At 38.4% G+C, this 106,503-nt stretch overlaps 8 protein-coding genes, 1 long non-coding RNA gene and 6 pseudogenes across 14 annotated transcripts; 10 read left to right on the top strand and 5 right to left on the bottom strand.

The window, feature by feature from the left end:
- Nucleotides 1-7,841: 7,841 nt before the first annotated feature.
- NF-YC13 (nuclear factor Y, subunit C13) lies at nucleotides 7,842-12,038 on the bottom strand. Of its 3 annotated transcripts, XR_016174764.1 has the most exons (3): nucleotides 8,636-12,038; nucleotides 8,098-8,177; nucleotides 7,842-7,971 (listed from the first exon to the last, which is right to left on the bottom strand). XR_016174764.1 is itself a non-coding variant. In XM_089164306.1 (2 exons), the coding sequence occupies exon 2, from the start codon at nucleotides 11,857-11,859 to the stop codon at nucleotides 11,431-11,433; it is 429 nt and encodes a 142-aa protein (XP_089020432.1). In that variant the 5' UTR covers nucleotides 11,860-11,861; nucleotides 11,935-12,038; the 3' UTR covers nucleotides 7,842-11,430. The 3 variants fall into 3 exon arrangements, 1 of the variants encoding a protein (XP_089020432.1); XR_016174763.1 differs by having other exon boundaries at nucleotides 8,098-12,038; XM_089164306.1 differs by having other exon boundaries at nucleotides 7,842-11,861; nucleotides 11,935-12,038.
- A 1,725-nt stretch (nucleotides 12,039-13,763) lies between these two features.
- On the bottom strand, nucleotides 13,764-16,618 carry LOC149009273 (violaxanthin de-epoxidase-like protein). The gene is made up of 2 exons (XM_089161705.1): nucleotides 16,229-16,618; nucleotides 13,764-15,188 (listed from the first exon to the last, which is right to left on the bottom strand). Exons 1-2 carry the CDS (start codon nucleotides 16,541-16,543, stop codon nucleotides 13,878-13,880), a joined length of 1,626 nt encoding a protein of 541 aa, XP_089017831.1. The 5' UTR covers nucleotides 16,544-16,618; the 3' UTR covers nucleotides 13,764-13,877.
- A 168-nt stretch (nucleotides 16,619-16,786) lies between these two features.
- LOC149009272 (protein PIGMENT DEFECTIVE 338, chloroplastic-like) lies at nucleotides 16,787-21,966 on the top strand (annotated as a pseudogene). The gene is made up of 8 exons (XR_016174467.1): nucleotides 16,787-17,707; nucleotides 17,981-18,055; nucleotides 18,141-18,212; nucleotides 18,680-18,760; nucleotides 18,835-18,932; nucleotides 19,193-19,318; nucleotides 20,902-20,950; nucleotides 21,215-21,966. The product of XR_016174467.1 is annotated as a protein PIGMENT DEFECTIVE 338, chloroplastic-like (transcript).
- Nucleotides 21,967-23,577: 1,611 nt separating this feature from the next.
- Nucleotides 23,578-28,079, top strand: LOC149009271 (uncharacterized). Its single transcript, XM_089161747.1, has 2 exons — nucleotides 23,578-26,920; nucleotides 27,110-28,079. Exons 1-2 carry the CDS (start codon nucleotides 24,064-24,066, stop codon nucleotides 27,490-27,492), a joined length of 3,240 nt encoding a protein of 1,079 aa, XP_089017873.1. The 5' UTR covers nucleotides 23,578-24,063; the 3' UTR covers nucleotides 27,493-28,079.
- Nucleotides 28,080-32,236: 4,157 nt separating this feature from the next.
- Nucleotides 32,237-33,139, bottom strand: LOC149009270 (embryogenesis-like protein). The gene has a single exon (XM_089161748.1). It carries the CDS (start codon nucleotides 32,994-32,996, stop codon nucleotides 32,463-32,465), a length of 534 nt encoding a protein of 177 aa, XP_089017874.1. The 5' UTR covers nucleotides 32,997-33,139; the 3' UTR covers nucleotides 32,237-32,462.
- A 1,359-nt stretch (nucleotides 33,140-34,498) lies between these two features.
- On the bottom strand, nucleotides 34,499-39,664 carry LOC149009269 (protein SLOW GREEN 1, chloroplastic-like). 2 transcript variants are annotated; one of them, XM_089162099.1, is made up of 5 exons: nucleotides 38,810-39,664; nucleotides 36,877-37,023; nucleotides 36,656-36,736; nucleotides 36,185-36,408; nucleotides 34,499-35,556 (listed from the first exon to the last, which is right to left on the bottom strand). In XM_089162099.1, the coding sequence occupies exons 1-4, from the start codon at nucleotides 39,530-39,532 to the stop codon at nucleotides 36,223-36,225; spliced, it is 1,137 nt and encodes a 378-aa protein (XP_089018225.1). In that variant the 5' UTR covers nucleotides 39,533-39,664; the 3' UTR covers nucleotides 34,499-35,556; nucleotides 36,185-36,222. The 2 variants fall into 2 exon arrangements, with proteins under 2 accessions (XP_089018225.1, XP_089018226.1); XM_089162100.1 differs by having other exon boundaries at nucleotides 36,189-36,408.
- Nucleotides 39,665-40,633: 969 nt separating this feature from the next.
- On the top strand, nucleotides 40,634-40,963 carry LOC149009268 (putative carotenoid cleavage dioxygenase 4, chloroplastic pseudogene; annotated as a pseudogene).
- A 6,614-nt stretch (nucleotides 40,964-47,577) lies between these two features.
- Nucleotides 47,578-49,326, top strand: LOC149009267 (putative carotenoid cleavage dioxygenase 4, chloroplastic pseudogene; annotated as a pseudogene).
- Nucleotides 49,327-55,559: 6,233 nt separating this feature from the next.
- LOC149009266 (putative carotenoid cleavage dioxygenase 4, chloroplastic) lies at nucleotides 55,560-61,202 on the top strand (annotated as a pseudogene).
- Nucleotides 61,203-65,866: 4,664 nt separating this feature from the next.
- Nucleotides 65,867-67,817, top strand: LOC149009265 (putative carotenoid cleavage dioxygenase 4, chloroplastic). The gene has a single exon (XM_089164021.1). It carries the CDS (start codon nucleotides 65,914-65,916, stop codon nucleotides 67,744-67,746), a length of 1,833 nt encoding a protein of 610 aa, XP_089020147.1. The 5' UTR covers nucleotides 65,867-65,913; the 3' UTR covers nucleotides 67,747-67,817.
- Nucleotides 67,818-73,550: 5,733 nt separating this feature from the next.
- Nucleotides 73,551-75,312, top strand: LOC149009264 (putative carotenoid cleavage dioxygenase 4, chloroplastic pseudogene; annotated as a pseudogene).
- Nucleotides 75,313-88,088: 12,776 nt separating this feature from the next.
- Nucleotides 88,089-93,385, top strand: LOC149009263 (polyadenylate-binding protein 3-like). The gene is made up of 7 exons (XM_089163859.1): nucleotides 88,089-88,607; nucleotides 89,937-90,716; nucleotides 90,811-90,888; nucleotides 91,048-91,137; nucleotides 91,692-91,985; nucleotides 92,230-92,454; nucleotides 92,556-93,385. The coding sequence occupies exons 2-7, from the start codon at nucleotides 90,237-90,239 to the stop codon at nucleotides 92,778-92,780; spliced, it is 1,392 nt and encodes a 463-aa protein (XP_089019985.1). The 5' UTR covers nucleotides 88,089-88,607; nucleotides 89,937-90,236; the 3' UTR covers nucleotides 92,781-93,385.
- A 1,825-nt stretch (nucleotides 93,386-95,210) lies between these two features.
- On the top strand, nucleotides 95,211-102,810 carry LOC149009262 (uncharacterized). 2 transcript variants are annotated; one of them, XM_089163389.1, is made up of 10 exons: nucleotides 95,211-95,530; nucleotides 96,102-96,189; nucleotides 96,968-97,081; nucleotides 97,343-97,425; nucleotides 99,755-99,869; nucleotides 100,396-100,487; nucleotides 101,375-101,440; nucleotides 101,616-101,709; nucleotides 102,254-102,357; nucleotides 102,629-102,810. In XM_089163389.1, exons 1-10 carry the CDS (start codon nucleotides 95,265-95,267, stop codon nucleotides 102,669-102,671), a joined length of 1,065 nt encoding a protein of 354 aa, XP_089019515.1. In that variant the 5' UTR covers nucleotides 95,211-95,264; the 3' UTR covers nucleotides 102,672-102,810. The 2 variants fall into 2 exon arrangements, with proteins under 2 accessions (XP_089019515.1, XP_089019516.1); XM_089163390.1 differs by having other exon boundaries at nucleotides 102,591-102,680.
- Nucleotides 102,484-103,193, bottom strand: LOC149009261 (uncharacterized). The gene is made up of 3 exons (XR_016174627.1): nucleotides 103,103-103,193; nucleotides 102,742-102,996; nucleotides 102,484-102,622 (listed from the first exon to the last, which is right to left on the bottom strand). It is a non-coding gene; the product is annotated as an uncharacterized LOC149009261 (long non-coding RNA).
- A 2,204-nt stretch (nucleotides 103,194-105,397) lies between these two features.
- On the top strand, nucleotides 105,398-106,458 carry LOC149009260 (ABC transporter F family member 5 pseudogene; annotated as a pseudogene).
- The last annotated feature ends 45 nt before the right edge of the window (nucleotides 106,459-106,503 follow it).

Genomic DNA, 106,503 nt, shown 5'->3' with positions numbered 1-106,503 from the left:
TTACTGTAGTTTAATGCTTCCCAACCAAAGCAGCCTGGCTTTGATTTCAGCCAAAAAAGTGCACCAACTACATGAAATCTCTAAGATATCGGTCCAACAAGTTTTTTGACCACCAAGTCAGCCACCGAAAACCGAGTTCTCAAACTATGCCGCCTGATGATTGTTTTAAAGCCATAGGGACCAAAAAAATGTAACACATACAATAGCTATACCAGTTTAAGGACCGATTGGTCCAATCAGCTCCCCAAATGATTTGGAATAATTCCCCCATTATACACCACAAGGTTCCCTCCAAGGATGCTCACTTAGCGAAAAACTTTGCAATTTTTCAAAAACTGGAGTAAAAAGATTTGAAAAATGTATCACCAAATTTACTAAAGTTACCATAGCATGAGTACTATATATTTTAAAAGAGAATCACAATTTCTGTTTCACCAATATTTACAACTGTAAAAGATTGATATAATTCTCTGATTCTTAAGAACTTCTGAAGAACTCACCTTCATATTGAGTAATGGCCCTTAAACAGTCCATAGCTGCACTGGCCCTTTTGGGACATCTGACCCACTAATAACGTACCATTGTGACACCAAGTGGTCTCCAACCAACAAACTGCTTACTCTTATAACAGCACCTATAACAGCATCATTCATTAAAACAAAAAGAAAAGTGAAACAACGGAAATTGCAGCAGAAAGTGAAGAACCTCGGATGATATACAGACTGAAAAAGAAAGATGTTCACAGTGAAGTATCATTCATCATGAGATATGTTTGACAGTGATGAAAAAACAATTATCAATGTTGCCAACGTAAGTGAGACAGAAAAAAAAATATCACGATCTTAATTTGTAATTCTTACATATCAGAATAAAAAATCCATAAGTCCTGGTTGTCAACAATAGAAATCCACCAATATTCACACTAATTGACTATGGACCAGGGTTAGGAAACTGTCATCTCAAGATCTCATTGAGATTTGAAGAGATGGTGCTTTATAATATTCTTTTTTCCTTTTTGTTCCCCCCCCCCCCCCTTCTTTTTTTTTGGTTCCAACTTGATGATTTGGTGGTCAAATGGGCATGGTTGGTTCTGAAACTTTAAGGGAAGCTAGTTCTAATATTAGTAGACATATTTAAGCCTTCAAAAAGTATTTTAAAACACACACACAAGTTAGTGATTTGAATTTGCACCTTTAGTCGGCAATAAAACATAGTTTGAAACTCCGAATGATATGAGACATTACAGACAAATAAACTACTGACGCAACCACAGTTAGGGTTGGATATCCAGGATCTTCTATTAAGGTTGCAGCAGCTATTTAAGGCTCTTAAGAGTTTTTGGATAGGTTATTAAAGGGCCTAAAAGGTTGCTGGAATGCTGAAAACAGGTCTGAAATTTAAGAACTTTAAATTAGAAGAACTTCAAATCCAGAACTCTAAATTAGAATTCTAGGTCAAGACTAAGGTTCAGTTGGGTTGGGGATGAAATGGGGTGGTTGCTATTAAGTTCAAGAGCAGTTTCCTATTGATACTTCAACAACCTGAACCAATGTAGAGGGCTAAGAACTTAGAAACTCCAGATTGAACAACTTCGAAAATTCTGCAACTTCCCAACATAGAAGATGAAGGGCAGAATTTTTAGAAGTCAATAACCAAGGCAGGTTTGCGTAAGATTAGATCTTTGTTTAGCAGGCTTAGGTGATCCTAAAGACGGTATAATGGGATGTTTTGAGGCTGGAATGAGGGAATCTTAGCTGGGGAAGGATCTGAAAACGTGGGAAGAAGAAGGAGATGGAGGATGGCTTCTAGGGTTTAGGATAGGGGCTGTAACTTACTTGGGCTATTGGAAACTTGAAGGATGCTGCTGGACTTGATGGTGAAGGATTCAAAAGTTGATTGCTGGTTTGCATGAATGCTGAAATAAATGCTTGAGTGCTTAAAGAAGACGAAGGAACTTTAAGTTGCAAACAGCAGCTCAAACCCAGCTGTAGGTCACCCTCCCAAGGATTCCACGAGGGATTTTTATTTGCTGCAGCAGCCTGCAGCCTGCAGCCAACGATCTAGATTCAGCCACATATTCAGAAAGAAATCAAACAGTGTAAAATCAACTAAAGGGGGTTTAGTTGTAAATACATTTTTTTTCATTTTACATTCAAGGATTTTATATTTTAAACATTTACAAAACGAAACCCCCTGACTCTACCTGACCCTAATTCCTCATCTCGCAAGCACTAGATGAAGAGCTGCAATATCAAACATCAAAGTTTGCAGCTCTTCATCATTATCCATGATCCAAAAACAGAAGAACGAGAATTGAGAACCTGATCATCGACGAGAACCTCCAAGACAACCACTAACCTGGCAAGCATAACGAAAAACTGCTTTCACCCATTTCTTGGTCTCTGTTTTCAGTTTCTCAGGGTCTAATTCCTTCAGTGATTTCCCTGTTTCGATGTTAATCTCCAAGAAAGAGAAACATTTATCGATGCATTGTCACTTTGCAAGAAACTTATTCTCTTCATTTCCAGTTGTGAGAGTCACGGCTTCTTCTTCGCCTGCCATTGCCACAGAGAAATTTAAATTCCTCTAATTTGATTTTTTGACATTCTATCGAGATTGGCAAGTTTATAAAGAGAAGCAAAAATATTTGGCAACTGTCATTAATGCTTGTCCTTTTCAAACACGAGTTTTCAGCTCTTAACCCTTCCTACCCCTTCCCAAGCAAGGAAGACAAGAGAGGAGTTTCTTCAGATATATATTCCTAATTTATTTGATAGCACAGAAGTGAACGGAAATGCTTTATTGCAAAACCTGCATTTGCTCTTTCCATCTTACTAGGCTAAGTAGCGAGCAATGCAATGATTTTAAGCTTTTAATCAATTTAATTTTAACTCAATTGGAAACATTGTCTGATTTAATAATTGGTAAGTTTGATGATTATTCATATGAATAGCTTGAATATTGTGAGGGAAGTTCTATGTTTCTCCTTTTGATGATGGGAAATAACTCCTCACAAACAGAATAACCAATGATTTAGAGGAACTCACCGAATTCATCGATTCTTGAAGAAAATGTGTTGTCCTCCTACTAGGGTATGGGAAACAACCTAGTCGCCAACTAGGGCTTGGGAAATCGGGGTAGATTAAGGGGTTTTATTTCGTAAATTTGTAAAATAATAAACCTTTGATTGTAAAAAAAAGAAATTCATATTTACACATGTACTCCCTAATTTTCTACCACAGCCGTTTGATTCGTTCTTCGTACACGTGGCAAAATCTAAATCGTTGGCTGCAGGCTGCAGCAAATAAAACTCCTACCAAGTCTTTCTTCAAACTAACTTTATTCAATCATCATATCTGAAAATTTACATTTAGACTAGGCTATTTATAGCCTTCTATAATTGACTCCTAATACTTGCCAAATAAGACTTTCTATAACTGACTCCTAACTCAAACAAACTCCTTTCAAGATAAGACTCCTAAAATTTAGGAACCATATCCTCTCCTACTAATTAATCTAATTAATACCCAAATACCAACATAACTCAACACCTAAGACTCCAAATTAAAATATAAAAATTGAATTATAATTCAGAAATTATTCTGAACTCAACCTTACTAACATAGACTCGATCCAAGGGGTGAACATGACCATTTTGCCCCTCAGTCAGATTCCCCCCCCCCGGAGGGGGTTTGGGTCCTATTCTGGATGGACTTGGCCCCTTCTAGGCTCTTTCGGGCTGGCTGGGGGCGGGATACATCAAGTACACACTGATTGACAATTAAAACATAATTTAGAGCTTGGAAGTTTCTACTACAAGGAACAAACTCACCTTGAGCAAATAAGGATTACAACTTCCAAGTAGTACCTAACTATCAAGTAACTTGAACATAATAATACATAAGAATAAGTCATAAAAGTTAGAGACCCTAATTGCTATGGTTGAATGCACAAAAATATTAAGGAATAGGAAGAATAAACACTTTAGTCATGAAAAGGCAAGGATTCAAGTAGCCGACCCCTTTTAGTTGGAAAAGGCTCATTGTTGATGTTGCATTGTTGCTATTGTTGTTGCGTTGTTGTAGGAAGAATATACACTTTCTGATGTGAACCAAATTCTCGGGTTTGACTGACTAAGTCAATGCCCTAGATTTAGGCTAACTCCAAGATCCTCTTCAATAGAATCGGCAGTCAATTATGGTTCAGAATAACCTACGGTTGAAGGAAATGGGTTGGTTATGGGGTTTTAGGGTTAGGTTCGGCTAGGGTTAGGCGTCTATGGTTTGAAGAATAGAGTCTGAAACCTTGCTATACCTGAGACTTCAGAACTGGAATTAAAAGGTTTAATGGATCCTAGGGTTCGGCTAGGCTGGAATTAATGCTACTATTACTCTTGTATAATTCCAGATTTGGTTCTCTAGGTTTAGGGTTTTGAAATTAGGTTTCCAACTTGGAGTACGACTGGAGGTGGTGGCCAGGCTAGGGTTTGAATGGGGAAATAAAGGGGGTGCAGGAGAAGCTAACCCTAAAAGGGTTTGAAGTTTGATGAGGGGTCAGGGAGTTACCGGAGTTTTAATAAAACTAGGGTTTAGGGTTTCTAGAAATTGAAGATGAAGTGCAGGAAATTTTCAAGCCTAATGGATAAAGGTCTTTCATGATACTAAAAGTAGGAATGAGAATAGGAGTAGGTGCAATCCCATAGGGATTCAGTGAGGTTAAATGGGGTAGGGATCTAGGGTTTTTAGAAGGAGAGGGGCTGCTGCTACCATAAGGAAGAAGAGGGGGAATGGGGGAAGGTTGCATGGGCTCAGGGAGGATGGAAGGGGGTAGGGAGAGGCCCTAGGGTTAACTTAGTTGAGAGCGGACTTGATGTTGCTGGCTTACTCAAAGCTTGGTGCTGCTGCAACCTTGAAGGAGGGAGGAATTAATGAAGAAACTGCAAAAAACTTTCACACTCAGCCATGGGATCTTCCTTGGGAACCCACGACTCCATTCCAAATCTTATTCAGATAATCAAGTCTAATTGTTACACTTATCGTTGCTTACTCATAGCCTACACCAAGGAAAACATAAAAGTACTCAAATTTCTATAAGAAAGCATACTAGGACTCAATTTAAATCAAATTTAAAAATCCTTCTTGACTCAATACTCCAAGTCAAACAATGATTCCATCATATCTAACACTAGAAAGATCCAATTTCGATTCTAAGAGTAGATATGGAATCCAAAAAAGAAACAGAATGAAACTAGGGGATTTGTTCACAACTTAAAATTCATACCTAGACATAGACTCTTCAATAACTTGAAAAACATTGACTCAAGCCAAAAAACAAAAGTAGATCCTAGGATCCTAAAAACATGCTGAACCCAATGACACCCTAACCTTGGACTCCACTAAAATTGTCAAAATGTCCAAAATACCCCTGGTATGACTAGGGGCCGTAGGGTTTGGTGAAAGTAAGCCTAGGCCCTATGCTGCTCCTGGAAAGAGTTTACATCAATTTCATGGTGTAATCTTGAAACATGAGTAAAAAACAAGGTCAATGAGTGAAGAGAAAAAAAGTTTCCTCCTCAAACCAAAATAGCAAGTTTGGAGCCTTTTCGACAAAATTTCAAACAACACGATTCAAGATTTAGTTTTTCATAAAGGCACTTGACCCTTTCAAACCAAAATAGCAAGTTTGGAGCCTTTTCTGACAAAATTTCAAACAACACGTTTCAGGATTTAGCTTTTCATAAAGGCTTTTCACCCAAAATATCGACTATCCCGACAATCGTATCAAAATCTCGATCAAGATTAGACATTCTCATATATCATGTGCTATCTTGTCTTGATCAGGTCGAGATTCTTGAGATTTTCAACAACGTTTTGAGCTATTCTATGGACTAACCAAAGTACATGTTGGCTTTATAATGTGCTATAGTTTTTTACGGGTAATAAATATACAGCAGCCCCCCCCCCCGGCTCCCAAGAAAGAAAAAAAAACAAAACACTGAACTGACTGACTATCTTTCAAATATTACTACTAATTTCTCTACCTAATGGTTGGAACATGTATTTTACACCATCCTTATCATGTCTTTAATGACTTGCTTTGTCAATCCAACCCAACCCCTTGGTCTCCACCCAAAAAAGATATGTCACATTTTATTTTAACATCTTCAGTGAATCACTCAATGAGTTACATGGTAAATTTATCTTCAGATCTTACCTATGAGGGTTCTACAATTATTTAATTACCAAGACTGTGCTTTCTTGTCTTGTCTTTCCCCTTGCCCCAATCCTCAGCCCCCAACCCTCAAGCCCTACCTTTGTGTCTAGTTTTGCAAACCATCTACCCTCTACATGTATTGATCTATTGACCCACAAGAGGTTTTGTTCTTAATAGTGTAAATCACTACCACAAGTGCAACAACTCATTCATGAAAAAGAAAAGCATAATGATTAATCATTGCATCTAGGTCAATAGAGTACACCAAGCATGAAATTTATTATATTCCACTCCCACTCTTTCACCCCAAGTCATGGATTAATCTAATTGGTAGGACAAAGATGCAACTCGAAGATTTTCTAAGACAAAAGAAAGAGTGCCCAAGTATCACAATAGAGACTGAAGCCGGTATTACTTGAACCTTAATGGAACATGGCCTTAAAGTAAATACTCAAAGCAATATCCCACTGACAAGTATGGTAACACTTGCCCTGGCAATCGGTAACTAGGATCGTTTAGGCTAGAATGTGGGATTAAATGGTGCAGTCTGCATTCACTCCTCATCTTCTAATCGATTGATCACCCACACTTTCCCAAAAAGATGACCCATTTAAGAAGTTTCTGCATTGAATATATTCTATTAGGGCATTCCAGCATTTGATTGAATAATGTACAAAAGAGCCAGCAACATTGATATTTTAGTGATCTTTGTGCAAAGCACCCATTTCACCTTACATTATGAGTCTTCTGGGGTTAAATTCTTTAGACACGGCATGTGTGATAATGGCGGAAAAATAAATCTCTATGCCACCATCTGATCGTTCTATACTTTGTTTGAACATACAGGATTATGAAATAGCGAGGCATTGTGTAGCATTTTTAACTTAACACGAAAAATGATATGCACCCAAAACCACGAGATCAGCCGCTGCGGGGGGAAAATCAACGTGTGTTACCAAAAACACAAGGAAAGCAGAAAAATAAATATCAATAAATAAAGACAAAATAAATGTACAAATAGACTTACCAGCCAATATGTAAAATAAGATACTAAGATCAACTAAGAAGAAGGAGAAGATCGATCAAATAAAAGAATAAAATTTCTCAACTATTTTCTCTTGTGAAAAAGAACTTTACTATTAGCTACTGAAAACCGAAAAGAAGCATCAAGCAAAGCTCTAGTCATGCTTCTCCCCCAATAAAGCTGGAAATAATACTCAATGAAGTCCCACCGAACCAAAAAAACCTGATTTTTGCAAGTATATCATAGCTTCGCAATGAGATCCGTAAGCCAAATGTAGAAAAGGTACCAGCTAAAATGGATCGACCTGTCAGAGAACTGATACCGAATCTCTTCTACAGCTACTGAAAACCCTTTCTCTGCAACTTTTCTACTGGCGCCTCTCTCTCTCTCTCTTCTGTCTCCTCTCTCTTCCTTTTCTGAATATCTTCCACACCTCACTAATACGGTAATAGCTTTCTCTGCAACTTTCCCTCACCACTCTCTCTCTCACGCGCTTTTTACGGTGCATTTTTGATCCTTCAGCCTGTATGACCAAAAATTATATGGGCAGATAGGATAACAGCTGCTCAACAACCATCTTTGAATTGGTGGTTGAAACTCCCATTTGAAATTATGATGCAAGCGTACCTTGTGAAAATGCAAGCGTTCAACCTAGTGTGAATGACACTGCTTGGCTTTCTGCATTCATGGTGATCCAAGTAGGGCTGGATATTTGGTGTGATTTTAATTTGAATCTGTTGAGATTTATTTGTGAGGTGAGCAAGTTATAAATGTATGCCGCCGTGTCACCTATGATAACTTATTTTGTACTGTTCAGTTGAACTGTGATCACATTACCACAAAAGTTTTATGGGGCTTACAAGGACTAAGTCCATAATAAGTCATTCATTTGAAGAAGCAGTCCCATTGCTGGTAAGTTGTAAACATCTTAACAAGCTGGCTGCAAAACAGACTGAAAATGGTTAGATGGATAAGAATCAATGGTCTAGCTTATAAGAACATGGTCGATGTTTTGATTGAACTCAAGCACAATTCAAGAACTGTGTTTGCAAGGCTAATCCAAAACTGTTTCACTGATTTTCAAAGTTGAAAGGGTAACCATGGTCAATGGATCAGGGACCTAATATTTCTTGGTTAAGTAAACCTATTCTCAATTTGAAAGGCAGAAACTGTCTTGACAGGTCTAGTTTCTTGATTTGATTCATTCTTGTCACAGAAGCACGTCCCATTTGAAGAATCAAATCGTGATGACTGGATAATCTTCTTTCATATTTGTAATACTATAGAGTAGATAGAGATGCTAAGCAGCTGAAGATAACTTAGTCTACATTACTTTCTTAAGACCCAAATAGAGTTAAGTATCAGCCACATATTGGCTGTAGGAAGAAATGGGTTAACCTTGATTAGCAGTTCAAATTGTGCTGTTGCAGGTTCAAAATTTGGAAATACTCTCCTGTGAAGCAGGGGGGTTAAATGGCGCAAATTTGCCCCTCCCAGATCCTGCAGAAGCGAGAGCCTAATGCACTAGCAGCACTACCACACTCCAATCAACTGAAGCAAGAGACTAGATGCATGATAAATGCAAAACCCCAAAAACAGGCCATGCATAGTGCCAACAACAAGCTTAATTGTAAATGTAACATTATGATCTCTAGTAGGTTGATCAAAGCAGTCTTTCATCAGAGTGGCTAAACTGATAAGCAATCCTCAGCCCAGGAGCCAGATAGTTGCTAGATTAGTGCAACCACCTTCACCTCTTATTCATATTTTGTCCCACATACAACCACATCAGTCCCATCCTGTCCTCGAATGTTGGCTGTGCAAGTTCTTTTGCAACCAAATAACTTGCTCAGGGATCATTCGACCAGATGATCCACCAGAGGTGATGGTATCACCATCCACATGATCACTGCCCACCAGCTTACAACATATTCCCACTAAATTTGGTGACTTTGTTTCTGTGGGTACACTCTCATGCTTGCAGATCTCCTTGTCAGTTTCATGATCGGGTGCAGTTGAATTATTCTCGCGGAACTCAATTGCATCTATACCACTGTCCATGGAACCTACCATTACAGGCACATGCTGTTCATGTTGACAGTCCATCATTAGTAAGAGTATCTCAAGCCCCATAATACATTGGAACATTTCAAATGTACCTGTTCACCCAAATTGTTACTGATCTTGAAGCAGCTTACTAGTCATCAGCTGAAGCTTGCTGATGAATCTGAACATTAGAACTTGCTACATCAAAGATAAATTTCAACCCCACAGTTATCAATAAATGCATCAATTATCATATAGTTTTGAGTTCATGGCAAGCAGAATCAGTCGCATAGAATATAGTTGATTGACAATTTCCTAATAAACACACCCATTACTAATTCTATAACCACCAAGTACCAGATGGTCTGCCTATCTATCAACATAGCCTTAAACATGTATTCACTTGTTTGTGTGTAATCAACTCCATTTGAAGGATGACTATGCACAACTAATGCACTTGTCTACATACAGCCAAGGTTCCACCCAAGTTCACCTTCAACAATGTCCAGACCATTTAGCCTTAAACATGTATTCAGTTGTTTGTGTGTAATCAACTCCATTTGAAGGATGACTATGCACAACTAATGCACTTGTCTACGTACAGCCAAGGTTCCACCCAAGTTCACCTTCAACAATGTCCAGACCATTTAGACAATCCCTTTCAGAACATCCTATTATAAATTTACAATCAACAAGACGACACACTACAATATTATTCAGCCTACATTTAACAGCATATAAATTTCACTGCTCTAACAAATTTGCCTCAGACAACAGTAGCATATTGCCCACATCTGACCGCACCTCACAAAGGATCCAACAAGTGCAACTAAGGGATCTGGTTGAATATGGGCGTGAGGTTGAGATTGTAAGTTCCACCATTCAGGTAAGTAAAGACAATAATATTTCAGATATTGTAGCAAGCATACATTAGCGGAGTTGGAGGAATCATTGTAATCGTACAGGTATAGACAGCAGCAATTATGAACTAACAGTCAGGCATGCCATGGATTTTCATCTAATAGCACTAGGGTATTCTTTGCAATGTCCAGCAAAATTTGGTCTACAGACAAGTAACTTCTCATATGCCCGTGCCTCAAACACAACAAAAATTTCTGTTTACACATGTTAAAGACCCTTATCCACAGAAACGATAACAATTAACTGATTGTGCATCACCAATATGTATATCACCTAATGACAAAAGAACTATCTCACTGTACAGGTGTTAATTGGATATAAGGGATCATTAGAACTGGAATTACCAAATTAAGAAATATCTGTATCACCAACCTCAGGCAAAGCCGTGATATTTGAAGTTCCAAAAATTTAGCAAGCAGCCTCCTATAATTTTCAACCAAGAATCACCCATGACACAGCAGTTGTCAAAGAATATCTACCGCAAGTTCAGTTCACTTCTTAATTGCAGAACATTATGATTTCAGCAAGCCCCTTGGACTCAACTGAAGCCGACCTGTTGGCAAACCACTGACTTCACAAAACAACAACAGTACAGATAAATGTCGTCCGTCAGTGTGATTAATGTAACCATTTTCTTCTCCTTACTGAGCTTGCAACCTCTAAGCTGTGGAATATAAACTGAACCTATTCAACGTAAAAGGAAAACAACGACAAATAAATGAGAAAGAAGATCAGACAACCATATAACGCAACCAATCGTAACATATACTGCAAAAACTATTTGAAGAAATATGGCAGTGATGGTACTGATAAGCCCATATCAGATTTGAAACGGCTAGTTCCGGGGGGAGGAGAATTAAACGGGAAACGGGTGGTTTGAACCCTAGGTTAGCCTTTTAGGTGTCTTTATAAAGAATAGCATAGCACCAAGTAATGCGTTTGCACTTTTCGAATTGGACCTACCACCCCAAACCGAACAGTTTTGAAGCTCTGAAGTCCCAAAATTATTTGATTCTCCAGATGCTCTCTAAATTCTTAACTGCATTTGGATCATTCTTCATATTTCTTTTCTAAAATCAAAGACAGCGCGTAATTACGCTCATGAATGCTGCATCCACTTGCTTTTTCCCCCTTCTTTTAAAGATAAACATCAGCATTATAATTCATGGAAAACATAAAAACAGAGGATCCCAAATTGAACCTCGGAAGGTCATGGCAATCATTAATTACTCCGCCTGGACTGTAGGTTCATCAGAAGACTTGCGGAAGAAATCGTCGATCCTACGAGTACCAACAGGAAGTGGCTTGTCTTTCTCGACAGCGGTAGCGCCAGATCTAGCATGAGCCACCGTCGGAGGATCATTAGATGTCTTGGAAGGCATAGGGAGAGAATCAATTAGAAAATCATTGGTAGGTCGATGCCTCCTGGTAGCCATCCTGATATGCTCCAACTTCACCGTCTTCCGCTTCTTTTCCACAGCGATATCTGCCGATTTCTCAGCCAGAAACCCTAGGAATAAATCGGTGGAGAGCGAGATGAGATGAAGGGCTTCTGAACTAACCTTCTTGATGTCCTTGTCGACCATCATTATTTTCTTCACTCTTCCAAGTGGGAACTGTGGTCCAAGCGTCTCTGTGTTCTCCTCTTCTGCCATCGCTGGTGTCAAGAAATTGTAACCTAAAGCAGCGGAATATAAACAAGAAACAAGAGAAAGCAAGACACCCCTTACATATACAACAGCAAGCACTTGAAATGCCTCAATATGCAAGGAATTCCGATCGATATCTCTCTGCGATTCTTTTCTTGCTTCTAATGGTTTCTCTCGAGTTTGGATTGGGGAGGCATTTTCGTCTCCGAAAAGAGTTTCCCGCCAATTTAGAGTTTCCCGCCGAAAGAAACCCAAACTTTAGAACCAGTGCTGGTAAATTGTCGGTTCGGTTCAGTTTTGGTCAAACCGTATTAGGATCCTACATGTTTGTACCAATTTGATCGGTCCATTCATTTGAAAATGACATAATATACAAAACACTTTGTTGTTAGTTGCTATCTCCACCTACACTCCCACCCTGTTCTGCTCCTCACCTCCCTCTCTCCCGTGACCGACCAGTTTAGAGAGTAAAAAAAAATAATCCCTCAGTCTCTCTTTCTCTGTCTATCTGTGTTCTCTTTTTCCCATTAGATGGAATCCTATTTCCCGTCTCCGTTTCCTCCTCTTTTCCGTCCTTTCCCTCTTTCCCATCTCCGTTTCCATCTTTTCCGTCTCCACTCAAATAATCAAATTTAGGGTTTCCCCTTAGTTCTGTTTGTTTGTTTTGTTGTTTTGGTTGCAGTACTTTTTTTTCTTTTCTTTCACATAACAACTCCTTTGATTACAACGTTTCTTTGGTGCACATGTGGAACAACTCCAACTTTGAGTACAAGTTCTTTTGCGTCGAGCTTGACAAGTACGCCTATACGGCAGAACCGGATGGCAGGTCCGAACCTTCTCCGCACTTTCGTTGCTACCATCGCCACAACTGTAAGAGTTTTCTGTCCGCCCTTGAGGAGTTTTTTATGTCCCCTTATGTGGGTGTTGTATGTCTGTCCCCCTATGTGGGTGTATGTATGTCTCCTTACGTGTTGGTGGTTTTCTGGTGTCTTTGTTCTAAGGGTTTTGTAGACGCGATCCATTTTAGGCTTGACCCAACCCTTACCCTGGCTAACCCTGTCTATTGCATGTACGACAGTTTGGTCATTTGCCGCTCCTTGGAACCTTGTATACTCATGCAGTCATGTTTGTACTTTTTTTAGTTATCTAAATGAAGTGATGTTTACAAAAAAAAAAATAAATAAATAAAATAAAAATTGTTACTTGTTACACCTACTTACTAAGTTCAGATTCTCTACCCCTGCAAGTAAAGTACTATGCTCCCCCACACCCCTCCATCATATATTAAAAAGGAGTCCACTATTGAGGAGTTTGTATCACTCTTCCTATTGGGGTTTGGGGCTACATTTGAGCACTGATAAAATAATTCAAAAGTGGAATTCCCAGTGAATCTCACATAGACCTTACTCTTATTGTGTGATGGAGAAATATGTGTTCCTGTGATCAGAAAGTGATCTGGACTCACATCTGACTAATAATATGGACCAGAGATGGACAAAGTGTGAGGAAGCACAATTGTCTACCATGACAGGTAAAGGATACAACTCTTATTTTCTTATTAATTCGCTCAATCAAAGCTACAAAATTCATCAATGATTCCTGGTTGGTGCCTGCAGCAATTATTTTTCCAACTTCAAACAAACCTAAATGCATCAGTAAATCATTGAGATCCTACCAGCATACAAGACAATAAAAGGGAGGAACTACTTCAATGATCAAAGAGAAAACACATCTGAGCTCAGGAACTGAATCTTCACATTAAAGGTATTACAAACTTAGCGTCTCAAATTGAATTGTCACTTTCTTCTTCCATTTTCAGTCACTCTACATATAACCATATTTTTCAACAGTAGCTACAATTTCTTCTGCTTGGGCAGAGCATCACACTGCAGCATTTTCCAGTTACCCACTTTATCAAACTGTCTTTTATTGCAATCCTTACAGAAGAGTGTGGTGACTATTTATACATACATTGTTATTGTTGTGCCTGAAATTTTGAGCAATTGAATGTAACTCTGTAATCTTTACACAGACAACCACTTGGGATCTTTGACTTCAATCTTAGAATGCAAACTTGAACCTTCAGGAAGTCCTAAAGGTGGGTCCTGACATGAACAATTATCAACTGTATAAAGTTCCCAATTTTTTATTCTACATTTCTCCAATGCAGAAACCAATAGCTGGTTTTCCTTCTCACTTGGGTAATTGCCATCAGGGCTAACAAGCACTGCCCCAGTATAAGACTGTCCGGCATCTCGAGCTGCCCCACTATAATGAAACAAACCCCAACTAAGATCATCAGAGACATCAACAATTGTCCAGTACTCATTTGATACCACACCGTTATCTAGTACACTAAAGTGAAACGTACCAGGAACCTTGCCTCTCTTAACCCGATATCTGCGCCTTCTCCAAACTGTCCTCCCCTCTAGGGTTTGAACTTGAAAAACTGGCTCATACCAGAATGATCCCTTTGCCTTGCCTCTGTAGAATAGCTGATACTGGCATGGAAACTGATCGTAGGCTGGGTTCTGGCCTGCTACAACTCGCCAACTCCAATCCAAGTTACCCAACCAACCAACAAAGAGATCTTCAGCTGCATCATGACACAAGGAATCTCCTCGAAACTGAACCATTGGGGGCACATAAGGTTTATCCGGAATCTTAGCATCCAGTTCAAGACAGTTGTTCTTCTGTAGAACACACAGTGAAAATGCTTCTAGTTGCGGACTCTCATAAGATGCAATACAACGGTAGTTACAGACTTGATCTACTGGACTACATCGGTTTAAGCATTGCAGGGCATTCCTACAGTTTGGATCCATGAGGCAGTTTAGTATCTGAGGTCCACAGTTTTGAACCATGCAGTTGAGTGTCGAAAGGCCCTTTGCTCTGAGGTTCTGCAGGATGGGAACTGGTCTTATGTAAGTATTGATTATTACTAATATGCAGAACCTTATATCATCAGCACTATGGCGATCCCACGCCTCAGATACTGTTTGGACTACTTCAACTGATTTGTCTGAGTGCTTTCCTTGGAAAAATCCAGCTAGTTTGCTAAATATGTTTCCTTTGGTTTCACTGGGAGTGAATGAACCTCCCAATTTGCTCATTAGACTTGAGGAGGAGTCGAAGCAGATTACATTTGGTATGCTTTTGCTGTTTGATTGAATCCATTTTGTTGATTCTTCACTCCTAACTGCAACAATCACCAAAATATCTGCATGGGATAATTCCTTTTGGAGAAATTCCACCCTTGGATCACTACATTGCTGTATGTTGTCATTAAATACAAGCATATCAAATCCTTCATCTATCCATTTCAGTCTATCTGCCTGCGAATGCAAAGAAAGGGGATTCTGAGAACTAAATTCACTTGATTAGACAGTCCCACAAAAGAAAAAAAGAAAAAAGAAATAATATATAAAATATATATCAGCTAAACTCACCTCCTTCCCCTCTCCTTGGAAAAAGGTTCTGCTAAAAGTTAAAGGTGACTGAAGAATTGAGATATATGGCTGGGGAAGATCATAATCTGATATTTATTGGGAGACAGCACAACTTGAATGAAGGCTTAGAAAGAGAAGTTATTTTCTCTAAATGATCAGGAACCTTTTTTACATAAGTACATCTCAGAGGAGCAACCGGCGGTTGACTTGGTACAACATGCCTTAGTTGATCAGAATTCACTCAAAGTATAGAGGCCTTGAGGGAAATTCCAATGCAAAATGCCCATATAATTTCACTCACCAATTGGAAAAACACCAAGTCATACAACAGCAATAGATTGTTCCATATGAAAGAGCAAGCATTGAAAGAGATAGTCAGAAAAGGAGTTGGCAGGCAAACAGAAATATACGACTGATCTTCTATACCTCATTAGACAAAAGACAAGAACTTCATAACACCAAGGACCCATACGTTTTTCTCCTAGAGTGCTAACAGTACTAGGCATATAACATAACATCTACAACAGTTTTTCTTTTCTCTCTTAAAGCCATGCCTGCAAAATTGGACAGAAAATGGAAGTACCCAACGCATACTACACCCATTTCTAAGTATCAGGGCAGAAAGAAGGATGCTTGTGTTCTCTGTTACTTCCCAATCTACATGATATCGGATAACTCAAACCATCTACCCCATGGAATTGCACAAAAGCATCAGCTTGACACAGTAGTGAATTATGAATGGCAGTTTAGTCACCATTGAAAAGGTCTGGTTGATGGTCCAGCCGACCGGTTATACCGGTCTGAGAGTTGGGTGGGCTGGTTCAATCTATTTTCTGCTCTCAAGGAACCTATAAGGCTATAACAGTACATAGTGAAAGAAAAGAAGGGCAGTATAGTAACTAAAAAAAATCAACCAGGTGACTTACCGTGTGAAGCATAACCTCTTCCCATGGCGCGGATTTTATAGGGCTGATGCTTCCTTCTCCGACGACGGCGATAATTCTGACCGGAGTAGTAACAGTTGGTTCGGCAACCGTACTCCTCTCCTTGGTTCCCGCAACGGCCGAAATGGTGGTGGACTTCGATCGTAATTCAGATTTCCGACACAGAGATAAGAGAGAGAAGAAAGGAGTTGCTCTCTTCTGGAGAGAAAATAATGGGAAGAAATTGGTTTTGGAGAAGTGAAATTGGCGGAGAGTTTGCGAACAAGTGGTTTTGAAAAAAACTGGTTCGGTCGCCATGGCTGAGCACTCACACTCGAAGAGATTGAAATTCAGGAAAGCTGGGTGGATGCCGTGGAGTGTTAGGAGATAAAATTAGCAACCGGCCAACCGCGTCCGTGTATGAAAAGTCGAAAAGACCCACGACGGGAGGGAATACAATATTCTATAGTCTTCTAGCGGAAATGCTGGAGTATTCGACCATTCTCAAAAAATATAAATGGGCTTTAGAACAATTTATTTTGGGCTTGTTATTTGGGCCCATGGGCTACCTATCAGAACCCAAGTCCAACTGACACTGTTTGGGAAGTGAGAATCCTCAATGATAATTACCAAACCAGAGGAGGTGTTCGTGAGATGCGCCGGATAAGATGCGAACCCTTCGTCATCTCTGTAGCTGCAACTCCAACAGCTTCTTGAAATTTTCGCGCCCATTTAATCTCTATAGATGTACGAACCCAATCATCTATAGATACTGCACTGCAGTGAAAACAAATTACTTTCCTGAGAGTTCAGTTTTCTCCTCCGATTCTTTGATTAGGAAAAGAACCCAGATCCTCGTCTGCTCCTCCACCGACGATTACACGAAATTTGGAGGTACCCATGTTTTCGAACAAACCAGAAAACGAGAGTTTCAAGGAAATAGATGAACTTGAATTGCTGGGTAAGCCTACACTGGTTTCGGAGTCTCAGAAACCTGAGAAAGGTGATGCCCTTAATCCTTTATTGAAAGTATTCAAGGATAGAGATTCTAGTGAAGAGAGTGACTCACAAGTCACTAAAGGGGAGGACTTGCAGAATGTTGCTACCGAGTATTACGAGCCAAAACCTGGTGAAGTTGTAATGGGTGTTGTTGTTTCAGGTGATGAGAATAAGCTCGATGTGAACGTTGGTGCTTATCTTCTAGGGGCAATGCTGACCAAGGAAGTGCTCCCTCTCTATGATCAAGAGTTTAACTATCTGCTATGTGATATGGAAAGGGATGGTGAGGACTTTATGGTTCCTGGGAAGATGGGAATTATCAGGGATGAGGATGCAGTGAGTGGGGAACTCGAACCAGGGAGTCCGGTTGTTGAAGTAGGGACAGTTCTTTTCGCTGAGGTCCTCGGTCGAACATTTGGTGGACGGCCCTTGCTCTCCACAAGGCAGCTCTTTAGGCAGATTGCTTGGCATCGACTGAGGCAGGTTCTCTTCTCTCTTTGGTAAAACTTAAGATATGATGTTATCTTCTTTCTGAATTGAAGGAGAAGTCTGTATAGAAGAAATGTTAAATAAATAGAGATATGCATAAGGTCATGCCTTTACTAGTATAGGATTCAAGTTTATGTTGAATTCTGAAAGCCACAGAATCAGTTGATTTTAGCAGTTGAAAGATTTGGCACAGATATAAACCTCAGTAAACAAATCTTATGATAATGAGATTGCCATTTCCAACTGAGATCTTTCCTTTTTCTTCAGATAAAACAGCTCAATGAACCTATTGAAGTTAGGATTACAGAATGGAATACAGGCGGCCTTCTATCAAGAATTGATGTGTCTCTCTTTATGATGCTCTCAACTAGCAAACCGTTATGGTGTTTTTCCTTCTATATGAGCTGTTGGAAATTTGGCTTTCCAGGGTCTGCGAGCATTCCTTCCTAAAGGAGAATTGGTGGGTAGATTTAACACTGGAACAGATTTGAAAGACAATGTAAGTTATAAGTGTCTTGGTTGATTTGAAAGAAAATGTAAGTTAATTATTGGCCTTAGGTAATTACCGAGCAATAGCTCTTATCATCCCCTCATGGCATAAATTCTGACTTGCTTTTAATCTGTGTGTGGTGCTGGACCAATTCTCTGTAAAATGTAATTGTGCTACTCCTCCTAGATGCACTATATTGCCAAACCTGTAATGATGGGTGACTGTAGTCATTTAGTCCAAGGTTGACCCTACTTGGAAAACAGTCCATACATTGGAGCAGTTTTCATTCAAAGAGTCTTAAGTCCACATGGCCAACCGATGCATTTTAGTCTCAACAGATAGCTCACTTCTGGTGTTTAGCACTTCTATGCTTCTGGCTTCAGTCTCTGGCTTATGGTGAAGGACCTCTTGTGATGCCACAGGAAACAGCTTCTTTGTCTATATGATTGTTGAACATTTCTTTTTCTGCTCTGTAGGTGGGACGGTGGATGTATGTGCTGATCTGTAGAATAGATGAAGCTACTAATGATATAATAATCAGTGAAAAAGAAGCTTGGGTTAGTTCATTTTTTTCAGCCTTCTTTCTATATCCTCTTTCTTATGGTAGTTGTTTTGACGTCAAACATTTCAGGAAATGATGCACCTTCAAGATGGAACACTTTTAGAGGGTACTGTTAAGAAAATTTTTCCATATGGGGCACAAATAAGGATAGTTGAAACCAATAGAAGGTAAGAGTTTGCATCTGGTTAAACTTTTATATCTGCTTTCTCACATGGTTGGTGGTGTCCTCCCTTACCTCTCAACAGTTGTAACGTGAAGCTTTTATGGTGTTCCTCCTTCAAAAAGAGTCATCAAAGTTGGCTCCAATTGTGCTCTCTTTGCTTGGAGATTTCCATTAAATAACAAAGTTTGCATTTGTTTTTCTCTTCATTTACAACATTTTCCAACAAATTTTAATCATGTTCAAAATCCTTTCTATTACTTGCAGTGGGTTGCTGCATATCTCAAGAATATCACATATCCGAGTTGGTTCTGTTAGTGATTTGCTCAAAATTGATGAAAAGGTGAAAGTTATGGTAGTGAAGTCAACCTTTCCTAATAAAATCTCACTAAGGTGAGTAGTGCGTGGATTCAATTCTCTTTTTCAACCTCTGTATTATTTAATCAGAAATTATCGGTGAGCAACAAAATGGATCGCTCCATGGTCTAGTGCCTGCCTTCTGAAAGAAATTTGAAATGTGGAATGAATACCTTTTCAGCACTCATGGAGATCCATCAACTTTTTTCCCTAAAAAAAATTGCTTACAGCTGTTTGGACTACTGCTTTACACTAATGACTTTCATAGAGTAACTTAATTAGGTTCACCCGGAAACCTAGTTTGGAAGAACCAGGAGAATATAGAACAGTAGTTTGGTTTCTAATAATTGGAAGGAAAGAGGAACCCAGGAGCTTGGGCAGAGTAGGTAAAGCGAACGAAGCATTAAGAAAATTATATATTTTTCATAATTTAAACAGTATCAAGCCTTCAATAACTCTCAGAATTGTGCTTCATAGGAACAGAACACACCAGATTATCTTCAAACCCTGCAATTATCTCTCTAGGATCTGGTTCTCCCTTGAATACCTTTTCCAGCATTTTGAAGGCACCCACAGTCAAGTTTATATTCTGCGATATCTTTTGGCCTTGTGGTGTTTATGACAAGAGGACAGTTAGAGCTTCGATTAAGATCTACTAAACCACCCTAAGTTACCCAAATTTGATTGGCCAGGTGATTAAATGATTCTTTGTTCTATTTTTTTATATTCAACAAGAATGAATAAAACAGAAGTCTTTTTGAAGATTTTATATCTAATACATAGAGACTCAAGAAGCACTTTCTGAGGAAAGTTGGAAACTGTTCATAAGATATCTGCTCTAGGGGTCTTAGAATCCATTAAGGGAATGCCAATGGCTAACCTTTCAGCGGGTTACTCAATTGTGTCAAACAAAAGATGCTTCTATAGCTAATGTGGTAATTCTACATCATCTTCCTTGTGTATTACTGAGCTTTGCAAATTGGCCCCTGAGATCCAGTGGTTAGGGGAAGTTTCATGTTCAGACAGCTAGTCCCAAAAAAATGCATCACGATTCATGAGTAAATTATTTTGGTCCTTGTAAAAAGTCAAATTGTCACCCTTGTGTCTATATGATAATCATGCTTGTGGGTCTGCTATTAATTTGGATTTTAAGTGTATGTAAGAAATTGACTCTTCCTGTTGTTCCTACATCAAAATTTTCTTAGGGTTCTGTGATGAGTGTCCAATTCATTACTTGCTAAGTTCCTATTCCTAGCTGCATTTTCCCCTAACCTTTTGTAGTGACGAGTATCGGTGCAATGGTTAAGTTGCAAGTGTTTCAATCATGGAATGGCTTCTTCTCGAAACCGGCATAAGGCTTCAAACACTTGCCCCTCCCAGACCTGCAGTCAAGGGATCCTTGTGCACTATAAGGCTACAAACACTTGCCCCTCCCAGACCCTGCAGTCAAGGGATCCTTGTGCACTGAGACACACGTTTATTTCATGGCCAAAGACTGTCATGTCTAGGATTTTACAATAATATTTGATTTAGTTTTGAAATTTATTTTTTTGGGAGATTTCTGTTATGCCAATTACAGGAGCCAGCCTCTGAGTTTAAGCCTCTCTTATCACCTGCAGTATATCAGATCTTGAAAGTGAACCTGGCCTGTTTTTATCAAACAAAGAGGTGATTTATTACATTTCTTATTTGTCTTTGTTTGACTGATGGAACCTCTTGAAGAAGTTTCAACAACTGCATAACTGTAGTTGGTTAACTGTGATGCACTTCGTGCCCATGATCTCTAGGAGGTCTCAAGATTGAGTCTCCTGGATGTTATCCCCCACATATTGGGAGGGCAGAAAGTAAAATTCTTTAAGTGACTATTATCAGAATTTTCATTTTCAGTTTTAGTTACAACTGAGCTACTTCTCATTCTCCTGTAATGGGCAGATAGTATATCATGAGGCTGAAGAGATGGCTAAGAAGTACAGGCAAGAGCAAACGCTTCCAGTTGTTTCTGCAACTCGTAAGCTGGATGATCTTCAAACCGATTCTTTTCCATTTAATGATGAAAAATTATGTTCCAACTGGAAATGGTTTAAGTTTGAACGAGACAAACTCTCAAACAAAATGGCTATGAAGTGAGCTGGAAGTGTAAGGTGCTCAGAACTGATGCCCAGTTCCTAAAGATGACTGAAGTATCCTTGGAACTGATTCAAGCACAAGGGTTGTCAAGTGTTTTTCAAGCTAAAATGTCATCTGAAAAGCAAGAGAAGCTAGAGAACTGCTCTGTCTTCACAACTAATTCCAGTTGCTTAGAGTTATGTAATGTCATGTCATTTTTTTTTTTTGGGTATGATGTGTAATTGTTATATCAAGGATTCTCATAGCTTATCCCTCTTTACATACCACCCTCACAAACAAAAGAAGAAAAACTATTGTTTGATTCGGAGTCCTTTGCCCAGATATCAAGTTTCAGGCTAATCCAACTTGATTAGATGGTAAATAGAATGATCTCCCTTCATAAGCTTTAGTGACATCGCGTAAAGATGTTAACTTAAAGCTGGGTCAGAGACTTGCAAGATTGATAAAAGTAAAACAAAAGTTATTTAGGGCTGCGCTAGAGGCTAATCTCATCTTCTTGTCTTGATTTGCTCTCTTTCAATACATTAGATATACTCCACAGACACTGCACTAAAGCTATTATAAATTAGGGTTATGGGCTCCATGAATTCAACAAGAGGAATGGATAAAACAATCATCTAAAAATGTGCATTTGCATATTATATTATACATAATTAAGTTTCCTTTGAATGTACTTAAACCTCGATTATCAGCTTAATACGCAATGCCGATGTCGTATCTTCACTTCACTAAGTAAAGAAATTATTATTTTTCAGAACATTAATGCTTGATTAATTAGACGTAAACCTTGAGAAATCTTATTTATAAATGTCTTCAGCTTCAATAAATGATCTTGATCTCATCACATCTAAATTTGATCTTAATTGACCACTCATAATCAAAAAATACTGATCATTCAGTAGGATCTCCTTCTGGTTTTTTTTCTTTCTGGGCAGCAAGGTGGCCTTTCCAAGCAGGGTTAAAAATATAACAGGACCAGGATGATTATTGGGTACCCAGTAAAAACATTGCCAAATTAGGAGAAACAAACTCAAATGAGTAAACATAAACCTACACTTAATGCTTACCAAGAGTCTTTCTTGCTAACTTGATTCTGACCTAAATTTTTGCCGATTGCACCAAATTGAACATTGGGTAGCCCTGAAACCCAATCTCATAACAAATATAGATAGATTGTTCATAAGCAAAACCCTAGGAGGTTAGGACAAACCTTGAATGATTAAGGGTTTGGTTCGGTGCTTTCATCTAATCTATCTAATTCAAACTCCAAGGAATTAGCTGAGCAGAGTTGTGGTGAAATGTGCCCTTTATATATTTCAACCACACACTCTCTGTCTGTCACTCATGTGTGTGTTTTTTGCCTTCACTTACCCCAAAACACACCCACCATTTCTTCCTCGGTAACACAATCAATTAAGTCTCTTAATTTACCATCACAGAGTTAAAAAAAAATTGATTTTTTACTCACTTTAACCCCCTGAAACTGTCCTCTGAGTTCACGCCTCCCCCTAAACCCTAATCCATTCTTAATTCACAGACCATGTTACTGTGTATATAGTTTATATGCTATGTGTATTATACAAAAACAAAGACATTGAAGTGGTTGCTTGGTCTAACCCTTTTAACTTTCACAATCTCCTAAGCTGCCTCACTCCTATTATCATCAAATCTCCTGTTCCCTAGGCACCGTGCCAGCTCTCCCCAGAATCTTATAATTTGGATATTACCTGACCCATTTCCCATGAAAACAGGATCCATACAATATGGGTTTTGGGTTTGATCTGAACCAAAGGTTTGACCCATTTGATTCATTTATCACATTACCCTTATTACTTCAACACTGCAAGGGCCTTTGTTGAAGGATCTTCTGGTGATTTTACAGGACTAGTGATGTTTCTTACTTTCAAACAGGCACCATTATATTGGCAAAAGGGAGGGGCGGAAAGCTCCATTTTTAAGGAAGAAAGTGAAGATGGCAAGAAGGGTTATTAACTTAAAGATAGGCCAAACCCATCTGGTCCATACACGTGTTCAACTGGTATACATGATCAATTTGTTGGGTCTCTGCAAGTTGAGATAAAACCATTGATATCAAGGGCCTGTACAATATCTTCCTGTCTTGCTAATTGCTAATTTGTCATCCCTGACCCACACAAAGAGATGATAAATTTCAGTGAATTTTAAGAGAGGACAAATCATATGGTATATAAAGAGGCCAGAGCTTCAAACTGGGCAGCAGCTCTACCATCTCCTACCACTTTTCCATGGAATCCCCAAGAAAGTTTCAGCTTTGATGGTGACCAAGAACACTGCACCACCAGCAACAGCAGCGGCGTCGCCACCAGCCACCAGCCACCTGAAACACCACCTCTCTGAGTAGGAAAGGTTGTTAAGGTAAGTAAAGTGAACCATTCGCTTACCTCAACTCGCATTCATTGCAGTTTCTTCACAGCTACACTTCCATTTTATCCTTTCGTTTTCTTTCACATGTATGTTGTAAGCTTTAAGCATCCTAAGTTCCATTCTCATCCTTTCATGCATGTTATTCCTTAGAGTGGACATTAACCTCCATTAGCAGTACCATCACTATTACTGTGTAACCCTCATCAAACCCATTTGTCAAACCTTCACTTCTTTAACTTTTCAACTCTGTAATGGAGAAAATAACCAATATCATTAGCTGCTGTTGCTGCTTGTTCTGTTTCTTCGTAACCTTAACTCCTACTCTAGTCACTTCTCTGTCTCCTGATGGAAAAGCTCTTCTTTCTCTCCTTACATCTGCAGATGATTCTTCAACATCATCTTCAGCCATTCTCTCTTCTTGGAACCCATCACACTCCACACCCTGTTCATGGCAGGGTGTCACATGCTCTCCACAAGATAGAGTCATCTCTCTTTCTCTCCCAAACACATTCCTCAACCTCTCTTCAGTCCCACCTCAACTGTCTACACTCTCCTCTCTGCAACTCCTCAATCTTTCCACCACCAATATATCTGGTCCCATCCCTCCTTCATTCGGTCTGCTTACCAATCTTCATCTTCTTGACCTCTCTTCCAATTCTCTAACTGGCCCAATCCCACCTGAGCTTGGGACGCTCACGTCGCTTCAGTTCCTTTTTTTGAATTCGAATCGTCTATCCGGACTCATTCCTCCGGAGCTTGCGAAGCTCTCGTCCCTGCAAGTCCTTTGTCTCCAGGACAATCTCTTGAATGGTTCCATACCCTCGCAACTGGGTTCATTGGTCTCTCTTCAGGAGTTTCGAGTTGGAGGAAACCCATATCTCACCGGCGAAATACCTCCTCAGTTAGGATCTCTAACCAATCTCACCACATTCGGCGCTGCGGCGACTGGGCTCTCTGGTGTGATACCCCCAACGTTCGGGAACTTGATCAATCTTCAAACATTGGCGCTTTATGATACCGAGGTATCTGGTTCGATACCTCCTGAACTGGGTTTGTGTTCTGAGCTCCGAAATTTGTATCTGCACATGAACAAGCTCACGGGTTCAATTCCAGCTCAACTGGGCAAGTTACAGAAGCTTACAAGCTTGCTTCTTTGGGGCAATTCTATTACTGGACCAATCCCATCTGAGCTCTCCAACTGTTCATCCCTCGTAGTTCTTGACGCCTCTGCAAACGATATTTCTGGTGAGATCCCCGCAGATTTTGGGAAGCTAGTGGTTCTTGAACAGCTTCATCTGTCAGATAATTCATTGACTGGTCCAATTCCATGGCAGTTGAGTAACTGCACCAGTCTTACTATTCTTCAGCTTGATAAGAACCAATTATCCGGGCCTATTCCCTGGCAGGTTGGTAATTTGAAATTTCTGCAGTGTTTATTTTTGTGGGGCAATTCAGTTTCTGGAACCATTCCTTCTTCTTTTGGAAACTGCACTGAACTCTATGCTCTGGATCTTTCGAGGAACAAAATTACTGGGTCTATTCCAGAAGAAATTTTTGGTTTACAGAAGTTGAGCAAGCTTCTGCTTCTGGGGAATTCATTGTCAGGTGTGTTGCCTCGAAGCATCTCAAAATGCCAGTCACTTGTGAGGTTGAGGCTTGGTGAGAATCAATTCTCAGGTCAGATTCCAAAGGAGATAGGTCAACTGCAGAATCTTGTCTTCCTTGACTTGTACAGCAATCACTTCTCTGGTGCCCTTCCTTCTGAGCTTGGCAATGTCACGGTTCTTGAGTTACTGGATGCGCACAACAACCACATAACAGGGGAAATCCCTTCACAGTTGGGAGAGCTTGTGAATTTGGAGCAGCTTGATCTTAGCCGGAACAGTTTCACAGGTGAAATTCCTTGGAGCATTGGAAATTTCAGTTACTTGAACAAGCTAATTCTCAACAATAACTTGCTCACTGGTTTGATCCCCAAGTCTATTCACAACTTGCAAAAGTTAACTCTGCTCGATCTGAGCTTCAACAACCTCTCTGGTCCGATTCCCTCTGAAATTGGTTATCTGACAAGCTTGACTATTAGTTTGGACTTGAGCTCAAACAGGTTTACGGGAGAACTCCCTAGAGAGATGTCAGGTTTAACTCTGTTGCAGTCACTTGATCTGTCTAATAACATGCTCTATGGAGGAATTGAAGTTCTGGGTCACTTAACCAGTCTCACTTCTTTGAATATTTCCTTCAACAGTTTCTCTGGTCCTATCCCTGTAACTCCATTCTTCAAGACCTTATCTTCAAATTCGTATCTTCAGAATCTGAAGCTCTGTGAATCTGTTGATGGCTCTACTTGTTCCTCAAGGATGCTTCAACGAATTGGCCTTAAGTCTTCTAAAACTATAGCGGCAATATCTGTGACTCTAGCGTCAGTGGCATTAGTTATTCTTGCATCTTGGCTTCTTGTAACCCGAAATCAGAGGTACATGGCTTCGAAGTCCACAGGTTCATCAGCCTTTTCATCAGGTGCTGAAGATTTCTCATATCCTTGGACATTTATCCCATTTCAGAAGTGTAATTTCACTATTGAAAACATTCTTGAGTGCCTGAAAGATGAGAATGTTATTGGGAAAGGTTGTTCTGGGATTGTTTACAGAGCTGAGATGCCCAGTGGAGAAAAAATAGCTGTGAAGAAGCTTTGGAAGACAAAGGAAGAAGATCCTGTGGATTCTTTTGCTGCAGAAATTCAAATTCTTGGACACATCCGCCACCGGAACATTGTGAAGCTTCTCGGTTACTGCTCAAATAAGTGTGTTAAACTCTTGCTTTATAACTACATTCCAAATGGGAATCTCCAGCAGCTTTTGCAGGAGAACAGGAACTTGGATTGGGAAACCAGGTATAAGATTGCTGTAGGTTCTGCTCAGGGTCTTGCCTATCTTCATCATGATTGTGTGCCAGCAATTCTTCACAGGGATGTCAAATGCAATAATATACTTTTGGATTCCAAGTATGAAGCTTATCTGGCAGACTTTGGACTTGCCAAGCTGATGAGCTCTCCCAATTATCACCATGCCATGTCGAGGGTTGCAGGTTCTTATGGGTATATTGCACCAGGCAAGTATTATTCTTTTCTGGGGTTCTTGGTACTCAGATGCTGTTATGTCTAATGCTATATAAGTAATTAGTCTTCAACTCACTCAAGAGAGCTGGTTTTTTTTATATTTTGCTTTTAACCTTTACATAATCGTGATGAATGAAGCTTAGCTGACATTTTAATCTTTAATTTCTCTATGCTTTTGGCAGAGTATGGCTACACTATGAACATAACAGAGAAGAGTGATGTCTACAGCTATGGGGTTGTCTTGCTGGAGATCCTTAGTGGCCGTAGTGCAATAGAGTCCCACATTGGTGATGGGCTCCATATAGTAGAGTGGGTGAAGAAGAAGATGGCGAGCTTTGAGCCTGCTATAACCGTTTTGGATTCAAAGCTTCAGGGATTAACTGATCAAATGGTGCAGGAGATGCTTCAAACACTAGGCATTGCAATGTTCTGTGTGAATTCATCACCATCAGAACGGCCCACAATGAAGGAAGTGGTGGCATTGTTAACGGAGGTGAAGAGTCCACCTGAAGAATGGGGGAAAACATCACAACCTCTCATAAAGCAGCCATCAAACCCAAGCTGAAAGTTACTCGTTTTATTGTGAGAAATCTCTCAAATTGTGATTTATTCTCCTTGACATGAGAAAAGAGCTGGAAGAAGTTCTAGGTCAAAGCAATTCAATTTTTACTTTGCCTTTAGTTCTCATTTGTATAGAAATGGTAGATTCAAAACAGCATAGTTGGCTTGTTCTTCTCATCTCCTCACTCTTCTATTTACTTTTCAGCTTATATATTCTTAGTAAAACTCACCATGGCTGATCTGGTATTTATGTTTAGATGGGAAATAAAACACACAAGGCATTGGTTGAACCATTTAATTTTGCAGAGATGGAAATCCTAGAAGATTTTTTTATGAGTCAAAAGAAGCATAAATGTTGTGGATGCTGTACCAAATAAAAACTTACATATCTAGTCATGAACAAAGCCCCACTACATTTTGCATGGACCACAATTTCAATCTTATTTTCACCTGAGAGACACATGCAGAGTTGGAGCCCAAGGGAAGGAAAGAACAAACATGAGAGACATATCGGTTTGTAGGCCCAATGATGCAGGCTGTGAAGGAGACAAAGAAGTAAACCCCATCTTAGCTGCCCTATGCATGTGCATGTGCATGTGCATGGTCAACTAATCGCTTTTGGCTTCTCATACCAAGTGTCTAACATCCACCCTTGCAGATTTCCAGAAGTGATCAATGAGACTTCAGAAATAAAGTTATATTTCTTTGTTCTTTTCCCTTGTGTTTTCACTCATATGCAGCTGAAAAGTAATGATAACCACAAAATAGATGATGGGTATGGAGAGAATAGATGGCTCAGGAGCCCCAGGAAGGGATGATAGAGAGAGAGAGAGAGAGAGAGAGAGAGAGAGAGAGAGAGAGGGCCATTCATGACTAGGCAGTGAAAAACAGTGGACATGGCAACCCAGAAAGCTTATCAGAGTCCCATGCCTTCAATGGTCCCAAGCTAAAACAGGTGAATCCGTGAAAGTGATCTCCAAATTCCGAAATTGCTGCACCTGGGGATTAGCAAAACGTAAGGGTGAACCCTCAGACTCGGGCTCTGCCTAATAGATTGGTTAAGACTTAAGAGGTCTAGATAAAAAGAATGGTGATCATACCATTCAGGTGGTCAAAAATCCCTGTGGAATCAAAGAATTCCTCCAGGAGATGTTTGGGAGTACAAACAGCATATTACAGGAAATTCAAGAGAAGGATCATGAAGCCCCACAATAACAGAAAGGAATAATAAATTGGTGGGATTTGTTAACCTCAGAGATTATTTAATTCCAATATATCAGAGTGTGAATTTTATCATTTTCAACAAATTAAAAAGGAAAAAAAAAAGGTCAGGTTTAAGCCATTCACAAAACAAAGAATAATGAGTTAACCATAAATCAAGATCTGAAGCTACACAGAGTAATCACCGGAAATGATCCTGTTATGGGGGGGGGCCAATAATTTGCATCGATAAGAATGTTTTTCATATCAACTTCTCAATCAACTGAGTACAATAAACCAACATTTTTGTTCTTATCTTTTTAGACATCTAACGAACACTTGAATCCAAACACAGCATCCAGTCTGAGGATGCTACAAAAGGAGTGGTCAAGTACAGAGTATCTACCGAACCTTTATAAACAGCAAAGACATGTAGGCTCCATGGCTATACAAAAACTTCCAAAATGGCAGATAAGATACCAGGCCATATCCATGGCAGGAAACTTGTCATCTGCTTTCTACTTACCAAGTGGTGTCAAATCCATAAGCGAAGTTCTCAGTCTCCAACCTGCTTCTGTCAACCAGAATACAACATCAAATGTAAATTGTAAAGCTTTATCATGGATCATTCATAAGCATCCAAAACCAAGGAGCCTATCTAAAGCTAGGCTGAATTTCAAACTTGGCAATTTCTCCTCCGTCCTGGCCCGGCAAGAATATTTACCACAAGCTCCATGCGCTAGAAAGTAAGAGAGAAATGCAACCATTACTCTGGCCTAGCTATCCACAAGATTTCAGTGTATCATTTTACACTGAACAATGAGAACTAATAACCATAAAATACAACTGCATGTTCAAGGAACCCAGTACTCCATTTTTCAATTTTCCAAAATAAAAAATCACAATAACATCTTTAAAGCATGCTTCTGGAGATTTAACTGTCTCTCGTCTTCCTTGTCACAATTATTGGAAATGATGGATGTCTTTCCATGATAGGTCTGGCTACAGGTCCAGGTAATAAGAATGACTTCGAAAGCTTTACCAGCAGCTGGCTCAATAGAGATTCTGAACCAAGCTCTGAGAACCACTAACCTCCAAATTTGACAGAAGGATCTGGAAAATAATCAAAAGAAACAGAAAAATGATGCTTAAACTAGTTCAAATTTGAATTTGGCAAGCTCCCACAGTCCACCAGATTTCGAAACAAAGTCTCCATATACATTTCACATAGAACTGAAGCATTCTTTCCAAGCCTCGTAAACAGCAATAAAGGTCAACTATGTTGACACCAGGTCCCAGCAACAGACTGTAACAAGAAGGAAGCCACAGCCCCTAATGGGTCTTAGTCACCTAACAAGTCAGGGTTAGGAAACCACAGAATTTTCCAGAACCGCAGGAACAGGAACGATAATTAGCAAAAATAAACTCAAAAACTCAGTTAAAGACAGATCGGAATAGGCCAAACTCTTTGTCAATTGGTGCATTGTCAAGGAAAACAGGCCAAAGGTGGGAAGTAATCAAAGATCAGATTTAGAGATAGGGAAGTATCCCACTTTTAGCAGCTTACCAAAACTCATAGAGAATAGTCAAAATTGATAGAAGGAAACTTTTTAAGGGCTCAAACCAGATTAAATTATGTAACAAGCAATGAGTCAGTCAAAGACAAAAATTATGAGCCACATTATAACTCGGTTTCGGAAAACTGAAATTTAAGAAACATATATGACAATAACAATAAAAGAGTTCTGGTTGAAAACAGAACCAGAAACTAAAAGGAACCAGAAAAAAAGGAACATATAACAGAAACTAGCCAACGGAATAGTAGTTAAACAAAGAAGACTAGAGTTAGAAACTAGAATGCGCAGGGTTGTGGAGGTGTGTGGATCCACCAGGAACAACTAATGAATACCAGCAGTTCACTTGTAAACCCACAGAAGAAACACTCTTAAATCCCATGGAAGTAAACCCGAAAACCATTAACCATCAGAAACAAAAAGCACCGATTTACTGTCAAAATCGTCAGGTAGGTGTGCCCTTACAAGCATAGACATAATTTAAAAACTAACCAGAATGCAAAAACCTCAACCAGACAGCTGCTTTGGAGGCTTCTATTCAAAAAATTGTTGTAGATTCATATTATACTAATCCAGTTCAACTATTACATTTTAATTATGGGTAAAGTAAAGAAACAAGACTCCCAAAACAGACCCTATGATTCTGATTCCTGAACCAAATCTGGAACCAAGGGTTAGATGGAACCAGAAAACTGGTTCAGACCTTAAACTGCAGAACCTAGAGGGGCCTAGTCTTCATGATGCAGCAAGTTCTGCTTCTCTTGTAGCCAGTATACTGCATGAGCCTCTGGCCCCATTGTCCAGGGATCTCAGATGTTATTACTACTGAGACTCAGTCCTCATATTAGCAGCAAGAAACATCCGGGAATCTGGTCAATTGATTTTGTAGAATAGGTAGTTCGAAGTACAATGGAAACCAGAAGATGAATTGAGGTACCCTTCAAAAAGGTTAAGCAAGAAACAGAGATATAGGAAGGTCATACGGATTTAACAGGAAAAGAGGCGACGGGAAACAATGTAAGCTAGGAACAAGTTCCAAGAGTATTGAGAGATCTCAAGAGGTGGTAATGAAATCTCCCAAATAAAATCGAATCAAAACTTGGTCCCAAAAGATTGAACAAAAGAAGTATTTCTAGTAAAGTTGAAACTTTGAAAGACATTTTCTAGTGAAATCAGAGAAAATTCTAGGATCTGAGCCTCTGAGATGTTTTTTGAAGGCTCAGATGAGACTGATAATCAAAACTAAGCTTCCTAACGTCTTATTCATCCAATACAGCTTGTCTGTTATATTCAGAAACAGAGACGATGGCCTCATGTGGATTAGAAAGTGTTCATAAAGTGTTATCTGAAATACAACAATGTTGGATGCATTGATCTACAGGAGATAGTAAAGCAAGGACCTAGAGGGCATCTCAAGTCGCCTTTTTAACCCAAAAACAAAAATCTTTGAGCATTTAGTAGAGATCAATTTATACATACAATCTGTGAGCTTCATTTCTTGAACATACTCTGGTTTGTAGACCTTTTTCTCTCTCTTCTTTTAATTCACACTTTGTATGCTCGTTGCCTACTATTATTCGTGGCTACATATTGTCTTCCACTTTCACTTCTAATAAAAAACCTTTTCTAGATATAATGTGATCTTAAATAACACAACTTGTTGACCAATATAGAAAGCCTTTTCCAGCAAATGCATTTGTGTAAATTTAAAAAGAAAATGCAGTGGGAAATGCATTTATTGCGGGGTAATTGTGTCCGATGTTTCATAATGTTCAAACTACAGAACGAAGAATGTAACCCAATAAATGAAGGTTTTAACTCTCCAAATAGCGTGAGAGAATTGACGCATGTAAAGAACACCTGAATACAGTTACTTCTAGCAGTATCCATGGTGATGACAACGCTTATTGACAGATAAAGCATTGGTGATGACAAGCCATGTTAACAAATAAATAAGATCCCGAAATGTATAAGTTCTCATTTAAAGTACTTAAGTACCACTCAAATTATTATTGAGAACAGCTAGAAAAAGCTAAACTGCCGAAGCTGTAAATTAACAATGTTTGATAGATCCCACACAAGTCGCCAGTCGAAGGCAGCAATAGTTCATAGTCACCTCATCGTAGAGAATGAAAAATGAAAAAAAAAAAAAAAAAAAAAAAAATCGTTTGTAGACTTAAGAACCGATGAACCAACCTATTCAATCATTTAACTGTTCAAGCTCAGCTTTCAACTGCTCGATCTTAAGCCCCATGAACCTCTGCAACGAAGCCCTCTCATTCTCAGGTAACTTGGCCAACAGACTCTGGAACATATCCAACACAACCTTCACAGCTTGCCTAGCACTTTCCGCCTCTTCGTCGAAGTAAACCGTTTCCCTGGATTCCAAAGCCATTTCGATCTCTTCACGGGCTTCTGCGAACTTGAGATTAATCTCATCAATCTCTTTACTTGAATCAAAGCTCGGGGCATCACTGAATTTCCTCAAATTTTTATGATTCTTGAAATGGGTCGAAGTATCTGAATTGATTACGTGCGTCAAAGAGTGGAACTTCGAGATGAGAAGATTGAAAATCTCCGGTTTAGGGGTTGATACGGGGCCGCAAACATATCGAGTCAAAATTGTTGAGGAGGGTTTGAGAACTGACAAAGAAATTGGAGTTGAAAATGAACAAGAACGGTTCAAGGTCAATTTGATAGGAGAAACCTGGGAAACTCGACGCATTATTCCCATTTTCCTTTTCTCCTTGGAAAAATGAAAAAAAGATAGAGAACAAAGTCGCTGAGATTTAGAAACAGCAGCTTTCTCTCGCGCGGACGCAAACACGCTTCTACTTCATTAACCTAAACGCGGTGGAAGAACCCTCTACGGAATAAGCTGATATTTGGACGTTTGAGATAAAACAAGTTTACCAAATTTATATGGTTATTTCCTTTTATGGGAACCGGATAAAATATGGGAACCGGTCATCTCGGTCATCTCCACGCACGACCCATGTGTCGGACATTATAGGTCTCATACTCATGTGAACTTAAATAAATAAAACTAATTCTTTGCTTTTATTTATTTATTTTGATAATCAAGCTTTCATTAAGAGCAGGGACAAGAAGGGAAACTGAATATAGACTCAGTAACCAATCAGAGGAACATGGCAAAAAACTCGAGCCCTGGACCAAGTAGGCCATCCTTGCTAGCTGATCCACAACATAGTTGAATCTTCTAGAAATATAAATAGGCTTAAAGCCCATAAATCTACTACCTATAAATCTTTGCTTTTTAAGCATATATATATATATGGAGGAAGTCTTCAATGTCCCTGACTCTGGGTTATGTCAGTCAAACCTGCTATTATTAATATAATTGGTTTTCATTTATTCATTTCCAATATGTTAAAAGAACACCAAGAAATAGTGAATTGAAATAAAATAGAATGAACCACATAAAGATTTAATGGGATTCACACACCAATATGTTTGTACTAAATCTACCGACGAACAGGAAGATCTTTTCACTATATAGAAGTACATAAAATAAATCTCACAACAAATCTTCAAGAACAATGTTGTAAGAATTCATACCCAAAACCCAATATCCAAGAGCGGTGTTACAAAAACTCTTACTCCAAAAACTCCGAAACGAAAATCTCAAATCTTTCAACGACATTCTAGGCAAATAACATATAGTACAAATGTATAGACTCCAATCTGGTAAGTGGGTTGATCAATTGGTACAGCCATCCACTTCCATCACATATCTCCAAAAGCCCGTTACTTAAATCACCCCCAAAATATATCAGCATGGGTCCATCTTTAAAATCGGATACAAAAATTTAAGTTACTGACATGACTCAATATTACCCTCACATTTTATAAGAGGATAATGGCTGTAGGAGAATTAAAAAATTCATTAATGGATAGAAATCATGAAAATGTATGAATGAAAAAAGAATAGTGGCAAAATAAAAAGACCTACTTAACCAAATTTTCCTGTTTGAAAGAAATCTCTCAATAGGAACGCATCAACAAAACTACTCTTTCATATAGATCATGGTGGCACGTACAAATTTCTACCTTTTCCCACCCCTGCCTAAAATCCAGCTTTGGAAGGCCTCTCCCAAGGTGACACTGAAGGTCTACCTCCTTTTGTCTAAGTCGAAGACAAATCAAGCGTAAAATTTTTCATTCACTGAGTATTATTATCTTTCTGAAAAGTTTAACTTGCTTACATGAATAGTTAACTATGATTTTCTAACAAATATATTTTTTCCTCTTAAAGTATTTATTTGATAAATTAAACAACTCAAGAGATGACATTCGTTTTAGGGATAACTCAGGGATGGCGTTAAAATGAATTTTTAGAACAAATACTGATCCCATTAGCATACCGGTTCTAACCAATTTTGATCGGTTCAAAGTTGATTCGAGTCGTTCAATAAATGGGTTTTAGTTTTTAGAACCAATACTGATCCCATTAGTAAATGGTTTATCAATTCCGGTCTAACCAGCTCAATTCAATTAAACGGTTTGGGTCAACCAATCCAAGGTCAAAAGGATGTTTGGGTTACCAAACCCACCATTCCTTCAAAATATCCAAAGCAACCTAAATTCCACTTAAAAATACCCTTAAATGCCAAACAACTCCACTTGACAAAGTTGCAGACCTTCACTATATAAACTCCCTTCACTGTAACCCAATCCAACCTCATCAGACCTTCAATGGCTCGTCAACTTCCCACTGTAACCGATGTGGCAAGCACAACCCAGGCCAGCCTAGGCATTGCAGCATTCTTCCTGTGTGCCTTTGCACTCTTCATGTGTGCTTCTCATTCACGGAAAAGGCGTAACTGGTTCAGCTGTTATGGCCTCTCTTCTGATGAACCTGTGATACACCTCAACTCAGAAGGAGCAGTTATGATGACTACAAGGGCTCAGCAGGTCCAACCAGGATGTGATCTAGACAGCATGGGTGCACAACAAGATGCCTGTGTTTGGCAGAAGAACATACTCATGGGTGAGAAGTGCCAGCTCCCAGACTTCTCTGGCATTATTGTTTATGACTCTGCTGGGAATGTAGTTGTCCCTCCAGCCAGAACTTTGTGCCGCAATCTCCCTTAATTAGTTATAATGCAAGTCTCTGTATTACATGTTAATCTGAAGTGGAAAAATTGAAGTAATAATTCTACAAACTACAGCAGCTAAACCATTCTGAATTTCTGCTCCAACAGTGACAACAGATAATAGTGACTTTTTATTCTTTCCCAGGTGTCGATAATTATGCTGACGTTGATGTTATCCTACACCCAAAATTCAAACAAGGGATTAGATCCGTCGAAAGTCAACCGAAAAAGAAATTCGTAGAAGTAATAAATGGAAAGCATTATGCATCCTAGCAACTGGTTGGAAATCCAACACTAATTGTGTCTATGTTCCCATAGCATCTCTTACCTTGCAAGGGATAACTAGGAACAAATAGATTTTTCTTCTGAAAGAGGAAAAGAATAGAGTCATCTGAGTAGGATAACCCACTTGTGGAGCTGTCTGTATGGAGGTAGACATGCATGGATCAATGGACTGTTCTAAAATAATCTAGCCCTTATTAATTTCTCCCATGTGCATTTGTGGTATAATAACAGTGGAACGATAAGATCTAAAAAGGATCTCAATCCATAGTTTTCAGGGCAACCAGGTTCTAGCTTTAGATCAACTAGGTTCTGGGATATGCTGCTCAAACCCCACCCCAACCCCTCCAAAATTGGAACCCACACACCGCCAAAAGAGACTAATGTTTGCTGTGGGCAGTGATACTAATGGTTAAACCCCTAACTAGGTGCAAAACAAACGCTAAAAAGAGATTATAGTTATTTTGTTGAGAACTGCAATTCATAAACAGTATATTCATACTCCTATTTATCCATTAAATACCAACCAACAGATTCACTCTGAATATTGATGATTGATTTTCACTTCCGGTAGGAGAATTCAACTTCAAAATCCTTCTCCAACTGTTCCTGAGATTCTGTCTTGGCTGCCAGTACCACGTCATCAAGGAATCCCCTTTGGGGGAACTCTTCAGGGACAAGACAACGATATGTCTCGAACTGCTCCTGTGCTTCCTCCTTTTTACCCTGCAAGCTGTAGATTATCCCCTAAAACAGATATCGCAATCAATAAACCAGTGATGAAACACAAAGATGTTCTACTTGAGAACAGAGAAATAAAAAGTATATAATAAAAGGTAGTTTACAAGCTAGATCCTACAAGCCTTACAAAAATTCCCTTATGCCCCTTTTCCTTGAAATATTTGAGCAGGCAGCCAAATTGCATTGCACAGTAAAACTACACTCATGCAAAAGATGGATTACCAAGGACTAGCAATATCAAGTTGACTTCTACCTGGCAAAGATAAGGCCGAAAATCCCTTGGGTTCTCATTAACCAGATCTTGGAATTCTTTCAAGCCTTCCTCCAAGTTACCCTGAATAGGAGACAAGAACATTGCTTTAGTGGACAAAGTTATCATCATAAAGGATAAACAAGGTTTCTGACATCATTGATCCAATAAATGCAACAGTTCAATAACTCAGACCAGTTTATTTGGAGGATCCAAGTTACCACCTTCACAACATGCATCTGTGCAATTAAAATTCTTATATTCCGCTCCTCAGTGACCCTTTTCTCATGTTGAGCAAGTTTCAGAGCCTTTTCCAGCATATCAAAGACAGCTGGGCCTTCACGGTTCTTGTGCATCACCATTGCCAAACCCTGTGAAAAAATGAGAGTTGTGAGATCCATTGAGCAAAATAGCTGCCCACTGCCTACCCCCTTTCCACAACACCTGGGAAAAAATTTGTAAGAAGAATTGTGAAACTGTAATAAATTTAAATAGGCTCCCTTCTGATCTATATAAATACAATGGAACAGGAAAAAAATGGGAAAATGCGAGGATCCAAATGTTTTATTCATTGAATCCAAAGTAGCTCAATGCTTAAGCAGACCACAAAGTCACCATGGCACTGCAAAAGTATCCAAACCAACAAAAAGACTCTAGACGTTAGATTTCTGATGACACACTAAAAGGATAGAACATGGTAATGGAAGTTGGTTCGCCAGGCATGTTATAAGGCATTTTCCCTGTGACTCCAACGTCATTTTATGTGTCTCATCATAGGTGCTCTCCAATATAAACAGAGCAACTGGTTTTGATGAGCGATACACATAATTTGCAGAAGGAAAAGTCTTTTAAATTTAAGCAAAGGAATCAGAAAAGTTAGATATTATTATTTAAAGAGGATATCAGAATATGACATTTAAATGTGTCCATCTCCAATTGAAACTGCATTACCTTTTTCACTTTGCTTCCTTTTTTTTTTTAATTATTTTTTTATTTTGTAACTACTCTGTGACGAGAAATATAAAATTAAATGAAATCAGAACTGAAAAAAATACTCAATAATTCAGCTAAGCCTCGACCCTAGCATTTAACATTAGCTATGAATCCTGTGTAACAATAAGCTTTCTACTCTGTCTAGGGCCTTATCTTCCATTTAATCGGAAGCATGAATGCATTTTCTCCTATTTCAACTCAAATTATTTTTTGGCTATCCCCAGATTCTTTTTATACCCTCAATTAGTCTGTAATGCCACTCCTTGTTATTGCAGTAAAGTGTCTATGTTTGCATCACTGTATTGTCACAACAGATGCCGTCCCTAAATTCCCACTGTTGAAGAAGTAAGTCCACTTACTATTTTAAACACCTAGTTCTTATCTCAGATAGCATTAGGATATTTGAATCAATCAAAGGGAAGGCCACCAACCCAACAAAAACTGCTAGTGTGGATCAGCCTGCACCCAAGTAGAACAATCATATACTTTATTGATCAAGAAAGCCTTACAAGATTTATAAGGGGTTCAGCCGTTCAGCATCTGGAAAATCAAGTGCAATAAACAATTTGGTAGTACAAACAGTTTTACTTTTATTTCTTCAGAGGGAATTGCTTAGCGTTCCACTGATAACATAAGCAGTAATTCAATTGTGATAGGTATCAGGAGACGATCCAAAATCAGCCTAAAACGTGCAGTTTATGAATACAAACTAGTTAGGCTACCCAAAAAGGATCAGCAAAAGAAGTACTTGGAAAAGGAAATAACTGTGCATTGTTCCGAACTAGCATATTTTTCAAACATAGCCTTCAACTTTCCTTATCATTAAAGCATCCCATGAAGTTAACAATCAATAAATTACACATTTTTGTTTGGTTCAACATAATTAACCCAAGACTTAAAACATAATATCATGTAAAATAGCATGCAGCACCATGGCCAATTCTAACTGACACAGCATTCTAATATCTTTCGATTATTCAAGTATAATTTCATGGTTTGATATGCCCATAGATGTCCTATAGCATATAAATTATAGTCTAATAATCCTTGGAGGATAAGATCTACCAGGTAAAACAAAGAGACAATACATATAAAATCCATACATCTTGAGCGCCAGCAATAACTAAAGATATAAAAGACTAAAGTGGAGAACAAGAATCATACGTGCAACGCTCTAAGTAAAAGGGGTCTCTCCTTGAGGATTTGCTTAAACAGTGTCTTGGCTCTGTTGAGGTTGCCCATCATCTCATAGGTAAGAGCTTGAAGAAGCCTCCATTCTATCTCATTTGGTTGGATATCAATCAACTTTTCCACATACCTAATTGCCTCCTTCGTCTTCCGTTTCCTCATCTTGGCATACAAAATCGCTTTCAAGGCTTCAACATCCCTCGGGTTCTTCTCTAATATCTTCAAGTACATGTCCTCATTGTCATTTTGGTCATTCTGGGTATCTCTTCTTTCTTCCATAGTTGCAGAAGAAGTGCTCTTTTGTGTTGTGGGTAGCGCCACAACCGGCCTAGGGTTGAGACTCCCCAAGAAAATAAGAGACCAAATAATCATAACAGCTAATTTACTTGCAGGGAGCTTCAAAATACTGCTCAGCGGATTGAATTCACTGAACAATGAACACACCCTAGAAATATTTAAAAGGGGCGCTTGATGAAGTGGTGAAATGGGGTAGTTTGTGACTGAATTAAGCCTACCCAGTTGTGGATTACTGGATTTCTGTGAGGAAGAAGAGGATAGTGTCTTCTGCAGCTGACTTAGATGGAAGGAACTTGAACTTGTTACTTTGCGTTCAAAGGAAAACCCAAGTTTTTGGCATTTGGGATTGAAGATAGGTGTTCGAGAGCAGAGCAAGGAAGTACAAATCGATTGGCAAACCATTGAAGGAAATGGGGAGAGGGTTTTTGACCATTCCGTAATTCTCACCAGATGATTATGTTTCGCTACTTCTCCTTGCCCATTTGGGTAAGAGCAAGAGGATTGAGGAAGCTTTTTGATCTTTTTTTTTCTTTCTCCAGGGCGTGGAGAAGATTTCGAATGGAAACTCGGAAGTACTGGTTTCAAAAATCCTGCAAACTGGATCGGAATCGCGATTTGAACCTAAATCGGCTTCACAAATTTAGAACCGGAATCGCGACTCAATTGGGATCATAAGTGATAAACCGAGACGGAGATGTACAGGCCCAATATATAATTGATAGAAGTCCAACCCGAGAAGACTGAAACACATCGCAAAAGATTCTAACCTTTTGAGCCTCCTGATTGGGCCCATTCGAAACCAAAGCCCGATTCAGCCCAATCAGACAAACGGCAATTTGATGGACTAGTATCCAGTCCATTTCTGACAAGGATTCCTTGCAGATGTGTGACATCTGTCCCAACATTATATCAAAAGGTTGAGGTTCATTTACAAGTCACATCATTAGATTTTAAATTTAATTACAATTTTTTGATGTAACTTATAAATAGATTTCAACCATTTAATGTGATGTTGGGACGTGTCATACATCTACAAGGAAATCGAAGGTTCATTTCCTCGTTTGGATAAATTTCCTCAATTTTATACTGATAACAGACGGGCCTTAGATCATGTGTTCAACGCATGCATGCCACTCTGTCACCTTCCACATACTTTGTACCTTCTCTAACGCAAACTATCAAACAAGAGCATTTGTGTTTTATATTTTATAAGTTCAATGTTTTTTTTTTTTTTTGTTGGTTGCCAACCTCAGTTTCCAAGACTTTGCCTTGACTAATCCAGTATTCGACCCGGGTCGCACACCTGGCTGTGGTGGGTGAATTTTCAAATAGGGATTTTTTGCATCCACAAGGTTTCTATATCAGAACCTTGCTTAAGCGGCCCAAGCTGCAAGGTTCCGTGTATCGGATCAGTTTTTGGATTTTGGAGTTATAAATCCGAGTTCGTAGGGAGGGAAGACCCGGTATGCGTATTTGGCAGTTGGAGACAGGGACGGGTCGGCGATGTTGAAGGTATCGGGTGTGGTGAAACTGGATTTATCGGTTATGGGGAATGAAGAGGCAATTGTAGCGTGTCGGATGTTTGGGAAGGGGTGTTACGGATGGGAACCCTTTTTCGTGGCAAGGGAGCATGGGAATAGCCACGTGGCAGCAGAAGATGATGGGTATTTGATGATGTACGTGCATGATGAGAACATTGGAGAGTCAAGATTTTTGATCTTGGATGTCACGTCACCATCGTTGGAGATCGTTGCCACCTTGAAATTGCCACATAGGGTACCCTACGGATTCCACGGGTTCTTCCTTAGGGAAAGTGACCTACAAAAACTGTAATTAAAAGTTTAAAACACAGTAATTGTAGGATAAAAAACAAGATTAAATAAAGTCGTTTATAAACTCCTAATTATGTTTAATGGGCTGGCTGCTTTAATTAATCCAGTTTGTGGGCATTAGCGCACTATTAATAAATTTTGGTAGGATGAAAGGAGTGATGGAATATATATATATATATATATATATATATTTTTTTTAATTTTACAAAATATCATTTTTTTTTTCAAATTTACGAAAGGAGTCCCTGATCACTTGATTCGTTGCTCTCTACCGGCAACCCCACGCCGGTAACCACCACCTTCCCCTCTATCTGCTGGCAACCACCAACCACCAACCACCACACCCCATCCATCATATGGTTTGATCCTACTGTTTCTCATTCTAATCCCGTTAATTGTTTTTCATTTTTTGAATCTTAATTAGTTACTTAATTGCTTAATCAATCTAATATTGCTGCGCTTGGAACATCCATTGAAACTAAACCACCAAGGTCAGATTTCTTTCCTTTGTGACTTTGATTTCACAACCCAAACCGCAAACCCACCTTATAGTCTTTGCTTGTGGGTTCAAACCCTAATCCGACCGAAGTGCAAGTTTTAAAACGCATTGCATGATCTTCTGAAAAATATCGGAGTTTCTTTAGTTCTCAAGTGGCTGGATAGCCTGGATTCATGAGGTATATGGAGGCATGGAGATTAACACGGTTATTAGATGGTGACAGTGATAGACATATCCAATCCTCGCCATAGTCCATCAGAATTAAAGTAGAGACCGAAGCTTACAGATTCATTTTTTCTTCTTTTTTTTTTTTGCTCCGATGGTGTTTTTCTGGGTTTAAAGAATAGGGAGTTTTTTTTTTTTTATTTCAAAAATTAAAAGAAGTTCTGTAAAAAAATTGAAAAAGTTTTAGTGGACAAAATGATAAAAACTCTACATTTTATGAACAAAATTTTCTTATAAATCTAAAATAAGCCCCTATACTGAACCATGGGATGGACAAGGTACAAAATTTTTTCTTTTTTTTTGGTAAACAAGACCCTACTAGAATCAGTAAGAGTAAATAATAATAGTAATAGCAAACAAAACTTGTGATATTATTTAGGTATGAGGTTCGCTTTCTTTGAAAAAAAATTATTTTATTTATTGGTTGATTTACAAGATTATTTCGTATTGAAAAAACATTCAATTTTTATTTTTTATTTTTTGTAGAAATTACGGGATCATGTAGTACTCAGAAGAAAATAATAATAATAATAATTTGGTCCAGCCAACATATCAATTTAAAGAAGTTCTTCTAATTTCATAGATGAATTTTGTAAGATTATTATGATTTCCCTTTCATCACATAACATACTTGAACACCAATTGACTATTTGGTTTCCTTTTCGTCTAATGTGGGTGAACCGGACATGTCCATTTAATAAAAATCTTTGACGGATATCATTATTAATGTTCCCAAACTTTGCTTGAATCTTCGAATAAGGATGAAAAAACAAGATAGCCTGGTCGGAGTCGGATTCCATTTCAATAGGTTATGCCCTCATATTGAGAGCAACGTTCAATCTTTCATCAATGCCAAAAATTCAACTTCTAAATCTTCATTATATTGCACTTTTTTTTTTTATGAATCTGCCTCCAAAATATCCATTATGGCCTCTAATAACTCTTCCCACTTGAGAAATTTGACATTGATAAGAGAGGTGTCGGTATTGCATTTAAACTAACCCTTTTGTGGTTTAGACCAATTATACTTTTTTTTTATAATATTTGGTGGTTTTTGTATTTTCGCATTGCAGAATTCCCATGTTTCCTTTACTGTGGTAAAGTAATTATTAACTTCTCATTTGTAGGTCGGATATAATCGATATCATACACATCTTTATTCTTTCAGTTCCACAGAAAATAAATCACATAGACGAATTTCTCTGGCCATTCTGAATACCATTTAGAAAATTTTCCACAAAATGTTAAGTTCATACTAAGAAGTTCGATCACAAGTTTAAAATGAATTTCAATGAATCGGGTGGACTAGTTGATTCTATATACCCATAGCAAAACCACTTCTCAGAAGAAATGCGAATTGTCTTCCACCCCAGCATCACAAAAATTGCATACATCTTCATCATGGAGTTTCAAATATTTTGGGTGATTTTTGCTTTTAGACAAGGCGTCGTCGGGTGGCAATAGTCTTTAGTAATTGAAGCCCATACAATTCGCAAAGGCATTTTATTAGCCATATTTTTAACATCTCGCACATCCATGTTGAGAGTGATAACCAAGCTCTAGTGCCTTTCGTCACTATTCCATCGTCACAATCCAGCTGGAAAGTTTTTCATTTAGTCACTGACATTGTCTGTATGGCCGCCTCCTTCAGTTGAGATCGGAAATGAAATAACCAAAATTTGCAATTCTTTATTGTTGATAGAAACAACATGATATTACAGGGAACATTTACACAAGGATGTGGGAGATACTACCTCCCAATTAGACATGAGATTGGTAGATAATACATATCCAAGCTTGTGGATATGTAAAATTTGCATACATTCAAAATTTACGATTCTTTTTATAATTCAATCATAAGAATTGAGTCCAATACGGATGAAATGGAGAAGGGGAGAGGGGGAAGATGAGTAGGACAACAAATATTAACGGACGGGAATTCATTTGAACTTAGGTTCTTTCATCATTCTTTCTCTGTATAAGAAGTTTTCATTACCACGCAATTAAGATAAAAAGATGAGTATGGTTTGTAACCATTTGCTTTTAAAATAAATGTTGCTTGATTAAAAAAAATTATTGATCTTACAAAATGTAGCAAGTTTATATTGGTCATATGAAGAAGAAATGGAGAAAAATTACTTTTATCACCTTACAGGTGCACAGAATATCTAGCTTTAACAACCCCACAACATCACACCACTTATGGTGTTAATGGTGCGGTTTGGGGCGGTTTTCGGTTGAAAAACACCTAGCCCAAACACGGCCTATTAGTAAAATAATGGTTTCGGTTTAGTGCGGTTTGGGTTCGGGCTAAATAACGATTTGGGTAAATAGTTTAGACTCGGGTATGAAAAACCCACCGAATAGAGCAATCAGTAAATAAGAGAAAAGAATAACACAATAATTTATGTGGAAAATAGGGAAAACCACGGACAAGAGAGAAAACTTCATTATAGATAAATAAGTATTCAAGAGGAAAGATTTTGGAATGAATTATATATAGAGGGGGAGGCATCATTTTATAGCCTCTCCCAGTCCCACCTTTTCTCACCTCTACACGAACTAGGAATAAAACTTTCAACAAACTCCCACTTGAACTGGGACTAAAACTCTCAACAAACTCTTACTTTCACTAGATGTTAGACTAAGACTTTCAACAAGCTCAAATTTTCTCCATACCATTTTCTATCTTGCCACCACTATGCTGTCTACGTCTCTGTCAAGCCATACAAGGATCTGCACCAAATGAACTTGTCAGTGTTGATTGCCTTTGTCAGTGCATCTGCTAGGTTCTCTTTCGTGTGGATTTTCTGAATATCCACCCTTCCGTCTTCCGCCACTTCACGAACAAAATGATATTGTACTTCTATGTGTTTTGTTATGGAATGAAAAGCTGGATTCCTTGCAATGTGCAAGGCACTCTGACTGTCACAATACAAGAGAATATTCTCATGTTTGTGCCCAAGTTCTTCCATGAATCTTCTTATCCAGATTGCTTCTTTACGATCTTGTTTAGCTGTCATATACTCAGCTTCAGTTGTAGACAGTGCTATAACTGTCTATAGTTTAGATACCCAACTCACAGCTCCACCTGCAATTGTAAACACATACCCAGTAGTGGATCTCCTTTTAATAAGATCACCTGTAAAATCAGAATCAACATATCCTCTGACAGTAAATTCGGATCCTCCATAACATAGAGCAGCATCCAAGGTTCCTTTAACATATCTTACGATCCTCTTCACAGTAATCCAATGCTCTCGTCCTGGATTCGCCATGTGACGACTAATCACTCCCACCACATGGGCAATGTCTGGTCTTGTACATATCATAGCAAATATCAGACTCCCCACTGCTGATGCATACGGTACTCACTGAATAGAGCAAGGAGTAACAGATGCACAACTATTAGCTCAAATCACGGATGATACCACTTGTTAGAAATAATGGATGCACAACCACGAATAGAAAAGAACACAAGCAAATCACACAAGGAGAATTTAACGTAGTTCGACAAAATTCTGCCTACGTCCACCAGAGATAAAAGGAGTTTCACTATTTCCAGGAAACTACACACAACTCTCACACCCACAAAGTGCTACCTTTTACTTGCCCCCAATCCTTATCCTCAGGATAGGTTCCTCAATTCCCTACAGAGATTGATACATATAGGTTATCCCACAATGACTATTTATATGGAAACCTAAAACTCTAATCCCAATGTAATTACAATTTTATCTTAGTATTAATAATTGACCCAAACCCTGTTTCAATTACAAATACATTCAAATCATAATTACATGGACCCACAGAATACAAGACATCTAAACCTAACGGTTTATTAGGGGTGTCAATTTTCAACCCAAACCGTTAAAACCAGACCGAACCAGCCTATTATAGCCCGAACCGGCCCGAACCGATCCTTAATGGGCCGTAATTGGGCTGAGGGTCCTCAGCCCGAACGGTTTCGGGCTGGCCCGGCCCAGCCCGTGTGCGGCCCGTTAGTCTTTACATAAATAAAATTAAAATATTAAATGTAATTAAATTTTGTTTGGAATTGTTTAAATGTAATTAATGATCTATGAATTTCAGTGTTTGAGACGTCGAGACTTGAGTTCGAGTAGTTGAGAGTTGCTTAAGTTTTAAGTTTTAACTTTTTAATTTTCAAATTTCATTTAGTTTTATTATTTTAAAATTTAAAAGTCTTAATTGATAACTCTTAACTCTTAAGTCTTAATCTTAATCGTTAACTTTTTAATTTTCAAATTTCATTTAGTTTTATTATTTTAAAATTTAAAAGTCTTAATTGATAACTCTTAAGTCTTAATATTAATCGATAACTTTTTAATTTTCAAATTTCATTTAGTTTTATTATTTTAAAATTTAAAAGTCTTAATTGATAACTCTTAACTCTTAAGTCTTAATCTTAATCGTTAACGTTGTTTCAGTTTCAGACTTTCAGTCTTTAACATTTTCGCTTTTGTGAATCAGGTATCAGGGTTTCAAATTTCATTTTCACCATTTCATTTCCAAACCGTTAGTCAACCCGAACCCAAACCGCACCAAACCGAAACCGCACCGAAACCGTTATCTTTTAAATGGGCTGGTTTGGGTTGGGGGTTTTATACCACCGCACCGTTAGGGCCCGGCCCGACACCGCTCCAAACCGCACCGTTGACACCCCTACGGTTTATGGTGTACAAAAAAAATAAAAAAAAATAAATAACTGAACATCTTACAACAAAAATCAAAATTCTATAAAAAGCAAAGTTGCTATTTGATAAATTTTCATTAAAAAAATTCACACATCCTATAGAAATCAAGAACCTATATATTAAGTAGTAAAATGACTATTTATTCGTTGAATTCATGCATAATTTTTTTAATTTATCTATACCGATTACCTAGTGGTAATATAATGATTCAAATACTATTTAATGTAAAATTATAAAAATGACTTATAAAACGAACTATAACGGGTTGAGTTCAATTTCGGGTTGGTGCTGTTTCCACCACCCCTATTAATGTTCGCTTTGAGACAGTTTGACGTAGAATGATCGTTGCGGTTCAATTTTAACGGTTTAGATTACAAAGTCACACCCTACCACCACCCCTAAGAAACAAATGTGTTAATAGTTATGTCGTTGAAATTTTAGAATTCCAACAAATTACAATGGATCACGTGGGACACGTGTGATAAAGCCCTAATTATTGCATCTATTGCCCTAATCTGTCTGCCACATCTCCTCATTTAATGATTCTTAATTCATAAACATCGCATCAGTGTGACATCGGGTATCCGATGTAATATGTATTGGGGTTTATATAATAAATTAAAATAAGTTTTGATATAATTTATTATATAAGAATATAATTATATGCCCTTAAAATGTTGAACATCTATTTTTTTTAATTGTAAAAATATTTTTATTAAAAAATAAAGAAAAAATAAAGAAATTTAATAATTTTTAATAACAAATTAGACTAATGTATTCATTGAAAATTCAATTTTAAGTATCTGTTTTTCAAATATAAAGTAAGATATCAGTATTTAAGGCCTCCACTTTAAAGTGTCAATATAATTAACCTTAATTATATTTATAAGAGAAATAAAATTTAGATTATCGTATAAACAGCCTATATAGAAAATATAGATTAATATATATATATACTTTGCAACGTGTATGTTTCTTTTTGTCTTTTCTTCCACCGAGTCAATTTTTGGGTCCACGTGCACAATTCAAAGTTCTTAGTTTTTTATTTTTTCCCCAACACTCCAGGTCTACTACACAGTCATACAATGCCCCAGCTCATCTATTATATAATTCCTTATCGATCATTGCCTCTCTCTCTCTCTCTCAATATGGGTTTGACAGATCGAGAGAGTAATAATGGATACGTTCTCATCGTCGTTTCTCTCTGCACTTCCGATCCCAAAGCTCCTCTCCTCTTTCGGCAATAAACCCTTAACTATCACTTCATCTCCTACCACCTTCTATTTCTCCTCATCAATGATCGGAGAGCAGAAAACCCTGAAGACCAAACCACTATTTAATTCCACCAAAACCATAACAAGACGACCGGTGCAATCTCTTCTCACAAACCTCTTCAACACATTAGATGAGTTCATCACCAACTTCATCGACCGTCCTCACCGTCCTCCTTCCTTAGACCCACAACATGCTCTCGCCGGCAATTTCTTTCCCGTCGACGAGCTTCCTCCGACTAACTGCCCTATCATCGATGGCCACCTTCCTACTTGCCTTAATGGCGCCTACATACGTAACGGTCCAAACCCTCAGTACCTCCCTCGTGGTGCTTACCACCCTTTTGACGGCGACGGAATGCTCCACTCACTACGAATCTCCGACGGCCGCGCCACCCTCTGCAGCCGCTACGTCAAGACTCATAAATATAACGTCGAACACGAAGCTGGCTACCCAATCCTTCCTAACGCGTTCTCAAGCTTCCATGGCATCACTGCCACTCTCGCTAGGGTTTTTCTCTTTGCTGCAAGAGTAGTCGCTGGAGAGTTCAATCTTGACAACGGTATCGGGGTTGCTAACACCAGTCTTGCCTTATTTGGAAATCAGCTATTCGCCCTCTGCGAATCGGATCTACCATATTCCGTCAAGTTAACCACCGACGGCGATATCGAGACAATCCGACGACAAGATTTCGACGGAAAACTCTGCATGAGGATGACGGCCCACCCGAAAACAGACCCCGACACGGGTGAGACCTTCGCGTTCCGGTACGGATTGGGACCTCCGTGTCTTACCTTCTTCCGGTTCAACCTAGATGGATCAAAGCAACCCGACGTGCCAATTTTCTCCGTGAGCCGACCGTCGTTCCCTCACGACTTCGCCATCACGAAGAAGTACGCAGTCTTCCCCGATATACAGATAGGTTTAAACCTATTCGGAGGCGGGTCATTAATTGGACCTGTTATGGGTAAGGTGCCCCGTATTGGAGTGATCCCCCGATACGCAGAGAACGACACCGAGATGAGGTGGTTTGAGGTACCGGGATTCAACGTTTTCCACGTGATCAACGCTTGGGATGAAGAGGAGGAGGAGGATGTGATCGTGATGATCGCGCCCGATATAACACCAGTGGAACACATGTTGGATCTGAGACTACTACACGCATCGGTGGAGAAAGTAAGGATTGATCTAAAAACCGGGACCGTTACGAGGTTCCGTGTATCGGATCAGTTTTTGGATTTTGGAGTTATAAATCCGAGGTACGTAGGGAGGAAGACCCGGTATGCGTATTTGGCAGTTGGAGAGAGGAACGGGTCGGAGATGTTGAAGTTATCGGGTGTGGTGAAACTAGATTTATCGGTTATGGGGGATGAAGAGGCTATTGTAGCGTGTCGGATGTTTGGGAAGGGGTGTTACGGAGGGGAACCCTTTTTCGTGGCAAGGGATGAGCATGGGAATAGCCACGTGGCAGCAGAAGATGATGGGTATTTGATGACGTACGTGCATGATGAGAACGTTGGAGAGTCAAGATTTTTGGTCATGGATGCCACGTCACCATCGTTGGAGATCGTTGCCACCGTGAAATTGCCACATAGGGTACCCTACGGATTCCACGGGCTCTTCCTTAGGGAAAGTGACCTACAGAAACTGTAATTAATCAAAACACGGTAATTGCTGGATCGACTCAGTTGGATAAAATCGAAGATTAATAAATAAAGTCGTTTTCTATTCTAGGATCTACTGAGGTGAAGAGAGGAAAGGCAGCGGTTAGGGTTTTCGATTGTCATCGCTAGATTTAGGTTAGAAATGGATCCTTAGTCTCCTGTATCTTCGTTTTATATCCTCTTTGGAGTAATCTCCTTGTTAATTTATCCTTGAGATTCAAAAGCAATAATTTCATTTGCCAGGTGATTGAAAATCAAAAAAATATAGAATTACTCTCTTGATTAGTTGTATCCGATGATATTGTTTCTGAATCTTTCTGCAACAACTCCGCTGGTCTCATGATTTAAATCCTCAGACAGATGATTAATTAACCGAACAAACTCCTTTTGATCATTTGTTATGATTTATTAAAATCTGTTTGAAGCTACACCAAATGTCCACTGATCTTCTCTTTTAAGGCATTTAATTTGTCTCCTTCTTCCACCACTGTATCCAACCCTCGTCATAGTCCATCAGAATTGAAGTAGGAACGTAGCTGACAAGTTCATCTCGTTTTTTTTTCCGTCTCAATATGTAAAACTTGTTGAACTCGATTGTTTTTTTCTTCTGTTCCAGTGGTGTTTTCTTGGGTTTAAAGAACAGGGAGTTCTTTTTTAAATTTCAAACAATTAAAAGTTTGGTAAAATAATTTCTTTCATCTCATGGGCAAAATGATGATTTCAAATTAAAAGTTACGCAGAAATTAATGTTGGGTTTTTTTTTAATATTTGTCACTTAAGTGGACAAACAAGATTTTGAACTAACTTAAGAGGACAATGAAAAGAAAAAAACACTAAATTTTATGGAAAAAAATTATTATAAACCCACAATAAGCTCTTATAATGAACCATGGGATGGATAAGACATAAATAAATAAATAAAAAAATTTGGGGTAAACAAGACCCAATTACACTTATTTGTAATACTTGTTAGTTTTTGTATTTTCGCATTGCAGAATTTCCATGCTTCCTTTATTGGTGAAGTAATCTTCAATTATTAACTTTCCATTTTCAAGTCGAACATAATCTATATCATGCACATCTTTATTCCTTCAGCTCTCAGAAAAATAAATCACAGACGAATTTCTCTGGCCATCTTGAATACCATTTAGAAGTTTTTCCACAATTGTTAAGTTCATACCAAAAGGTTCGATCACAAGAATAAAATGAATTTCAACAAGTCGGCTGAACTAAATGATTCCATATACCCATAGCAAAACCATAATCTCGAAAGACATGCATATTGTCTTTCACCCCAGCATTACAAAAATTACATACATTTTCATCTTGGAGTTTCAAATATTTTTTGCAAGCATTTGTTAAGAGGCGATATTTGTTTGCAAGCTAAGCAAGCGAGCACAATCTACTCGAGAGTATATTTTAGTAATAACATTAATGTATACATGATTTTCTTGGAGTGTTAAAATGTATTATTGAATTTTGGGTGATTAACTTGCCACATGTGTCTATTCTAATTCAATTTCTACTTTAATGGTCACTATCTCTCTTTTCCCCTTGCTCTTGTATGGTTAACAAATAGACCCTGAAACATATATTAGGTATTAATATCACATCAATGTAAAAGATATATTGTTAAATATTGATAGTCTAATTAGTTGCCATTTGTTCTTCATTTCTTTATCGGCTAACAATAATTAAATTTGGGGTTCAACTTCTGTACATTTAATGCGCACTGTGTTGCTAACTCGAAATTTTGACACTAACATAGTTGATACATAACGATATCAATAGCGCAACAATCAAAACCATTGGAGATACATTGAATCTCAAAAGACAGATGAATACGTGTAAAAAATCCATATGCTTGTAATTTATTTTTCATTAAGGTCACTTTTGCAAGACCATATTCAGTTTGTATGAATTTTCATAACGTCTTACCCCATTAAAAGAGTCTAAAAGTTGTTAATTTCTTTTCTTTGATGACTTATATATGAATAGACCAACATCTACAATGAAAGCATATATGAAATACAAGATCAACAGCAACGAATGGGAAAAGAAATACATAACCAATTGGCTAGTGACACCTGCCACGAGAATCAAAAGAATAATTGTTAACTAGAAATCCTATAAAAGTGATATGGATTATGAAAGAAATGTAAGCGTGAAGGGACTCATGGAACATTTTATCGCCGAAATTCTGGGATTTTGGTAAGGGGCAAACAAAAAAGGGCCCCGAAACCAAAATCTATGAGAAATCGGCGATATCTCGCCAAACTGGCAATACTTCGACAATATCTTGAGAAAATACTGCTACAATCGCCCCTCCGGTTGTCCCCCACCGCACGCATAATCCAATGTTGCATACGACTTTTCGTTCCCTACTTGATTATTAGCAATACACTATGTTTGCTCAGCCTTAGTCAATACAGAGGTGCCTTCACCGCCGGAGGCAGCTTCGCCGCTGCTCTTTGCAGGTGAGGGTGCGGTTGTGGGAGTGCTTACTAGGGTCTTCTGTCTTACCTCCGCTGCTCAAAGATCCTTGCTGTGTCACCGACTCATTGCCTGCATCTTCAATGGTAACAGTCGTTGGTAGAATGAAATAGAGTGCACAATGGCTAAATCGCCGGAGAAGAAGAATGCACCAAACCCATTTGTTGAATGAAGTGACAAAGAGTGCACTGTGCACATTTTTGGAATAAAGAGTGGAGCGGGTTTTATGAAAACTCATTTTTGTCCTTACGTGAAGACAACTGTTACCCTTTACCATTTTCTTTTAATTTTTAAAGCTTTCATGACACATCGCTGAAGCACTGAGCACACTACACGGATACATTTTTAAAAAAATTAATAACAATTCACAAAAGCTATAAATCACGGTATGGGATTTGCATTGAAATATCAAAAATTAATCGCCGAGTTATCACCGATTCGTTGATTTCAACCACCATCGAAAGGCCGAACTTCAATGAACTTTCGTTCGTTGACTAGATTGAGGTCGACATAAATCCAATTATCCTTACAAGTCAAATCAAAGTACTTAAAGCCGTTAATTGATGGGTATCGGACACATGGAAAGGAGTGGATCAAGCACCCAGATTCCTGAAGATAAGTATCTCAGATTTTTGAATTGGTTGTCATTTTCCTCAGACACAGGATTTTTGGAGTTTCGATTCTCCAAAATATGTACATTATGGAAGAGCACAAATTACTAGGCAAGGACTACATACGTGTGTTCTCATTTGGCACGATTAGCAAATCGTGTTTCCTCTCTTGCTCTTTTTATTTTTGTTTTTTGTTTTTTTTTTTCTCCTTTTTTTTTTTATTTATGCAAATGTAAGTATCCATTTCGTGCAATACAGAAAGGGTAAGGCTGTGAGGGTACCTTTTAGCTCAACTCTCTTCAGCAAGGTACCTTTCTGTGTGTCAAGAATGAGCACGAAATAGAGTTTATATAGAGCCCAAAGGCTGTGGGTGAAAGGGTAAGGCTGTGAGGGTACCTTTTAGCTCAACTCTCTTCAGCAAGGTACCTTCAGCTGACCTCCCTACAGGAGAGTGCCACTCAAATGGCATTTCCATGTATTCACCCAGAGTGGACTTTCCAGAATAGGGCCCATGACAAACTGGGCCTTCCGGATCAAGTCCCAAGTATATATATATATATATAGGGTCACTATAGGGTATCAAGTAAATTAATAATACTTGGGCTCTTACTAAATAAAAACCATATAATCAGATCCTCTCCACCCGATGTGGGACTAAATAAAACCATGGATAAAAGACACAATTAAAATAAATAAAATATTTATATAAAGTTTTAAACATATTTACAACAAACGGTAATAATCCATTGGAATCTACTAAAAAAATAAAAATAATAATCTATTGGAGCAATTTTTGTATTTATAGAGAATCTCTGGAGCAATTTTTGTATTTAGAGTGACTCTGTTCGCAGGATGAGTTCTATATTGAGGCAACGGGACATGTTTTGATACCAAAACTCGTGATCTTGGGGGGAATGGATCCCTACTGGTAAGATTCGGCAAAAAAAAATTAACAAGAGTGGTTGAGAAATTTGGATTTTTCCACCGGAATGTAGTGAGAAGTTTCGGTCGAGATCTCGAATCTCAACCATTCGCAGCACAGTTGCGCAACACTGAAGTCGAGCTCTCCCACCCCATGCAAAAGGAGGAAGAAGAAAAAGTAGCACGATCCCCATGTGTCATGTCACCTCTTGTTTTGACTTGTCTATGAATAGTAGGGACCAACTAAGATTTGGATCAACTTAAGGGTATGTCTTCTACAACCAACTCAATAATATTGAAAAGAGATATTAACTCCAGGAACGAGTAAACCACAAAAATCAGAGGAATGGATCAATCGACTATTTGGTTTCTTTCTTGTCTAATGTGGGTGAACCGGACATGTCCATTTGATACAAATATTTGACGGATGTCATTAATAATGTTCTCAAACTTTCCTTGAATCTTCGAATAAGATTGAAAAAGCAAGATAGCATGGTAGGAGCCGGATTCCATTTCAATAGGTCATGCCCCCATATTGAGCAATGTCTAATCCTTCATTCAATGCCAACAATTCAGCTTCTAAACTTCATTACATTGCACATTTTTTATGAACCTGCTTCGAAAAGCTTCATTACGGTCTCTAATAACTCCTTCCACTTGAGAAATTTGACATTGTTTGATAAAAGAGGCGTCAGTATTGCATTTAAATCAACCCTTTTGTGGTTTAGACCAATTATACTTCTTTATAATATTTGGTGGTTTTTGTATTTTTGCATTACAGGATTCACATGCTTCCCTTACTGTGGTGAAGTAATCCTCAATTATTAACTTCCCATTTTCAGGTTAGATATAATTGATATCATGCACATCTTTATTCCTCCAGTTACACAGAAAATAAATCATACAAACGAATTTCTCTGGCCATCCTGAATACCATTTAGAAGTTTTTCCACAAACGTTAAGTTCATACTAAGAGGTTCGACCACAAGTTTAAAATGAATTTCAATGACTCGAGTGGACTAGTTGATTCTATATACCCGTAGCAAAACCACAGTCTCGGAAGACATGCATATTAAAGTTGATACATAACAATATTAGTAGCGCAACAACCAAGACCATGGGGATACATTGAATCTCAAAAGACAGATGAAATACGTATAAAAAATTCGTATGTCTGTAATTATTTTTCATTAGGGTCACTTTTGCAAGGCCATATTTGGTAAGTATGAATTTTCATAACGTCTTACCACATTAAGAGAGTCTGAAACTTGTTAATTTCTTTTCTTTGATGATTTATATATGAATAGACCCACCTCTACAATGAAAGCTTATATGAAATACAAGATCAACAGCAACGAATCGAATGGGAAAAGAAATACATCACCAATTGGCTAGTGACACCTGCCACGAGAATCAAAAGATGAATTGTTAACCAGAAATCCTATATGAGTGATATGGATTATGAAAGAAATGTAAGAGTGGAGGGAACCGTTTGAGGTCGACTTAAATCCAATTAATTATCTTGACAAGTCAAATCAAAGTATTTAAACCCATGAATTGATGGGTATGGAACTATGAAAGAAAGGGAAAGGAGTGAGTGGGTCAAGCACACAGATTCTTAATTGAAGATAAGTAGCCAACACTAAAGTCGAGCTTCCCCACCCTATCCAACGAAAAAAAGGAAAGGAAAGGAAATTAATGCAGGTGGATCACCATGGGTCATGTGACCACCTCTCGTGACTTTTGTCTGTGACATTTGGGACCAACCGAAACCGATCTAAATCAGATATGGATCAACTAAAGGATATTTCCGTTAAAAGTAATTTTTTTTCTTTTTCTTTTTTGGGACTAAAAAGTTAAACACTTCCTTCATAAACTTGAAAGAAACTATAAAGATACATAGTCAAAGGTGGTATGTTAAAGCGGTTAAAGACTCAACTTCTCTAGGGGAGGTCTTGGGTTCGCACTCACTCGGCGGCATTAATTTAAAAAAGCTCACCCCCTGAGGAAGTAAATCGTGGTGTGCGCAAGTTAGCCCGAATTGAACCTCAGTTCCAAAAAAAAAAAAAACCCAGAAACGAAGAAACCACAGAAATCTGAGGCTCGAATTTATTTCCCACCACCAGAGCTTCTTATATAGCCACTTCAACTAGTGCAAATCTCCATTGCTCATTGCTTGCTCGAGAGTAAGGAGGAGAGAGAGAGGAATGAGATGGAACCCACAATAACCTTCCATGTCTCCTCTGTTAGAGTCGAAGATCAGAAGCCACAGCAGGAGAAGACAGACACCAACACCACCAACCTTCTAACCCAAAAGCACCACCACTTGGTTCCACTAAAGCTCATACCACCCTAGCAACTACAACCACAAGTGTGACAAGACCAACCATCACCACCACAAGAAAACGAGCAGAGCCTTCTCTGAGCACCACCCTCTTCAACAGGGTAGACGACTTCATCAACACCTTCGTTGACCCACCACTCCACTACTCCGTCGATCCACGTCACGTCCTCGCCGACAATTTCTCTCCCGTGGACGAGCTTCCTCCGACCAACTGCCCTATCGTCGAAGGCCACATCCCCTCCTGCCTCAACGGCGCCTACATACGTAATGGTCCAAACCCTCAACACCTTCCTCGTGGGCCCTACCACCTCTTTGACGGCGACGGGATGCTCCACTCCCTCCGAATCTCCAACGGCCACGCCACCCTCTGCAGCCGCTACGTAAAGACTTACAAATACCAAGTCGAGCGCAACATTGGATCCCCCGTCTTTCCAAACGTTTTCTCCGGCTTCAATGGCCTAAGCGCCACCATCCCCCGCGGAGCTCTCTCGGCGGCGAGAGTAATTTCCTGCGAGTATAACCCTGCCAACGGCATTGGCCTTGCCAACACCAGTCTCGCCCTCTTCGGTAAACGCTTAGGGGTTGTATGGTAACCATTCTGGCACACTAATTCTGTGCCATTTGCCCGTTTTGGCACAGAAATGACCAGAATCATGTATGGTAAACCGGTTCGGATTTTTTGTGCTGGTTCAGCAAATGTGTGCCGAACCAGGCAATGGGCACACTTTTTCCTTGTGTCAGAGAAGCTCCAATTTGGAGCTTCTCTGGCACAGAAGCGATTCTTCACAAAAATGCGGGGCACACTGGGTTCGTTGACGGTACTTAGGGTTATCGATGTAATTTCATCGATAACCCTAAAGCTTTATCTGCGATTCTCTATCGTCTCTCTGCAATCGACGTCTGCAACGGTCATCTCTCGCCCTAGTTCTACCTCTCGTGCCTTTCTCATCTCCCTCATCTCTCACAACTCTCCCAAGACTCGCATCATTCTCTCTCGTCTCTCTCGTCTCTCTCATGTCTCCCAACTCTCTCAATCTCTCGACTCCGAAACGAGTGTCTCCAACCAACCGATCGTGTTTGGAAGCATCTCTGCAGCCTCTCTCTGTTTGGAAGCGTCTGTGCAACCGATCGTGGGGAAGTGTCTCTGCAACCGATTAAACACAAGTGTTTGGATCCCTGTCTCTGCAACTCTCTCATCTCTGCAAGTCGAAGCCCTCGTGTAACTCGGATCCTTGTCTCTGCAAGCCGAAGCCGTCTGCAACCCACTTCTTCATCTTCGTTCAATGTGAGTCGGTGTTTGCCCTATCTCTGCAACTGTTCATAGTTTTTTTTTTTTTTTGCACATAGTTGTTCTGAACCACAAAACCAGATTCTTTCTTATTTTTCTGTTTGCTAAATTCGTTGTTCCCCCTTTCAACTTTTTAACAAGGATTCCTCCTTTTCCTTTCTTGAATGCAAGCTATTGCTGCACTTTTTAATTTTTAAATGCATCATATTTGTCTTCTCCATAAAACGTAGGTAGCAACAGCAAATTTTCTCCTTTTCTTTCTATTCTCTTCCTCTCTGTTTTTCTGCAATAGAAAATTTTGAAAAGGTAAATAGATAGATGATTGAAATTTTGTACAGCTTCATACCTGGTTGAAAGTATTAGATACAATGATTATGTTTTTTTGATCTCCATGATAATTTCATCTGCTGATTTATTCAGAACATCTGCTGTTTGGACTGTTATTTATGTATTTGTACATGCTTATGTTAATCTTCCTTCTGATTCTCTGTTATGGCAGCAAGATAGGATCTGGTCTCCCGGATTTTTATTCATGTATTATATCCCTACTTTAACTAATTAAATTTATAACATTTTATTTATCAGAGGAAACTTGGTTGATCCACTTTCCCTTCAAGTGGTGATGGTAGATCAATGTGATGCTTTTGAGTGTGGATGTGTTCGTTTTTAATTTGTTAGCCTTTCTTTTATTTTTTTTATACTTTTTGTTTTAGTTTCCATGCTATGGTTGAGAGGTTTTTGTGAAGACCGTGGCAGATTTAAACTCTGCTCTTAGTTTGAGGAGTGGGTTTTCAGGGGTGCGGAAGATGGTGTTGATTTTTGGGTCAGTATACTCAATAGTACATCATTTAGAATGGTTTAATAGATAGAAGAATGGAGAAGGAGAGTGGGGATGTCAATTATTGGGATCCAATCCCTTCTTCTCTCTTTATGAATATTATAGGCCAAATCTGGTTGCCTTTTAGTGCTGTTGGATTCCACCATTCATGCTTTAAGTTCTCTCTATCTGTTGTCCACATCTCCTTTTTGGTTGATTAAGCTTCGAAGTTAAAGAACAATTAAGCTTAATCCTACATGTATTCAGCCTTTTATTAGATAAACCAATGGAAAAACATAGAAGTTCCTATGGCATCTACAAAGCAGCCTTCATAATCACTTTGTTTAACCTTTATGGCTGTCAAACGAGACTAAAACAAACTAGCCCACCAAGTGTTGAGGAGTTGAAACTCAACTAAACAAGTATAGTTTTTATATCTCATTGTTAACAAGCGGTACTTTTACTCTCTCTCCCTTAGTTTTGGATTTATTATTGCAGGGTAGGAAGATTACAACAGACCGAGATCTTTAAGTTTTCTTGGTAAGAAGAAAGCTTGGTAAGATCAATCAACCCAATGACCATACAACCAAAGTCTCTTGTGAAATTTCAGATTAGGAAGAGATTAGTCTCAGATGATGATCTTCCCTCATCTCCTAGTGTAGGTTGGATTCTCAGCCCTTCACTAGAAAATCAGTTTCTGCTCGAGAGAAGGTAATAGAAGAACTAATTCAAGGTTGTGAATCTGCAGCTCGGCTTCAACTTGTTCTGCATGATCAAAGTACTCACTGGAACTGCTCATGAATCAACAATGACACAAAAATGTGATGCTCTGTTTTGTTTGTTTTAATTAGTGCAAAATGCAGGTCTAATTGGATTATTAATACATATTTCTTTCTATGAAGCTGATGAGGAATGGGTATCTCTCAAAATTCCTAGCCTATTTTGTATCATTTCAATTCTTTTTGTTTTATTAAGCCAAAGATGGGTGATGCAGTACTTTTCTGGAGCATGATGCAAACCTTTTGTTTCAATTATATTGTCATGCAGATAAAATCTTTCTCAATGTGATAGTTGGGATTTGTGACCACTGTATCTGTGTGTCAGTTGAAATATGTGATGTTACCAAGCAAATTTAGTACTACAGAAAAAGGAGGGGGGGGGGGGGGGGAGGCAAACATGCTTGGTTCAACACCTTCTTTATGTGATATGTGGACTGAACCTTTGTGAATAATATCCTTGTTTTGGTGCTGCATGGACTTGGATTTGTGTCTATCATGCTTGGTGTAGTATGTGTGTAAATGAGGATGGATGAATAATGTCATCTTCCATCTCAAGTGGTTATGTATATTGCCTCAGACATGCTTAATATCTTACATTGCAAATGATCCTACCTTTTTGCTGCTTCATTAACACAACTTTTTGACTTGTTTCACTGCAAATAGCATGGGGTAGAACAAGTAAATTTGCCCAGCTAATGTAATTTCTCTACCTTTATGTAACTAGATAAGTATTTAGTCTCATTTTTCCTTATGCCTTTGGCAGGTTTTTGGATGAATTTTCTTGGATTATTGTTGCTGTAACATATTTAACAAATATGTGTGTGTGGTGATTGTTTGAATGATGAGTCTTATCTACAGTTTAATCTCACCAGACATTCTGAAACAAGGATCCCATACCTTTTGAAATTGCAAAATAAGGCATTGCTGGAAGCCATTGAAGACCTAGTATGAAAAATATATGAATCACATGCATTGAAATTTCTTCTATTTTGCTTGTTCATTAAGTGTGTTGTGTAAGCTTGTTCATGTTTTATATGTAGTTCTCCACACTTGAATGGCTCTCATGAAGGGGGTGGTTGGGATTAAGGTAGCTTGAATGCACAAGTTGGCTATTTTCATAATAGGGACACTTTTGGATTGATTCAACATGTGTTTTTGTAAGTGAGAATCCTTAGCTCAAATGGTAGAGCACCTAGAAAGTTTCTAGGGTATGATGGTTCGATTCCATCAGGATTCATGTTGTTAATTTTGTTTTTGACAAATAATGAAAACCATTTTTCTATAAATAGATGGAGCCTTTGGTGACATTTCCTTTGGTTTTGATGTTCTTAAATGGTAATTGTATTTAGCATAGTTTTCTTTTGGTTTTATTAAAAAAAAAAAAAAAAAAAGCGTGCTCATTTTGTATTTTGACTTTGTACATACCATACAAGATTCTGTGCCAAGATGGGCCAGAGAAACGTGCCCATCTGTGTTCAACCATACAAGATTTTACTACAGATTCTGTGCCAAATTTGCCCACTTCAGCACAGAAGCATAAAAAGTGGATTCTGTACTGAAGTGGGAATTTTGGCACAGAATGGTTGCCATACAACCCCTTATTCGCCCTCGGCGAATCCGATCTACCATAATCCATCAGGTTGACAACCGACGGCGACATCGATACCATCGGACGGCATGATTTCGACGGCGAGCTTTTCATGAGCATGACAGCCCACCCAAAGGTAGACCTCGACACGGGCGAAACATTTGCTTTCCGATACGGTCCGGTACCTCCATTTCTAACTTTCTTCCGGTTCAATCCGGATGGGTCAAAGCAACCCGACGTGCCAATCTTCTCCATGAAAACTCCATCCTTCCGTCACGACTTTGCGATCACAAAGAAGTATGCAATCTTCGCGGATATACAGATTGGAATGAACCCAACGGATATGATATTCGGAGGTGGGTCACCAGTCGGGGCTGATCCGGGCAAGGTGCCACGTATCGGGGTGATCCCACGTTACGCCAAAGACGAATCCGAGATGAAGTGGTTTGATGTGCCAGGTTTCAACATCATACACGCGATCAACGCTTGGGACGAGGAAGATGCTATAGTGATGATTGCGCCCAATATATTATCAGTAGAGCACACATTGGAAAGAACTGATCTGATTCATGCATCAGTGGAGAAGGTGAGAATTAATCTGAAAACCGGGATTGTAACAAGGTTTCCTGTGTCGGCGAGGAATATGGATTTCGGAGTCATTAATCCATGGTTCGTGAGCAAGAAGACCCGGTACGCGTATCTGCCAATTGGAGATCCGATGCCAAAGATATCGGGTTCGGAGCACAAAGAGCGTACCGTAGCATGTCGAATGTTTGGGGATCGGTGTTACGGGGGTGAACCGTTCTTTGTGCCGAGAGAACCATGGAATTGCCGAGTTGAAGCGGAGGATGACGGGTTTCTAGTGACATACGTGCACGACAAAAACACCAGCGAGTCAAGGTTTCTGGTGATGGATGCAAAATCGCCTTCACTGGAGGTTGTCGCCGCCGTGAAGTTACCGCAACGAGTGCCATATGGTTTTCACGGGCTTTTTGTTAGGGAAAGCGATCTATGAAAATTGTGACTTGTGATGAGAGAGACTATGTATTATATCTACTGAAACTCCAATGCGAAAATCGTCCTTGTTGACAAGGAATCTAAACTAATCAGATTTTAACTTCACATTTTAATAATTAATAAGAAAAGTACAAAAAAATTCCATGTTATTGTAACGTTTAGTAGTAAACTCCTATACACCAGTACCAAATAATTTAATGGGTTTGACCCTTGCGAACGACATTAAATTTCCAGTATTAAAAAAGCACCAGTACTGAAAAAGAAAAAAGAAAAAGAGTATCGGTAATAATTTTCACTTGGTCCCACCAGCCATTTTAACATAATTTTTGGTAATTAAACTTCTATTGAGAAAGGTGGGAACAACACACTGGGCTTAATTCCCTTGAGTCAAGGAACCAGGGATTGGAAAGTGGCTAAAACGTCCTCCCCGGATCAGACGTGGCCTTCCTAGTCAGGCGGTCAACCACACTATTACCTAACCTGGGAAAATAAGAAAACTTACAATCAACAAAGGACATACCCAATTGGGTAATGTTTGATACAACCTCTCTTGCTACTACGGCTGCTGGCATACCTCCATAATGGAATTTATGAGTTCCAAGCTATCAGACTCAACAATATAATCGATTCCTTCACCAGGCCAATATGAGACCCTCTCTCATTGCTAAGGCTCCCCCGGCAAAACATCACCAAACCGGACTAGGTCAGAAACTGCAAGGCGAACCTCTCCTGTATGGGCTCTAATGATAAACCCCATGCCAGAACCATTAGAGTTAAGGCTCGCATCTGAATTTAGCTTGAAGTAAGGTTCCACTAGTGTCCTCCACTTGGGTCTTTGATCCACTTTCCGCTTTTGGACCACTTCACTTGGGCTTGAGGTGAGGATGAGTTGTTTGGCCTGAAGGAAAGTCTCCCATTCCTTCACCGCTCTACATGCCATCAAATTAGGCTACATTGATGACCCATCGAACATAAACCTGTTTCTATCCTTCTAGATATTCCAGCACAAGTATGATGGCAAGCCTGCTAACTCCTTAGAGCTCTTTTTCTCCTTACTAAAAGATTTCCAGCTTTCAATAAAACGATGGAGCTTTGGTCCATTTGGGGGATGGTAATCAAACGGGGAGACGTGCCATGCTGCTCTAGCAAAATCACATTCAAACAAAATGTGATCAATAGATTCAAGGGCTCCACCACAACGTTGGCAACTGGGGTCAATATTGATCTGTCTACAAACCAAATTTTCAGCAGATGAGACACCGCCCGCACATGCTCTCCACATAAAACTTCTCACCTTTGGCTCTGAATCACAACTCCAAATGTTTCTCCAAGTTTCTTTGCATACCTCAGCTGTCCTGCTCACAAGATTGGTATCCATCCGATTCTTAAGCATATGGTATGCTGATTTAGAAGTAAACACCCCATTTCTTGTCTCTAACCAAATTTGACTATCCTCTTTAGGAAACACACTTAATGGTATACTTAAGATAGCATTCATCTTTTTCCTTTCGGTTGCAAAAGTTCTTTATTGAGAGAAACAGGGAACATGGGTTGGCATTGGGAAAGCATCTTACCAAAAGAAAAAAAGGGTAGGTATTTGCCCACAAGGTTCGGTAGGTGTATCATCATGTAGGTGTTCTAATACTAAAAGCATTTGCCTTTGCAACATCATGTAGGTGTATCATCGAAAGGGATAAAGACTAGGAAGAAGGTCCAGATAAAATCAGAGTTTATCCCACCCTACCTGGTCCTATTAGGGTAAATCATTGCAGATTGGGTTAGTAAAACCTGATAGGATTTGGATTGAGATTTTTTAAGCCCTAGAAATATTGGGTAGGATTTATGTTTAGAATTGGAGTGAGACTTGAATGTTGCGCATTTAGTAGCACCTGCTGCCAGCGGTCAAGATTGAATTCTCGATCGAGATTTCAATCTCGACCTTTGACAGCACAATACTGCGCGTTAAATATGCAGCATTGAAGTTGAACTCTTAGATTTAGGTCTCTAAAGGTTAAACTAAAGTTTAAATAACCAGACCCAAATTAGGCCCAAAAGAACAGAAAAAATCCATGAAAACGACATTTTTTTGGGTGGAACATGAAAACGACTTTAGACTTCCCTAAGCATCACAAACAAATTTGACTTAATATCCACTATTTTTACTCTATTCATTTTCTGGAAATCAATTGGTAATCTATTTACAAGATGCAAAGAGGGTTTTCTGTTGTCCCAGTTTTTAAGAGAATTAAGGGAATTACCTTTCCTTTTTATATTTTAGTAGATCTGAAAAGTTACTCAAGAACTTGGAGACTTTTTGCTTGGAAATTACCTATTCGGCAATGTAATTATAGAACCACATATTCGTATCTAATTCCAACACGGTTCTATAGTGTCGTGGTTAGCACTCCGGACTTTGAATCCAATGACCTGGTTAACCCCGTTAGGATTTTTTTCTTTTATTCTTTTAAATTCTAGGACTTTTTTTATTAAATTCTATTACATAGTTGATTGGCATTTGGCCGTTGGCAAAAAGAGAAAAAGGACCAACGGGGGTTGGTCCAAGTGGTAAGCAGCTTGGTTCGCTTAAGCAAGGTTCCGGTATCAAATCCTTATGAATGCAAAAAATCCCCGCTGGAAGACTCACCCACCACAGCCAGGTGTGCGACGCGGGTCGAACCATAGGTTTATAAACCGGGGTAGGCAAACAAAAAAAAAAAAAAAAAAGAGAAAAAGGAAAACAAGCATACCAAGGTAAAATAGTCATTATACCATTCTTAATGTTAACACTTACCGGTTACTCTCATCTCTATCTCCAGATTAAACTCCATTCATGTTCTCTACTTTATACTAATTAGTAATGACGCACGTGTAATGTATTGTTTCAATAAAGAGGTAAATGACATTTTTAAACCAGCAAAATAAAAGAGGTACTGACGTAAGGTTTTTAATGGGCCTGAGCCTAGTAGAAATTATTAATTTCTAAATGGTTAGGCCTTATTAATCATTACATAATACCAGATTTAGTAAGACTGCGAGATGAATCTAAGTAAAAAGTGAAAGCATTGCAATAAATCATGAAATTTGACATTGTTTGATAATAGAGGCATCAGTATTGCATTTAAACAAACCCTTTGCTTGTGGTTTTTTTTATTTTCACATTGCAGGATTCTCATGCTTCATTTACTGTGGTGAAGTAATCCTCAATTATTAACTTCCCATTTCTAGGTCGGATACAATCTATATCATTTGTATCTTTATTGTTCCAGTTTCATATAAAATAAATCACACAGGCAAATTTCTCTGGCCAAACATATAAAATGAATTTTGACGAGCCGGGTGGACTAGCTAATTCCATATACCCGTAGCAAAACCACAGTCTTGAAAGAGATGCATATTATCTTCCACCCTAGCATTACAAAAATTGCATACATCTTCATCCTGGAGTTTCAAATATTTTTTGCAAGCATTCGTTAAGAGGCGATCTTTGTTTGCAAACCAGACAAGCGAGCACAATCTACTCAGTGTGTATTTTAGTAATAATACTAATGTATACATTATTTTCTTGGAGTGTTAAAATATATTATTGAATTTTGGGTGATTAACTTGCCACATATGTCTAATATAATTTAATTTCTACTCTAAAACTTGTCTGGTATGGTCACAATCTCTCTAATTCTCATATCGTACAGTTCTCTCCTTTCCCCAGCTGGCTCTTGTATGGTTAACGATGAGACTCTGAAACATATATTAGGTATTAATATCACATCAATGTGAAAGATATTTTGTTAAGTACTGATAGTTTGATTAGTTGCATTTGTTATTTATTTTTTTTTCAGCTAACAATAATTAATTTTGGGGTTAGACTTCACTACTGCGCACTGTGCTGCTAATCCGAAATTTCGATGTAATATAAAAGCTTCTATGAAATACAAGATCACCAATTGGCTAGTGACACCTGTCACGAGAATCAAAAGATTAATTGTTAACCAGAAATCCTATATGAAAGAAATGTAAGAGTGGAGGGACCGGTTTGAGGTCGACATTAATCCAATTATCCTGACAAATCAAATCAAAGTATTTAAAGCCATTAATTGCTGGGTATAGAAGAAAGGGAAAGGAGTGGGTCAAGCACCCACCTGATTAGATTCCTGAAGATTTTTGGTGGTCATTTTCTTCATACACAGGATTTTTCGAGTTTAGATTCTTCCAAAAATGTACATTATGGAAGAGTAAAAATTATTAGGCAAGGATTAAATACATCTGTTCTCAGTAAATCGTGTTTCCTCTCTTGCTCTTTTTATTTCTGTTTTTCTTTTAGTCTTTTTCCCCGACCTGGAATCTCAACTGTTTGCAACAAAGTTGCCCAACACTGGAGTGGAGCTCCCCACCCAATAAAAAAGAAAGAAAAAACATCTGGATCACCATCTGTCATGTCACCACCTGTTGTGACTTGTCTGCGACATTTGGGACCAACCGAGCCTGATCTAAATAAAATTTGGATCAACTTAAGGATATTTACCGTACAAGCAACTCAATAATGTGAAGAGATATATATCAACTCCAGGAACGAGTAAACCACATAAATTAGAGGCTAGAATTTATTACCCACCACCAAAGCTTCTTATATAACAACTTCAACTAGTGCCCCATTCATTCCCCAATCTCCGTTGCTCACTGCTTGCTTGAGAGTAAGGGGGGAGAGAGAAAGAGAGAGAGGAATGGATTCCATCTCATCTTCATTTCTCTCTACAGTACTTCAATACCCTAAGCATCTTTCTCCTACCAGTAATAAACCCACAACAACCTTCCATGTATCCTCTGTTAGAATCGAAGATCAGAAGCCACAGCAGAAGACATCATCACCAGCAGGAGAAGACAGACGCCAACACCACCAACCTTCTAACCCAAAAGCACCACCACTTGGTTCCGCTAAAGCTCATACCACCCTAGCAACTACAACCACAAGTGTGACAAGACCAACCATCACCACCACAAGAAAACGGGCAGAGCCTTCTCTAAGCACCACCCTCTTCAACACGTTAGACGACTTCATCAACACCTTCGTTGACCCACCACTCCACTACTCCGTCGATCCACGTCACGTACTCGCCGACAACTTCTCTCCCGTGGACGAGCTTCCTCCGACCAACTGCCCTATCGTCGAAGGCCACATCCCCTCCTGCCTCAACGGCGCCTACATACGTAATGGTCCAAACCCTCAACACCTCCCTCGTGGGCCCTACCACCTTTTTGACGGCGACGGGATGCTGCACTCGCTCCGAATCTCCAACGGCCGCGCCACCCTCTGCAGTCGCTACGTAAAGACTTACAAATACCAAGTCGAGCGCAACGCTGGATCCCCCGTCTTTCCAAACGTATTCTCCGGCTTCAATGGCCTCAGCGCCACCATCGCCCGCGGAGCTCTCTCGGCGGCGAGAGTAATTTCCGGCGAGTATAACCCTGCCAACGGCATTGGCCTTGCCAACACCAGTCTCGCCCTCTTCGGTAAACGCTTATTCGCCCTCGGCGAATCCGATCTACCATATTCCATCAGGTTGACAACCGACGGCGACATCGATACCATCGGACGGCATGATTTCGACGGTGAGCTTTTCATGAGCATGACAGCCCATCCAAAGGTAGACCTCGACACGGGCGAAACATTTGGTTTCCGATACGGTCCGGTACCTCCGTTTCTAACTTTCTTCCGGTTCAATCCGGATGGGTCAAAGCAACCCGACGTGCCAATCTTCTCCATGAAAACTCCATCCTTCCTTCACGACTTTGCGATCACAAAGAAGTATGCAATCTTCGCGGATATACAGATTGGAATGAACCCAACGGATATGATATTCGGAGGTGGGTCACCTGTCGGGGCTGATCCGGGCAAGGTGCCACGTATCGGGGTGATCCCACGATACGCCAAGGACGAATCCGAGATGAAGTGGTTTGATGTGCCAGGTTTCAACATCATACACGCGATCAACGCTTGGGACGAGGAAGATGCTATAGTGATGATCGCGCCCAATATATTATCAGTAGAGCACACGTTGGAAAGAACTGATCTGGTTCATGCATCAGTGGAGAAGGTGAGAATTGATCTGAAAACCGGGATTGTAACAAGGTTTCCTGTGTCGGCGAGGAATATGGATTTCGGAGTCATTAATCCATGGTTCTTGAGCAAGAAGACCCGGTACGCGTATCTGGCAATTGGAGATCCGATGCCGAAGATATCGGGTGTGGTTAAGTTGGACGTATCAGGTTCGGAGCACAAAGAGCGTACTGTAGCGTGTCGGATGTTTGGGGATCGGTGTTACGGGGGTGAACCGTTCTTTGTGCCGAGAGAACCAGGGAATTGCCAAGTTGAAGCGGAGGATGACGGGTTTCTAGTGACATACGTGCACGACGAAAACACCGGCGAATCAAGGTTTCTGGTGATGGATGCAAAATCGCCATCGTTGGAGGTTGTCGCTGCCGTGAAGTTGCCACAGCGAGTGCCTTATGGTTTTCACGGGCTTTTTGTTAGGGAAAGTGATCTACAAAAGTTGTGACTTGTGATGAAAGAGAATATGTATTATATCTGCTGAAACTCCAATGCGAAAATTGTCCTGTTGATAAGGAATCTAAACTAATCAAATTTAAACTTCATATTTTAATAATTAACAAGAAAAATACAAAAAAAAATCCATGTTAATGAAATGTTTAATAGTAAACTCCTAGTTATGAGGCAAACGAATGAGATGGGATTGGTCTTTTACTACTTGTGAATTGTGATGTGGAATATCACTAATAATGAAAGGGTTTTTCTACTTGGAAAAAAGAAAAAGAGTATCGGTAATCATTTTCACTTGGTCCCACCAGCCATTTTAACATATCCGATCAACAATCAAGTGAATTGCTTTTTCCTTTTGTTGCAAAAGTTCTTTATCGAGAGAAACAGGGAACATGGGTTGGTATTAGGAACGCATCCTTACCCAAAAAAAAAAAAAAAATAGATTTAGATTTTTATTTGCAGCTGCAGCCAGCTGCTAATGGTTCAGATTAGACCACCTCAACAAAATATAATCGGACGGATATAATTAAAATGGAGGGGACTTATTTGTAATTATAATTTTATCATTTTACATTTTAAGTTCAATAATTTACAAATTCACAAGTCAAAACGACTCATTCTAACCGACTCTAATTGCCTATTCCGACTGCCCTTTACGCTTCTAACGAACTCGAAGAATTTGGAGAAATGTTCATGTGAGAAGAAATGAGCTCCCAGCAACGCTGATAAAGTGAACGAATCCAACATTCTTCCGGTGGCCTCTGCGTGTTGCTTAAGATGAATCGACGTGTTCGTCGAAGCACTGGATTTTTCCAATTCCTAGAATTTTAGTTTTGTTGCTTCTGTTCGAAGGATATCGGAGTTCCCAAGACTCATTGAGGCATCCTGAAAGAACAATCACTAACAGATAAGATTTTACAAAAGAAACCAAATTTTATGTTAACACGTTCTGGTTGTGTGTTAATTACTGTGATTGTTGAACCCCAAGAGATGAGAGAAGGAAGACTAAAGCTCTCACAAAATTCTAGGTAAACTTGCAAGGGAGTCTTGCATTTGAGTACAGGCATGTCATCAATCGCTAGTGACAAAAGCAATATTTGTACTGGTTTCCAGAGCCATCCATGGAAGAAGAAGATGTTTGATTTAGCGATCTACGATATCCATGTAGGGGGAAACCGGTATGTTGGATCAGAGAGGTGAAGCTTAGAACTCGGCTTGGGTGATGAGCGGTACCGAACTCTTCCTTCGTCCACTTCTTCTGTTGGCCCATTGGTAAATCATTGCAGATTGGGTTTGAAAAATCCGAAAAAGCTTAGATTCTGTGCAATAAATGTGCATGATCATCTGGCCGAAATTTCGATCTCGACCGTTAATTTCGACAGTCGAGATTGAAATTTCGACCGAATTTCCGATCCCACCACCAAAAGTGTATGGCTTGATAGTCCTAGGCATTCATTGCGCAAGACCCAAGCAAGGTCGTGAAAAATCAAGTAGGATTTGAGTTGAAAATTTTTAAGCCCTAGAAATATAGTATAGGATTTGTGTTTAGATTTAGAGTGAGACTTAAATGCTATGCTTAAGGCGCAGCACCTACTGCCAGCGGTCGAGATCAAATTCTCGATCAAGATTTTAATCTCATCCTTTGACAGCATAGTACTGTGCATTAAATACGCAGCACTGAAGTTGAACTCTTAGATTGAAGTCTCTAAAGGTTAAATTAAAGTTTAAATAACCCAACCCAATTAGCTCGATAGTCAACGCATAGCTATCCTAGTGGTTGTAACCAATTCCTCTTAGTGAAAAATAAATAAAATTAGGCCCGAAAGAACAAAACAACATCCATGAAAATGACTTTTTTTTGTGGAACATGAAAATGACTTTAGACTTCCCTAAACATCACAAACAAAATTGACTTAACATCCACTATTTTTACTCTATTCATTTTCTTGAAATCGACTAGTAGTTTATTTGCAAGCTATAAAGAGGGCTTTTTCGTGTTCCAGCTTTGAAGAGAATTATGGGAATTACCTTTTCTTTTTATATTTTAGTAGGTTCCTTACCTTGATGGGTAAATTTTATGTATTTATAAATAAACATGGCTGTTGTAAAATATTCGTTTACAATATTCAAATTTGAATTCAAATTTAAAAACTTGAATTCAAAAATCAAATTCAAACTATAACAGATCTGTTAAAAGACCTGTTATAGTCTTTTAAGAACTTGGAGACTTTTTGCTTGGAAATTACCTAATTGACAATGTAATTACAGAAATCAACAAATTAGCGGAATGATAGTAACAAGTACAAAGTTGCAAAGGAAATATATATATAAAATAACCACGTATTCGCATCTAATTCAAAAACGGTTCTATAGTGTCGTGGTTAGCACTCCAGACTTTGAATCTAGCGACCTGGTTAGACCCCCTTGGCAAAAAGAGAAAAAGGAAATCAAGTGGCCGTTGGCACATACCAAGTTAAAATAGTCATTATACATTTCTTAACGTTAACACTTACCGGTTACTCTCGTCTCTATCCCCAGATTGAACTCCATTCATGTTCTCTACTTTATACAAATTAGTAATGACGCACGTGTAATCTATTGTTTCAATAAAGAGGTAAATGACATTTCTAAACCAGAAAAATAAAAGAGGTACTGATGTTAGGTTTTTAATGGGCCCAACCTAATGGAAATTGGAAGGAACGGTTTCATTCTTCCAAAAAAAAAATTTGAACAATTTTGATCGATCTAATTGATTCAACAAGGGGAGGTAAGTGATATTTACCCTAATTATTAATAACTGCAATTGAAGTTTGCATTTGAATCTCCATTGCCTGGCAGGTAGCAAAGCTTCAAAACCATGTTTCCAACAGCATAATCTTGTAAGAAATGAGTTCACGTACATCTCCCCAAGAATAACGTATCAACCTAATTGCAGGAGATTTGGCTAGAAATTCCCTATAAATGATTTGATAAATGTCCTGAGCACTGTGGATTTCAACCAACTGTAGGCAATAGTCCTGTACCTGTTCAATTGTAGGAAGATATGGTGCCATCTTTGGGCTTTCTAGTGCTACTGTACCTCCGTAACCCACTCCCCAAAGCAACCCTAGTAGCATAAGCTCACCAATACCTCTTGACCAAAAAAAAAGCTCACTGATACCTTAATCAAGCCATCACTATCAAATTTTTGCCAACAACGCTTCTCCTCGTACAACCCTTGTTCGCTAGGAATTTTCAATCCCTAGTAGAATTTAACTCAATGTGGATAGATCATCATTCTCAGAACGATAACTCTTAGGAATTGGAGGAATAGCCAGATATTATAATTAAATTTTTTTTTTTTTAACAAAGCTGAAATTATATTAAGCTCTCAAGCCAAAGACCTGAGGCTAGGAAAGAAGGATTTACAATGCACACTAGGACCTATTAAACTGAAAAACCCTAGAGCCCCTAGCAAGATAGTCCGCACGGGCAAGATAGTCCGCACGGGCATTTAAGGATCTACTAATAAAATTGAACATAATAAAGGAAAAAGCCGTTGATAGCTTTAAAATATCCAGAATAATACTTTTACTCGGCCAATCCGACGATTACTGACGCAAGCAGTTAGAGAAATAACATGCATTTGGATTTAAAATTTCACTCGCCACGATTGTCTCACTTTGACTTCAAACCCATAATACTTATATTCTAGTTTAATTATAACGTACATATTGTTGTTGAAATTAGAATCTATTTAAAATCATATATCGATTACTGAATCTATTTAAAATCATATATCGATGTAATCGAGATGCGCTCAGCTGGCTGGGAACCTCAATCAATTCCAAAAAAGGAAAAAATATTGTTTTCTAGAATCTTGACTTGCAAAAACGAATGAATCTGGATGCGAGGGCGCAACAAGTCTTTTCTGAAAAATTATAACATATTACAACACGTGTGATAAACATTGGTTCCAAACTTACATTACCAAAGAAAAATCTTGGTAGAGCGCACCATTAGGGCTGCAATTAAGCCGAGCAGGGCCAAGGTTTTGCAATCCCAAGTCCAGTCCTATAGGTTATAATCTGAACCTATTCCTGTCCTGACCCTAGTTTAGGGCCAAAGATTATTGTCCCTTGCCCTAAGCCCTACAAGGCCAAGCCAAGCTCATTCCTGCCCTAATTAGGCCGGGTCGGGATGGGTTGACCCTGACCCTGAATAACTCTAATTGGCCTTGTCTTAGTCTTGATTAGTCCTGATTAGCCTTGACCCTGATTAGCCTTGTCCCTGGCCTTAATTAACTTTATCTTGGCCCTAGCCTTAATTGGTCCTATTCTAGGACCTAAAATATCAAATGTAAATTCATAAAAAAATATAATAATAATAAAAATAAAAGTACCATAAATAAACTAAAAATAAAATTCATAGAAATATAAGATAATTCAAGCGCATACAAAATGATAAAATAGTCAATAAGTTGATAGTGTTGCTTTAAACATAAATAAATTCATACTCTATAATTTTATATTGATCTCTAAAAGTCTCTCATTGCTTTGATGATTTTAATTGAAAACCTCTCCCATTATTTTGGTGATGGAAATTGAAAATTCCTCCCATTGATATCCTTATTCAACAAAAAAAATTCATATTCAAAACTTTGTTAACAAGTAAAACGATGATAATTTAGTATTGATATTTTGTTCGTAGTTGAAGAAATTATATTTTAGTTACAAACATAACTATGTATCGTTAATAAATTTTTATTTTTATTTTTTCTTCTAAAATATCACATTGGAGGCAAAATAAATATGTCAATATTCATGATGAGAAGTTAGGGGTGTAGATTTGTTAGATATTAATTCTCTATATACTAGCTTTTATTATTTATAATATATTATCTCGCCTTAATAAAAATAAAAATAAAAAAATCGATGATTTTTTGGAACTAAAAATGACTTAGTTCAAAGAATAAAAATAATATAAAAAATGAACTCATAGTCTAATATGATAAAAATGACTGAATGTAAAAGTCGAGACTTAGAGTTATATCAATGTTAATTAGAAGATTAAGGTAAAAATCTAATACATGATCAAGGTCAAATTAACATTAAGACTATAGCCAAAATTAGGGTCAGGATCGGGCCAAAATTTGGTGAATTCTTACTACATTGGTAATGTAGATATAATTTATTTTTATTATTTTTTTACAAAACATCAAGACTCAAATTAGGGCCAAAATCATGGGCCTAGATCAAGGCCAAGATCAGGGTCAGAATCAGAGCCAAGATTATGGTCAAAATCAGGCCAGAATCAAGGCCAGAATCAGGACCAAAATCAGGGCCAAAATCAAGGACGAGCCAAGATGGGCTAGGCAAGCCAAAGAGTAATCCCAGGCCGGCCCTAGTTTAGGGCCAGAATATTTTGGCCCTAACTCAAGGCAGGTCAGGACCACCAAGGCCAAACTTGCACCCCAACCCACCATGGCACCAACCCAACGTACATTCCTATAATTAATCCTAATTATAATTATGAGAAATAAAATCTTAGTTATCGTAAAAACAGCCTATATAAAAAAATAGATAAAAAGCACACTTTGTAACGTGTAAGTTTTTCTTTCTTTTTCTGTCTTTTCTTCCACCGAGTCAATTTTTCGTTTTCCTCGTTTTGGATCCAAGGTCCACGTGCACAATTCAAAGTTCTCAGTTCTTTATTTTTCCCAACTATCCAGTTCTACTTACACGGTCATACAATGCCCCAGCTCATGTAGTATATAATTCCTTATCGATCATTGACTCTCTCTCTCTCTCAATGTGGGTTTGACAGATCGAGGGAGTAATAATGGATACGTTCTCATCGTCGTTTCTCTCTGCACTTCCGTTCCCAAAGCTCCCCTCCTCTGTCGGCAATAAGCCCTTAACAATCACTTCATCTCCTACCACCTTCTATGTCTCCTCGTCAATGATCGAAGAAGAGAAGAAAACCCAGAAGACCACTCCACTGTTTTCTTCCACCAAAACCATAACAAAACGACCAGAGCCTTCTCGTCTCAGTAAACTCTTCAACACATTAGATGATTTCATCACCAACTTCATCGACCGTCCTCACCGTCCTCCTTTCTTTGACCCACAACATGCTCTCGCCGGCAATTTCTTTCCCGTCGACGAACTTCCTCCGACTAACTGTCTTATCATAGAGGGCCACCTTCCTTCTTGCCTTAATGGCGCCTACATACGTAACGGTCCAAACCCTCAGTACCTCCCTCGTGGTGCTTACCACCCTTTTGACGGCGACGGAATGCTTCACTCCCTGCGAATCTCCGGCGGCGACGCCACCTTCTGTAGCCGCTTTGTCAAGACTCATAAATACAACGTCGAACGCGAAGCTGGTTACCCAATCCTCCCTAGTGTATTCTCAGGCTTCCATGGCATCACTGCTACTCTCGCTAGGATTTTTCTCCTTGCTGCAAGACTAGTTGCTGGAGAGTTCAACCTTGACAAGGGTATCGGCGTTGCTAACACCAGTCTTGCCTTATTTGGAAATCAGCTATTCGCCCTCTGCGAATCTGATGTACCATATTCCCTCAGATTAACCACCGACGGCGATATCCAGACAATCGGACGACAAGATTTCGACGGAAAACTCTGCATGAGGATGACAGCCCACCCGAAAACTGACCCCGACACGGGTGAGACCTTCGCGTTCCGGTACGGATTGGGACCTCCGTTTCTTACCTTCTTCCGGTTCAACCTAGATGGATCAAAGCAACCCGACGTGCCCATTTTCTCCGTGAGCCGACCGTCGTTCCCTCACGACTTCGCCATCACAAAGAAGTACGCAATCTTCCTCGACTCACAGATAGGCATAACACTATTCCGGGGCGGGTCATTAATCGGACCTGTTATGGAGAAGGTTCCCCGTATCGGAGTGATCCCTCGATACGCAGAGAACGACACCGAGATGCGGTGGTTTGAAATACCGGGATTCAACGCGTTCCACGTGATCAACGCTTGGGATGAAAACGATGATGCGATCGTGATGATCGGGCCCAATATAACATCAGTGGAGCACATGTTGGATTTGAGACTACTACACGCATCCGTGGAGAAAGTAAGGATTGATCTAAAAACCGGGACCGTTACGAGGTTCCGTGTGTCAGATCGGAATATGGAATTCGGAGTCATAAACCCGAGGTACGTAGGGAGGAAGACCCGGTATGCGTATTTGGCAGTTGGAGAGAGGAACGGGTCGGAGATGTTGAAGGTATCGGGTGTGGTGAAACTAGATTTATCGGTTATGGGGAATGAAGAGGCTATTGTAGCGTGTCGGATGTTTGGGAAGGGGTGTTACGGAGGGGAACCCTTTTTCGTGGCAAGGGAGCATGGGAATAGCCACGTGGCAGCAGAAGATGATGGGTATTTGATGATGTACGTGCATGATGAGAACATTGGAGAGTCGAGATTTTTTATCATGGATGCCACGTCACCATCGTTGGAGATGGTTGCCAATGTGAAATTGCCAGGTAGGGTACCCTACGGATTCCACGGGCTCTTCCTTAGGGAAAGTGACCTACAGAAACTGTAATTAATTTTTTTTTGGTTAAACACGGTAATTGCGCGATCGACTCAGTTGAATAAAATCGAAGATTAAATAAAGTCGTTTTCTTGGATCTACTGAGGTGAAGAAGTGGCACAGAGGAAAGGCAGCGGTTAGGGTTTTCAATTGTCATCGCTAGATTTAGAAACTCCTTTTCATCAATACTGACAATTGATCATTTGTTATTGTCAAGTTATTCTATTAATTCCTTTAGGGCCTGTTTGGTTACATGAGTCCGGAAATTTCAAATATCTAGAGATTTCAAATCTATAGATTTCAAATCTATTGAGTTATAATTTATAAAATTAAATGTTTGGTTGTGAAATAAAATTTGTGGATTCATCCTAAAAAACTATTTGATGGACGTGATTTTTGTGAATGTACAAATGTATAGCTTTTTTGAAATCTCTGGATTTCACCCATTACCTATAAATCTACAGATTCACGTTTTTAGTGCAAAAAGGTGAATCTCTAGATTTCATGAATCTGAGGATTTTTACAACCAAACGGGTATAATTTCAGATTCATGAATCCAGAGATTTGAAATCCAGAGATTTCAAAAAAACTATACATTTGCACATTCACAAAAATCACGTCGATCAAATAGTTTTTTAGGATGAATCCACATATTTCATTCCACAACCAAACATCTAATTTTATAAATTATAACTCCATAGATTTGAAATCTCTAGATATTTGAAATCTCTAGACTCATGTAACCAAACAGGCCCTTAATTTTTCAAGCTTTTATGTTAACTTCTCTAATTTTTCCAGTTTTTATGTTAGTCTATTATTTAATATAATAAAATATATTCAGAGATGAACCCTCACCGGGTTTTCTAAGGCCCACACAATATGTGTGGCGAAAAGCATTATTGTTTCGCCAACAGGAAGATTATCTGGACTTTCACTCTTCAGCCCCGAATGCTAAATCCTGGTTTCACCCCTGCTTGTGAAACTCCTGTGTTTTTTTGTTCCGGTGTTGTTTTCCTGAATTTGAAGAAGAGGGAGTTCTTATTAAAATTTGAAAAAAATTAAAAGAAATGTAACAAAATTTCTTTCACCCCATGGATAAAATGGTGATTTAAAAATAAAAGTTAAGAGAAAGTGAGAAACTAAGGTTGGGTTTTTGTAATATTTTAAGTTGATAAATTAAATTGGGTCAACTGAAATATTTGTCACATAAGTGGACAAACAAGAATCTGAGCCCAAATTAAGAGGACCAAAAAAAATAAAACTCAAAATTTTATGGGAAAATTCTCTTATAGACCCACAATAAGCCCCTAGACTGAACCGTGGGATGGAAAAAATACAAATAAAAAAAAAATCGGTAAACAAGAACCAAGTAGAATCAGTAAATGTAAATAATAATAGTACAAACACAAGGAAAATTCACAGTGAAGTAGGTAACATTGCCTCTTCCTCTTCATCCTTTACTTGTTGGAAAGAAATTAGGAAGATTCCAAATCTTCAAAAAATAAAGCATTTCATATGAAGGGCGGCTAGTGAAACTATTGCCACAAATAATAATCTATTTAGCAGGCATTGTAACTCTTCCCCTTTATGCTTGTTGTGCGCTTCTTTTGTGGAATCTACTATGCATGTTGTTGCTTTCTGTCCTTTTGCAAAAACTTGTTGGAAGGTTTCTCCTCTTAGAATTGATGTGTTTGAATTCTCGGGTCTATCTATGCATGATTGGATTAACTTTATACACTCCAAGTATAAACACACGAATGACTTGGAGTTAGTGGATATGATTTGGAGTACACTGTGTTGGCTTATATGGAATGCCCGCAATGAATTTATTTTTGAAGGGAAGCAACCCCATTTAGAAGGATTGATGAATCGTTTTTGGGCATTATATAATTAAGTGCAATGTGTACAAATGAAACTTTCATATGAAGAGATTGGACACACAATATCTGGCTCCAACTCACTAGATGTTGCTTATCATTTTCAGGTTTATGTGGATGGCGCTTGGGATAAGCAAAGCAAGAAAGGAGGGCCAGGCTGTATTATATGGGACTGGCACGGAGATTTCCTTGCAGCAAAGGCACATTTTCGTCTTAGCATGTCGGTAACTGCCGTGGAATTAGAGGCGATAAGGGATGGGATTTTGTTGGTGCAATCACTTCAAATTATCAAGCTGGTTATCTTCTCAGATTGAAAAGGTGCAATTGAAGCCCTAAATGGTGGGAGTCATTCCTTAGACTGGACATGCTATTGTCTTGTGGATGAGATTTTGAAACTTAGGATGTCTTTTAGGTCTATGTTTTTTACTTTTATTCGTAGGTCCAACAACACTTATGCAGATTTCATTGCTCGTGGGGCTAGAAATTTTAATATCTCTAGAATTTGGTGGAATTGCCCCCGTATTTTATGTTAAAGAACTCTTTTATTGCCTCCAGGGATTTTCAGCTGGAGAGCTTTATATAAGCTTACTTTTGGACGAAAAAAATAATAATAATAATTATAAACAAAATTTGTGACATTATTTAGGTATAAGGTTCTTTCTTTTGATAAAATTTTATTTTATTTTTTCGGTGATATATATGAAATAAACATTCAATTTTAATTACGTCATAGTTGTATTAAGCGTGTATGTTAGTAATATTAATGTAAATTATTTTCTTTGGAGTGTTAAAATGTATTATTGAATTTTGGGTTATTTAACTAGCCACATATGTCTATTCTAGTTTAATTTCTACTCTAAAACTTGTCATTTAGGTCACAAATTCTCTAATTCTCATGTCGTACCGTTCTCTCCTTTCCCCTAGCTCTTGTATGGATAACGAAGATAATTGATATCACATCAATGTCAAAGATATTTTGTTAAGGACTAACTGTCTTATTAGTTGACATTTGTTCTTCATTCTTTTATTGGGTAACAATAATGAAATATTGGGTTTGACTTCAATGATGCACTGCAATGTGTTGCCAATTTCGTTCAACGCGAATAATATAGTTGATGCATAAGGATGTTAATAGTGCAACAACGAAAACCACTAGAGATACATTAGATCTCAAAAGACAGACAGAGAACCAGGCATGATAAACTCTGGTTTTTCATTCAAAAGATAGGATTCAAAATGGTAAACCATATGGTAAATCCCCATGTTCATTTTTATCTCTTTTCCTCTGTGAGAAGACGAAAGGAACCTCTGGTTTTACTAGGCATGCTTGGAGGGAGGAGAGCGGTTAATTTAATTTCAGTTGACGGTAGCTTGACGCTGAAGACGTGGGCAGATTGAAAGAATCTGCTTTGGAGAGAGAGAGAAGTGGGCTTAGAAGAGAAGAGCTTAGGTTACAGAGAGAGAGAGAGAAGAAGAAGAAAATGAAGCAAATTCTTGGATTCATGCAAGCTCTGTTCTGATTCTGAAATCCGAACACCCATCTACAATTTTTAATTTCTTGTAGTTTCAAAGAGGAGGAGAAGAAGAAGAGGAAGGCGGGAAGGGATCATTTTGTGAATGTGCGTGTCTCTGCGTTTCTGGTTAATAATTATAGCTCTGTTTCAGTGAAGCATTTAGTCTTGAAGCAATTATAGAGAATTCACTTTTTAATCTCATTTGCCAGAAACCCTCCTGGTCCTCCTGCTGTTCTCACATATGGACCTGCCTGTTTTGCTCAGAGATTCTCGGCTGCTGCACATACATTTATTAAAATCTGAACTCCCAAGTTCCATGTGATTCTGAGGATTTATCTGTTAAGTATTTGGAGTATACTGTTTCAAATCTTTTCAGAGGAGTAACAAAAGCAACTTTCCAATCTGGGTTATTGAAGTTCAGTCGTTCTATTCAAAGGTTTTTATTATTGGATTTGGGTACTGGTCTCTTTCTTCGATTTGGGCATTGGGTGCTTTTTACTCCTTAAATTCCATGCGTTTAAGATCGGTTTGTATATTATTTCATTAATTGTTTCTATGTAGAGCTCATAGGATTTTGTCGTCTTGATCACGCTCATAACCATGGAGATTATTCCCCATCTGGCTTTTACAGCATACGAACACAGATGTGAAGGTTGCAGGGGAATATAGATCGTCACTGGCGTATGAAGAAAGAAAGAACGGTTTCTATTCAGCTGACACAGTCCCGTAGGGAAGCATATGATTTGTTTGGTTCGGAATAAACCAACCCACGGTCCGAGTTAAAACCACTTAAATCAAGTCACAACCATTTAAAATAACTTTTGTTGCACATGCTGATAATCAACGATGAATGTATAATCCAAGCTTCAAAATTGATATCTGAACGTTCACTGCGTAGGCACTGCTCCCAAGCAAAATCCCACCAACCCTACCTACATTCCTATCCAGACTTGTACAAGGGCACCGTCTTCTCTGCAACATCTACTCAGTTAATGATTTTTAATTCATAGACATCGCATCAGTGTGATAATACATTCAAGTAAATTTTTATTAAAATATAAAAAGAAAAACAGTAATTCAAGGATTTTTAGTGGTAATTTAGACTAATGTATTCATTGAAATTCAATTTTAAAGTATCTGTGTTTTTTTCAAATATAAAGTAAGATGTCAGTATTTAAAGCCCCCACTTTAAAGTGTCAATATGATTAATCCTAATAATTATAAGAGAACTAAAATCTTAGGTTATCGTATAAAACAGCCTACATAGAAAAATTAGAAGAAAAAAATAATACTTTGCAACGTGTAAGATTTTTTTTTTTTTTTTTTTTTTTTGTCTTTTCTTCCACCGACTCAATTTTTCGTTTTCCTCGTTTTGGGTCCAAAGTCACCGTGCACAATATGGGTTTGACAGATCGAGAGAGTAATAATGGATACGTTCTCATCGTCGTTCCCAAAGCTGATTGGTTCATGCATCAGTGGAGAAGGCGAGAATTGATCTAAAAACCGGGATTGTAACAAGGTTTCCTGTGTCGGCGAGGAATTTGGATTTTGGAGTCATTAATCCATGGTTCGTGAGCAAGAAGACCCGGTACGCGTATCTGGCAATTGGAGATCCGATGCCGAAGATATCGGGTGTGGTTAAGTTGGACGTATCGGGTTCGGAGCACAAAGAGCGTACCATAGCGTGTCGGATGTTTGAGGATCGGTGTTACGGGGGTGAACCGTTCTTTGTGCCGAGGGAACTAGGAAATTGCAGAATTGAAGCAGAGGATGATGGGTTTTTGGTGACGTAGGTGCACGATGAAAACACCGGCGAGTCGAGGTTTCTGGTGATGGATGCAAAGTCGCCGTCGCAGGAGGTTGTCGCCGCAGCAAGTGCCTTATGCCTTTCACGGGCTTTTTGTTAGGGAAAGCGATCTACAAAAGCTGTGACTTGTGGTGAAAAAGACAATATATTATATTCACTGAATCTCCGATGCAAAAATCCTCTGCGTTTATAAGGAATCTACAATAATCAGATTTTAACTTCACATTTTAATAATTAACAAGAAAAATACAAAAAAAAAAAAAAACTTCCACGTCTAGTAGTAAACTTTCCATGTTTTATTGTAATGTTTAGCAGTAAACAAAAAAAAAAAAAAAAAAAAAAAAAAAAAAAAAAAAAAAAAAATTTTTATTTTATAATAAAAAATAAAAAAAAAATTTAAAAAAAAAAAAAAAAAAAAAAAAAAAAAAAGGGGGCAAAAAAAAAATTTTTTGTCCCCCCCCCCCGGTTTACCTTTATGACCCACAAACACCCGAATAGCTTTTTTCTTTTTTTTTGGTAAGTTTTTTTTGCCCGGGAAACGGGACCATGCTTTGGTGGTTAGGAACATGGAAGGAAATTTCGGCGAATTTCGCCGAAATATCGGCGAAATTCGCCAGTTTCGTTAATCAGCGAACCGAAAGGTTGCTCCGAAACGAGATGAGTTACATTTCGCCGATTATCGCCGCCGGCAGTCTCCGACTGTGCGTCGCCGTGAGAAAAAATAGAGAAAATGAGAGAGTGAAAGCTTGCAAAGGGAAAAATATTATTGCAGAGGTGGCCGGAGATGTTAGAGACGATGAAAGGTGGGAGAGAGAGAGAGTTAAAAGCAAATTTTCGTTTAAATAATATTATTATATTATACATTTATATGATTGAATGACGTTTTGTACTTTTTGTAAGAACTTTTTATATTATTTTTGTACTTTTCAACTTTGCATTTATTACATGAATCCTCACCCCTTTTGTAATTATTTTTTATATTATTTTTATCAATTTTATATTTATATTACATGGGTAATCGCACCGCTGCAGGTTTATTTTATCAATTTTATATTTATATTACATGGGTAATCGCACCGCTGCAGGTTTATTTTATCAATTTTATATTTATATTACATGGGTAATCGCACCGCTGCAGGTTTATTTTGAAATTTAAAAAAACCAGGCAGCGAAATCTCGCCGAGATTTCGGCGAGATTTCGCCATATCGCCCGGTTCGCTGGGTAGCGAACAAAAAAAAAAATGGTACATGGGAAAGGAAACAAACAAAAAAAAAAAAAAAAAAAAAAAAAAAAAAAGAAAAGGGTGGGGATTAGGGCACGGCGGGGGGAAAAAGAAATTTTTTTTTTTTTTGGGGGAACAAATTTTTAAACCAAAAACAAAAAGAAAAGAAAAGAAAAGGTTGGTATTAGGGCACATCATGCTTCTTGCTCCATTGAAGGGATGGGTCATTCTTAGCATTAAGCATGCTAAGGCAATCAGATTCCACGCGTATATGGAAAGAACCAGAGCCTAGTGAAGAATGCATTCTTAATATTCTGCTTTACCCACAAGGCTCAATGGCACACCATGAAATCTGACACTAAAAGCATTTGCGTTTGCAACATCATGTAGGTGTGTCATCGAGGAAGGGATAAAAATTAGGATGAAGGTCTAGATAAAATCAGGGCTTATCCCACCCTACTTGATCCTATTAGGGAAAATCATTGTAGATTGGATTTGAAAAACCCGGTAGAATTTGGATTAATGATTTTTAAGCCCTAATAATAATTGGGTAGGACTTGTATTTAGATTTGGAGTAAGGCTTGAATGCTATGCATTTAATGTACAACACCTGCTACCAGCGGTTGACATCGAATTTTCGATCAAGATTTCAATCTCGACCTTTGGCAGTACAGTATTGCGCATTAAATACACAGCACTAAGTTGAATTCTTAGATTTAAGTCTCTATTTAAATAGCCCAAGCCAATTAGACTCGAAAGAACAAAAGAAATCGATGAAAATGACTTTAGACTTCCCTAAGCATCACAAACAAATTTGACAATAATATCCACTATTTTTAGTCTATTCATTTCCTCGAAATCAATTGAAAGACTATTTACAAGTTGCAAAGTGGGCTTTCTCGTGTTCCAACTTTCGAGAGATTTATGAGAATTGCCTTTCTTTTTTTATATTTTAATAGATATGAAAAGTAACTCAAGGACTTGAAGATTTTTTTTTTAGAAATTATCTCATTAACCATGTAGTTACAGATTCAACAAATTAGTAGTACGACAGTAACAAGTACGAAATTGCAAGGGAAGTATACGTTAACATGAAAAAAGTAAGTAATGTCATAAAAAGCATGTATTCGTAACTAATCCTACAACAGTTCTATGGGGTCGTGGTTAGCACTCTGAACTTTGAATCTAGCGAACGTGGTTCGAGCCATTAGGAATTTTCTTTTAGGATTTTATTTTTAAAATTTTTGGCCGTTGGCCGTTGGCACATATTGGGGTAAAATAGTCATTATACCTTTATTAACGTAAATAGTCATTATAGCTTTATTAACGTTACTCTCGTCTCTATCCTAAGATTCATTGTATAAATCTGTAAACGTAAAGAAGCAATAAATGCCATTTAGTCATTTTACAATCATAACCTTTTTTCATTTTTTGGCATTGGTGGGAAATAGCTGTCCCAAGCTGATGTGGCAAAACATTCCTCTTTAATAAAGCTCGAAACGTTCCCTGTTGCAAATGCCCCTGTTCCTGCCCAGTAAACCATGATATGGATGAGAACAAAACAATAACGTTTCGTCAACTTGCCATGCAATCTTAATTTCCTCTACTCTCTCCTTCTTTTTCTCCTCCTCCTCCTCCTGTTATAGACAAATTTTCATCTGTACCTTCGAATCAATTCATTTTTTGATCTAAAGGAGATCAATCTTAAGGTATTTCTTTCTGATCTATTTTTCATTTTTATTTCTGTTGTCTATGCATAAGCCTGGAGATTTGTTTAGTGGTCACTGGTTTTAACACTGCACTGTGGTTGTATTCTTGAACTGGTGTAGATTTTAGAATTGATGATTTACATAGCCATTGGATCTCATTGATTAATCTTGACATAAAAAGGTTCTGATGATTTAAGTACCAAGATTTACAAGCTTGCATCAAGATTCAAATTTACGCTTGAATCAACATTTTGCTGCAGCAACTTAGATTTGGGATTCAAGAATCGTTTATCATTAATTGGTGTTCTGGATTGATTACTTTCTCATGATTTTCTTGTTCTTTGATTCTTTTCTTAAGTACTGCGAATGCTTGGCTAGTTTTGAGTGTGAAAAAATATTCTTAACTACCAGAAACCCAGAAAAGACTTCGATCAAAATCCACCGATTTGTTCCGGTTGGCACAGCAATCCAAGTACCGGAGGACCGAACAAGAATCATCAGGTTCTGCTAGTCAGGTACAAGTTTCTGAATCTTGATACTTAAATCACTTAGCAAAAATTTAATAATCCTGATCTTTACCGAGAAACACACTTGCAGAAGTATCGATTGATCTATTCAGATTATGTATATTAATATTCACATTCTCTTTTCTCCTGGTCATGTTGATCAGGTTAAGGAGGAATACGGAAAGATGTCAAAGGCTCTACCATTGAAAAACATGCAAGATAGGACTTCTACATCAAAATACAAGAGTTTGCTTGAAGTTATACGTGAGGTTGATGAAACCCTAACGGGGCAATCTTCATACCAGCTTCCATCAAAGGAGACTGAGATCAACAACACCTTCAAGGATTGGCTACCTATGGACGATGGCATTGCAACTAAGCTGCTTGGTTCTTCCTCTACAGGCATTGCATCAAGGAATGAAATGGCAGCTTATATTAATGAATTCCTTTATGGTCGTCGTCGTCTCAATCGATCCATTATGGAGGAAATAGATGATTAGGCTTGATCAAGAGATTCTGGGTGATGAATTTTAGAGTTATAAGTTTGACATTTATAATATTTGTGCATGTTTAAGGATGATAGCTACCTGAAACTTTCTTGGATTCTCTTTGGATTATTTAAAAAATGGCGTGCTTGACTATTTAGTCTATATCCATAATCCACTTCAGTCTCATGGTATTTGATGCAAGGCACTTTAGATTTCAGAAGCCAAAACTTAAAAGGAATCTAGTTGACTTGAGGTCTGTATCTAAATCTTCTGTCACAATTTTTTTCTTCACCAAATTAGGGGAGGTTGAATAAGTTTATACTAAGTTCTAATTCATATATAATTGTTGGAGGTTTTGGATTGGTTACTTTAATTTCCATGTTTGATTACATGCATTGTCAATATTGGAATTGTAGGCTTAGAAAGGTATGCTTACCTGAATATTTCATGCCAATGTGTTAGACTATGGAACAATGCTAGTTAAAAAAGTGCATAGACGAATTTATGGATAAGTAGTTATGGAAAATCCGGAAAAGACATTGACCAAAATCCGATGATTTGTCATGGTTGCCACGTAGATCCAAGATCTCTATGACCGAGCGAGAATCATTAGTTGACGTTGCTAAGAACCCCTCCAACTTTGGTTGCCAGGTACAAGTTACAACCATGCAAATCTTTTTCTTCTTTATAATTTCGTCATAATAAATGTTTAATCTCTTAGGAGGCAGAAATGTATGTTTCAAATTTAATTTGTATGTATCTACTTTGGCGAAAAATTAATAATGGATCTACATAATCCGTTTGTCGTTGTCCTTACCATAACATACATGAATTTTTTTTTTTTTTTTTTTTTGTGGGAACTGACACTCACCTGGCCAGCTTATACATGCATGTTGACTACATCTTTAGGGGAGTTGCATGGATTTTATCATCTGTGTTTTCTTGAGATTCCCTCCAATATGTTGATTATTGTAAAAATAGAATCTAATAGCCCTAGTTAATTCTCGCATTGACACCTTTTATCCCGAAGTCATATGTTTTCTTATATTTTCCTAACTCTATTTTCCGTGAGGGAGGAACAAAGATTTAAGGAAAAAGTGAAAGTAAGAGGAGATAGAAGATATAAGTTATTCGTGCCTCGAGACCCACTCATCTTTTGCTTAACAGGGGTGGGGTTATTTTTTCATTCTTTTGTAAAGTACTCATTGCAAGATTTGAATTAAGTTATGATTTCAAGCTTTAGGTGAGGGTTTGTAGCAGTGTTTCTGAAGATCTTCAATAATGTAATCTTTTTCCATACTAGATGAAAGCTTTTCTACTGCCCGTCGATGTAGCACGTTATAATAAAGTTGAACTCATGACCTCTTCAGAAGAGTTGTCATTACTAACTAAGCAACCTTGTGATGATAATTTGTAAATTTAATTTATATAAGCACGCTATTATCATCCAAAAGGGAATTTTAAGAGATGAAAATTGCAGACAATAAAAATATTCTACAATGCTATCCAAGCAAACACCAGAAAGTCAATAATTTTGTGTCATGGGACATGTTCTCCTTTCTTGGCTTTTTCAACTGTCTTATGTTTTTTTTTTTCTGAGTCATTTTTATCAGGAAATCCAAGCGGATGGAATGATGTCAGACTTTACTAATGGAAATTGAAGAATCAGACACAGGAAAAGAAGGCAGTGCCATTATGATGGATGATCATCAGTTTCCTACAAATGATGGGATCAACGATTTCACAGCTTCTGTATTCAGGTCCAGTGTCATATCTGGCAGGTTTTCACCAATGGAGCTAAGATATTAGAACATACAGGAAGGAACAACATGCAAGAGAGATTTTCTTAATCAAAACGTAAGAGCTTTCTTGAAGATATACTTGAGGTTGATGAAGCCAACCTTCATAATTATTCACACGAGCTTCCATAAAATGGCATCTGATGATTTTGGGATGGAAACTCCTATCAAAGGATATGTATACATGGGATGTCTTGGCATGTTTTGGTATGGTAACTGAAAATATTCTTGAAAGATAATTATGATCACAACTACTCAATAGAGAATTCAAGTAACTGATTACACAGAAATATGAATACTTACTTTTTTTATGCCTGCTTGAGGTGTTTGTATAATTCTAGATATCAGGGTTAGACTCAGAATATAACTCTAAGAAGAGTTGTATTACGAAAGTAACTCTACGAAGAGTTCTTTACTTGACTTATCCTTCTAAGTAGTTGACAGGTGATAGAAGTTTAACTAGATTAGGCTCCTTGAACATGATGGCCGGATCGACCACTATCACTATAGTCGAGACAACTGGGCACACGGAGGGTGGTCTACGATCACAAAGAAAAGGCCTTACTAAACCAACCTCATAGGGGGGGCGCGCGTTAGCCCTTATTTGGTTTAGAGTTGGGGCTTTCCCCTTATTAGTAAATGGTGCTTGAGCGCTGACGCGGCTTTTTGGCCTACTCTTGCTGGTGTTCTACCTTTGCGTAGTCTCGGTCCACAGTGGAAGGCTCTGCACCTGAGCCTCGTTAGACCACTATCTAAGGGTGTCAATTGCGTACCGAAACCGTTTAACCGTACCGAACCGTACCGTCTAAAACCGCACCGTGCTCCGTTACCCAAAATTGGCATGCGATGCATCTAAACCGAATTTCTTCGATGCGGTTCGGGTTTAGGTACTCATACCGTCGGTACGTATCGAAACCGTACCGAATTGGTACCGTACACAATTAAGAGATATAAGTTGTAATTTTACAATTAAAACACTTAACCTTTTCCCTATCCCTAATTCCCTATTTTAATTTTTCGTTTCATCATTCACTTCTCTTCTTAGATTTACTTGTTTTGCCTCTATTAATTAGATTTATTTGCTTTATCTATGTTAATTTCATATTATATCGATTGGTTGATCACAATTTCATTAGGATCTAAATGAACTAATAACAAAAGTGGCATAAGTTCATTTGTACCAAAATTGTACCGCACTAGATACCGTGTTTAAACCGTTTTTCCGTACCGATTTAATACCGAAACCGTACCGAACCGTTTTTGTAAATACCGAAACCGTACCGTACCGTTTGAATTCGGTACGGTACGGTTCTGGTTTTCGATATTCAAAGTTGGTACCGCACCGAAACCGTACCAAATTACCGAAACCGTACCGATTGACACCCTTACCACTATCACTATAGTCGAGACAACTGTATTGAACCCGTTGGTCAGACTAGTTAGGCAAGAATGACTATTTTAGTCATTAACAGACATAATTATTTGTAGTTAATTATTCAAAGAAACTGCTGCGTCTCTCCTACGCTATCTTGAATTCTATTTCTAATTCTTTACCCCCAAAAAAACATATTTCTAATCGGAATTTGAAACGGTCCTTTTGAAACCGAAAGAAACTACCAGTAACGGCGGGGTCATGTGTGAAAACTATATGGACATTATAGTAAATATACGTATCCTTCTTGCTATCTAATACAAAGGCTGTATGGGCATTAAAGTAAATCTGAATTCATGAAACGTAGGAGCATAGAAGTGTTCGACGACGTGGAAATCTATTTATGGGATGCCAGGTCAGCAAGCGACACGTGCCGAAACCTTAAAACTGAAGCATGTAGCGTTGCGTTCGTTCAGTTCCCTTTCATTCTCAAGGGTTCTCTCCCTTTCCGCTCATATTCCTATTTGGCTTCCCTCCTCTCTCTTTCTCTGCAAAAAGATAACCCAAAAAAAATTAGAAAATCAAAACCGAAAATAGAAGCCCTAATTGCAGTTCTCCGAATTGCATTCGTTGTGGTCAGAACCCTAACTCCTTCACTAACACATCAGCTTCTGTTGGTGTGTGTGTTTGGTTTTATCAATTTGGTTCTTTTCAATTTTTGCTTCTTTCAATCTTCAAAACTTCAATGGCCAATGCTCCTCCAACTACTGCACAACCAATGCAACCACAGTCTTCGCAGCAGCAACTTCAGCAGCCGCAATTGCAGACGCATGGAGCAGGGTTCGGCAACGCTTCTCTGTATGTTGGGGATCTCGACCCATCAGTTGGCGAAGCCCAACTCTATGATCTATTTAGCCAGGTTGCTCCAGTCTCATCGATTAGGGTTTGCAGGGATCAGATCAGAAGGGTCTCTCTTGGTTATGCTTATGTGAATTACAACACCTTTCAGGAGGGTGAGAACTCTTTGATCATCATTCAATTACCTCGTTATTTCCCTGTATTTCTTCAAATTTTCTTTTCATTATAAATTATAATTTTGATGATCAGAATTAGAGTTTCGATGCCAACTTGATGCATGCATCCCGTCTAGGGTTTCCTTTCGTCCGCGAGTTTAAATGCTGTATTGATAAACTATATATGTTAGGTTTACCATTGAAAGAAAAATTAAAAATTTTGCGAACATTTGGTATTTGATGGATTGACGGCATTCTATTTTATTTTTTATAGAGTTCGAAACGATTGGAATGACAGAATTCTATTTTTTTCAAGTGTGCTAGTCCATGAGTAACTCAGTATGGTTTTAATGACTATTGTTCATGAGTAACATGCATTTGCAATAGATTCTGACTATCAAAATTTGTTTTTCTGGTGAGTTAGTCATATCAAAATGTCATCGACATCAATGTAGTTCTTGGAGGGGGGGGGGGTGGATTTGATGTTTGCACTCTCTGAACCCCTGAAATTTCTGGAGTTGAAATATCTTTTCACCTCAATCTACAGATGGAAACATCATATTTAATGATTATGTAGTTTTTGGAATCTCAATTTCATTAAACCTATGACATTTTGTAGTCTACTGTAGTTTTTGGTGCACAAGCATTGAGTGCTGTATAAGTTCAGTGTTGTTGTTGAAATCTAATTATCGTACTGGAGAACTGTGCTCTAATATTTCATAGGACCATGGTAGATTTTGTCGTGCTTGTTTTTTATCTCCTACATAGAAATGTATGTTCTTGTTTACAAAAAACATTTGATTCGGTATGGGCAAAACAAATATATGCATTATACACCCTGCATAATTCAGGAGGGTGATTTTACAATCTAAAATCTTAGTTGAAGGACATTATGTATCAAGGAAAAATGAATGGTACACTGAGTTTTCTCCTAGACATATGTTGTACTTGTATTTTATTTTTGGGTGTTACTTCTGATTTTCATTTACTTGCATCTGCCTACTCTTTAAATTGCATCATTCCTTCTGAGAAAATCTTAATTTGTTGTTTTCTACCAATCTTTTCCACCCAAAGAGAGAGAGGGACAGAAATTAAGGTTTATTTACTTCTATGAGTCATTTGATATAATTTGTTGTTTTCTACTACTTTCCTCCACCCAAGCAGAGAAAGGGAGAAAAACCAGAGAGTTTATTTACTTCTGTGAGTGAATAGTTTAATTCTGGTCCTAGGATTATGATGATGATGATGATATTTGTATGAGAATAGTGAATGTTTATTTATTATGTTTAAATACCTAAACTGTTGAGATTGTTTGAATTGTAATTGCAGCTACTAATGCAATGGAACTTTTGAATTTTACACCCATCAATGGAAAACCAATAAGGATTATGTTCTCACATCGAGATCCCAGCATTCGAAAAAGTGGATACGCCAATGTATTTATTAAGAACCTGGACACTTCAATAGATAACAAGGGATTGCATGAGGCCTTTGCTCCTTTTGGATCTGTACTGTCTTGCAAGGTGGCTACTGACAACAATGGCCAATCAAAAGGCTATGGGTTTGTACAGTTTGATTCCGAGGAGGCTGCACAAAATGCCATTAAAAAACTGAATGGGATGCTAATAAATGACAAACAGGTCTATGTTGGTCTTTTCGTTAAATCGCCAAGAAAGAGACCCCGCAAATGGTTCTCCGAAGTTTACAAATATATATGTAAAGAATTTGTCTGAAACAACTACTGATGAGGACCTGAAGAAAGTTTTTGGCACCTACGGTCCCATCACTAGTGCAGTTGTTATGAAAGATGTGAATGGAAACTCTAGATGCTTTGGTTTTGTTAACTTTCAGAACGCAGACGATGCTGCTGCTGCAGTTGACTACTTGAATGGATTTACTTTTAACGATGACAAGGTTTGGTATGTGGGAAGGGCTCAGAGGAAATCTGAAAGAGAGGCTGAGTTGAAGGCTAAATACGAGCAAGAAAGAAATGGTAGGCTGGAAAAACTTCAAGGGGCTAATTTATATCTAAAAAATCTAGATGATACTATCAATGATGAAAAACTGAAGGAGCTGTTTGCAGAATTTGGAAATATTACATCCTGCAAGGTATATCTCTTGCAATTGAGTAAAATATTTTTTGCCTTTTTGATGTTGTCAATATATCTCTGATTAATTTAACACATCATTTCATATTTCTTAGGTCATGCTTGACCCACATGGTCTGAGCAAGGGATCTGGTTTTGTTGCATTTTCTACTCCAGAGGAAGCCAGTAGAGCTGTAAGTTAGCTGTCTTTACCACTATTAGTTTATTTTCCCCTTTATAGACAGAAACTGTATAAGTTCCAGACTTGTTCTCACTTCATTCTTCCATTTGCAATGCTCACATCCACTCATCCTCACACCTCTATGATTTATATATTATTTACTTTTATCTAGGTAAGTGAACTGAATGGGAAGATGATTGGACGGAAACCTCTTTATGTTGCTGTGGCTCAACGCAAGGAAGAGAGGAGGGCAAGACTTCAGGTAGTGCAGCTTACTTATTTGATGGATTACCTTCTCCCCTATTCCTGTTCATGTTTTGCTTATATTGCATTAGTAGCTGGTGTTACAGTATTCCTGAAAATTGGGAATGTTTACAGTTGTGGCCCTTTTATGAGCAATCTTTGCAAATGAGGTTCTGCTGTGTCACTGTAAAATAGCCAGAAAAGAAAATTTTACCCTGAAATCAGAGTTTCCACTGTTTCTGAGTTTGTGTAATTTTCTATGGGGAGGGGAGTGGAAATTTTTTCTGGCCCATGCATGTGTGGAACCCTATTGCAAGCGTCCATGCATGGTTTGCAACATATGGTAGGGATTGCATGATTCAAGTTTAGTTAAAATGACATTTTATATAGATAATTAAAATAATTGAACCATGTTAAATAAATGGTAAACAAGCATCGGGAAATCTTATAATATTATTATGGCTCATAATTCAAATGATTATTCATAATATTTTCAATATTCATTTAAGATTTTTATAATCCCTTTTTTACATTCCAACATTCATAAATCTATTATTTTGCTCTGTAATGTAGGCACAATTTTCTCAGATGCGTGCCCCTGGTGCAATGGCACCTGTGCCATCGGGGATGCCCGGATTTCACCCGGGGCCTAGACTTCCCCCTCAGCAGTTGTATTTTGGTCAAGGCTCTGGTCTTATTCCAACGCAGCCTGCAGGATATGGCTTCCAACAGCAACTCGTGCCCGGGATTCGGCATGGCATTGCTCCAAACTTCATGATGCCATTCCACCTTCAGAGGCAAGGACAACCTGGACAGCGGATGGGTATGAGGAGGGGTGGGAACCCCCAACAGATGCAGCAGCAGCAGGTGTGCTATTTATCTAACCCAGTTTTCAGTGCATTTGTTAATTGCTCTTGCCTTCTGTGGAGGGTCAGAACAACCAAAAATCTCATGCTACTCTGATGTATCACCCAAAATCTGTTCTGTCAAAGTCTTCCATATCATTTGTACATGACTAGAGAGGAATGTCCAATTGTCTGAATTGGCTCCTTGGTGCAATTGGTCATCTGTGAACGTTATTGACCTTTAACTTAACATTCTTATTTTTCAGCTGATGCAGCGTAATCCAAATCAAGGAGTTAGATACTTCCCAAATGCACGAAACGGGATGGAACCATCTTTGGTTCCTCAGGGACTTATGGGTCCAATGGTGCCTTTGTCCCTAGATGTGTCTGGGGTGTCTCCATCTCCAATGGAGACCCCACGGCCTGTACCAGTTCCCATTCAAACACTTTCCTCCGCTTTGGCGTCTGCAAACCCAGAGCAACAACGCATGGTATCTACTCTGTCCTCTTTCTCTTCTTTATGTCATTAATTTGATACATCTCAAGTAGTTCCTTTCTGTGATCAATGTAATCATCCTGTGTTTAACTGCAGATGCTGGGGGAGCAATTGTTTCCGCTTGTGGACCGTGTTGCACCTGATGTTGCAGGAAAAGTCACTGGGATGTTGCTGGAAATGGATCAAACAGAAGTTCTCCATCTCATAGAATCACCAGATGCTCTGAACAAAAAAGTCGAGGAGGCCATGGAAGTTCTGCGACGAGCAAGCACAGGAACAGATGCTGCTGACCAGCTTGGATCATTGTCTTTGAATGATTGACTCTGATTTGATTGATTATTGCAAACGGTGTGCGTGTGTTGGTAGGGTTTGGCCCATTTTTTTGCTAGAGGGTTTTATGAGGAGCTTTCAATTTTGGGGTTGTCTGATGAAAGTTTTGCTTATAGATTAGCTTGGCTGGGTCGCAACTTTTTTGGTCTGGGACATGCCATGGATTCACGGAAAAGATTTAGTGACTTTTCTAGGTTTTCAGGTTTTTTAACTAGGTTTTTTTTTCAGGTTAGTAGTGAGTCGTTTCTATTTGTTTTCTTCATTTGTTGGTCATTGACATTATTTAAGTTTATGCTCTGCGGACATCAAACTTCTTTGCTTCTAATATTTTTCTTTGACTATTTTTTTGTGATTTTCCTGATATCCTTTGTTGGTCCTCGACAATATTTAAGGTATGCTCTGTGGACGTCAAACTTGTTTGTTTCGAATCGTTTCTTTGATCACTTGCTGTGATTTTCTTGATATCCTAAGCCGAAGACCAGGGGCATTTGGTTCTTAGCATAGGCCGTGATATTGAGGAGACATTAAGCGACCGTGGCTTATGGTTTGGTCAGAAAGCATGAGTTTTCCAAACTCTGTTGTCAGATGTGTTTCTCAATCTGATAGCAAACGAGCATGTTAATTGCTTAATTGCTTTGGAGAGGTGGTAATAAGCAGGGAAAGTAATTTCGGCGAATTTCGGCGAAATTTCGCCGAAATTCGCTGGTTTCGCTCACCGGCGAAACGAAATAAGAGGGCGAAACGATATTCGCCGGATATCGCCGATTTTTCGGCGATATCTTGCCGAACTAGCGATATCCGGCGATATCTCGCCGGAAAATCAACACTGTTCGCCTCTTTCAGTCTTTGTCTTCTTTCTCTCCGTCAATCCGAGGGAGCTCTAGCCTCTAGGTCTTCATCAGTGTTGTCTTTGGTGTTGGTGGTGGTAGTATGTCCGGCACCCAGAGGCACCACCGGCAGCAGCAGCAGCGATAGCTGTGGGAGAAGCAGTTCAAGGAGAAGAATGGAGGCGACGAAGGGTGCCTACCTGACTTCCGGCCACTGCTGGCAAGAGTTCGCCCGACCGTTCATGGTGAAGATGAAGATGAGAAGATGAAGATGTACAAGACTACAAGCAACCGTCATTCTCACTCATTTATGAAAGTATTAAATATGGTAAATCATACCATCTTCACCTTTTTGGCATTTGAGCCTCATGTCACGTGGCTCTTTAATGACCATGAAATTGTTTAAAAAGGCACAAAAAACAAAAACCTTCAAAGTAAACATGAACCTGATTTGACTAATCGACTTTTCAGTTTTTCACTTTTCACATGTTATTATTTAATGTAAAAAAACCAAAACTCTCATACGGTCATACCAATGTGATATATTTTAAATTTTTAATTACTATTTGGGGTGAAATATCGCCGAAATCTCGGCGATATTTCGCCCTTTCGCTCGGTTCGCTGGGTAGCGAACCGGGCGAACTGAACGAACTATCGTTCCTTGGTAATAAGTAATAACAACAAAACATGACCTCTTTGGTCTTACTCCTCTTATATATGAGATTTGATACCACTGTGCTAAAAACACATTTACGGTGGTTTGTCACTTAGAGGGAAGAGAGACTTAGTTATTCCACGCCAGACCACATCAAAAACCATGATTCACCAGGCGATTCGGAGAGTGTCATGGTCCTCTTTAATTTTTACCGTCAAGATAGGAAGAATTCTTAGTCAAAGTAGAGATGATGAAAGAATAGTTTAGAGTTGGCTCAGTAGAGATGATGAAAGAATAGTTTAGAGTTGGCTCAGATGATAAAATCAACATTTCACAAATAACTAAAATGAATTTGGATCATTCATTAATCGGTGGGTAGAGGTTTGCGCTCTCTTCACACTTATTCACTATACATTAGAAGTAAGGTAATTAAGGTGGGGTTTATCTCTGAATAATGACAAAATGAAGAATTCAGACCCTCTCCACTTAAGTGGGCTGTCCCACCAGCCCTTGGCCTCGTCGTTTGGCTAACATAGACTTACCCATCTACTATGGGGATGCCATTTGTGAGGGTGGGGGATCTGAGTAAATTAATAATGTACAGTAGAGATGTGCAAGGCGAGAATAGGACTCCATAAAATGTCAACCTAAATGATAAGTCAGACAGTGAAAATAAATTGATAAGCAAGGTTTAAAGTATTCCACGATACCATACGATACTAGCAGATACATATCCATATTTGACCCAACCGATACGATACATCTCAATACATCTCTCCATTGAATTGCACTAAAATACATTAGCCAGAACAATATAATACTCGATACAGGAAGATACGCCTCTTAATATCACCTGATCCATATGATACTCAATACTAATACATAACACAAATAAAAGGGATAAGATACCATCATTAACTAACAACCGCGAAAGTGATAAAGGAGTAAGCCGGTGTATGTGAAGCGCAGAGCAGAACAAGAGCAAAATTACTTATGGCTTCTCGGCTTCCTTTCTGCTCCCCGTCCATCGCCACCTGGGGTGGCGACAGCGTTTCTAGTAATCGCTTTTCTTTTTCTATCACTTTGCTCTCGACCACTCGTGTGGCTTGCGGAACCGGGCTAAAAGCTCGTAAGAGCTTGCGCACCTATGCGAAGTTTGAGAAATTCGAAGGCGACGGGAGCCCTGGAAAGCTAGATGGCAGCACACCGCTTCAATTAGAAGCCCAAGATCCAGCTCAAGGACAAGAAGAAGATGACAGGTTCCTTCCTAATCTTAAATTTTCTGTAACCAGACTCTCTTATGGGTGAATTAAGTTAACTAAGCAGAAGTGACGCTAACATCTAAACGAAAAAAAAGAAATGGGGTTTTTATGTGAATGTACGCAAATTTCTCTTTGTTTAATTATCGGATAATATTATATATTTTTTTGTATAAATAATATTATATTCAATTGATATCAAATATGACTCCGTGCTCCTGGTGATATATTAGAAAGCAAGCTTGCTTAAGGAATTTACAGTTGTAATCCATATAAAATATTCATGATCTTCATGCTCCACCTTGAGAGGGAGTCTGATATTATTGTGTATATTCTTCATTTTTTGGTAGTTCTCTTATTGTAATCTTCTATAATAGGTAGGTTTCTTTTCTTATGGAGAAAGTTTACCGCCCATTCTTGAATTTACATGCATTGATTGATTTCTCAATATTATTAACACCAATATTCAGCCAAATTTAAACCTAAGATGGGTTTTGCTGGGTTTCTAATGGGTTATATACTGGGGAAACCTTAGAAGTATGAAGCTAATGGTTTCTGTCTGTTTTTTCAGTTGCTTACCATCTGACTTGGAGGGTGCAGTCCGACAGTCAAGTCAAGCAAGTGCCCTGTTCCTATCTTCTGGAGGAATGAGAGCAATTGTAGGTCCCTGTCCTTCACAGATTATACAAATTTTGGCAAACATTTGTTCTCTTCTTTATACAAGTGATCTACTTTGACCAATTGATGGAATGATATTAAATAGTGTATTCAAGTGTCACTGATACAAACTATACCATGGGTGAAATTATGATACCTGTCCTTCTTGTCACTGTATTTCAGCCTTTAGGATACCATGCACTCCTGGATTGTCTTGACAAACTTTGTATGACTCTATGTTACAGTACTTGGCTGACTCCATGTATGATGTATCTTCACGAAGTACACTTTTTCTTTTCCTTTTTTTTCTTTTGGTGAATACAAGAAGTACACTTAGTTTGATTGTCACCAACTTGCTCATATCATGATTCATTAGACGTTTCCGTCACCACAAAGTAATGTGTTTTCAGAAAATGAAATTGGAAAGTTCAGCCAACTTCTTGCTTCTTCGACTAGATGTCCAAAATGACTTTGTTTCCCACCATAATATTGAGTTTGATCCTTTCTGTCCAATCATTGGTAGCCACCATGCCAAATATCTTCATCTTATATTCTTAGTATATCTCATTTTCTTCACATAAAGTCTGCGCTACTGGTTAAACTTATCTTTCACAGAACCAGTTGTTAAAAACTTATAAAGGAAGTTTTCAATTCATGACTTATCAGCACTTGCATGAATTTTTTGATGTTTGAACTTTCAGTGGCATGACTTTATAACCTGAAACTATTAACTTTCTTTTTCATCTTTTTTTTATTTTTTTTATTTTTTTTTATTTTTAGGTTGAGCTTTTGATCCCGCAGTTGCAGTTTCTTGATGAGGAAGGAGCCCAAGCTGAGCTTTGGGAATTATCAAGGATTTTCTTGGATACACTTATAGAAGAAACACAATGCCAGGTTTAGAATAAGTGCTACTTTAGTTTATGCAGTACCATCTTTTTTGTCCAGCTTCTTTCCTGGTTTCTTTACCATGGATTTTGTTAGTTTACTATCTGGGCTAAATTCTAGTTGTTAATAGTGATTATGTTCGACTTCTTTATTGAACTGAGAAAGAGAGAGAGTCAGAATCAAGCTGACAGCAGTCACGGATTGAAAACCCCAAATGCTGGCTTTTTATAATTCTCTAATGAAGTTTTGACACACTAGTGTCTATTGTAGAGGGTAAAAGCTATTTTCCCGGATGCTGGAGCAGCTGCCCTCCTTAAATACCGATGGAAAGATGCAGCTTTTGGATTCTCTAGGTAATCACCCTTGTTTAGATGGTCTTTCCTCGAAGGGACTAATGGATGATTTGATTTATACTAATATCAGTGATGACTTCGTTTCATCCACAACATTCAGTGTGATGCAAAACCTATATGAGTTAGAATGTTGGCTCTATCCAAAATTTTACTGCTGTATGTATAGGGCTAAAATGGACCTCAAGATGTACAGCAAATAGGTGTATCAGCATGGTTTGGTTAAGTGGAGGCCTCTGTTCCAGTCCCTGCTTATTCGTAATGAATTAGGGGTAGTATGACCAAAATTGGGTTGGGGTCAGATTTGGAAAATGAAAAAGGTTTTTCTCTTTCTTTCTTGATCGGGCAAGGGTGGGTTGTGAATCAATTGGTAGGGGGGCCCTGATTTTTGAATGCCGTGCATGTTTACAGGGCACAAATTGGGTGTGGGTTGATAAGTTTCTTAATGGTTTAGATTCAGCCCTGCCTTCTTGCTGTTCCTACTCAGTAGATTTTTGTTTCGTGGGGGTAGAATGCAGGACAAGTTTTCTAATCCAAGGGAATGATAACAGCCTTGCAAGCAGAGCTGTTGTGGTTTCTTCATCTACAGTTTCTAGGATTCCACTCGGTGTCATTGATTGCAGAATAAAAATTTTTATGTTTCAGATGGATGACTTTCCTTTTTAGTTTATTTATTCACCTAAAGTAGATATGGGTTGAGCAATCATGGGTTTCACTAGGAAAGGCGACCGTGTTTAACTTGGTGAGAGGGGCTCTTGGTTGTGTGATTCCAAATCCAAGTTGAATAAAAATTCTGAATAACAGTATTCAAGGGAGGCTGGGTATGCCATTTGGCCCTTTTTTAGTACTTATTTTTTGTGTGTATGCATTGTTAAACTGCTGGAACTGCTGCACTGTTTTTTGGATCCTACATTAGATATTGATTTGTTCTTCCATTGTTCTCAATAACTGCATAGTAACCTTCAAAGGTCCAGCCAAATCCCTTTCAACTTGGATACCATGAGGCAGGCCTTGGAAAGTTTTAACATGGGAGGGAGGGATTGGCGGATCCTTCAGATGTAGAGTGCATAGCGCTTTGAACCCAAAGTAAAAATGTTAGTAACAGAACCTTCTTCAAAAAGGTCTAAAGGATAAGCTACATAAGCAATAAATTGATTTTCTTCTCCAGCAACCGATTCAATGTGGTAGCAGCATTGCTAGAAACAACCAAGAAACCTGCTGAAGATTCGAAGAATTGGAGCCCAACCACACCCTAAAAACTTTTGGAGATATCATGCTAGTCTGACAGAGTACCCTGTCATTCTTGGTTTCTTGAAAGAATATAATGCTAAATACACGAGAGTCTGCAATTCAAGTTTCTAGCAATAACCCTAAGTTAAACTGCTTCAATTTCATTCTTTTCATCAGACACTTTGTCCACCTCATAGTACTACCAAATGGATTCAACTGGATCTAAATATTGGCTTCTTTTGTAGACCCTTTTCTGGTATTTTGATTGATCTTGTGAAAGCTGTCCAGCATCCATTAATAGTGGATTTATTGATAAAATTATTAGTTTTAAGAATTTTTGGGGAGTTGGGTATGTGAAAGAAAGTGAGGAAAAGCCATCTAGACGTGTTGTTTAAAAAGTCAGGATCAATAGATTTTGACAACGTCTGCATCACAACAACAGTAACAACAAACAACAAACAAGTCTTTTCCCAACTAAATGAGGTTGGTTACATGGATCCTTCCCTTCCAACCAGCTCTATTTGAGGCAATAGTATACAAGGCCTAAGCTATGCGTATCCTTACGCACCACTTCTCTTAACTTTATCTTAGGTCAGCCCCTAGTTCTTCTAACTCCTTTGATCTAGATTAAATCCCTCTTCCGTATAGGGGTATTTAAAGGCCTCCATTGAACGTGGCCGTGCCACCTCAATCGACTTTCTCATAACTTCTATATCACAAATATTAATAAAGGGGGGGGGGGAGGGAATCGATTCAACATTGATGAAATACAATTCTCACACAATGTTGTTCTTGTTTTGGTACTTTGTGCTCTCCTGATATAAGAGGTGTCAAAATCTCGTGCTACTTGTCAATTAATTATCAATTGACTTTCAGTTTTATCTAGCTATTTTTGTCTTACTAGTAGGATTTTACCAGAAATCTTAAATTTCAATTTATGTGGTTGGATATAATGGTATGTATGCCAATGTGCACATGAAGAGATAAGCTCATGAAAAATTGACTAACTTCTCTTTTCTTAACGCGACCTATTTTTGTTTTTTGGGTTTTCCAACTTTCAAGGATTATTTGGTCTTGAATTCTTCTGTTCTTTTTCATGCAGCTTGAGTGACCGAAAGCCTGTGGAAGATGGAGATGAAATTGTAGTCATGGTGGTTCCAGATTATCAGATGCTGGGATATGTAGAAAGAATTGCATCCAATCTCTCAGATGATCCTGTAACTGCCTGATTCCTCTTTCCTTTGTGTTTCCTATTTCCAAAGAAGCTTTACAATTATGTGTTTAAGGGTTAATTTATATGCTTCTTTAAGACTCAAATACTTTGATCTGATAGTAATTCTCCAAGGAAGCATCCCTTGTGGTGCAGGGTGGGTTTATCTATGAAAACTTACAAAATAATAGATTGTTTAAGAGAGAGAGGGAGAGAGAGAGAGAGAGAGAGAAGCCTACATTATTGGTAGTGGTATGATTCTTTTTTTTTCCTTTGCCCCTCCCCCCGGGGGAATAATCGTGAGTCCTCTAGGGTTGTTCTTTGGAAGGGGGACGGCATAACTAGATAACAAAGTTGAAAGATACTACTTGGAAGATTTTACAGTGCTGTGATTGTTTAAAAGCAAAATGTACCCAGTGGGCGTGTAAATATATTACATTTTTCTGATGTGCAGTGAAGTTATCCTACAGAGTATTTTCAGGCTAACAGTGATGGTGTTCCTAACCTTTGTTTCCTGATTATTCTTTTTCTAGCTAAGGCCTCTCATCATGTGGAACCCACATCTGATCAGTGAAGACGTAGGAGTTGGTTTTAATGTTCGGAAACTGCGCCGGTACTTTTTGAGGTATTGTTGATGAGCTTTCCTTCTTTTGGATGCATAATTTCCATCCATATGTGTTTTCTGGAAATTCAACTTAGATTATAAACACATTTTCTATTTAACTCTTCAATAGTAGCTTTTTCTTTTATTTTATCTTTGTTTCCATGCATGTATAAAAGAAACCTAAATAACAAAACAAGGTAGGATGCAAGAAATATGTCATCATGTAGTCACTGCTTATTGAAACCTAAACCCTCTCTTTTCAGTATGTGTTTCTCAAGCTTCAGTTATTAAACCCTCCTTGTCATCTTTGGCAACCTTTGCCTTTACCTGGCAATGATTCAATCGAAAATTTTGTCGAGTTCTTTAGTTTCATCATGTAAATCGTATAGCGCTTGATCCTCTTTATAAGCATCCAAATAGATTTCCTTTTTCACAAATGGACAAGTGATGCCTGACATAATTGAGTCCCTTCAGGCCCAAATAAATAAAAACCTGAAGAAAACCCATCAAACAAGCTCCAAGTGAGATGAAATCATTAAGGTCTATTGAGGGAGGTGTCATCAAACCTAGTACCAGATATCAGATTTGCTTGACTCCAGATAGATTATGTGATGAAGTTCCGTTATGGTGGATTTTTAAGCCAAAAACCCATTTTCAACAATTTGATCTTTCAAATGCTTATCAGTAGGAAAAACATTGTTTGCAGTATCAAGTGGCAATGCATGTTGCACTTAATGTTGGGCCTAAAGGGACTCATTTAAGAAATATGGATAAGAGAATATTGTCTTCATAAAAATAAGCAACTTATCCTGTATTATATGATGTGATTTTGGTACTGTAATATACCTCGATCATATGTATTTGTGAACCATGTTAAAATACTAAACTGTATATCTTATTCTGTGCAGCACTTTTACGGTGGTATACTCGATGAGACCTTTGCCCTTAGGTGCAGTGTTTAGATGTTATCCAGGGTGAGGAGCTATTGGTTTCCCTCTTAAACTCTGATCATTTTACATTCCCCCCCCCCCCCTTCACTCTTTTTTTGGTGTGTGGGTTGGGTTGGGTTGGGGGGGGGGCATAGGTAGGGAGGTTTGGCTATAATGAATGATTCTGTCTCAGCTCCTCTTTATTCTGATTGTCTTCCAGATTGTGGAAGGTGTTCAGTGATGATAAGGCAAGACCAAATCGATATTTGCTGGCCAAAGAACAAATAAGCCGTCCTGATGCAGAAGAAATTGAGGTTTGTTACTGATCATTACGAACTATATCAAACACTGTTTGAGGCCTGGAGAGAGTTTATCCCAATAAAATCGCCACTTTGATGATTGTAGCATCTGACCTAGGTCTCATTCTGTGGTGTAAAGTTAAATATACAAAAAAATAGAATCAACACCTACTCTCTGGACATTCAATATATCAACATTTTGGTTATGGGATGTTTTAGGTAAGCCTTTTCATTAATCCTTAATTAGTTGCTCTGATATTGAACTTGAAGGAGGTCTACGATGAATGGTGAAAGACTGCATTTGGTGGTCTAAAATCCTAGAGATGCAAATCCAGAAACATGAAATGAACAATGACAGTGGGGCTAGACACTCCAGAATGACAGAAACTTAAACTTTCATTGCATAACTTCTGTAATTGTACTCAAAAAACTTTCACAAGACCACACTCAAGATGAACCATAGATTAGGAGGAAGTTGGGAAGAAAACACTTGGCCTAGTTCTTTGATACTCTGATTAATGTGTTCAATAACTGTACACCATTACTCATTCTTATGCAGATTATCTTCGGGGAAGTGGATGAGACAGAGAAGGGCCCTTCGATGTTGGCTAGAGCCATGAACTTGTTTTCATCGCTAAATCGTTTCATGAAGGTCATCTCTAAGTGAGTATCATACAACCCCCTTCCAGGATACAGTTTCTCTATATATTTACTTCATGTAATTAGTTGCCATAAATTGCATCTCTGTTAGTGAAGGCATTTTGTTGGAAATGAGAACTTTAGAGCAGTGTGACAACCAATGGCATCAGTTGCTATGTAGGGAATCAAATTCATGTAACATTGATATATGAGTACAACTGCATCCTATGATTTTGATTTAAGCTTTTACACAACAGGTGAAGAAACTGAGAAATCTTTTCCTCGTCTCCTACAGAAAATCAATACATGACCACAATTCAGAAATTGCAAGACAATGAACAATTGCTAAATTTAATTCAAAATCCTACTTTTGGAAGCTAAAACAAATGATTTGGTAATGATTCTTACCGTTGGAGAGTGACTGTCGGGGTAAAGATCAGCATCTTCAGTGATTTGACGATGATGATGGTGGTGGTGGTTGTTTCTGTTCTTGAGTTTGGCTATGAGTTCTTCTTCATTACCAAGTCTGTCTTTAGAAGAGATTTCCTTCTTGTTTTGCTTTCTCATCGCTCTTAAATTTGTAAAATCCATCGAGTAATCCGGCATTTTCCCTTGGTGTTCCCAGTCTCCAAACTGTGGCACCGATAGCCACCCCTCGTTCTTCTGCAAATAAATTCATTTTATGATCTTCTAAATTTCATCATGAGTTGAACTTTCAAATAATTTCAAAGAAGTTAGCCATAAACAAAGAAACATGAAGTATAATCACCTTTACCTCCCTTCGGTCTTCCATGGATTCAAGGATTTGAACGTGAACTCAGAATCGACAAAGAACAAGGAAGAAAAGACGATCAAAGCACAGAGCTCTCTCTCTCTCTCTGCCAGTAAAGAAGCAATTTTGTAGAAAATAATTGATGATAGCACGATATGAGATTTTTCTGCTCCTCTCTTATAATTAATTGCTAAGTCGACCCCTTCAAAGTCGTGCAACGCTCATCATGCTTGTTTCTCTGTTACTTTCAGGAGAATATTATAGATTACTTAAATGACATAGTCAACCTTTTTGCTTTCTTTTCTTTCTTTTAATAAAATAATAATAATAATAATTTATTAATAATAACGTGTATTTTGGAGGCAAAATACTCAACATTCAGTGAATGGAATATCGCTAAAATTTTATATATGGAATTGACCAAGTCTTCCTTAGACTCCTGATAGCTTTTTAATATATAAGGAAATTAGGGATGGAGATAAGTTGGTTCTTCGAAATTTCAAACATATAATTCAATGATAATTCGGGTCAAAATAATTGTTTTTATTCAAGATTGGGAGGAATTCTACAATGCATAACAACAAGTAACCAAATCTTATTAGGGTTTTAATAGTCATTAATAAATCCATAAAAGATTTAAAACTAAATCGACCATCAATAACCAACAACATAGATATCTATCATGAGCGTCATATCTATCAACGTTTCATCTCTAAATACTTGTACTTACCTACTTTAATGTGTGTAAAGATACACAATGATTTTTTGAATTACATCAAATGGAAGATGTGATTTTTTGGGAGCATAAATTTCAAACTCTTACCAAAGGACACCAAAAATAGAATTCTACTTGAAGCATAGGTGATGGATATTATCCAAAAATTCAAGAACTAAAGACTAAGTCAACTAGCAAGTCATCTGGTGTGATGAACATGTTGGGTTTGGGTGTCTTATATTCTGTAGGCCCATGTAATTATGGTTTTGGTTGTATTTATAATTGAAACAGGGTTTGGGTCAATTACAGTTAAACTTGTAATTACATTGGGATTAGGGTTTTAGATTTCCTTATAAATAGTCTATGTGGAATAACCTATAGGTATCAGTCTCTGAGATTGGGGAATCAATCCCTATAGGAGATTGGGGAACTCATCCAAAGGATAAAGATTGGGGACAAGCAAAGAGTAACACTTTGTGGGTGTGAGGTTTTCTGGAAATAGTGAAACTATTTTTCTCTCTGGTGGACGTAGGCATGGTTTTGTCGAACCACGTTAAATTCCTCTCTCCTTGTGTGCTTTGCTTGTGTTCTTCTCTGTTCATGGTTGTGCATCCATTATCCCTAACATAACAAATTATCAATTCCATCTTAAAAAGAAATTGGAACCAAACTTAGCCTCTCAAACTAATCCCTAACTTCGCCAAGATCTCATCACATGCCGAAGCTATGGAAATTTCTGCTTTTAATTCTAAACAAATCAAGTTTCTTGAAACAACAAGTAGGACTGTATGGCCAATTCCACTCCTTGGCTTCTTGAAGCTTGTATTCAGGATGTCTCGGATTTTCTGGCCCCGATTTTAATTATTCTTCCGATTACCAAAAAAAAAAAAAAGTTTCAAACAAAAATTATGGCAATGTGTGATCCTAAATCAGATTACTTTTTTTAATTTTTTTTCTCATAAAAAAAGAGTGGAGGAGACAATTTGAGCAACACGTGGCAAAGAACTAAGGGCCAAATCATTCCCTTAGATGATCTTTTCCCTCACCGCCACACAAATTTTTTTAAAAATAATTTAAAAGAATATTTTTTCTCATAAAAAATAATTTAAAAGGATCCAGATTCTCCACCACTGGTCCCTCAAAACAACTGCCCTTACATTACAACAAAATAACAAACATACCCTTTTTACTAATTCACTAGTTACCGGTCGACATGGCTTTTGTAATTCCAATCCGAAATTAGGGTTATTCTATGGTCAAAATGAAAAAAAACCTCATTTCAGAATTTATATCAATTTCTGTAAATTGAAAAACCTCTTTATCTTCCTCATTATTCCATGGTGTTTAGTGCATGAGAGTTTCTCAGTGACTTCACTCTCTCAAAGAGTTGGTCGGAAACTCGATATGCCCTAATTCACTTCCCGAATTCAATTCTAGAGTTTCTGCCTCTCTCAGTTCATCCTGATTGCTCTTCAAAATTTCATTTTTTTGTGTCTAAATCTTTCAATTCCCATATTTATTGAGAAATTGGGCTTAGCATTAGTTGAATTCTTGCTGCTACAGTTCTAGAAGAGAATATGGATTTAGCTAGTAAGATTCAATGTGTCGATCTTCGATCGAGTTTTTTCACTGGTTCAGCTCTTTTAGATGCTCGAAGAACCAATATCCGACCTCGTTCACTACCAAATATGGCTTCATTTATTCAGACTAGGAGAAGAACTGATGAGTTAGTTAAAGTTAGCACCTTATCTAACCCTAAATTCAGGGTTTCTGCGGTTGCTGTTGAAACGTCCGTCGCTGACAATACTGTGGAAGATATAGAATCTCTCTTCTCGGTCGATGAGAATAAGCAGAATCGAAATAATAAACATTCGAACAGTGGTGCTTCGAGTGTGTCCTCTGGAGTTAGATTAGAAAATATTAGTAAAACCTATAAAGGGGTGACTGTGCTCAAGGATGTGAGTTGGGAAGTTAAGAAGGGTGAGAAGGTAGGATTAGTAGGCGTTAATGGCGCTGGAAAGACGACCCAATTGAGGATTATAGCGGGGCAAGAGGAACCTGATTCCGGAAATGTGATTAAGGCCAAAGCAAACATGAAGATTGCGTTTTTGAGTCAAGAGTTCGAGGTTTCTTTGAGCAGGACGGTGAAAGAGGAGTTCTTGAGTGCGTTCAAGGAGGAAATGGAAGTCGCTGAGAAGATAGAGAAGGTCCAGAATGCGCTTGAGAAATCTGTTGAGGACATGACTCTCATGGGGAGGCTTCTCGATGAATTAGATTCACTTCAAAAGCGAGCTCAGGCCGTTAATTTAGACGTGGTGGAAGTGAAGATTAATAAGATGATGCCCGAACTAGGTTTTTCGACGGAAGATTCTGACCGGCTGGTTGCGTCGTTTAGTAGTGGATGGCAAATGAGGATGTCGCTGGGAAAAATCCTACTTCAGGTACTAATCATGTTTGATTTAAAAATTTAGGTGTTGAACATCGAGTTACAGCTAAGGTAAGTGAGAATTCAAGTGCAATGGCTGTGTGTTATTTATGTATCTGTGTGTTATTCTTCTTTTAATCATTCAAGGTATTCGCTTTGATGTGGCTCAAAGTTCATTCTGAGAAATTGATTCTAATATTGAAGATTGTCTGATGTTTCGCGGGTTCTGTTTAAAAATGCGATTATAATTAATTGAAA

Source organism: Hakea prostrata, chromosome 7, assembly GCF_041222555.1.
Source record: "Hakea prostrata isolate BN-2017 chromosome 7, UWA_Hpros_2, whole genome shotgun sequence".
NCBI lineage: Eukaryota > Viridiplantae > Streptophyta > Magnoliopsida > Proteales > Proteaceae > Hakea > Hakea prostrata.
This window is presented reverse-complemented; position numbering and strand designations above follow the sequence as displayed.

Coding starts and splice junctions, on each gene's coding strand:
- LOC149009265 (XM_089164021.1), top strand. CDS start 65,914: ATGGATTCCATCTCATCTTCATTTCTCTCTACAGTACTTCAATACCCT.
- LOC149009273 (XM_089161705.1), bottom strand. CDS start 16,543: ATGGCGACCGAACCAGTTTTTTTCAAAACCACTTGTTCGCAAACTCTC. Junction 15,189..16,228: donor AAGAGGTTATGCTTCACACG/GTAAGTCACCTG, acceptor TTGCATTCGCAG/GCAGATAGACTGAAATGGAT.
- LOC149009269 (XM_089162099.1), bottom strand. CDS start 39,532: ATGGTTTGCCAATCGATTTGTACTTCCTTGCTCTGCTCTCGAACACCT. Junction 37,024..38,809: donor TTTTACTTAGAGCGTTGCAC/GTATGATTCTTG, acceptor ATTTTTTCACAG/GGTTTGGCAATGGTGATGCA. Junction 36,737..36,876: donor CACAGATGCATGTTGTGAAG/GTGGTAACTTGG, acceptor TCTCCTATTCAG/GGTAACTTGGAGGAAGGCTT.
- LOC149009270 (XM_089161748.1), bottom strand. CDS start 32,996: ATGGGAATAATGCGTCGAGTTTCCCAGGTTTCTCCTATCAAATTGACC.
- LOC149009263 (XM_089163859.1), top strand. CDS start 90,237: ATGACAAACAGGTCTATGTTGGTCTTTTCGTTAAATCGCCAAGAAAGA. Junction 90,717..90,810: donor GAAATATTACATCCTGCAAG/GTATATCTCTTG, acceptor CATATTTCTTAG/GTCATGCTTGACCCACATGG. Junction 90,889..91,047: donor CAGAGGAAGCCAGTAGAGCT/GTAAGTTAGCTG, acceptor ACTTTTATCTAG/GTAAGTGAACTGAATGGGAA.
- LOC149009271 (XM_089161747.1), top strand. CDS start 24,064: ATGGAGAAAATAACCAATATCATTAGCTGCTGTTGCTGCTTGTTCTGT. Junction 26,921..27,109: donor TTATGGGTATATTGCACCAG/GCAAGTATTATT, acceptor TGCTTTTGGCAG/AGTATGGCTACACTATGAAC.
- NF-YC13 (XM_089164306.1), bottom strand. CDS start 11,859: ATGGCAGAAGAGGAGAACACAGAGACGCTTGGACCACAGTTCCCACTT.
- LOC149009262 (XM_089163389.1), top strand. CDS start 95,265: ATGGCTTCTCGGCTTCCTTTCTGCTCCCCGTCCATCGCCACCTGGGGT. Junction 97,426..99,754: donor GCAGCTTTTGGATTCTCTAG/GTAATCACCCTT, acceptor TTTTTCATGCAG/CTTGAGTGACCGAAAGCCTG. Junction 102,358..102,628: donor TTCATGAAGGTCATCTCTAA/GTGAGTATCATA, acceptor CGTCTCCTACAG/AAAATCAATACATGACCACA.